The sequence below is a fragment of the Triticum aestivum genome, chromosome 2B (assembly GCF_018294505.1).
Source record: "Triticum aestivum cultivar Chinese Spring chromosome 2B, IWGSC CS RefSeq v2.1, whole genome shotgun sequence".
In the NCBI taxonomy this organism is placed as follows: domain Eukaryota; kingdom Viridiplantae; phylum Streptophyta; class Magnoliopsida; order Poales; family Poaceae; genus Triticum; species Triticum aestivum.
The window spans coordinates 624,624,365-624,768,543 of record NC_057798.1 but is presented as its reverse complement, the minus strand read 5'-3'; the positions used below and the strand labels follow the sequence as shown (position 1 = coordinate 624,768,543).

The window sequence follows — 144,179 nt, the reverse complement described above, 5'->3', positions numbered from 1 at the left end:
GATGGGGATAGACCCATCCAGAATCAACCACAGTAACACCACCTTTGAAGGGGTGATACCAGGCATCAAAGCCCGCTACAGGGGCTATCTCGTACTAGAGGTGATATTCGGCTCCCCAGGCAACTTCAGAAGCGAAAAACTACTCTTCGCCATCGCCCCACTCCAAAGTGGTTATCACGCATTGCTCGGGAGAACGGCCTTTGCCCACTTCAACGCAGTACCGCACTATGCCTACCTTAAACTCAAGATACCCGGTCCACGCGGTGTCATCACCGTTAATGGAACTACAGAGCGTTCCTTACGCACGGAGGAATACGCGACGACTCTAGCAGTCGGACTCTAAGTGGCCTCTAATATCAGAAAGCATGATTGGTCGTTAAGACCACGGACACGGTTAGACGAGCCCGGAAGCCTAGATCAACTTGATCTAGGCGCCACACATGTAATCCCATAGAGGACACCAGGGGCTATAGATAATTAATAAAGCCCAATCCTCGGCCTAATCTTATTAACAGGCCAATGTCTTACACTTTTACTATCCATTAGTGATAGCCAACTTTTTGCATGCTTTTTTCATACTCTTCTACATGAGTTCCTCTTTTTACAGACACCATTCGTGCGACGCCCTCCCAGGACACGGCACAACGGGGACAAAGGCGCAGACGTGCAACAGGGCCCCGCTCAAAGGTTTCCTTTTAGATTAAGCCCCTGTGTAAACCTTCTTTATTGTCTCTTGTTGCTTACACATCCCATGGGTACTACACCCGCAGAGGATACTGTCGTTATTGGCATTTCGCCACGACAGACTAAAGCACGTACCCGGGAATACAGGGTTCATAATAAGGGGCGTTACTCAGCCCAGTATACGTTATAAAGTTGGAATACCTTCGGGAGTGTTCGGCATCGTGAGTTTGGCCTTATATGCATCTGCTGTGAATCATTTATTTGGTCAAATGTTGAGTTTGCCCGGCTCCTGGGTTCGCTGCCTTACGTTCCGTTCTTATCGGGTAAAGCGGCCAAAGGAGAACTACTGTGATTGTGCCCTGGTTATTCCGGATGAGCACCTCAGTAGAGAAAGCCGAAAATTGACTGTCATGATATAGCGAGAGACTGTTCAACCACTCGAAGACTCATCGGAACCTTCAGGGTTCCTCCGCATTAACGAAAGACCGCTTACCGGTCATGTACAGACGCGCCCGGATTCGGATGCATGCAAAGGTACAAGGGGCTACATAGTAGCCCCACCGTCAAACTCCTATGGCTAAGTGAAAGTTTTAAAGCTATATAGTCCGGTTGCCTAGTTCGACGTGCGATCACTGATACGTCTCCAACGTATCTATAATTTTTTATTGCTCCATGCTACTTTATCTACTGTTTTGGACTATATTGGGCTTTATTTTCCACATTTATATTACTTTTGGGACTAACCTATTAACCGGAGGCCCAGCCCAGAATTGCTGTTTTTTGCCTTTTTCAGTATTTCGAAGAAACAAAATATCAAACGGAGTCCAAACGGAATGAAACCTTTGGGATCATGATTTTCCAACCGAACGTGACCCAGGAGACTTGGACCCTACTGCAAGAAGCGCCAGAGGCGGTCACGAGGGTGGAGGGCGCGCCCCCCTGGGCGCGCCGCCCTACCTCGTGGGCCCCTCGGAGCTCCACCGACGTACTCCTTCCTCCTATATATACCTACATATCCCCGAACGGTCAGAACAGGAGCCAAAAACCTAATTCCACCGCCGCAACTTTCTGTATCCACGAGATCCCATCTTGGGGCCTGTTTCGAAGCTCCGCCGGAGGGGGCATCCACCATGGAGGGCTTCTACATCATCACCATAGCCCCTCCGATTAAGTGTGAGTAGTTTACTTCAGACCTTCGGGTCCATAGCTAGTAGCTAGATGGCTTCTTCTCTCTTTTTGGATCTCAATACAATGTTCTCCCTCTCTCTCGTGGAGATCTATTCGATGTAATCTTCTTTTTGTGGTGTGTTTGTTGAGACTGATGAATTGTGGGTTTATGATCCAGTATTATCTATGGAAAATATTTGATTCTTCTCTGAATTCTTTTATATATGATTGAGTTATCTTTGCAAGTCTCTTCGAATTATCCTTTTTGGTTTGGCCAACTAGATTGGTAGTTCTTGCAATGGGAGAAGTGCTTAGCTTTGGGTTCAATCTTGCGGTGTCCTTACTCAGTGACAGAAAGAGTTGCAAGGCACGTATTGTATTGTTGCCATCAAGGATAACAAGATGGGTTTTTTATCATATTGCATGAATTTATCCCTCTACATCATGTCATCTTGCTTACGGTGTTACTCTGTTTTTACTTAATACTCTAGATGCATGCTGGATAGCGGTCGATGAGTGGAGTAATAGTAGTAGATGCAGAATCGTTTTGATCTACTTGTTTTGGACGTGATGCCTATATACATGATCATCGCCTAGATATACTCATAACTATGCTCAATTCTATCAATTGCTCAACAGTAATTTGTTCACCCATCGTAGAATACTTATGCTCTCGAGAGAAGCCACTAGTGAAACCTATGGCCCCCGGGTCTATTCTCATCATATCAATCTATATCACTTTATTTACTTGCTTTGTTTTTTACTTTGCCTTTACTTTTTTACTTTGCATCTATCTATCAAAAATACCAAAAATATTATCTCTATCAGATCTCACTCTCGTAAGTGACCGTGAAGGGATTGACAACCCCTAAGTGTTGGTTGCGAGTTGCTATCGTTTTGTGTAGGTACGAGGGACTTGTGCGTGGTCTCCTACTGGATTGATACCTTGGTTCTCAAAAACTGAGGGAAATACTTATGCTACTTTATTGCATCATCCTCTCCTCTTCGGGGAAATCCAACGCAGTGCTCAAGAGGTAGCAATCACCTCCTTAAAGGACCAAGACGTTGGATCAAAGTGTGATTACGCATATTTTTCGCGAACACCCCCGCATTATAGGCGTGGGGGCTGAAGCCAATGTCTGCTAACTTTCAGAGTTGCATATATATATATATATAGAGAGAGAGAGAGATTGAGTGAGCATGGCCCACCATGAGGTCAGAAGAGTGGCGGCGGCTTGGATGGACTGACCTATTGCAAGAGGCCGCACAAGAGGCACAACAACACTTTCGGGCAAAAAGTATAAATATAGCCTCCATAATCAAAATAACATATAATGACACGATTTGTCACTCGAACAAGACATTTTTCGAGCACTAAGCCTGTATTAAGCGAGCACCTTCTGCTACCTGCTCCAAGATGTGCTCGGTCGGATCCTGGCCCCCTGCCGGATTCTGGGTCGCAACAATGGTGGCCTCCATATCTTTCCAATATGCTTTAACATGGGCAAGATCCATCCGTGCACCCTCTATGCACGCCGACCTCTTCATGGCATCGATCCGTGGTACGGCACCAAGGAATTGTTGCACTAAACCAAAATAAGTGTCTGCCTTAGGCCCCATCGGCCATAGATGGTCTATTACAGACCGCATTGCAAGACCAGACAGCCTGTGCAGCTCGGCCACAGCAGCCATCCTCTCACTCAAAGGCAATGTGCACATTGGAGCACTGAACTGCGACCAGAACAACTTTTCCACTTCATCATCTTTTTGATCCTCAAAGAACTTGGCCGCATCAGCCGCACTTTTCGCCAAATCCGCATAGGCGTCTACAGGACTCCAGCGTCGATCCAGAGGAGCGTACTTCGGATCTAAAAACTTCATCCGCAACAAATAAGGGTTTCTAGCCGCGATTTCCCCGGCCTGTCGAAGCTCCTCCCGCGCATCCCTAATCTCAGAATGCGTCTCCTTGGCTACATCAAGAGCCTTTTTTAGGTCAGCTGCATTAGCCTTATTATCTTTTTTTAAGGAGCTCATACCGGTCGGTGGCATTTTTCAGCTCCACAACCATCTCAGCTATATTTTCTTCGCTCTGGTGACGAGCAGCCGGTTCGTCTCTCAACTCTTCAGCCGCCTTCAGGGCAGCCGCACTGCTCGCCCAGGCATGTTCCTTGGCCAGGGCAAGTTCCGCCCTCAGGGCTTCCATGGCAGCAGCACTGTCTGCAGTCCAAATACATAACATTAGCATTATGCTCCTCTCAGTTTGTCCTACAAAAAATGTTAAGGAAAGTGGAGCACATACCTTGTGACTCGTTAAGCCACTCATTCACCAGCGTGATATCGGCATCAATAGCTCCAATCTGCCTCCTTAGTTCGGCAACTTCAACGGACTGGCAGGCTGCCGGATCCTTAGACACATTGCGCATAAATACAACATGATCATTACTTACACAATATGATCCTCTGTTTTCCACCTAGGGAGAACAACCAGAGTCTCAGGGGCTACTATCCATATGGAGCACACCTAGCGCATGCGTCACAGCCAAAAATTATGTATTTTTCATTACATACCTCAAAGCCTCTGAGCAGGCTCATAAAGGCTTCATTCAACCCGCTTGTGGCGGATGAAATCTTCTCGAGCACCATGCTCATTAATGAACGGTGCTCCTCCGAGAGATCAGCTCGCTCCAGAAGGCACGTCAGTGTGTTCGGCCGAACGCCGAATTGTGCCGGACCCTTCTTATCGCCCCCCGTGGGAGCTGAACGCTCCGGGCTCGGGGCGACCGAAGTATTAGCTTCTGGCTTCGGCAGATCTGGACTCCTCCGTGACGACACCTCGAGGTCGCCCGCCTCATGAGGCGGACAGGTTGGTGGGGTCTCACTCTCCATCATCTCCGGAAGGAGATCCCCCGAAGACGAACTCTGTCGGGAAGAGCTACTAGCCGGACTACAAAGAATGGATCATGGTTATTGTTCTCGGAGAAGGAAGTAGTACCTTCATATTTACAATTAACTTATAGCTCGGCTGGGGGCTGGCCCGTTGGTGGGCATGGCGCGGTGAGGACGCCCTTCGGAGCAGGCCCCCCTGGTGAAGCTTTCTTCCCTTGTCTGGGCACCTCCGTCTCCAAGTCTTCGGAGGCGGCCCTTTTCTTCCCGCGCAGAGAGGAGGCCTTAGATTCCCCTCCCCGACTATCATCCTTTGGGGAGGTAGCAATTCCTCCGGTTTGGATGCGCAATGTGTGAAGTTCTGCTTCTCTGTTCTTCCCTTCGTCTTTCCCTGAGGGCACTTTACTTAGCACACAGCCAAGCATCTTTGCTATACCGGGACTTGGCGAGCCTTCGGGAAGTGGCACCGGACACCTGATTCTCTCCTCCTTGCTGAGCCATTCCTGGCCATGGAGGATTTTCAGAATAATGACTATGACAAAAAAAGACGAGGTGTTCGGTTTCTGGGTTACTTACTTGGGTATCTGGGCGATTGCAGATCAGGCCTGCATCCTCGGTGATATCCGGACACTTTACTTGTGGTCCAAAGAATAATTTACACCTTCCTTCGAGCGTCAGGCCAAAGAAGTGCAGAATAGTCCGCGGACCCTCCGGATTGAACTCCCACATCTGGAGAGGCCGTCGTTTGCACGGCAACATCCGTCGGATTAGCATTACCTGAATTACGCTGACGAGGCTAATGTCCCTCTCAAGAAGCTCCCGGATACGGCTCTGCAATGTTGGTACATCACTAGCAGATCCCCAATCCCGTCCTATATCAGTCCATGACGCCAGTTGAGAAGGAGGGCCCGAACGGAAGTCGAGGGGAGCCACCCACTTTGTGCCTCTGGGAGCCGTGACGTAAAACCACCTCCGCTGCCATAGATCGGACACCTCTGGGAAGGAGCCCTCTGGCCATGGGGCACCGGCATTCCTGCTTATCACAGCACCTCCACACTCTGCATGTCGCCCCTCAGTCATCTTTGGCTTCACATTGAAGGTCTTGAGCCATAAGCCAAAGTGTGGAGTGACATGGAGAAAGCTTCGCACACAGTGATGAGCGACGAGATATGGAGGATAACGTCTGGAGTGAGATCGGGAAAATCTAACCCGTAATAGAACATGAGCCCTCTCACAAAGGGATCAAGGGTGAAGCCCAAGCCACGAAGGAAGTGAGAAACAAATACGATGCTCTCGTTGGGCTCGGGTGTAGGGATGACCTGCCCTGGAGCAGGAAGCCTATGCTTGATGTCGGCAGTCAGATATCCGACCTCCCTAAGCTTCGCAATGTCCTCCTCTTTGACCGAGGAGGCCACCCACCGGCCTTGGTTGGATCTGGACATGGTGGAGGATCTGGGGTGCTTGAGTTTGGGTTTCGGGTGTTAGAACTCGAGATGCGAAAAGGCGCAAGGGTGGTGGAAAAGAGGGATAGGCCTCGGCCCCTTTATAAAGGGGGTGAATATCAAGCGTCCTCAGCGTAACCTCTCGGTACTTGCCTAAAAACACAGAATCATACCAATAGGCGTCATGGGGTTGCACGCTCCCATATTGATGGAAAATCCCGCGATAAGGGGAGCACGATCTCTGATTTGGTAGGGTGTGCCAATAAAACCGCCTCGCACCGCATATCGAGGCAGGCCAAGAAAAACCGGTTCGTGTTGGACCGGACCACGGCGTAAGAGCACACCGTACAAAAATTGCCAGCAGATCAGATTTATGAAGTGCTATGCTCTCTACAGAGGTGTGCGGAAATTATCTCGCAATGCCAGACGCAATCATCAATCTACTTTGGAGTATTCGGCGATGGAACCCGCCTTGCAATGCCGAAGACAAAACTGCGCACCGAACTCATCTTCATTGAAGCCTAGTTCAGGGGCTACTGAGGGAGTCCTGTATTAGGGGGTATCCGGACAGTCGGACTATATACTTTGGCTAGACTATTGGACCGTGAAGATACAAGACTCAAGACTTCGTCCCGTGTCCGGATGGGACTCTCCTTTGCGTGGAAGACAAGCTTGGCGATTCGGATATTATATTTCCTTCTTTATAACCAACTCCATGTAAACCCTAGCCCCCTCCGGTATCTATATAAACCGAAGGGTTTAGTCCTTAGAGACAGAATCATAATCATCATAGGCTAGCTCCTAGGGTTTAGCCTCTACGATCTCGTGGTAGATCAACTCTTGTAACACTCATATCATCAATATCAATCAAGCAGGAAGTAGGGTTTTACCTCCATCGAGAGGGCCCGAACCTGGGTAAAACATCGTGTCCCTTGCCTCCTGTTACCATCAGCCTTAGACACACAGATCGGGACCCCCTACCCAAATTCCCTCGTCGCCAGCTTCCCACTCGAGCCGGACATAGTTCGGTCAAGAGTCTCCTGACAAAGAGAGAGACTTTAACGAGTTTAGCATGTCGCCAAAGGGCGAGTGCTGGAAAATATCCGGAGGGGCGAACTCCATTACCGGGGCCCAACCAGATTCGGCAGGCTCGGGGGTGCGCGGACTGGAACCTACAACCAGATACGAGTCCGGGGGTCCGGAGTCACAGGCTTCCTTGGGGGCGAAGTCTGTGTTCGGCTCTACCGCCGATGGGTGTGTGGCTTCCGGGGTGGGGTCCATCCACCCGTCCTCTGGTGACGCAATCTGCCCCGGATTTAGGTCCGGGGCTCCTGCAGGGGCGCTATCCCGAGCATTGTCCGACAGCAGGTCTAAGCCGTGCTCATCGTGACTGTCCAGCATTCCTGGCATAGGCCAGAATCCATTGAAGATCAAGTCTCCGTGGATATCAGCCATGTAGTTTAGGTTTCCGAACCTGACCTGATGGCCAGGGGCGTAGCTGTCGATCTGCTCCAGATGGCCAAGCGAATTGGCCCGCAGTGTGAAGCCACCGAACACGAAGATCTGTCCGAGGAGAAAAGTCTACCCTGGACCATGTTGTTGTTGATGATTGAAGGAGCCATCGAGCCTTACAGCGACGACACAGAGGAACTCTCATTGAAAGCACCAATGTCGGTGTCAAAACCGGCGGATCTTGGGTAGGGGGTCCCGATCTGTGCGTCTAAGGCTAATGGTAATAGGAGGCAAGGGACACGATGTTTTACCCAGGTTCGGGCCCTCTCGATGGAGTTAAAACCCTACTTCCTGCTTGATTGATATTGATGATATGAGTGTTACAAGAGTTGATCTACCACGAAATCGAGAGGCTAAACCCTAGAAGCTAGCCTATGATGATTATGATTCTGTCTCGAAGGACTAAACCCTCTGGTTTATATAGACACCGGAGGGGGCTAGGGTTTACATGGAGTCGGTTACAAAGAAGGAAATATAACCGAAATGGTCAAGATGCCCTACTACAGATTTATATAGACACCGGAGGGGGCTAGGGTTTACATGGAGTCGGTTACAAAGAAGGAAATATAACCCTTCTCTATAACCGACTCTGTGTAACCCTAACCCCTCCGGTGTCTATATAAACCGGAGAGTTTAGTCCGTAGGACAACAACAATCATAATCATAGACTAGCTTCTAGGGTTAGCCTCTACGATCTCGTGGTAGATCAACTCTTGTAATACTCATATCATCAAGATCAATCAAGCAGGAAGTAGGGTATTACCTCCATAGAGAGGGCCCAAACCTGGGTAAACATCATGTCCCCCGTCTCCTGTTACCATTAGCCTTAGACGCACAGTTCGGGACCCCCAACCCGAGATCCGCCGGTTTTGACACCGACAGCTACCAACTGCTCCTGTAAAAAATTCAAGGTACACAAGCTTTAATCCATTATATTGAAGGGTCCACTCTTCAGTTGGTAGAGTACAAAGCTCTTAACCTTATGGACGTGGGTTCAAGCCCCATGGTGGGGGTTACATCATATGATGTTATTTTCAATGAAGTATATATAAAGTCCCAGCTCAGTATTATCTTAGTGATCCGGCCCTTGGGGGCTACACGTTGGTGTTCAAGTTTACATGATCATATCTACAAAGTCCCTGCTCATTATTTCATAATGACCCGACCCTTGGGGGCTACACTGGTTGAAGTTTTACGAACGTAAGGCAATTACAAGTCCTAGGTTCCTGCAAGCATGACAACCCGACACTTGGGGGCTACATACGTGGAATATTCAATTTTGACTAGTGACTGAGATGAACAACTTGGATTTCTTCAAGGTTGCAACATTTATATTGAAGCAAGTCTTAAGCTGTTACTACGCTCCATTCTTAAGACTTGGGGGCTATAGGTGATATGAATATAATGGAGGAACATCTTCAAATTCTCAGTTTTGAGCAAACCAGGAAGATCAATTGTGTGACCTAGTGTTAGCAACAATCATGACCCGACGTCTATTATAGTCATGCCCCGGAATCATCAGTTTTTTATAATCCAGAGATTTTGGAAATTATAACTCGACAAGTTCTACATCTTTAAGCTGGCTGAAAATCAAGAAACCAATGTCAGCAAATTGATTATGAAGCTGGCCTATTCAGAAGAAGTGCCCGGATTTTTTGGCATTGGCAACGTTTGAACATATCTGCTAAAGGAGATTTGCTATGAGATCATGGACACGCATCCAAGAGGAAATGACAAGGACTTAAGGATGATCAAGTGCCGGCTCAGGAAAACTTTGCTCTTGTGTTTATTTTGCAGCATAAGTTTACCATGGATAAATCCAATCTAAACTGGGGGCTAATGTCGGGGATATACCCCGCGGTGTAACTCGGCCAGAGGTATGACCCGACAGGAGCTTGGCGACTCACTGGTGACCAGCCCGATCTTTGCGACTCACTGGTAACCCGCCCGATCTTGGCGACTCATTAGTAACCCGGTGGGTGGGTCAGACGGATGACAAGGCCCAAGGCCCAGAGGGCCAGCTCACGTTAGGGTGGGCCAGCTTAAGAGGAAAGCGTAAGGAATATTCCCTTACACATGAAGCAAGACTAGGACTCCGCTTGTAATAGAGTAATCCTAATCCTACTAGGACTAGTTATGTAACCCTCCCCTTCAACTTATATAAGGAGGGGCAGGGCACCCCAAGAGGGAGAGAAAATAATCGCTAACGCTAGATACAACAAAGGGGAGCCGACTTATGCGGCGACTCCCTCATGAGCATAATGAGACCTAGCCACAAACAGCATGTAGGGCTATTACCGGATGATGTTTCCCAGGGCCCGAAGCTATCTAAATCGTTGTCTTGTGTGTTGATCTGTCTCGCGTCTCTCATCCCAATCAACCCCTCTCAAGTACCACATAGATGCGTTGGCCTCGTGATTAAGTCCTCACACTAGGACATCTGCCGTGACAAATCCACGACATTCACCATTGGGAGTGAGTAATTCCTTCATAGGCTTGTTGGACTGTGATGGAGTTGGATGAGATTTATCATGTAATTGAGTCAATTTGTTAGGACTTAATCCCTAGTATCAACTATATTATGAGACTGTTGTTGTTGTGACTTTGCCATGTTTAATGCTTGTGACTAGGGGCCGAGTGCCATGATTTCAAATCTGAATCTATTATGTTTTCATGAATATAAGTATGTTTTGGGTCCTATCTTGCAAGTTGTATGCACCTAGTATGTGTTATGATCCGTAGACCCCAAGGTGACAATAATTGGGATTTAGTCCGATGATGACCATAGTATGAGGAGTTCATATATTCACGACATGTTAATGCTTTGTTCTGGTTCTCTATTAAAAGGAGGCCTTAATATCCCTTAGATTTTCTTATGGACCCCGCTGCCACGAGAGGGTAGGACAAAAGATGACATGCAAGTTCTTTGTTATAAGCATGTATAACTATATACGAAATACATGCCTACATTGAATTGATGAATTGAAGCTATTGTGTGTTGCTCTAGGTTCTGACTGTTATATGATGAATTTCATGCAACACAAATATCCATCGTTGATCCAATACCTATGCTTTTCTCATATTGATCTTTGCTAAGTTCTTTTGTTGTTGCTGCTGTTACAATCACTATAAAACTACTACATTACTGTCACGGTTACTATTGCTACGGTTACCACTGCTATCAAACTATCATACCACTATGTTACTAAACACTTTGCTGCAGATATTAAGTTCTCCAGGTGTGGTTGAATTGACAACTCAACTGCTAAGCTAGTAAATATTCTTTTGTTCCCATTGTGTCGAATCAATAAATTTGGGTGAAATACTACCCTTGAAGACTGTCACGATCCCCTATACTTCTGGGCAAGACCTTTTACTGGCACTATTGCGGGGGAGCATAGCTCTATTTTATTGAATCACTTGGGAATTATATCAGTTGAACACTACGGAAAGTCTGAAAGGCGCTAAGACCAAGATTAGACCCTAAGACGAGGGGAGGTAAGGAACTGCCATCTAGCTCCGCACTTGATTCACCTTCTGTTTTAAGTAGGCTTGCAACACCACCACCTACTATTCAATCTGATATGTTGCAAGTAATTGATGATACTACTTCTGTTATAAGTGAAACTTGTGATGATGCTAGTACTTTGGTCGATAAAATTGTGCCACTAGGTGAATTTCTTGATAAACAAATTGCTAAAACTAAAGAACTTGAGACCGCTGAAACTAATGAAAATTATGGTTCACATATTATGCTTAGCTCCCCTACTAGATTTGAAATGCCTAAGACACCTGAGGGTTATGTTATGGATGGGAAGATTGCTAGAGAATTTCTTACTTGTAATGATAGAGATGATGTTAAGAAATTACTGAGTAATTAAGCTGAAAGAAAAATCTATGATAAAGAGAATGGAATATGATCCTAAGTCTTCTACTTCTCCTATATTTGTTACTAATAAGGATTATGAATTCTCTATTGATCCTAAATTAATTAATTTCATAGAATCTTATCCTTTTCATGGTTATGAAACTGAAACTGTTGTGGCACACTTCACTAAATTGAATAACATTGCCACCCTATTGCTCATGAGGAAAAAATTGCTATTACTATATCCTAAAGTTGTTTCCTTTCTCATTAAAGGGTGATGCTAAAAAATGGTTTAATACTCTTGCTCCTGGTTGTGTGCATAGTCCCCAAGATATGATATATTACTTCTCTGGAAAATATTTTCCTTCTCATAAGAAACAAGTTGCCTTACAGGAAATATATAACTTTGTGCAATTTGAAGAAGAGAATCTCCCTCAAACTGGGGAGAGGCTTCTTCAAGTACTTAATGCTTTGCATGATTATCCTCTTAAGAATGAAATACTTGATATCTTTTATAATGGACTAACCGATGCTTCTAGGGACTACCTAGATAGTTGTGTTGGTTGTGTTTTCAGGATATATTGAATGCCAATGATTGGACACTTCCTAAACCACCACCTAAACCAACTCCAAAGAAGAGGGGTATTCTATTTCTCAATCCATAAGATATGAAAGAGGCAAAGAAATCCATGAAAGAAAAGGGTATTAAATCCGATGATGTTAAGAATTTACCACCTATTGAAGAAATACATGGACTTGATATCCCGACACAGGTAGTGGAGGTAAATTCTCTTTATAGATTTTATGAAGGTGATATCCCTTATAATAACTCACCTAGTCAGTGTCTCGATGAATTTAATAACTTTTTTATGAAGCAAGAAAACATTAATAGATATGTAAGCAATCAACTGGAACATAATGCTATCATGAATGAACGCTTGAGTGATTTGATGTTTAGAATTTCTAATGATGTTGAAGGCTTATGTAACATGCATCCATGGTTCACACTCAGTTGGAACAAGTCTCAAGTCACAAAATGATTTTCTTAATGAAATGAATAATAAGATGAATGATCGTGTTGTTAGTGTAGTGACTAGAGGTGGTAAAATGACTTAGGATCCACTGTATCCTGAAGGTCGTCCTAATAGAATTGAGTAAGATTCTCATAGAATTAATATTGATAGACCTAGTTCATCTAAGAACAAAAAGAAAAAGGAAAATGATAGGACTTTGCATGCCTCTAGTGAACTTGCTATTGAAAAACCTTATGAGAATCCTAATGATGTTTCTGATGCTGAGACATAGTCCGGTAATGAACATTTGCCTAGTGATAATGATAATGATGATCATGTTGATGCTCAACCAGACAATGGTGTAGAAATAGAACCTAAAGTTGATCTTGATAACCTACCTCCTAAGAAGAAAAGTTATGATAAAAAGGACTATATTGCTAGGAACCTCCCTCCTAAAGTCTTAGTGTTAGGGCATATTTCTCCCTTAATGGTTTTGGTGATTGATGATAATGCTTGTGCGGATTAATCATGTGCATTGAGCATTTCAGCTGATCCATCATATGGCACAAAGATGATTTGAACCCCTTGGAGTGTTTATGAAGATGTTGTTTTTCTTGCGTTTCGTTTTTGGTGGACTTGAGTCGAAGGAACTCCGTACTATTAAGAGGGGGTCCGCTTCGGAAAGGTTTGGGTGGAATCAACACGTACACTGTCACCTTGCATCCCCTTTCTTTCCCAGCTCTTCTGCTTGTCCCTCCTATTTTGCTTGGACCCTTCAGAACTGCCTAAGCGGTAGTACCGCTCTGCCCTGCGGTAGTACCGCTCTAGCGGCACTGCGGCTGTGCAGTGCAACTCCTACTTCCGCCTGTTTTGAGTGTTCTATAAATGGGCGGTACTAGAGCGACAGTTCTGGGCAGTAGTACCGGTCCAGCGGTACTACGGGCCTAACTGCCACCCTACTATCGCGGGTTTACTAGGCATTCTCCTGCTAAGTGGAAGTACCGCTCCTCACCGCGGTTGTACCGCTCTGGTGGAATTACCGCTGGCTTCTGCAGCATGGAGTACCGCTCATTTATTGCGTTATGGACTGGTCTGTCCTGCGGGCGGAAGCAGAGCGGTAGTTCCCAACGGAAGTACCGCCTCGAACAGTACTACTGCCCTGCCTACTTCTACTACCGTGGATTTCGGATGCTGCTCATCACCTAGCAGAAGTACTGCTGGTGGGAGCGGTAGTACCGCTCTGGTGGAACTACCGCCTCCCTCACTTTCTCATTTGTACGCAGCGGCTAGAACTTCTATGCCAGCGGAAGTACCGCTTCCCCGAGCGGTACTACCACTTGTGCATGGGCTATGGGTGCATAATGGTTGGATTTTATCCCCCACTATATAAGGGAGTCATCTTCCCCAAGTTGACTTGCCTCTTCCTCCCCCAAGATCCATTGCTGCTCACAAGCTCATTCTTTCCTGATCTCTCTCCCTAGCCAATCAAACTTGTTGATTCTTTAGGGATTGCTTGAGAAGGCCTAGATCTACACTTCCACCAAGAGAAATTTAGTTCCCCTCCACTAATCCCTTGTGGATCTTGTTACTCTTGGGTGTTTGAGCACCCTAGATGGTTGAGGTCACCTCGGAGCCACATTCCATTGTGGTGAAGCTTCGTGGTGGTGTTGGGAGCCTCCAATTTGGTTGTGGAGAGAGCCCCAACCTTGTTTGTAAAGGTCTGACTGCCACCTTCAAGGGAATCACTAGTGGAATCACAACATCTCACATTGTGTGAGAGCGTGAGGAGAATACGGTGGCCCTAGTGGCCTCTTGGGGAGCATTGTGCCTCCACACCGCTCCAACGGAGCGTACTTCCTCTCAAAGGGAAGGAACTTCGGTAACACACATCCTTGTCTCCCCTGACTCCACTTGTGGTTATCTCTAACCTTTACTTTGTGAAGCCTTACTTATGTTGTTTATCTTTCTTGCTTGTGTTGTTCTTATTGTTAGCATCATATAGGTTGTTCACCTAGTTGCACATCTAGTCAACCTATTTGTTGCTAACTGTAATTTGTTAAGAAAAGTCAAAAATTAGTAGTTGCCTATTCAGCCCCCCCCTAGTCAACCATACCAATCCTTTCAATTGGTATCAGAGCCTTGTCTCTTTATTAAGGGTTTCACCACCCGAAGAGTATGGTTCATAGAGAGGAGGAAGTGTCCGAGGCCATGGAGTTGAACTTGATGACCCGAGATGACTTAAATGAAGCAATGGCTTCAGTTAAGACATTTATGAAAGCCCAGGTTAAGTCCATGCTTAAAGAGTCACTTGAGGGGTTGAAATCTACTCCTGAGCCGTTGCTTGTGGTTAATCCCACCACATCGGAGTCAGAGGCCAATTCTGGCAAGGAAGCATCTAAAGGTACTCAAACCTCCTCCCCTCAAGACAAGAATGGGACGGGAACACCTTTGCCTCGGTTCCCCCTCCCCCGGTCTATGGAGGATCGGTCCCTACACCGCATATTGACAACCTTGGACCTCCCCCTACGCTTGTAAATGGTGACTTTGCTAATTGTGTTTTTCGTATCAAGTCTCATTTGAATCACAGCTCACCATTGAGCAAGGTTTCTAACCGCATGATCCAAACAATCGCACTCCAAGAGAAGAGGCAGACAATCAACACAATCACTCCGTGTTGTTCATCCTTCAATTCGCGATGCCTCCCGAAGACTTATCTCACTTGCGTCCTTTCTCCCATGCAAAGGATTGTTGGGAACACATCATATCTTTGTACAAGGAGAGCTCAAGCATTCAACGGTCCAACTTTGAGGTGGTTCTTGATGAAGCCAATGAATTCACGATGAATGAAGATGAGGACCTGATACGTCCATTTTGAATCATGTTTTTATGTTAATATTTATTGCATTATGGACTAGTATTACACTTTATGATGCTATTCTCATGACTTTTCTCCCTTATTTTGCAAGATTCACATGAAGAGGGAGAATGCTGGCAGTTGGAACTTTGGACCGGAAAGAAACAAATCTGAGATACCTATTCTCCACAACTCCAAATGTTCTGAAACTTTACGAAGAATTGTTTTGGAATATATAAAAAATATTGGGCGAAGAAATATGCTATTTCTCGAGTTTGCATTGGTTTTTCCCATGAAGAGGAAAGGGTGATGCAGCAAAGTAGAGAGAAGTATTTCCCTCAATTAATGTCGGTGCACAAAAGTAGGGGCTCTCTTTTGTACCCCTTTAATTTTGCACGGGCAGTCAGAGCCGCACCTGCAGCCACACTTAGCGGGGCAGAGGAAGGAAGCAGAAATGCAAGACTACCAGAGCAGCGCCAAGACAGAGGCGCAAGAAGGACAAGCAACTAGATGGGATTTCCCCTGGCATGCAAGACCCTTGCCGAGACGGCCTACGCAGCCCCGGCAAGAGCCTTGCCGGGAGAAGCTCACCCAATGCCAGCATCGCAGCCACCCTTGAGCCTGAGAGTTCCAACACCATCGACAATGTTGGAACCAAGGCTCGGGAAGCGCCTGCATGGTGGCATGCAGCTCTTTGTGAAGACAAAGAGCCTACACAGCCTAGATGAGAACCAGAAGACAAGACAACCGCAAGGCTCCTTGCCGAGGATGCCAACGAGGCCCCGGCAAGGCTCTTTGCCGAAGACACCCGCAAGGCCCCGGCAAGACTCTTACCAAGGGAACTCACAAGGCACCGGCAAGAATCTTGCCGAGGGCACTCCAAGGCCCCGGCAAGACCCTTGCCGGGAATATACGCAAGACCGCGACAGGGCCTTGCCGCCCCAGCTCAGCAGCCGACCCACCAACTAAAGCAAGTACCCACGTGGCAGTATGTGGCTCCTAATCCAACTAGTCAAGCACCTGTGTGGTGGCATGTAGATCTTCGTGAAGACCCTACCACCACGCCAGCTCAGCAGCCTGCTAGCCTACATGGCGATGCATGCCTCATTGGCATGGACGCATGTCGGAGCAAGACGGAGCGGCGAAGGATGGGACGAGCCTCGTTACCATCCCCGTTAAAGCAAGAGGACACCTAAGTAGCACATTTAATGTGTTTTGCCCTGTAATGACAGGCGATAAGTTTGTACACTGTACATGCTTTCCACCTCCTGTGTGACACTGTGGCAACCCCTTTTCCTATAAAAGGAGGCCCAAGGCGTACTAAGGAAGGATTCAGACTTTTTGGACTACGCACACACTATATCTAGTTCAAGAAATCAAGAATACTCAAATATACACCAAAGCAGGACTATGGTATTACGCATCTACGCAGCCCGAACCTGGGTAAAATCTCCTTGTGCTGACTTCTAGACCCGCTCTTTGCACAACCCCGTGCACACCCACCGTAGAAGGGATCTTCGTGATTCCATAGGTGTCGTTTCCACCGACATCTTTGGCGTGCCAGGTAGGGGCCGCAGTTGTAAAAATCCGGCCTAGCAGTTAGTATAGCACTTCTTCATCGTCATGGCTCCAAAGAAGAAGATGACCAAGCGAGCGGAATCATCTGCAGACGCAGTGGCTGTCCGCCTGATGACAGAAAAGCTAAGTCATGCAAAACTTTGAGCAATTCCTTTTTATATAAGGTTATTCTCCTCGGAGATCTTGCTCTTTGTATGGGAAACCTGCATGCAATAGGGCCTTTCCCCTATTGGTAATGCCCTTGTTCTGTTTCGAGTCTGCTCAACAGTTCGAGCGGCCATGTCGAGAACGACTGGGTGGCCTTTCCGCTATTGGCAACGCTCTTGTTCTGTTTTGAGTCCGCTCACCAGTTCAAGCGGCTGCGCTAAGAGCAAGAAGATGGTTTGCCTGGCAGCAAGCACACCCGACGGGCTATTGAGAATCCGTCCTCAAGGCGCCGCGGCTTGGGTTTATGCGCCCACAAGCCTATCCAATTAAACGTAGGGTGGACATACAAAGAGAGATCGAACAGGAAAATAGCATGCATCACTTCAAAGTAATATAGAGTTATATTACACCAATTGTTGATGCGGTTCTTACTAAAGATAAAAATTGTCTTGGTCATGAACCTACAACGACGATGAGAAACGGGGTGCCTAGTCCCGGCGCTGGCCCTCTATCCACCGAACTCCAATGATGCGGCTGATGATAGGCTCGATATGCTCCTCGAGCGCCGTGAGGTTCACACCCTCTGGCAAGCTCTCCAGCGCAGTGTCGAAGTCAATGTTGGGGTTCGAGTACGCCACCTTGGTGAGGACCTTGGTCAGGGCACCTCGGCAAAGCTTCCGGGCCTCATTGGCCAGAGAGGTCGCTCTGTTGGCCCGAAGCTGCTCCAGGGCTCCAAGGACGCCCTCGAAAAATAGGGTCAGCCTGGCGTTGGGGCTCACGTTCGCGTCTTGGGAGTACACGACGTCCGGCAGGCCCATGGTGGCTAGCTGCATGGTGAGCCTCCCTGCGATGTTGATGAGGCGGCTAATCCAGAGGTTCACGCCCTTCGCATACTCCTCATACTCGGTGGCGCCGTCCCTCTGCAGCCTTTTCTCCTCCTCCAGGTCCTTGGTCAGGGCCTCCTCCTGGGCCCTGACCTCCAAAAGTGTCCCCTCCAGTCCGTCCAGCTTCAGCTTCAGGTCATTGATGGAGCCGTTGGCCTTGGAGAGTAGCTCGGCCTTGCCGAGGACTGCAGCCTGCGCATCCGCCAAGGCACCATTGGCCAAGTCCCTCTCCTTCGTCAACCCCAAGACCTCCTTTTTCAGCTCCTCACGTTCCAGCTCTAACTCCTTCACCTTGTCGGCATGGACCAAATCCTGAGCATTGAGTGCCTCCTTGTGCCTCTGCTCTAGCTCTTGGGTCCGTTGTGCAATGAGCTTCTCGATCTCCTCATCCTTGCCGCGGAGGGTGGCGGCAAGCGCCTCCTCACGGGCGGCAAGTCCTCCTCCTGAGAGTTCAGCAGAGCCTGGTGCTGTTGTCGAGTGGCCTCATCTTTGGCGGCCTGCTCCTTCGGCAGCTCCTGAGCCTTCTCGATGTCAGCTTGCTTCAAGATGAGTTCTTGTTTGCACTCGGCCAACTCACCCTGGATAGCCTTCAGTTCTTGGTGGGCATCGCGGAACCAGGCCTACGTCTCAGTGACGTGCTCCTCAAGATCTGCCCCCGCCTTGTCCACCGCTGCCATCCTGGATTTTGCCTTGTCCAAGCAAGCACGGTGGAGCGCCTGGAGCTTCTGGAAGTTGGCGCTTATGGCCCGGAGAAGTTGCTCCTCTTGGGAACCGCTGTCGCCAGGGCTCGGCTCGTCAACAACTTGGAGCCCAGCGGTGGCGAGCACCTTGTCGTCGAACACCTTCCGTCGGCGCCCTAGTGCCCGCCACCCCTGGGAGGTGGATGAACAGGCCTTCTCCCACCTTCAAGTACCTGCCCGGGGTGGGAGACAGAGGAGAGGGAGGTTGATTGTTGGTTACCTCCTCCTTAGTGGCAGCCTTGTCGGCCTCCCCAGCGGCAGCCTCGCCAGTCCCTTCGACAGCAGCCTTGCCGGCCTCCCCGGCAGACCCCTTGGCAGCCTCTTCAGTAGCAGTCTTGGCGGCCTCCTTGGAAGCGATCCTGTCAGCCTCGGCCTCGGCATCCTTGGCAACCCCCTCGGTGACGAGGTCGATATCTTCCTGGTCCATCGAGGGAGGATCTGAAAACCAGAAGAAAGGACAGGGCAAGGTCAAGATCAAAATACAGAGAGAGAGAGAGAAAGAAGAAAAGACAGGGACGGAAGGCCGACCACTTACCCATGTCGAGCTGGGAAGAAGTGTTTCCCTCCCCGCCAACGTTGGTTGCCGGGATGGAGCCACCCAGGTTCACCTCCTCCTCCTCCATGCGCGCGGGTTCGGTGCTTGGTGCCCTTGTTGGGGACGCCCCTCGAGGCGGCGTAGTCGATGGGGGTGGCATGTTCAGGGTGGCCCTCAACGGCTCCTCCTGCTGACGTCCTCCTCCTGTAACCATGGCAAGATCAGCACCGATAAATCATACCCCAACGCCCATTGACAAGAAGTGAGTAGTGAACTCATGCTGGGGGCTGGAGCGGGGGCTGCGTTGGGGGCTGGTGTACGAACCTCTGTCCACCAACACCGGCGTATGTGGAGTGCCCGCCGCGGGCTTGTCGCCCATCGAGGCTTTGATCCTCTTCGCCGCCCTTTGAGCCAGTGTCTCCGTGTCCCTGTGAAGACAACATAAAGTCAAAAGAGGATAACACAAGCGTGGGGTCAAGAGATGATGGGGGCGAAAAGCTTACTCGTCCTCCAACCCCTCTTCCACTGTCCTCCTCCTCCTCTTCGGACTGAAAGACCCGAGGTCAAAGTTGGCCTCTAGGTCGACATCTGAGGGGAGAGGAGAAGGGGATGGGGTCCGGCGTCACTTGGACGAAGAAGAGGTGGTCGCCGCTTTCTTTGCTACAGCGGCCTTCACCACCTTCTTCGTTGTCGCGGCCCTCATGTGACGCACAGACTGCTCTTGGACCTGTTGCCGCGGCGTGGCCCTGCCGGGCCAGACCGGCTCGCCGGAGCCCGCCCGACACAGGACGCGTCTCTTCCCTATGGCCGAAGGGTCGACGGCCTCGGCCTCCTCTTCGGTCGACTCCTCGACCACGTCTTCAATAAGAGGAGCCCCAGCGCTGGTGCTGCTAGCCTCCCCAGCAGACTCCGCCCATCCGGCGAGCTCCTTCTCCTCTACGGCCGTGCCAACCTCATCCTCCATGGTGCTAGAGTTGCCGGCCTCCTTGGCAAGCGCCGCTTCCGCCGCCATGTCAGCGATGTAATCCAAATCCTCCTTGGTGGTGTCCTGGATAAGCAGTGGCTCTTCACGGATGTACCTCTCCGACAAGTTGTCGAAGAACTCTTGCACCCGCTCTGCTTCCGGCTCGGGCCATCTTGGGTCGAGGCCATGCACGTTGAAGTCCGACATCATGGCAATGATGTCTGGCGAGAATTGTTGCTCAGCAGGACCACTCCCGCCGGCAACCCAAACAGGGGCGCCTTGACGGCCTTGTCGGCCTTTGTGGACCTCCCGGACCACTCGGCCTTGCCGCCGTCGTCCACATTGAGCTAGAAAAGCCTCTGGCAAAAGTGGGCATGCCCCATCACTGTGAAGTTGTGATTCAGGCCAGGGCGGAGCCTCATGATGTCAGTCGTGTTCCTGTAACCCAGACCGGCCTCCCCTTGTTGTGCAATGGGGCAATCCGGCGACGGATAAAATCAGCCCCAATCATTTTGAGGGTGAGCCCGGCCTTGGTAAGGCAAAGGATCCTGGTGGTGGCGATTGTGAGCTTCTCGTCATAGGCGTCGACATTGCCCCAATCATTTCCGCGGACCGGCGGTGCTTGACGGACCCGACAGAACTCCTGCGGATCCTTTTCTTCAATCCAGCACCACCGGCTCCACCACTCTTCCCACCTCTCCTTCTGAGTGCCCTCTGGATATGTGCCTTTCTCCTGGCTCCTTGGAATCCAAGCGATGCAGCCGGAGATGGCGCCTCCTGGCTGGATGCGAGGATAGAAGTAGTGGCGGAAGAGCATCGTGCTGGGGTGTACTCCGACGAAGCCCTCACAGAGATAGGCAAAGATGGCCATGCACGCCATAGCATTCGGCGTGAAATCCAGAAGGTGGAAGCCATAGGTGTGCATGATGTCATTGAAAAAATTAGAGAAAGCGGGGCAGAGCCCGCAAGAAAAGTAGTCGACAAAGAAGGGATACCGATTCGGGACGGCCTTGGCAAAATCAGCGGGGACGATGCGCGTGGCAGGGTGCCCCGTCATCTTGCACCCCCACAAGGGCTTGAAGTTTTTCCTGATATGGACCACATCGATCGTAGAGGGGAAGTAGGCATGCTGCATCCGGAGCACCGCCAACTCGCTCTCTGGCGCCTCCTTCTCCACGGCATCCTTGGCCACTCCCTTGCCCTTGTTTGACTTAGGCACCATGGCAACCGAGAAGAGGTTGGAGATCAAAGGCAATGGAAGAACGGCGGCAGCAAGCGGAGGCGAGAGCTTCAGTTTTTCGCTTGGGGAAGAAGAGAGGAACGGCGGTTCCGAGATTGGAAGAGGCGCAGAGGGTAAATGAGCAGCGCACCCGTGGTTTTCCCTATTTTATGGGGAAGGCGCGGGCCGCCTCTTTACCATTTACTACGATGTGACACAGGCAGGTAGCAACCGCCCCATGCACAACCCCCACGTCACGAGTTCAACGCGGGTCATGGGGAAGCACAACCAGTGGAAAAGTTACTACGGTAAAAACTCGGCCCCGCATGCCCGCGCACCATTCTAGGCCCAGCCCAACAACGCGTCACGCTTATGTGTGGCCCAAGCCAGGGGGCTCCTATCGGTGCACAAAAGTAGGGGCTCTCTTTTGTACCCCTTTACTTGTGAACGGGCAGTTAGAGCCGCACCTGCAGCCACACTTAGCGGGGCAGAGGAAGGAAGCAGAAATGCAAGACTACTAGAGCAGCACCAAGACAGAGGCGCAAGAAGGTCAAGCAACTAGATTGGCTTTCCCCCGGCAAGAGCCTTGCCGGGATGGCCTATGTAGCCCCAGCAAGAGCCTTGCTGGGGGCAGCTCACCCAATGCCAGCATCGCAGCCACCCTTGAGCCCGAGAGTTCCGACACCATCGACAACGTTGGAACCAAGGCTCGGGAAGTGCCTACATGGTGGCATGCAGATCTTTGGGAAGACAAAGAGCCTACAAAGCCTAGATGAGAACCAAAAGACAAGACAACCGCAAGGCTCCTTGCCGAGGATGCCCACGAGGCCCCAGCAAGGCTCTTTGCAGAAGAGACCAGCAAGGCCCCGGCAAGATTCTTACCGAGGGCACTCACAAGGCCCCGGCAAGACTCTTGCCGAGGGCGCTCACAAGGCCCTGGGACTCTTGCCGAGGGCGCTCACAAGGCCCCGGCAAGACTCTTGCCGAGGGCGCTCACAAGGCCCTAGCAAGACCCTTGCCGGGAATATATGCAAGACCGCGGCAGGGCCTTGCCGCCCCAGCTCAGCGGCCGACCCACCAACTAAAGGAAGTACCCATGTGGCAGTACGTGACTCCTAATCCAACTAGTCAAGCACCTGCATGGTGGCATGCAAATCTTCGTGAAGACCCTACCACCACCCCAGCTCAGTAGCCTGCCAGCCTACATGGTGTTGCATGCCTCATTGGCCTAGACTCGTGTCGGAGCAAGACAGAGCGGCGACGGACAGGACGTGCCTCGTTACCGTCCCCGATAAAGCCATAGGACACCTATGTAGCGCATTTAATGTGTTTTGTCCTATAATAACAGGCGATAAGCTTGTACACTGTACATGCTTTCCACCTCCTGTGTGCCACTGTGGCGACCCCTTTTCCTATAAAAGGAGGCCCAAGGCATATTGTGGAAGGATTCGGACTTTTTGGACTACGCACGCACCATAGCTAGTTCAAGAACTCAAGAATACTCAAATATAAACCAAAGTAGGACTAGGGTATTACGCATCTATGCGGCCCGAGCCTGGGTAAAATCTCCTTGTGCTGAGTTCTAGACCCGCTCTTTGCACAACCCCGTGCCCGCCAACCATAGAAGGGATCTTCATGATCCCATAGGTGTCGTTTCCACCAATAGTTAAGAACCAAGGAATCAATCCAGTACGAGGAACACACAAGTCTCGAGTGATAGCACCTGCACAAACAAATAAATATTTGCACCCAACGCAATAAGGGGGTTGTCAATCCCTTCACGTTTACTTGCAAGGATGAGACCTGATAGAGATAGGTATAAAAGGTAAATAAAAGTGCAAAATAAAGTAAAGGTAAATAAATTGCAGCAAGGCATTTTTTGGTTTTTGGTTTTATAGATCTAGAAATAATATGATAAGAATAGACCTGAGGGCCATAGTTTTCACTACAGGCTTCTCTCTTGAAAGAGCACATACGGTGGGTGAACAATTGATAGAACAGCGAATAATCATGACGATATCTAAGGCAATGATCATGAATATAGGCATCACGTCCGTGACAAGTAGACTGACTCCTGCCTGCATCTACTACTATTACTCCACACATAGACCACTATCTAGCATGCATCTAGTGTATTAAGTTAACAAGAACGGAGTAACGCCTTAAGAAAGATGACATGATGCCAAGGGATAGATCCAATCAATATGAAATAAACCCCATCTTTTTATCCTTAATGGCAACAATACAAATATGTGCCTCACCGCCCCTTCTGTCACTGGGTGAGGACACTGCAAGATTGAACCAATCACAAAGCACCTCTCCCATTGCAAGAAAAATCAATCTAGTTGGCCAAACCAAATCAATTGATCGAAGAGAAATACAAAGCTATCTTAATCATGCATAAAAGAGTTCAGAGAAGACTCAAATAATATTCATAGATAATCTGATCATAAACTCATAATTCATCAGATCTCAACAAACACACCGCAAAAGAAGATTACATCGAGTAGGTCTCCAAGAACATCGAGGAGAACATTGTATTAAAGATCACACAGAGAGAAGAATCCATCTAGCTACTAGCTATGGACCCGTAGGTCTATGATAAACTACTCACACATCATCAGAAGGGCGACAAGGTTGATCGAATGGATAATATAATAGCATGGAACAATAAAAAATCATAGATACATTGGAGACGTATCAAAATACCAGAAGGGGACCCACCAGGTGGCCACAAGCCTAGGGGGCGTGCCCTACCTCCCAGGGCGCACCCCTGAGCTTGTGGGCCCCCCTGGCCAGCCTCTGGTGCCCATCTTCTGCTATATGAAGGGTTTAAACATAGAAAAAAATAGAGAGAAGACTTTTGGGATGAAGCGCCGCAGTCTCGAGGCCGAACCTGGGCAGAAGCAATCTAGGGCTCCAGCGGAGCGATTCTTCCGGGGAAACTTCCCTCCGAGAGGGGGCAATCGAAGCCATCGTCATCACCAACAATCCCCTCATCTTGGGAGGACCAATATTACATCTTCACCAGCACCATCTCATTTCAAACCCTAGTTCATCTCTTGTATTGAATCTTTCTTCCAAAACCTTAAATTGGTACATGTGGGTTGTAGTAGTGTTGATTACTCCTTGTAGTTGATGCTAGTTGGTTTATTTGGTGGAAGATCATATGTTTAGATCCTTAATGATATTTAATACCCCTCTAATCATGAACATGCTTTGTGAGTAGTTACTTTTGTTCCTGAGGACAAGGGAGAAGTCTTGTTATAAGTAACATGTGAATTTGGTATTCATTCGATATTTTGATGAGATGTATGTTGCCTTTCCGTCTAGTGGTGTTATGTGTATGTCGACTAGATGAAACTTCACCATGGTTTGGTCATAGAAGAAGGCATTGGGAAGTAGCAAGTAGATGATGGGTGTCGGTGTCAAACTGGCGGATCTCGGGTAGGGGGTCCCGAACTGTGCATCTAAGGCTAATGGTAAAAGGAGGCGGGGGACACAATGTTTACCCAGGTTCGGGCCCTCTCTATGGAGGTAATACCCTACTTCCTACTTGATTGATCTTGATGATATGAGTATTACAAGAGTTGATCTACCACGAGATCATAGAGGCTAACCCTAGAAGCTAGCCTATGATTATGATTGTTGTTGTCCTATGGACTAAACCCTCCAGTTTATATAGACACCGGAGGGGGCTAGGGTTACACAGAGTCAGTTACATAGAAGGGAATCTACATATCCGAATTGCCAAGCTTGCCTTCCATGCAAAGGAGAGTCTCACCAGGACACGGGACGAAGTCTTTAATCTTGTATCTTCATAGTCCAACAGTCCGGCATAAGCATATAGTCCGGCTGTCCGAGGACCCCCTAATCCAGGACTCCCTCAGTAGCCCCTGAACCAGGCTTCGATGACGACGAATCCGGCGCGCAGATTGTCTTCGGCATTGCAAGGTGGGTTCCTTCTCCAAATACTCCAAAGAAGATCTTGAACACAAGGATCGTGTCCGGCTCTGCAAAACAAATTCCACATACCACCGTAGAGAGCACAATATTCCAAAAGTCTAATCTGCTGACAACTTTTTCATAGCGTGACATCACACCGCGGCTCGGTCATTTTTCGAACCGTTTTCTCAACCTGCTACCGCACATTTTGCGAGGCAGTTTTATTGGCACGTCTTGTCAAAGCAAAGATCCTGTCCTCTTATCACGGGATTCTCATCAATACGGGTGTGGGTAACTCAACCACGCCATCAACATGGCGCTTGGGGAATAAGCGAGTTTACAGGGCAAGTGGGGAGGCACGTAGTTTCTACCTCCTTTATAAAGGGATAAGGATTCCCCTTTTTCACCCACACCTTCTTCTTCCTCTGCTCATCCATTGTCGAGCTCCAACGCCCAGGCTTTCACCTTTTCCACAAAGTCATTCCGAGCATGTCTGGAGCGGGAGGCAAGTGAATGGCCTCCTCCGACACGGAGGAGGACATCACAAAGCTTTGGGAGGCCGGATACCTGTCTGCAAACATCGCGCATCGGCTTCCGGTCGAAGGGCAGATTATCCCTACCCCAAAACCCCAGGAAAGGGTAGTATTCCTCTCTCACTTCATCTGCGGGCTGGGATTCCCCCTCCACCCATTTGTCCGTGGACTAATGTTCTACTACGGGCTGGACTTCCATGATCTAGCCCCCAACTTTATCCTCAACATCTCGGCATTCATCGTCGTGTGCGAGGCCTTCCTCCGCATTATGCCCCATTTTGGCCTATGGCTGAAGACCTTCAACGTGAAGCCAAATGTGGTGGGCGGCCAACAAGCGGAGTGCGGGGGCGCCATGGTGGGCAAGATGCCCAATGTCACCTGGCCCGAAGGCTCCTTTGTGGAGACCGTGAAGGGGTGGCAATCGGGGTGGTTCTACATCACCGAGTCATGCAGCGCCAACTGGGCAGCGACCCCCGAATTTCAATCCGGTGTCCCCATGCGGCTCACCTCCTAGAAAGAGAACACTACAAAAAAGACACATTCGTGACATTTTGGGCCGAACAAAAAAAATTTCTGTCATACATATGACACTTCTATGACGATAATTGTGACAAAACTCGGCATCATCATAGATGTGGTGGGATCCTACTTCTATGACAAAAAATCATGATAGAAAATGGGCTTTTCGTCCTGGTTGGGCCGGAGACGCAGCTACATGACATTCTTTGGGCCGTCCATGACGGAAAAAACCATGGTAGAAGCGAGGGGGAGGAAAATTTCAGGGAGTTGCCGGTTACAGTGGGAGGTCGGGGGCCGAGCGATGCGCGTTTCTCTCATACACGTACGTGCATGTGTGCGAGGCATTGGCTCTAACTGAACCCGAATGAGGCGTTGGGCTCTAACTGAACCTGAGCAATTGCACTGCAGGCTACGCGTTACTGAACCCGAGCGATCGATCGATGGCTGTTAACTGAACCCGATCGAGCGATTCCTTCGCTACTACTGCTAACTGAAGCCGATCGATGCTGCCTGTGGGATGTACAGTGAGCGTTGCGGGGGGGGGGGTGGATGAACAGTGAGCGGTGGCGTTGCCTCTGGTTGAACAGGACCCCGTGGTGTGGTGGAGGGATGGATGAACCGTAGACGATGGAGGGGTGCCCATGGAGGGGTGGTTGAACAGGACCCCGTGGTGTGGAGGGCTGGATGAACAGTAGACGGTGGAGGGGTGGTTGAACAGTAGCCGCTGGAGTAGCGCGCGGTGGAGGCTGGATGAACAGGAGCCCGTGGAGGCTTGTCGGAGTAATTGGACACGGATACCCCAAAGACGGTGAGACAATATTTCAAGACATCGGGGCTAGCAAAGCCCCTCAGTCCGACTACTCGGCCGCTTCTGCCGGCTCTCCGTCCGACTGCTCTGCCCGGCCGGCTGCCGGCTGCCGACTGCCGACTGTGCCAACCAGCCGGCTGTCAACTGTAGCCCGACCCGACATCGACAAGACACCGACGAGACGGCCGTACCCAAGCACTATTCACGTGTCATCTCAACCATCATGTATAGTGTCACTTGTCCCCTGGCACTATTTATGAAGTGACCCAGGGGACAAGCATGACACCCACCATGCCTTGCTCCCATACCACCACATAGCTTAGGAAGTAAGCTAGCCATGCCTATATAAAGGCACACATCCATCCATCCAAGGGATGGACTCCCACGGCCACATTCATTTGGCCAGAAGGCCACTCACGGCCACAAGCCATGGCCATACATGGCCATTAGAGCCGGCCATACGCATGCATATACCAGATCAGATGCACTTGACACCGATCCCAGATACAGCTCCAGGAACACTCTGTACTGCCCGATGTACACCCCAGATAGATACACTCAGACATGCAACAATAGGAGTATTATCTCTCCAGAGAGCTCCGAAGCTGGGTAAACCACCGTGTGCTACTCGCATACCTGCTCCCGGGCCTATCAGCAGCAGTCTTACCCTGACACTAAGCCCTTGTGGCATCTGTCGACTCGCAAGCCCCCCGTGAGAATACCACGACAGTTGGCGCCCATTGTGGGGTGGTACTACTACTATGCTACCACGCTGCTACTGGTTTCGTAGTCCGGGCGGGACCAATTCATCATCACCGCGGCGTCGCCGTCGTCTCTCTGGTAGCGCTCGGGGGCCCGACGTCATCACGCCCTCAGAGCAGCCGTGAGGGGCGGCGCATCCTCGCCATCGGCCTCTTCGTCTTCATCATCGCGGCGTCGCGCTGCCTCTCCGATTACGGTCGGGGGCTCGACATCGACACACCCCCGAGTGGCTGTGAGGGGCGGCGCGCCCTTGTCGGCGGCCTCGCCCTCTTATTCACCACCACCGCAAAGTCGGCTGCCCGTCCACGCGCGGGGCCTCGTTTCAGTCGGTCGTGACCGTCCACGCGCTACTCGCGTCTGCTTCCCTCCGTGTTGCGCCTTGCTCCGGCAAAAACACGCGTTCGTTCCTCCATATACCATCTATGCAAGCTAGCTAGATGCAAGTCAAACACTTCCCAAAATGCAGCCAGATGCTACACAAAAATTCAGACAGATGCAGGTCGGGCACTTGCCCGTACACTTCCAAAAATCCATGGCTCTGTCTACTGCCTCACTGTAGCTGCTCCTGCCGCGTCCTCGAGCTGCCACGCCCGCCTCCGCCATGAGCATCAGCAGCGGCCAAGCGCCTGCTCCTCATCAAGCGCGGACACCCCTCCACCCGCACGCCTGCACCGCCGGCGGCTGCCCCACTGTTGTCCTACAGCTCCCCGGCCGCCCAGCCCCTCTAGCATGCGCCCTTGGGCCCTTGGCTCCCTTCTAGCGCTGCTCTGCTGCAGTCGCTGCATCTCGGTCGTCAACGCCGGCTCCTTCGCTCTGCTCCACCACCGTCTCGTTGCGGCACCCCGACTTCCGGCCGAATGGCCTCCTCGCTGGCCGGCCCCCGGCCGCTGCTACGCCGCCTCCGCGCAAAGCCGCCTCGTGCCCGGCCCCAACCTCGGCTTCTCCGCATCCCGCGCCGGCTTCAGGTGGCCGCCCCGTGCACAGCCGCGTCCCGCCTCCAGGCCGGCCCCTTCCGCGCCCGCCGGCTCCGCGTCCGCCCGAGGCCGGGTCGCGCCAGCCGGCTCCGCCTCCGCCCGGGGCCGGGTCGCGCCTGCCGGCTCCACCTCCGCCTGTGGCTGCCTTCGTCACCCCGTCGGCTCCTGCTCGTCCGCAGCTCCACCCCGGAGCGCCACCGCGTCATCCCCCCGACTCCGCGCTAGGCCAACCGACTCCGTGCCTGCATCGCCATGGCCGAGTCCCATGTGTCGGCGCTGCCGCGCGCCCGCCTGCCGGGTCCGGCTCCGCGCCCCTGGTCCGGGTCCTCCTGCGCCGCTGCGTTGTCTCCGCCATCGGCGCCGGGTCCGGCTCCTCCTGCGTCGCTGCGCCGTCTACGCCGTCGGCGCCGAGTCCGGCACAACCCACGCAGGCTGGTTTCCGCCTGCCTCCCGCCCTCTCGAGCTCCTTGCTGGGTCGCCGCGCCTCCGGCCGCCTTCCCGTGCCGGCCCGCTGGCCTCCCGAGCCCCAGCCAGCTCGCCACGCCTGCCTGGCCGCTAGGTTGCAGCGCCCACGCATTCCTTTGCTCGGCTTCAGGTCGCGCCTGGCCTCCGTATTCGCCGCGCCGGCTCCGCCCGCGCGCCGGCTGGCCGACTCGCTGCTCCGCCTCCGACCTGCGCCAGCCGGCTCCGTCTCCGGCCTGCGCAGGCCGACTTCGCCTCCGACCCGGCCGCCTGCCAGCTCCCGCCCCATGTACCTTGAGGCCGGCTGCGCCCGTGTGTTCCGTCGCCGGCTGGAGAAAATAGAAAAAAGAAAGAAAGAGGGGTAGTCGGCTGCTCAAGGAGCCAGCTGAACAAAAAAGATAGAGAGAGAGAAAAAAAAAGACATGCCGGCTGGAGATAAAAAATGATGCCGGATGCAGGAAAAGAGAGAAGTGGGTCGGCTGCCCTGTTGCTTGCTGCTACCGGGTGCTAAAAAAAAGAAATGTGTGTCCGATTGCCAGATGTGCGTCCGACCGCTGGCTGCCTGGCCAGCTGCAAAGAGCCCGACTGCTGTGTCCGGGTCCGCCCACCCAGCCGGCTGAGGAAGAAAAAGAAGAAGACAAAAGTAGTCGCCGGGAGATCCGGCCCGACTGCTCAGCAGTCGGCCCGAATCTCGGGGGCTACACCCAGCGGGTGCGCTGACGCGCCCCCGCGAGAGAGAAGACAAAGTAGTTGCCGGAAGATCCGGCCCGACTGCTCAGCAGTCGGCCCGAATCTCGGGGGCTACACCCAGCGGGTGCGCTGACGCGCCCCCACGAGAGAGAAGACAAAGTAGTAGCCGGAAGATCCGGCCTGACTGCTCAGTAGTCGGCCCGAATCTGGGGGGCTACACCCAGTGGGTGCGCTGGCGCGCCCCCACGGAAGACTGCAAGAAACAAAAGCAAGAGACAAAAGAAAAGTTTTGTCGGCTGCCAGCAGCTGGCAGAAGAGAAAAAAGAAGAAAAGGGCACTGCAAGACGCCTCGCCGCCTGGCCGGTCGAGCCTGACCGGCCGGGACCCTCCTCGAGCGCCCGGGGGCTCGAAGGCTACACCCAGCGGGTGCGCCGGCGCACTCCGCGAGCGCCGAGCCGCGCCGGCTGTCTTCGGCATACTCCGCCTCGGCTACACGAAAATCAATGTGAACTCCTCACCCGCATATTTTTTGCATCACGCAAGTACGGATAACCCCGAGACGCTCGGGGGCTATCTCCGCATTTTCTTACAGTTGCATCACTGTTCGCCCCGGCACCAGCCAGAGTCGGCCCGGGGGCTAGCCGCTTGGCCTGAGACGTTAGTTCTCGCAGACGGCTTAGTAGCGTGCGCGGTACCAAAGGCCCACTCTTAGTGACAGACCGCAGAGCGGCTGTCCGGCTAGCAAGAGAGAACGCTGGAGGCCACCCACGTGAAAAACGTCCAGGAAGAAAAACGGTTCTGGCAACCCGACCATTTTCTTTACAAGTATCTACTCGGTTGAATCTGCTCTCAGACTCTGAGTACTGTACACTCCACTTTGCGGCCCACTCTCAGCCATAGACCGCAGAGCGGCTGTCTGGCAGGCAAGAGCTCAAGCCAAAAAGCGGAGGGAACACGAAAAAGATTAGAGGGGGCTCAGATGAAACCGAGTCGGCACCCTCCGCATAAAACTTGCAATGCTAAAAGCAAACATTTGATATATCTGCGCGGACTAACTTTGTCTTTTTCATGATCATTTCCATGAACACTCGCCAAAAAACCTCCGCCCAACTTTGCCAAATTGCCCGGAGGCTTGGAGGCTACTGTCGGAGTAATTGGACATGGATACCCCGAAGACGGTGAGACGATATTTCAAGACATCGGGGCTAGCAAAGCCCCTTAGTCCGACTGCCCGGCCGCTTCTGCCGGCTCTCCGTCCGACTGCTCTGCCCGGCCGGCTGCCGGCTGCCGACTGCCGACTGTAGCCCGACCCGACACCGACAAGACACCGACGAGACGGCCGTACCCAAGCACTATTCACGTGTCATCTCAGCCGTCATGTATAGTGTCACTTGTCCCCTGGCACTATTTATGAAGTGACCCAGGGGACAAGCATGACACCTACCATGCCTTGCTCCCATACCACCACATAGCTTAGGAAGTAAGCTAGCCATGCCTATATAAAGGCACACATCCATCCATCCAAGGGATGGACTCCAACGGCCACATTCATTTGGCCACAAGGCCACTCACGGCCACAAGCCATGGCCATACATGGCCATTAGAGCCGGCCATACGCATGCATATACCAGATCAGATGCACTTGACACTGATCCCAGATACAGCTCTAGGAACACTCTGTACTGCCCGATGTACACCCCAGATAGATACACTCAGACATGCAGCAGTAGGAGTATTATCTCTCCGGAGAGCTCCGAAGCTGGGTAAACCACCGCGTGCTACTCGCATACCCGCTCCCGGGCCTATCAGCAGCAGTCTTACCCTCACACTAAGCCCTTGTGGAATCTGTCGACTCGCAAGCCCCCCGTGAGAATACCACGACAACATGAGAGAGAGAGAGAGAGAGAGAGAGAGAGAGATCAAACACATAGCTACTGGTACATACCCTCAGCCCCGAGGGTGAACTACTCCCTCCTCGTCATGGATAGCGTCGGGATGCTAAAGATGGCCATCGGTGATGAGTTCCCCCTCCGGCAGGGTGCCGGAACGGGCTCCCGAGAGGTTTTTGGTGGCTACATAGGCTTGCGGCGACGGAACTCCCGATCTATCTTGATATTCGATGTTTTTAGGGTATGTAGGCTTATATAGGCGAAAGAAGTCGGTCGGGAGGTGCTCGAGGGGCCCACGAGATAGGAAGGCGCGCCCAGTACGGGGGCGCCCCCCTATCTCCTGGCCTCCTCGAGGATCTTCTGACGTGAACTCCAAGTCTCCAGGATCATATTCTTCTCGAAAATAACGCCACCGAAGGTTTCATTCCGTTTGGACTTCGTTTGATATTCCTTTTCTTTGAAATACTGAAATAGGCAATAAAACAGCAATATGGGCTGGGCCTCCGGTTAATAGGTTAGTCCCAAAAGTAATATAAAAGTGTATAATAAAGCCCATAATCATTCAAAACAGATAATAATATAGCATGAATGCTTCATAAAGTATAGATACGTTGGAGACGTATCAGCATCCCCAAGCTTAATTCCTACTCGTCCTCGAGTAGGTAAATGATAAAGAAAGAATTTATGAAGTGTGAATGCTAGAGGGGCACAAGTTTGATCAACGATAATTTCAATCACCTTTACTAGCATCATTATATGTCATAACAGTAGTTCATCTCATAAAACTTTTCATGATCAAGTAACAAGCTATTCACATGTTAAAGCATAGACCATAAACTTTCTTGAAAACTAGCAAACTTCATTCTTAGTCATCAAACAATTGCAATTCATCCTATTTTCAGGAAGGGTCTATGTCAGAGCTTTGATTTAGCAAACTTCACATACTCAACCATCATATAGTCTGCTACAATTGCTAACACTCACGCAATACTTGTGGTTATGAAGTTTTAATCAAACACAGAGAAAGATAGGGGCTTATAAAGTTGCCTCCAAACGTATTCACCTTTGGGTGATGTCAACAATAATAGTTCATGCTAACGTACATCCAATTGGATATATATATCAGGATCACCCTAACACAAAGTGCTTGCCAAAGGAAAAAATGAAAAAGGGAAAGGTGAAGATCACCTTGACTCTTGCATAAAGTAAAAGACATAAAGTAAAAGATAGGCCCTTCGCAGAGGGAAGAAGAGGTTGTCATGCGCTTTTAGGGTTGGATACACAAAATCTTAATGCGAAAGAACGTCACTTTATATTGCCACTTGTATATGGACCTTTATTATGCAGTCCGTTGCTTTTATTGCTTCCATAACAAGATCGTACAAAGCTTATTTTCTCCGCACTAATAAGTTATGCATATTTAGAGAGCAATTTTTATTTCTTGCACCGATGACAACTTACTTGAAGGATCTTACTCAATCCATAGGTAGGTATGGTGGACTCTCATGGCAAAAAACTGGGTTTAAGGATATTTGGAAGCACAAGTAGTATCTCTACTTCGTGCAAGGAATTTTGGCTAGCATGAGGGGGAAAGGCAGGCTCAACATGTTTGAATGATCCATGACAATATACTTTAACTGAGATGTGAGAAAACATAACCCATTACGTTGTCTTCCTTGTCCAACATCAACTCTTTAGCATGTCATACTTAATGAGTGCTCACAATTATAAAAGATGTCTATGATAATATATTTATATGTGAAATCTCTCTTCCTTCAATATTCTTTCATGAATTGTTCAAATGACTAAAACAATGCTTGATATCCGTCAATGTCCACTAAGGGACCCTTGAGGGCGGTCACCGAACCCGTACAAATGGAGACCCTTGGGGGTGGTCACCGAACCCGTACACTTTGGCAACCCTTGGGGGCGGTCACCGGTACCCGTCAAATTGCTCGGGGCGATCTCCACAACCTAATTGGAGACCCCGACGCTTGCCCGGAGCTTTACACCACAATGATTGAGCTCCGAACACCACCAACCGACTAGGGCGCCCAAGCACCCAAGAGGAACAAGCTCAAGGGCACCAAGCACCCAAGGGAAATAAGCTTCTCAACTTGTAACTTCCACGTATCACCGTGGAGAACTCAAACCGATGCACAAATGCAATGGCAAGGGCACACGGAGTGCCCAAGTCCTTCTCTCTCAAATCCCACCGAAGCAACTAATGCCAGGGAGGAAAATGAGAGGAAGAACAAGAAGGAGAACACCAAGAACTCCAAGAACTAGATCCAAGGGGTTCCCCTCACATAGAGGAGAAAGTGATTGGTGGAAATGTGGATCTAGATCTCCTCTCTCTTTTCCCCCCAAAACTAGCAAGAATCCATGGAGGGATTGAGAGATAGCAAGCTCGGAGAAGGTCAACAATGGGGGAAGAACACGAGCTCAAAGGATTAGGTTCATTGGGAAAGAAGACCCCCTTTTATAGGACCTCCCGAATCCAACCGTTATGTGCTCAGGTCGTGCACAAGCGGTACTACCGATTGGAGGAGCGGTACTACTGCTTAGCACGGCCAAAACATCCCAAACGAGAGAGAAAACACGAGATTTTGGTCTGGGGCGGTACTACCGCTTAGGAGCCACGGTAGTACTGCTCTGGAGCGGTACTACCGCCCAGGAGCAGCGGTACTACCGCTCTGGAGCGGTAGTAAAAAATTACATCCGCTCTAGTCGCGGTAGTACCGCTACAGCCTTTACCAAAACAGCCACAACTTTTGCAAACGGAATCCGAATTCAACGAAACCAAGTTTGTTGGAAAGCTAACAACATGGGATAACACAATATTGATAGAAATATCAAGAATAAGCAAATGAGAAAAGTCCCATAAGAAAATGGTGAGAACCCTTCATCGGATAAGACCGGTAAAACCTCCAACACCGAAAACATTATAGAAGACGCATGCGAACTCCGTTTTCGATGAACTCAAGCTTGTCATCAAGATGACCATAAGATTTAAGACTCAAAAATATAACCAAACAAGAACCAAGAAACATGATGCAAGGATGCAATGGTTTGAGCTCTCTACTAACGATACGATCAAGCTACCAACTTGAGAGCCCCCTTGATAGTACGGCAAACGATCCTATAACTCGGTCTCCCAACTACCACCACAAGACCGGTAAAATAGAAAACCTATCAAGGGAAAACCTTTGCCTTGCACATGGTCCACTCGAGCTAGATGAAGACGATCTTGACTCCCTCAAGTTGGACCACCTTTCTTGATTGCGTTGGCTCGATGAAGACTAGATGATTGCTCCCCCGTAGTTCACTATGGGTGAGCCATTCTTCGGCACATCTTCACAAGTTCATTGACACCACAATGGATGGCAAGATTCAAGCACTTGATCTCTTCGTGATGCTCCACTTGAACTTGCACACGGCAATCTTGATGACGATCACCACTTGATGTCATCCTTTCCATGGGTTGTATGATATCTTCCTCTTGACGCAAGCCCATGGATACGTACCTAACCCCACATACAACTCTCACATAGACCATGGGTTAGTACAAGAAGTGTAATGGACAATGCTTACCATACCATGGGATCACTTGATCCCTCTCGGTACATCTTCTACGCTTTGTGAGTTGATCAACTTGATTCACTCTTGACTTAGTCTTGATCAACCTTGAATCTTTGCAACTCTCTTCATTTGGATGATGTCTTGAAGGTAAACATGAATGATCACACAACCTTCTTCTTCAAGACATGCTTGCAATAAGCTCAACACTCACATGACCAATCTTTGGATAATTCCTTAATGGCACCTTGGTCAACTCAAAAACTCCTTGAAACCAACACATGGACTTCAAGAAAAACCTATGGACAGATCCTTCAAATACAACTCAAGACAACCATTAGTCCATAGAGATTGTCATCAATTACCAAAACCAAACATGGGGGCACCGCATGTTCTTTCAATCTCCCCCATTTTGGTAATTGATGACAATCACTTTCAAGAGAGTATAAGGAATTATGCATCACCATGCAATGCAACAACTAATAGTGCATGCGAATGAGATGCAAATGCTAAGGAACAAAAACAAAGCAAGAAGAGATAACTCTCTAGACTTCTCCACAAAACTCTCTGAAACTTCTCCCCCATTGGCATCGATTGCCAAAATGGGCGAAAATCTAAGAAGGCCAATATAAAGAGTGTTCCTCCATAAATTGTGTATCTCTCAAAAATAGAGTGGAATGCAATACACATATCCAATGGTAAATACTTGGAGGAAGACAAACTATATTGAGGCCCAAGATTGCAAAAGAATGACATGCCACAAAGACATAACAAAGAGAGAAACAAGCAATCGAGCAATCAAAAGATACCAATTGAAGCAAGCAATCAAATGATATCAATTGAACCAACTAGACCAAAGATCCTATGAGCCACAAGAATGAAGGATATTATGATATGAGCAAAGGAGTGTTCTAAATAAGCTAGAGAAGCTCCCCATGATTTGTGCACACATAAGAATATTTGTATTTGGATACAAAGTGCACAAAATAGGATCATAGCTCCCCCAAAATCAATAGAAACTTACATCCAGTGCAAGTGAGAATATAGGAAACAAAGCCTAGCGCTTGCAACAAGCACATGGTTGAGCAACAAGTAAAAGAGGCAACTTAAGAATAGGCTCAACCAAAATGATGTGTGTGAGTCAAGGCAATGCACTAGAGAAGACTAATGTACGGATGAGCATTACGCATCAAAATAGTCTTGAAAGAATGAGATACACGGTGCAAGGCATGTCATTCCCACACACAACTAGCAAACGGGTTCACAAGGTCACTAATAAGCATATAAAGAACCTATGCTTGTGACAACCCATGGTGAAGATAGAAGATGAAAGCCTCATCAAGATGAGGGATACTAAATAAGATGGCAAAAGCCTCGTGGAGATAAGCATGAAGAAAAAAAATCTTCACCACACACGAGTGCAACAAGATACAACGATAGAGAACATGCACTCAAGGCAAAAGCTTTCACGGAGCCACCAAAGAAATAACATAAGAAAGACAGGGTGGACATGAAAGAGAGGATATCAACTAGATATGTAATTTCTCTCAAGTGTATAAGGTTCTAGGTAGACGAATTCATGACGATATATATCTACAATGAAGGATGTACACTCGAAATAGTTACAACACGAAGGAACAAGATATCCACAAGGAAGTCATAAATATACCAATAAGATATTTGCTTGAAAGCATAGCACTTGGCTAGATATGGTCTTATTGTATATAAACGAATTCCTACCACACAACCATCAAAGACATCACAACTAGAAACATGAGATCATTGTTGGGATGCTTTGAGAAAGGAAACAAGTATCACAAGCTATGAAATGAATATCATGCCAAGATACAACCTACACAAGGTTGAATACAAGAATGGAAAGCATGAATAGATACTTGTTACCGAGATATCATTGGAAGGATGTAGTAGATACCAATTGAAGGTAGATAGTAGTTCATTGATCATCCTAGCTTGACTCCAATATGCACATGGTGACAACACCTTCCTTGTGAGTGAGCCAAGCATCCAATGCATCTCCAAATGTTCCTAGAAGAACAACATAAACTAAACGGTACCCAAACTCATCGGGACCAAATAGTTAGAAACACCAATACATAGGACAAACTCCACATAAATATGTGCATATAGATATGAAAATGAATTTCATGCACATCTCATCCAAATTGAGAGTGGGTGGAGTTTCCCCTATATATTGAGTCAAAGAAAGAAAGCATGCCAAATGAAATACATGAAGTAAACATGCATGCTCAAGACTTTCAAAACCCGAAACCAAAAGACAAAGAAATGCCAAGTGAAAAGGATACCAAATGGAGAAATCATAACTTGGAAGATATCATTAAAGATACATCAAGGAATGAGATATCCATTGATACACACTAAATTAAATATGTCAAACTCCCAAAGAGAGGATGGTTCCAAACATACCAAGCTCTCAACAAAGTTTCATGATGGCACAAAGTACCAAAAAGAAATGGCTTGCCTTCCACGAAAACACACTTGATAAGGATCACAAGAAGAGTGAAGAAAAAGAATAGCTCCCCCACGAGTTGTGCATTATATAGGATTTGTATTTGAATACAAAATGCACAAGGTGGGATCACTGCTTTCACTATATCTAGAAAACACTAGACAAGAACAAGAAATAAACAAGATCCACAAGTGGTATGGAAGACAACGGGAGTTGACACAAACCTTGGCAAGAGAAAAGGCAAGTAAAACAAAAGCCAATGTAAAGATGATCAATAAATTCTACCACACATAAATGACTACCAATTGTCGAAAGACAAGAAGTAGATGGAAAGAATTCCCGGTGGTAGATAGCAAGGATATCCAACATCATCTTCACACCACACACAAGCAAATTGCAACTTGTAGAGCTAACATGCCACCTAGGAACAAGATAATCTACAATATCAACACTAGGTGACAACATCTCAAATGTACACATTTTCTAGGCTAGTAATATCCATAGCATATTACTCCCCCATAATGTGATACCAATGAAGAAAACTTAACAAGAGGCAATAAGAGGATCCAACACGAGATAATCAATGGAATTTTTAGAATTTGAATTTCCCATGAGAGATATACCACCTAGCGACTAGATAATCTTGAAATATCATTACTAGATGGTATTACTCATGTGCACACATTTATAGGATTGTGAGGTGCACAAAGCACACCACTCCCCCATAATGGATATTCCATTAATCTCTCACAAGAGCCAACTAAGAAATAAACAAGATGCACTAAGGCTCAACGAACAACACACAAGTACATGATGTGCAAACCAACATACACAACGGTAATTTGGAGACACATCATATACAAACACATGCAAGGAACAAAACCAAAACATGCAAAGGGGCAAGTAACTTTCAATGTAAACAATTTAAGTACAAGTTACCGCAAGGAGACACATTGGATATAAGATATAAACTTGATGATTCAATTGACTTGGCTTGAGACAATAAGAGTGATGAAGTCCCCTTAATTCTTCATAATGTAGCCAAGTCTCCAATGCCCTCCAACAACACCTATTGATCAAGTTTGAGCTTGTTGGTCCCCAACCAAGTTGGGTCCTAAGAGGTTAGTCACAATAGGTTTGGCTACCCAAATGGTTCTTTGCTTGACACCACTTTGAGTACCAACAAACTTGGCAAACACATTGCCAACCTTATCCTTACCAAGAGAATAGATATCATCAATAATAATTGGGTTGGATAAGTTACCACTAGTGCATGAAGAAGCGACGTGACCTTTCTCACGACATAAGTAGCAACGTCTACTCTTCACTTTCTTCTCACTTGATTTCTCAATTTGAGAAGCATTAACTTGAGTCTTCTTGGGAAGAGGCCTTTCTTCAACTTGATGTTGAGCATGAGATTGAACTTGTGCCCTCTTCCCTTGTTGCTTGACACTAATGGCCTTCTTCTTCAATGGGCAAGATCTAACATGATGCCCTTCTACTTTGCACTTGAAGCAAACAATCTTGGCCGAATTCTTGACTTGTTCTTGGCCCTTCTTTTTGTTCATGTTGGACTTCTTCTTCTTATTGGAGTTGAATCCAAGTCCACCTTTGTCATTGGGGGATTTTTGCACACTCAAGATATTGTTGAGTGTGGATTTCCCTTCATGACACTTTTCCAAGTCTTTCTTCAAAGAAGTGACTTGGGCCTTGAGCTCTTTGATTTCCTCTACATGGTTAGTCTCAACACAAGTACTAGAGGAAGTATAAGCTTCATCGTTAGAGCAACAAGGCAAGGAAAGCAATTCATCACAAGATGTACCAACATTGTGAGTAGATGAATTACAAGGACTAGCACATGGCAATATACTATTTTGACTAGAAGTAGTGCTAGTATCCACATGAGGCTCACTAGATGTTACCTTAGCAATCATGGCCTCATGAGCTATCTTTAGCACACTATGGGATACTAGAAGATCATCATGAGAGCTTGAGAGCTTTTCATGACTTTCTTCCAATTTCCCATAATTGCAAGATAGCACCTCAAGTTGAGCCCGTAGCTCAACATTCTCCTTCAAAATGGATGCTTCACAAGTAATAGAATTAGTAGCACAAGCATCATCATTAACAACAAGAGGAGAAGGCAACTTGGCAAGCTCTTTTAAATAAGAAGCTTCACCCTTGATGACCCTTGAGCCATTTTCGAGGTGCTCAAAATCCTCAAGGAGTCTAGCATGAGCAACTTCAAGCTTAGCATTTTTAGTTTCAAAAACATTGGCTACCTTGAGAGCTCTATCAGTAGATTCCTTCACTCTAGACAATTCTAGAGCAAAAGTCTCCTCAAGAGATTCCTTGGTGGTTTATTCAAGTTCAAGAGCTTGAGAGAGGTCCGCAATCTCATTAGCGTAATCACGCCCATGACCTTCCATTTTATCAATGGTGGCCTCATGCTCCTCTAGATGAGATTCCAACTCCTCAATGTATTTCTTGCCATCAATGGCAATGGACATTATTTCCATGAAGTTGGAACGAGCAATTTTATTTTTATGAAGAGCTTTAAAAATCATTTCCCCCTTAGTTTTTAAGGAGGCAACATTATCATTCTCTTCATCATTATCCTCATCATCATTAGCATCAACATCATCATCAAGAGACATATTGGAGTACAAAGTAGGAGATACCTTTGACGCCTTAGCCATAAGGCAAAAAGCAATAGATGATGATGTAGGATCCCTTGAGGCACCATTAAACACCACATCTTGTTCCATGGAGTGTTCGGTTTCCACTACATTGTTAGCACAACAATTCGAGGAAATAGATGCATTTTTATCATGGCAACAAGACATAGCAAGCATATCATCATGAGATTTAGTCAAGCAATTTCTACATGATATGCAAGGACTATCAACACAAGCATGTGAAACATTTGGAGTGCTCGAAGTGTTAAAGCCCAAAGAAGGAGCATTGCAATAATATAGTGATGAAGGATCATCCACAATAAGCATACTATCATCATTGCAATGACCAACACTACTCACCATGTCATTACCTTGTGGCAAACCACATGTAGGTGAAGTAGAAGAAGTTGAGAAGACTATACGACCGGAGGTGGAGGGAGAACAATCATCCCCACAAATCTTGGACACACCATATTTATCTTGAAGCTTCGTCCACAACTCATGAGCATCTCGGAACGGCATGAGTTGAAATATAACTACATTGCTCAAAGCATCGAAAAGCACATTAGAAGCTTGAGCATTGAGATAAGAGTTTTTCTCATCCTCTAAAGATAATCTTTGGGGATCCTTTGGAGGAGAAAAACCCATATCTACAATTCGCTCTAAATTTGGGTCCATGACCCTAAAGAGATTAAGCATGCGAATTACCCAAACATCAAAATTTGTGCCATCGAAACTAAGAGTGTCAGAGAATCCTAATCCCCTAGTCGACATATTTACTCTCTAGGCGGTAAAGCCTAATAAAGAGAGACGAGGCTCTGATACCAATTGAAAGATCGAGGATGTCGCCTAGAGGGGGGGTGAATAGGCGCTTTAAAATAATTACGGTTTAGGCTTGAACAAATGCGGAATAAACCTAGCGGTTAATTTGTCAAGCACAAAACCTACAACAACTAGGCTCACCTATGTGCACCAACAACTTATGCTAAGCAAGATAAGCAACTATGTGATAGCAAGATATATGACAAAGAACAATATGGCTATCACAAAGTAAAGTGCATAAGTAAAGGGGCTCGGGTAAGAGATAACCGAGGCACGCGGAGACGACGATGTATCCCGAAGTTCACACCCTTGCGGATGCTAATCTCCGTTTGGAGCGGTGTGGAGGCACAATGCTCCCCAAGAAGCCACTAGGGCCACCGTAATCTCCTCACGCCCTCGCACAATGCAAGATGTCGTGATTCCACTAAGGGACCCTTGAGGGCGGTCACCGAACCCGTACAAATGGCGACCCTTGGGGGCGGTCACCGAACCCGTACACTTTGGCAACCCTTGGGGGCGGTCACCGGTACCCGTCAAATTGCTCGGGGCGATCTCCACAACCTAATTGGAGACCCCGACGCTTGCCCGGAGCTTTACACCACAATGATTGAGCTCCGAACACCACCAACCGTCTAGGGCGCCCAAGCACCCAAGAGGAACAAGCTCAAGGGCACCAAGCACCCAAGAGTAATAAGCTTCTCAACTTGTAACTTCCACGTATCACCGTGGAGAACTCAAACCGATGCACAAATGCAATGGCAAGGGCACACGGAGTGCCCAAGTCCTTCTCTCTCAAATCCCACCGAAGCAACTAATGCTAGGGAGGAAAATGAGAGGAAGAACAAGAAGGAGAACACCAAGAACTCCAAGAACTAGATCCAAGGGGTTCCCCTCACATAGAGGAGAAAGTGATTGGTGGAAATGTGGATCTAGATCTCCTCTCTCTTTTCCCTCAAAAACTAGCAAGAATCCATGGAGGGATTGAGAGTTAGCAAGCTCGGAAGAAGGTCAACAATGGGGGAAGAACACGAGCTCAAAGGATTAGGTTCATTGGGGAAGAAGACCCCCTTTTATAGGACCTCCCGAATCCAACCGTTATGTGCTCAGGTCGTGCACAAGCGGTACTACCGCTTGGAGGAGCGGTACTACCGCTTAGCACGGCCAAAACAGCCCAAACGAGAGAGAAAACACGAGATTTTGGTCCGGGGCGGTACTACCGCTTAGGAGCCACGGTAGTACTGCTCTGGAGCGGTACTACCGCTCAGGAGCAGCGGTACTACCGCTCTGGAGCGGTAGTAAAAAATTACATCCGCTCTAGTCGCGGTAGTACCGCTGCAGCCTTTACCAAAACAGCCACAACTTTTGCAAACGGACTCCGAATTCAACGAAACCAAGTTTGTTGGAATGCTAACGACATGGGCTAACACAATATTGATAGAAATATCAAGAATAAGCAAATGAGAAAAGTCCCATAAGAAAATGGTGAGAACCCTTCATCGGATAAGACCGGTAAAACCTCCAACACCGAAAACATCATAGAAGACGCATGCGAACTCCGTTTTCGATGAACTCAAGCTTGTCATCAAGATGACCATAAGCTCTAAGACTCAAAAAGATAACCAAACAAGAACCAAGAAACATGATGCAAGGATGCAATGGTTTGAGCTCTCTACTAACGATACGATCAAGCTACCAACTTGAGAGCCCCCTTGATAGTACGGCAAACGATCCTATAACTCGGTCTCCCAACTACCACCACAAGACCGGTAAAATAGAAAACCTATCAAGGGAAAACCTTTGCCTTGCACATGGTCCACTCGAGCTAGATGAAGACGATCTTGACTCCCTCAAGTTGGACCACCTTTCTTGATTGCGTTGGCTCGATGAAGACTAGATGATTGCTCCCCCATAGTTCACTATGGGTGAGCCACTCTTCGGCACATCTTCACAAGTCCATTGACACCACAATGGATGGCAAGATTCAAGCACTTGATCTCTTCGTGATGCTCCACTTGAACTTGCACACGGCAATCTTGATGACGATCACCACTTGATGTCATCCTTTCCATGGGTTGTATGATATCTTCCTCTTGACGCAAGCCCATGGATACGTACCTAACCCCACATACAACTCTCACATAGACCATGGGTTAGTACAAGAAGTGTAATGGACAATGCTTACCATACCATGGGATCACTTGATCCCTCTCGGTACATCTTCTACGCTTTGTGAGTTGATCAACTTGATTCACTCTTGACTTAGTCTTGATCAACCTTGAATCTTTGCAACTCTCTTCATTTGGATGATGTCTTGAAGGTAAACATGAATGATCACACAACCTTCTTCTTCAAGACATGCTTGCAATAAGCTCAACACTCGCATGACCAATCTTTGGATAATTCCTTAATAGCACCTTGGTCAACTCAAAAACTCCTTGAAACCAACACATGGACTTCAAGAAAAACCTATGGACAAATCCTTCAAATACAACTCAAGACAACCATTAGTCCATAGAGATTGTCATCAATTACCAAAACCAAACATGGGGGCACCGCATGTTCTTTCAACAATGATGCTCACATAAAAGATAAGAATTGAAACATAACGGGAGCATCATGAAGCATATGACTAGCACATTTAAGCCTAACCCACTTCCTATGCATAGGGATTTTGTGAGCAAACAACTTATTGGAACAATAATCAACTAGCATAGGAAGGTAAAACAAGCACAACTTCAAGACTTTAAGCACGTAGAGAGGAAATTTGACATTATTGCAATTCCTACAAGCATATGTTCCTCCCTCATAATAATTTTCAGTAGCATCATGAATGAATTCAACAATATAACCAGCACCTAAAGCATTCTTTTCATGATCTAGAAGCATAGAAAATTTACTACTCTCCACATAAGAAAAATTCTTCTCATGAATAGTAGTGGGAGCAAACTCAACAAAATAACGATCATGTGAGGCATAATCCAATTGAAAACTAAAATCATGATGACAAGTTTCATGGTTATCATTATTCCTAATAGTATACAAGTCATCACAATAATCATCATAGATAGCAATTTTGTTCTCATAATCAATTGGAACCTCTTCCGAAATAGTGAAATCATCCCTAAATAAAGTTGACACTCTTCCAAATCCACTTTCATGTTCATCACAATAAGATTCAACATCCTCCAAAATAGTGGGATCACTACTTCCTAAAGTTGACACTCTTCCAAACCCACTTTCATCAATATAATCATCATAAATAGGAGGCATGCTTTCATCATAATAAATATTCTCATCAAAACTTGGGGGACTAAAAATATCATATTCATCAAATATAGCTTCCCCAAGCTTGTGGCTTTGCATATCATTAGCATCATGGATATTCAAGGAATTCATACTAACAAAATTGCAATCATGATCATCATACAAAGATTTAGTACCAAGCATTTTAAGGCATTCTTCTTCTAGCATTTGAGCACAATTTTCCTTTCCATCATACTCACGAAAGATATTAAAAAGACGAAGCGTATGAGACAAACTTAACTCCATTTGTTTTGTAGTTTTTCTTCTATAAACTAAACTAGTGATAAAACAAGAAACAAAAAGATTTGATTGCAAGATCTAAAGATATACCTTCAAGCACTCACCTCCCCGGCAACGGCGCCAGAAAAGAGCTTGATGTCTACTGCACAACCTTCTTCTTGTAGACGTTGTTGGGCCTGCAAGTGCACAGGTTTGTAGGACAGTAGCAAATTTCCCTCAAGTGGATGACCTAAGGTTAATCAATCCGTAGGAGGCGTAGGATGAAGATAGTCTCTCTCAAACAACCCTGCAACCAAATAACAAAGAGTCTCTTGTGTCCCCAACACACCCAATACAATGGTAAATTGTATAGGTGCACTAGTTCGGCGAAGAGATGGTGATACAAGTGCAATATGGATGGTATATATAGGTTTTTGTAATCTGAAATAATAAAAACAGCAAGATAGCAAGCGATAAAAGTGAGCGTAAACGGTATTGCAATGGTAGGAAACAAGGCATAGGGTTCATACTTTCACTAGTGCAAGTTCTCTCAACAATAATAACATAGATAGATCATATAACAATCCCTCAACATGCAACAAAGAGTCACTCCAAAGCCACTAATAGCGGAGAACAAACAAAGAGATTATGGTAGGGTACGAAACCACCTCAAAGTTATTCTTTTGGATCAATCTATTCAAGAGTTCGTACTAGAATAACACCTTAAGATACAAATCAACCAAAACCCTAATGTCACCTAGATACTCCATTGTCACCTCAAGTATCCGTGGGCATGATTATATGATATGCATCACACAATCTCAGATTCATCCAACCAACACAAAGTACTTCAAAGAGTGCCCCAAAGTTTCTACCAGAAAGTCAAGAAAATGTGTGCCAACCCCTATGCATAGGTTCATGGGCGGAACCCACAAGTTGGTCACCAAAACATACATCAAGTGGCACGTGATATCCCATTGTCACCACAGATAAACACGGCAAGACATACATCAAGTGTTCTCAAATCAAAGACTCAATCCGATAAGATAACTTCAAGAGGGAAACTCAAATCATCACAAGAGAGTAGAGGGGGAGAAACGTCATAAGATCCAACTATAATAACAAAGCTCGCGATACATCAAGATCGTGACATAGAGAGAACACGAGAGAGAGAGAGAGAGAGAAAGATCAAACACATAGCTACTGGTACATACCCTCAGCCCCGAGGGTGAACTACTCCCTCCTCGTCATGGATAGCGCCGGTATGATGAAGATGGCCACCGGTGATGGGTTCCCCCTCCGGCAGGGTGCCGGAACGGGCTCCCGAGAGGTTTTTGGTGGCTACAGAGGCTTGCGGCGACAGAACTCCCAATCTATCTTGATATTCGATGTTTTTAGGGTATGTAGGCTTATATAGGCGAAAGAAGTTAGTCGGGAGGTGCTCGAGGGGCCCATGAGACAGGGGGCGCGCCTAGTAGGGGGGCACGCCCCCTATCTCCTGGCCTCCTCAAGGATCTTCTGACGTGAACTCCAAGTCTCAAGGATCATATTCTTCCCAAAAATAACGCTGCCGAAGGTTTCATTCCGTTTGGACTCCGTTTGATATTCCTTTTCTTCGAAATACTAAAACAGGCAATAAAACAGCAATATGGGCTGGGCCTCCGGTTAATAGATAGTCCCAAAAGTAATATAAAAGTGTATAATAAAGCCTATAATCATTCAAAACAGATAATAATATAGCATGAATGCTTCATAAATTATAGATACGTTGGATATGTATCAATTAGTAAAGGGAAACTTGCTAACCCACATGCATGTGGATGAAACAATTATAATTACGGTGGAAGACAAATGTACCGAAACTACGAGGATCCCATGCAAAAACAATGCATGAGCGGTGGAAGCAAACACAAGACCCTCGTATTGAATTGCATCACAGTACACATCCGTGTATAGAAACTGATTTTTGAGCAATATCGAACGAGTCAAACCACCAAGGACGGCAACAAGCTTGTCGAAGATAGCAACAACTTCATAGTTGTTGTAATTCCAAGAGCAGTTGGGAACTCGACAAATTGCTATCTTCCATAGAAGACAGTCACCATGATCGTATTTGAACGTGCGTACAATACCGGTGTGCTCAACCTCTGGGCAGTCTGCTGAGATTTTTGGAAGTGGAACCCGGTCACGAGTGTACACATTCACAAGTGCCCACTCGCAGTTGGACCCAATGTAAACAACCCAATCTCCATTTGCGCCTGCCCAAGCCTTGCCCTCAAGCGATGGCATCTTAACATCATACGTATCATTATCAAGAGGCATCAACTTACACAGGGCGAGGCCTCCGTCATGCCAGCGCCAGTCATCAGGGTCACGGCGAAGAAGATAGGCGAGATCAAACCGCTCCTTGACTCTTGGGTTCCTTGTAATGATGTTATTAGTTGAGTCAAGAATGGGCTTGAACGAACCTGCCATGCTAGCCGAGGTGATGACATCGCACCGATGAATGAGTTCCTCCACCACGTCATCTATCAGATCGGGGCAAGAATAACGGGGTCGTTTCTGGCCTGTTCCCTCCATGGAGAAGACGATCGAACAATGGCAGAAGAAAGGGTGAAGTGCTGAAGGAAAATGGAGGAGGGAGAGGAAGAGCATGCGACAACAGTTCCAAATCGAGAGGGAAAGGCGAAGAGTCGGTGGACGGTTGCCAGTTTGCCATGGTTCATGAAGAGGCGCCCCGGCCTACATGTCCGTTCGGAAATACTTCTACTACTCGCCGTCGTCCCACTGATATGTTGGAACGAGACCACATGTCAATGAAACATGGTTTGTAATTTCTCGTGCAAAATGCGACCTGGCCGCGTTGGCCCGAGGTGCCGCACTAGTTTTTTTTTGAAAGTTTGCCGCATTAGTTATCAACCTTTATTTTTTTAACATGCAATCTGAATGGATAGCTCCTGTGGTCATCACACGTGAGCGGATATAGTGATGGTTGATTCGCCCGAGCAACTTATTACTGTGGGAATATGGGAGTACCCGCGGATTCAAGGAACAGAGAAATGATGGTTGCTTCGTCCGAGCAACTTACTATGGCGAAGGTGGGGCTCTATGATTTGACTGCTCACTAGTCATAACTACTGCGGCGCAACGACCGGGGTGAATCTTTCCCTGAAGTTGTGTTGTGCACTCAATATTGCTGCATGGCAGGTGGAGCCGGATGAAGGATGTCCAACATGTCGGCGAAACAAAGTTGAATTGTTTCTAGCATTGCTATCAATCCTTCAGGATTTGTTTATATGTACGCATAATTTTGATGAAATTTTACTGTGATGCTATGAAGGTTTCAACTTTGGTTCCCGCAGGAAAAAAAGGTTTCAACTTAGGATTCATGTGTCTTGCCTCGAGATTATCTCGTTACAACATTCCATCAAATACAAATGAAACTACCATGGCTAATGCATCTCAATGGTTCGCAGATCAGCGCCAATATTCACATCACAACTGAAGACAAAGTTGTGAGAAGGTGCACAAATAAATAAATAAGTATAATTGATCGATGTTGTTCGTAGGCATGGCTCCATTTCCTTGGCATAGTGTTCATTGCTTGGCAGCTAGTTTCACCCAGCATTGTAGCCAAAAAAGAGGTGTATGAAGGACACCACAATCCGATCATTTTGTGCAGCTCCACTAAAATCGAGCAGACCATCTCTGTTTGCAAAGATATACAGTCAGTGTGATTACAATAATAGTGGAACTAGATGATGAAACATAACACACATAAATAGAAGCCGATCACCTCTACGATCTCTCTTTAGGACTAACTTCTTGTTGGAGAAGATTAGGCACGGAGTTGGATGAGGAGGATAGCAAAACCAATCTCCCTTTCTGCAGTCCCACAGAAATGTAAAAACATTGCCCGTGTGACATTTTTGCGAAACTACACAAAACACTCTTCAGAAAAGTGATTTGTGCAGTTCACCAAAAGGTCGCAATAGCAACAAGGTGAAAATGGATAGCCCTGATTGCAAAAGGAGGTCGAAAGGAAACAATTATTGCCCAATAACACGAGTCGAAGACACATACGCCGACAAAAAAGAAGCATGTTCCATGTAAAATGGGAAAGATAGCACATGGTGGTTTATCAAAAATGGTTTGAGGACGAGATTGCAAGATGGAAAGTACGCCGGCTGAGATACAATTTAAGAAAACAACTAAAGAAGATCCACATGCAGCAACGTGGGAAGATGGGTAGTGGAGCAAGGACGGAGGAAGCTGTACCTGAGGGTCGTCGGGATGTTACTAGGAGGGCGCCGGCGGCCGGGATCTGCCCATACTGCGGCAGCGAGCAAGTGGCAAAGGCCCTACCATGCCGGAACTTGGTCAGAGAGAACGGCAGGTACCGCAGATCGGGACGAGCTGTCTCAACACCGTTGAACGGAGAGACGATGCACATCCTCCCTTTCCACCAGTGGACGGGATGCGGTCGGATCAGTGACCAACGCTGAGAGAGAGAGGCCACGGCGGCCTTGTGTGAGATGGTGTGACGAGAGACAAACCCATTTTTCCATTTTCCCCACGGCAATCGTTTTATATTCTAGGCGTGGTACCCGACCCTCCTTCGAGTAAACAACCGCTACACGCGTCAAATTATCACGTGGGCTGCCTTTTCGTACAAAAACGAACTCCACCGTGTACCCGCGCGGGTGTGGCCGGGAACGAGACGTGAGTACGTGCGTCCTGCGTGCACTTCTTCTTTAGGTGCAGGTATGTACGTGGGTGGGTGTGAGAGAGATTTTTTGTGCAAAACAGAGGCAATGTGTTGATGATATCTCAATCAGAAAACCGTAACATATGCAATGTGTGTGAAAGGAGTCATGGACGTGAGATATCGATAAAATTGAAAACATGGATGCAGTGTGTGGCTGCGTGATCGATAAAGAGTGCCATCGGATTTGTGTTTGCCCACGTCAAAGATACAGGGCGGCTGGCCTACTGGAATTTGAGAGGGCAGAGGTGCAGTTCTTCTCCGTGGCAAGGATACCTACCTACAACGTTCGACTATCGGTGTGTGTGGGGGGGGGGGTAGAGACCGGTCGACTAGTATATGTGTGGGGAAGGAGAGAGACCTAGCTATGTATTGAGGGAGATCGATCGACATCCATGGATATGTGTAGCAGAGGAATAAGGTTGGGAAAAAGACAAAGGTAGAGCGTCGGAGGGTTGGTGGTGGAGTGGCGTCCCACAAATGGTGGGAGAGGCCTGCTAGACAAACGGAGGGTATGAGTGCAATATCAATAAGAGAGGGTGGGGGATGTCTGTCTGTCTATGCACGTGCGTGTGAGAGATGGGTTGGGAGGTATTCAAGGATGATGAGGGGAGAAGATATGGTTGTGGTAAGCATGAGTAACTACATAGGAAGATAAACCGTCGTGTGTCCGAGAAAAGGAGAGACATAACTAGCGAGGTAAGTGTATCGGTGCTTGGTGAACGAATTATAGTCGACCTGGCTATATGTAGGGAGATCAGTTCATATACACGCCTGCATGTGTTAGAAGCAAATAAGGTACGGAGAGGCAGACAGAGGGAGAGGGTGTGGCTAGGAGGTGGTGCGAGAGGCCTACCATGTCGAGGGGGGAGGAGTGTGCGAGCATGTGATAAATGAAAAGAGGGGCGGGAGTGTGCACCTGCGTGGAATCGTATTGGACATATGGGGGCATGGACGGTGATAAGAGAAGAGGGGAAGTATATATGTGTTTGTTGTAGGCACACTTGGCTAGAGAGGTATATCGACCGGTGTGTGCCAGAAAGAAGGAGCCGGGGGCCTACACACACCGCTGGTGGACGACCTAAAGAGAAATAATGAACGTGCCTGATGGAGGGGACGCTAAGGGTGTGTGAGGGGGGCGGGCGTATGCATGCACGATAGAAAGTTAGTGCTAGCTAGCTACAAATAGAAGAGGATCGTGAAGGTGTAAAATACGAACAAATATCATTATTCATTATAAAAAAGTGGATACGGATACTTGAAGAAGATATCATAATATAGAGCATTGATTATAATTTGGGCTAATGTGTGGCTTTTGCAACTCAGGTCTAAGTACTTGTCATAATGTAGGGGGCGGGGCACTATACTTTGTGTGATAAACACGGTGTACGTATGGAACATGGTTTAGATTATGAATATATAGTTAGTACATCAAATGTACTATTATTTGGAATCAACATCAAGTGTATTCAAAAAATAGAATTTGAGTTCATGTAGTACACATAGTTCATATCTATCTCTATAGTAATCATGTGGTGTGTTATTAAGGTAATACACGAATGATGGTTGAAGTTGGCAACAATCATGATTGTAGATTCATATTAAAATAGAGAAACGAATTCAAATTTAGTTCGAATTACAGTGGTAGTATAGACATTTGGAATGCACTAAAATGTTGGTATGAGTAGGTTACATGCATTATACGGCAAGCGAAAAAATTTAATCGGACATAACATGGATTCATACTCCCTCCTTCCATCTATATAGGGTGTAATGAGATTTTTAAGACCGCCTTTGACTATTGACAAGATTAATAGTACATGACATGCACAATGTGAAAATTATATCATTGAAAGAAACTTTCACAGACGAATTTAACTGTGTGCTTTGTGTAAGTTGCATGTCATATATCATTGCTCTAATATTTGGTCAAAGTTAGCATCAAAAAACACATTAGGCCCTATATAGATGGAAGGAGGGAGTAGCTTTGAATAGCATTTGTATAGTAAAACGGGGCAAGACTCCCTCTTTGTGTGGTGTGAATAGTTTTATTTTTTTCGTGTTCTTTTTGGTTGAGGGAAGTGCGAATTGATTTGGTACGTACAAGTACAATATTACTACACGTTAGGCTTGTCCTAAAATTCAACCCGCGTCTTGTTATATCCCAAAAATTCAGATATCGTGCTCTCAAAACTAGCGCCTTCACAACCCGCGCCTTGCTATCCCGAAATTACAACGCGCGCGAAAACTCCCTCCAGCTGCCAAATCCCGACACGCGAAATCCCCCTTTAACCCTAAGCTGAAAGGGCCGCTAGTTCAAATTGGTGGGGGTACTTTTGTAACACACCCTGCATTTTGGACAAGCGTGTCCCTAAGTCATGCTTCACCACCTCCCATCGCCCCCTTTTCGCCATTCGAAATCCCAGGCCGCGAAACCCCACCCTCCTCCGTCTGCCACGTCACCGCTGCCCAGCCGGAGCCTCTTCCCCGACGACGTCGTCCACCGCAACAGCTCGACGTCCCTCGTCCACCTCCCCGGATGAGGATCCGTCGTCCATATCGCCGTCCCGCCGGTTCAGCCGCCCCGTCCTCCACCTCCAAGGAGCTGCTCCGACGATCGCCTCGTCTATCACGGCTGCTCCATCCCCACAGCACCGCCTTAACCTGCTCCACCGGAACCGCAGCATCCTCATCGACTCCTCGGACGAAGCCGAGGCCTATTCGGCGCCACCAAAGAGGTTGTACACTCATCGCATTGCACCTTCTCCTTAACTCGACCTCCTGGCGCCGACGGTGCTCCATCCCGCACCCCCATGGAGCGGCTACCTTTAAGCCGGCGCCGCGGGCGACATCTCCACTGCGGCTCTCCCCCAGTGCGAGGCCCCTTCGGCGGCGGCGGCCATACCAGCTGGATCTGCTACTGCTGCTCCGGCTCTCGCTCGCTCACTCACGCTGCTGCTGCTGCTCTGGCTCTCGCTCGATCGCTCGCTCGCCCAGCTGCTGCTGCTGCTCTCCCCCTCGCTTGTGATGCTACTCTGCTCCAATTAAGCCACACTTCAGTCGACTGAATCGATTTTTGGGTCAGTCGATTTTCAGGGGTTGTGGGGGCTCGCCGGAGTTAAGGAAGAACCACCCGCAGCGGGGACGAGGGCTCGCCGGAGGGTACCCCACTATCTATCTTAGGGTTCAGGGTGGGGGCGGGGGGCCTAGAGGGCTGGCCGGGGCGGCGGTGGCCAGTTGTTTCGGGGCGGCGAGGCGGCGCTGGGGCCGGTGGTGGCTGGCGGCTCAAGGGGTGCAGGTTGAAGATGAACTGCAGGCCCTCCCTAAACTACATCTCAAGTGCCTCTCTGCTACCATTGCATTCAGTTTCGATAGTAGCATTCAGATTCCACGGTTAATTTCAGTTTCGATAGTTAAGTTCAGAGTCAACAGTTTTTACCTCATCTGTTGTAGTCAGGTGGTTTTTGGGGATGTTAATTTTACATCCATTTTACATCATCTATTGGAGATGCTAATCAGCATGCTAAGCTTATTGCCAGCATGGTGGATACCCACGATAACGTTTCTTGAGCTCTTCTGAAGTTGTTTTAGTTATGCTCTTATTTTGCTGCCCGTTTATTTGCATTGGTGGCCAATTTTGACGGCCAGTGTATGTAATATGCTGCTTTGTTCCCTATATTTGCACTGGTGGCGATCTTTGATGCCCAGTGGATGTAATATGTGTAATAGTGGTAATAGGCTAGCGTTAATTGCTTGCTTATTTATTTCCTTATTGTCTTGTTTAGTTGTTTGCTTGTAGTCACTTCAGTTCTTTTTCTGTGTGTTTCTAGTGGCCACAATAGCCTATTTTTGGTAACTAGGCCAAAATAATCATGGCAACACACGGACTGTTGTAACCATGGGCCTTCTACAGGCCGTATGATCCATGGGCCTTCTTCCGGCCGTCGGATCCATTGGCCTTCTATACGGGCCGTAGGACCATTGGCCTTCTATACGGGCCTTAGGGTCCATGGGCCTTCTACGGGCTGTAGGGTCCATGGGCCTTCTACGGGCCGTACGATCCATGGGCCTCATACGGGCCGTAGATCCATGGGCCTTCTACAGGGCGTATCATCATTTCGCCAATCATGGGATGTACTATTCATGGACCATAACGGGCCGTTAATAGACCGTATTTGATAACTCTATGAAAACTGCCCAACAGGTTCTTTTTGACATGAAAACGGCCCAGCGTATTAACGGTCCGCAAACGGGCCGACTGTAACGACGGGCTGAATTTGGCCCACAAGCAGAAAATGACAGTAACGGGCCATATGTAACCAAATGCTGCAAATGAGCCCAAGAATCAATGGGCCCTGAGAAGGCCGAAAGATAACTTGGGCTGGAAACGGCCCAATAGAATAACGAGCCGTTAATGGGTATAAAGTGATACACTGTTCATTACGGGCCAGTTTCACCACGGGCCATTAATGGGCCAAGAGTTACAAAGGGCCTCATATGGGTCGAAAGAAGTCATGGGCCACACATGGGCCGGAAGTTAAAATGGGCTGGAATCATATTGGATGGCCCAGATGGCGCTACTGGGCCTAATTCGGATAGGGCGTAACGGGCCCTGGGTTAGCGGGTTGTAAATGGGCTATATGCGAACAGGCCGTTAACAGGCTTTTCGTGGGCCGGGCCGGCCTTTTCACAGGAATGGGCCTATGTTGGGCCGTGCCACGTGTCACCGTATCAAAGGCGCCTTCGGTCCAATGAGTGGATGACATCTGTCCCAACGGTGAGCCGACACGTGTTTCCTCCAGCCAATGATGATTTTACACGTGGAAAATCCCCATTGGTCGGGGCTGTTAACGGGTTATCGGATCCAAAACCCAACCCGATAGCTTAACGGCGTTCCGTTATGGTGGATGCCACGTGTCGATCACCCTTGACGAAAGCACTTCTGTGACGCGCGATTTATCGTCATGGAAGTGGACACTTCCGTGATGATAATTTGGTAATGTCATGGAATACTTCTACGACAGCACAGGTATGACTATCTTGATTTTGTCATAAATTTGTCATGGATGTACATGCATGACAAAAAATGCGACCTACTGTGACAAACACGTATCATCATGGAAGTGTATTTTTTTGTAGTGGTGGGGCATCACGGTCCTGGCTGGGTAGATCGCAGAATGCGACACCTCACCAGATCGGACAAAGGGATGCAACAGCATCAGGGCAGTGTAAAGGTGCTGACGGGTGATGTACAACTCGTGGCGAAGAGCTCGGTTAGCTCGATCCAGCCCATCAGCATGCAGAACTAGGTTCTGATGGTGAAAGGGCTCTCGGGTGACGGTGGAGTAGGCAGTAGTGTAATATCCCTCCGCACCATCGTCGGATGCGATAGCAATGTGCCTGAAAGGGGAAGTGTCCAGCGTCTGATGCTCTCCACGAAGACGTGTCAGAGCAGCATAAGTAGCATTGTGGACTGCCATATCGATGGTCACTCCAAAACCATGAGCGGTGTGCAGCACAGTAGTGGAGTCATACTGCCGAGAGTAGAGGTGGACGATGGCACGGTACCGCTCCTGATTAAAGTCCTGGTACTGCTTGTACACGGTGTACTCAGGATGCCAGCGATAACCACAACAGGTGATCTTGAGACTCCAATGGCCATCGTGTGGCGCACGAACTGCCTCGTGGGTTCCATCTAAAAACAAAGATGTTTCAAAGGAGTCAAATGACAGTGTGGGTATTATTCAAAATACTATTCTAAGGAATAACTATGGCTTATCCAACTTTGGGGTGTATGTGGTCACGGGATCCTAATGTTAGAGTTAGTAAATTCATTTAACCCTAGTAGAAGAGAGTTCAGAGTCCCGGAGTAAAGATCGAGGAGTAAAAGATCCTAATACCACCCAATGGCGATGTGCGCCCGTAAGACACACAGCCATGTTAGTAAAAGTTTTGTAGTGACTAGACTCGACTTTTGCCAAGGTGTGCGAAAGGGGGATTCCTACAGGCAGTCGGCTCTGATACCAACTTGTGACACCCCCAATTCAATCGTACACTAATCATACACGCAAACGTGTATGATCAAGATTAGGGACTCACATGAAGATATCACAACACAACTCTAAATAATAAATAAGTCATACAAGCATCATACTACAAGCCAGGGGCCTCGAGGGCTCGAATATAAGTGCTCGATCATAAACTAGTCAGCGGAAGCAATAATATCTGAGTACAGACATAAAGTAAAACAAGGTGCCATAAGATCGCTAGCACAAACTGGGATACAGATCGAAAGAGGCGCAGGCCTCCTTCCTGGGATCCTCCTAACTATTCCTGGTCATCGGCGACATGCACGTAGTAGTAGGCACCCTTGGTGTAGTAGGGGTCGTCGTTGACGGTGGCGTCTGGCTCCTGGGCTCCAACATCTGGTTACGACGTCCGTGAAGAATGGAAAGGGGGAAAAGAGGGAGCAAAGCAACCGTGAATACTCATCCAAAGTACTCGCAAGCAAGGATCTACACTACATATGCATTGGTATCAATGAAATGGATAGTATCTATGGACCGAACTACAGAATGCCAGAATAAGAGGGGGATAGCTAGTCCTATCAAAGACTATGCTTCTAGCAGCCTTCATCTTGAAGCATGTAGAAGAGAGTAGCTGGTAAGTTCACCAAGTATCATCGCATAGCACAATCCTACCCGGCGATCCTTCCCTCGTCGCCCTGTGGGAAAGCGATCACCGGGTTGTCTCTGGAACTTGTCTGGGTGTGTTTTATTAAGTATTCGGTTCTAGTTGTCATAAGGTTGAAGTACAACTCTGGGTCATCCTTTTACCGAGGGACACAACTAGTCTAATAGATAAACTTCCCTGCAGGAGTGCACCACATTACCCAACATGCTCGATCCCTCTGGCCGGACACACTTTCCTGGGTCATGCCCAGCCCCGGAAGATCAACACATCGCAACCCTACCTAGGCCTAACATAGAGGTCAACACGTTCGGTCTAAATCCTATGCACGCAGGGGTCTGGGCCCATCGCCCATTGCACACCTGCATGTTGCGTGCGCGGCCGGTGAGCAGACCTAGCAACCACTATTACAAAGGAAGTTGCGTTGCACGGTCCAACCCAGCGCACGCCGCTCAGTCGCTGACGTCTAGGAGGCTTCGGCTGATACCATGACATCGAGTGCCCATAATTGTTCCCGCATAGTTGCTTAGTGCGTATAGGCTCGTAGCCACACTCAGATCAAATACCCAATCTCGTTAAGCATGTTAATTGATGTAATTGTGGACGTAGACCAGGGACCAGGCCCACCTCTCACCTAGGTGGTCTCAACCTGCCCTGTTGCTCCGCCACAAAGATCCACTTAGAGGGTCGTCGGGACAAATGTCCTTTCAGCCCCCAATTCGTGAATCACTCGCAGGAACTCTACGAGGCGACCCGACTTTAGTCACCACCTGTATCATGTATAATATGTATGTAAGTATAAACCCGTGATCACCTTGATACGTCTCCAACGTATCTATAATTTTTTATTGTTCCATGCTATTATATTACCCCTTTTGGATGTTTATGGGCTTTATTTTACACATTTATATCATTTTTAGGACTAACCTACTAACTGGAGGCCCAGCCCATATTGTTGTTTTATTGCCTGTTTCAGTATTTCGAAGAAAAGGAATATCAAACGGAGTCCAAACGGAATGTAACCTTTGGCAGCGTGATTTTTGGAAAAATTATGATCCAGGAGACTTGGAGTGCAAGCCGGGGGAGCATCGAGGAAGCCACGAGATAGGGGGGCATGCCCACCCCACCTGGGCGCGCCCTACCCTCTTGTGGGCCCCTCGAGGCTCCCCTGACCAACTTCTTTCGCCTATATAAGCCTACATACCCAAAAAACATCGAATAAGAAGATAGATCGGGAGTTCCGCCGCCGCAAGCCTCTGTAGCCACCAAAAACCTCTCGGGAGCCCGTTCTGGCACCCTGCCGGAGGGAGGGTCCCTCACCGGTGGCCATCTTCAACATCCCGGTGCTCTCCATGACGAGGAGGGAGTAGTTCACCCTCGGGGCTGAGGGTATGTACCAGTAGCTATGTGTTTGATCTCTCTCTCTCTCGTGTTCCCTCTATGGCACAATCTTGATGTATCGCGAGCTTTGCTATTATAGTTGGATCTTATGATGTTTCTCCCCCCTCTACTCTCTTGTGATGAATTGAGTTTTCCTCTTGAAGTTATCTTATCGGATTGAGTCTTTAATGATTTGAGAACACTTGATGTATGTCTTGGCGTGTTTATCTGTGGTGACAATGGGATATCACGTGCCACTTGATGTATGTTTTTGTGATCAACTTGCGGGTTCCGCCCATGAACCTATGCATAGGGGTTGGCACACGTTTTCGTCTTGACTCTCCGGTAGAAACTTTGGGGCACTCTTTGAAGTACTTTGTGTTGGTTGAATAGATGAATCTGAGATTGTGTGATGCATGTATAATCATGCCCACGGATACTTGAGGTGACAATGGATTATCTAGGTGACATTAGGGTTTTGGTTGATTTGTGTCTTAAGGTGTTATTCTAGTACGAACTCTTGAATACATTGATCCGAAAGAATAACTTTGAGGTGGTTTCGTACCCTACCATAATCTCTTTGTTTGTTCTCTGCTATTAGTGGCTTTGGAGACTCTTTGTTGCATGTTGTGGGATTGTTATATGATCTATCTATGTTATTATTGTTGAGAGAACTTGCACTAGTGAAAGTATGAACCCTATGCCTTGTTTCCTACCATTGCAATACCGTTTACGCTCACTTTTATCATTAGTTACCTTGCTGTTTTTATATTTTCAGATTACAAAAACCTATATCTACCATCCATATTGCACTTGTATCACCATCTCTTCGCCGAACTAGTGCACCTATACAATTTACCATTGTATTGGGTGTGTTGGGGACACAAGAGACTCTTTGTTATTTGGTTGCAGGGTTGTTTGAGAGAGACCATCTTCATCCTATGCCTCCCACGGATTGATAAACCTTAGGTCATCCACTTGAGGGAAATTTGCTACTGTCCTACAAACCTGTGCACTTGCAGGCCCAACAACATCTATAAGAAGAAGGTTGTGTAGTAGACATCAAGCTCTTTTCTGGCGTCGTTGCCGAGGAGGTGAGTGCTTGAAGGTATATCTTTAGATCTTGCAATCGAATCTTTTTGTTTCTTGTTTTATCACTAGTTTAGTTTATAAAAGAAAACTACAAAAAAATGGAGTTAAGTTTGTCTCATATGCTTCATCTTTTTTATATCTTTCGTGAGTATGATGAAAAGGAATATTGTGCTCAAGTGCTAGAAGAAGAAGTGTATAAAATGTTTGGTACTAAATCTTTGTATGATGAGCATGATTGCAATGTTGTTAGTTTGAATTCTTTGGATATCCATGATGCTAATGATATGCAAAGCCACAAGCTTGGAGAAGCTATGTTTGATGAATATGATATTTTTTGTCCCCCAAGTTTTAATATGCAAAGTTGTTATGATGAAAGCATGCCTCCTATTTATGATGATTATATTGATGAAAGTGGGTTTGGAAGAGTGTCAACTTTAGAAATTAGTGATCCCACTATTTGGAGGATGTTGAATCTTATTGTGATGAACATGAAAGTGGATTTGGAAGAGTGTCAACTTTATTTAGTGATGAATCCACTATTTCGGAAGAGGTTCCAATTGATTATGAGAAAAAGTTGCTATATATGATGATTATTGTGATGACTTGTATGCTATTAAGAATAATGATAACCATGAAACTTGTCATCATGATTTTAGTTTTCAATTGGATTATGCCTCACATGATAATTATTTTGTTGAGTTTGCTCCCACTACTATTCATGAGAAGAATTTTGCTTATGTGGAGAGTAGTAAATTTTCTATGCTTGTAGATCATGAAAAGAATTCTTTAGGTGCTGGTTATAATGTTGAATTCATTCATGATGCTACTGAAAATTATTATGAGGAAGGAATATATGCTTGTAGGAATTTCAATAATATCAAGTTTCCTCTCTATGTGCTTAAAATCTTGAAGCTATGCTTGTTTTACCTACCTATGCTAGTTGATTATTGTTCCCATAAGTTGTTTGCTCACAAAATCCCTATGCATAGGAAGTGGGTTAGACTTAAATGTGCTAGTCATATTCTTCATGATGCTCTCTTTATGTTTCAATTCTTACCTTTTATGTGAGCCTCATTGTCATCATCATGCCTAGCTAGAAAGGCATTAAAGAAAAGCCCTTGTTGGGAGAAAACCCAATATTTATCCTTATTGTTTTTGTGTGTTCACATGATTATACTACTGTAGTAATCATGTTTTATAGCTTTTGTTTCAACAAAGTGCCAAGTAAGACCTTTAGGATAGCTTACGGTGATAGTTATGTTGATCCTGCTGAGAATCAGAAACTTTTGCACCTAGTAAATTAGTTTTGTTAATTCACAGAAACGTGCTTCTGATCTGATTCTTTTTGCTATATATTGGTACACAAATTTCTTAGGACTTCTTAATTCGTTACGATGTTTGTAGTTCCAGAAGTATACGTTTGATACAGATTATTACAGACTGTTCTGTTTTTGACAGATTCTGTTTTCTATGTGTTGTTTGCTTATTTTGATGAATCTATGAGTAGTATCGGAGGGTATGAACCATAGATAAGTTGGAATGCAGTATATATTACACCAATATGAATTTAGAATGAGTTCATTATAGTACCTAAGTGGTGGTTTTATTTTCTTATACTAACGGAGCTTACGAGTTTTCTGTTGAGTTTTGTGTTGTGAAGTTTTCAAGTTTTGGGTAAAGATTTGATGGACTATGGAATAAGGAGTGGCAAGAGCCTAAGCTTGGGTATTCTCAAGGCACCCCAAGGTAATATTCAAGGACAACCAAAAGCCTAAGCTTGGGGATGCCCCGGAAGGCATCCCCTCTTTCGTCTTTGTTCATCGATAACTTTACTTGGAGCTATATTTTTATTCACCACATGATATGTGTTTTGCTTGGAGCGTCATTTTATTTTGTTAGTATTTGCTTGCTGTTATTTAGAATAATGTTTTGCATCTTTATTTTCAATAAAGAAGTCAAGGATAGCCTTTACCATGCTTATTTTGCTAGTATACATGTTGCTGTTTGAAAACAGAAAGTTTACCGCTGTTGCAAAGATTCCGTAGAAAAGTCAGAGAATGGTATAATGTTGAAACTTTTTGCATATTGAGCTCTGATAAATCTTCTACAGCGTAGTATTTTTTCATAATATTTGGAGTTAGGGAAGTATTGATACTCTTGCATTCTTTACAGACTGTACTGTTTTGGCCAATTGCTGTTATGGTTGCATTGTTTGCACATGTTTGCTTGTTTAATGATTCTATTTGAGGATAGGAGTGTTAAATATGCAGAGGCATTTAGTATGCAATGTTGAATAATAATTTTAGTGATTTGTTACAGTTGAAAATGATAAGGTTTTGCATTGGTTTATACTAACCTATCTCACGAGTTCTTGTTGAGTTTGGTGTGGATGGAGCTTTTGATAAAAAGAGAAACCATGATATGAGAGGAATTAAGGAGACACAAAAGTTCAAGCTTGGGGATTCCCAAGGCACCCCAATATAATATTTCAAGAAGTCTCAAGCATCTAAGCTTGGGGATGCCCCGTTAGGCATCCCACCTTTCTTCTTCAACAACTATCGGTTAGTATCGGTTGCGCCTAAGTTTTTGCTTCTTCACATGAGTTGTGCTATCCTTGAAATGTCATTTTATTTTGTTTTGCATGATGTTTGAATACAATACCAAGATCTGAAATTCCTTAATGTTAGAGAGTCTTCACATAGTTGCACAATTATTCGACTACTCATTGATCTTCACTTATATCTTTCGAAGTAGTTTGTCATTTGCTCTAGTGCATCACTTATATCTTTTAGAGAACGGCGGTGGTTATATTTTGTAGAAATTGCTAGTCTCTCATGCTTCAGTTTTATTATTTTGAGAGTCTTTTAGAACAACATGGTATTTTCTATGGTTATAAAGTTGGTCCTAGAATGGTAGGCATCCAAGTTGGGTATAATAAAAACTATCATAGAAAGTGAATTGGATGCTATGATCAATTTGATACTTGATAATTGTTTTGAGATATGGAGGTAGTGATATTAAAGTCATGCTATTTGGGTGATTATGAAAAATTCTTGTGTTGAAGTTTGTGATTCCCTTAGCATGCACGTATGGTGAACCGCTTTGTGATGAAGTTGGAGCACAATTTTATTTATTGATTGTCTTCCTTATGAGTGGCGGTCGGGGACGAGCGATGGTTTTTTCCTACCAATCTATCCCCCTAGGAGCATGCGCGTAATACTTTGTTTTTGATGACTTATAGATTTTTGCAATAAGTATATGAGTTCTTTTGACTAATGTTGAGTCCATGGATTATACGCACCCTCACCCTTCCACCATTGCTAGCCTCTTTTGTGCCGCGCAACTTTGACCGGTACCACACACCCACCTTATACCTTCCTCAAAACAGCCACCATACCTACCTATTATGGCATTTCCATAGCCATTCCGAGATATGTTGCCATGCAACTTTCCACCGTTCCGTTCATATGACACGCATTACTTTTGTCATATTGCTCTTTGCATGATCATGTAGTTGACATCGTATTTGTGGCAAGGCCACCTTCATAATCTTCATACATGTCGCTCTTGATTCATTGCATATCCTGGTACACCGCCGGAGGCATTCATATAGAGTCATATCTTGTTCTAGCTTTGAGTTGTAATTCTTGAGTTGTAAATCCATAAAAGTGTGATGATCTTCATTATTAGAGCATTGTCCCAGTGACGAAAGGATGATGGAGACTATGATTCCCCCACAAGTCGGGATGAGACTTCGGACTTTACAAAAGAAAATGCCAAAAAGAAAAAAAAGAGAAAGGCCAAAGAAAAAATGAGAGAAAAGAGAGAAGGGAGAATGCTACTATCTCTTTTTACACACTTGTGCTTCAAAGTAGCACCATGATCTTCATGATAGAGAGTCTCCTATGTTGTCACTTTCATATACTAGTGGGAATTTTTCATTATAGAACTTGGCTTGTATATTCCAATGATGGGCTTCCTCAAAATGCCCTAGGTCTTCGTGAGCAAGCAAGTTGGATGCACACCCACTTAGTTTCTTTTTGTTGAGCTTTCATATATTTATAGCTCTAGTGCATCCGTTGCATGGAAACCCCTACTCACCCACATTGATATCTATTAATGGGCATCTCCATAGCCCGTTGATAAGCCTAGTTGATGTGAGACTATCTTCTCCTTTTTGTCTTCTCCACAACCACCATTCTATTCCACATATAGTGCTATGTCCATGGCTCATGCTCATGTATTGCGTGAAAGTTGAAAAAGTTTGAGATTACTAAAGTATGAAACAATTGCTTGGCTTGTCTTCGGGGTTGTGCATGATTAAATACTTTGTGTGATGAAGATAGAGCAACAGCCAGACTATATGATTTTGTAGGGATAACTTTCTTTGGCCATGTTATTTTGAGAAGACATGATTACTTCGATTAGTATGCTTGAAGTATCACAATTTATTATGTCAATATGTACTTTCATTTTGAATCATTTGGATCTGAACATTCATGCCACAATAAAGAAAATTACATTGAGAATTATGCTAGGTAGCATTCCACATCAAAAATTCTATTTTTATCATTTACCTACTCGAGGACGAGCAGGAATTAAGCTTGGGGATGCTAGATACGTCTCCAACGTATCTATAATTTTTTATTGTTCCATGCTATTATATTACCCCTTTTGGATGTTTATGGGCTTTATTTTACACATTTATATCATTTTTGGGACTAACCTACTAACCGGAGACCCAACCCATATTGCTGTTTTATTGCATGTTTCAGTATTTCGAAGAAAAGGAATATCAAACGGAGTCCAAACGGAATGAAACCTTCGGCAGAATTTTTGGAAAAAATATGATCCAGGAGACTTGGAGTGCAAGCCGGGGAGCATCGAGGAAGCCACGAGACAGGGGGGTGCGCCCACCCCCGTGGGCGCGCCCTACCCTCTCGTGGGCCCCTCGAGGCTCCCCCGACCGACTTCTTTCGCCTATATAAGCCTACGTACCCTAAAAACATCGAATAAGAAGATAGATCGGGAGCTCCGCCGCTGCAAGCCTCTGTAGCCACCAAAAACCTCTCGGGAGCCCGTTCCGGCACCCTGCCAGAGGGGGGATCCCTCACCGGTGGCCATGTTCATCATCCCTGCGCTCTCCATGACGAGGAGGGAGTAGTTCACCCTCGAGGCTGAGGGTATGTACCAGTAGCTATGTGTTTGATCTCTCTCTCTCTCTCTCTCGTGTTCTCTCTATGGCACAATCTTGATGTATCGCGAGCTTTGCTATTATAGTTGGATCTTATGATGTTTCTCCCCCCTCTACTCTCTTGTGATGAGTTGAGTTTTTCTCTTGAAGTTATCTTATCGGATTGAGTCTTTAATGATTTGAGAACACTTGATGTATGTCTTGTCGTGTTTATCTGTGGTGACAATGGGATATCATGTGCCACTTGATGTATGTTTTGGTGATCAACTTGCGGGTTCCGCCTATGAACCTATGCATAGGGGTTGGCACACGTTTTCGTCTTGACTCTCTGGTAGAAACTTTGGGGCACTCTTTGAAGTACTTTGTGTTGGTTGAATAGATGAATCTGAGATTGTGTGATGCATATCGTATAATCATGCCCACGGATACTTGAGGTGATAATGGAGTATCTAGGTGACATTAGGGTTTTGGTTGATTTGTGTCTTAAGGTGTTATTCTAGTATGAACTCTTGAATAGATTGATCCGAAAGAATAACTTTGAGGTGGTTTCGTACCCTACCATAATCTCTTTGTTTGTTCTCCGCTATTAGTGGCTTTGGAGTGACTCTTCGTTGCATGTTGAGGGATTGTTATATGATCTATCTATGTTATTATTGTTGAGAGAACTTGCACTAGTGAAAGTATGAACCCTATCCCTTGTTTCCTACCATTGCAATACCGTTTACGCTCACTTTTATCATTAGTTACCTTGCTGTTTTTATATTTTCAGATTACAAAAACCTATATCTACCATCCATATTGCACTTGTATCACCATCTCTTCACCGAGCTAGTGCACCTATACAATTTACCATTGTATTGGGTGTGTTGGGGACACAAGAGAATCTTTGTTATTTGGTTGCAAGGTTGTTTGAGAGTGACCATCTTCATCCTACGCCTCCCACGGATTGATAAACCTTAGGTCATACACTTGAGGGATATTTGCTATTGTCCTACAAACCTGTGCACTTGCAGGCCCAACAACGTCTATAAGAAGAACGTTGTGTAGTAGACATCACACCTCCCAAGTGATCACGACCCGATAGTATAGCTTGGCAGACGGACAAGAATGTAGGGCCGCTGATGATAAACTAGCATCCTATACCAAGCATTTAGGATAGCAGGTAAAGGTATCAACAATTGTAGCAACAATGACAGGCTATGCCACAGAATAGAAGCTATCGAATGAACAACAGTAGCAAATCTAATGCAACAATAAGAGAGAAGAAAGTGTGTGATATCTGGTTGATCGAAGGGGGTTTGCTTGCCTGGAAGCTCAGTCGAGAGGGAGGGGTTGTCAACACCGTAGTCGTACAGGGTAGCAGCGGCGTCGGTCTCGGTGTCTAACGAGAGAAGAGGGGGAGGAAACAATAAATATAATGCAAACATATGCATGACGATGCATGACATGACAATGAGCAGTGCTAGGTATGCCCTAACGCGGTTGTAGGCGATACTGGCGAAGGGGGAAACATCCGGGAAAGTATTCCCGGTGTTTGACGTTTTCGGGTAGATGAAACGAAGGTCGATTGTTGCATGTTATCTATGCTAGGGACGTGCGGCGGACGAACAGACAACATATTCGGATTTGTCTCGTTGTTCTGAGCAACTTTCATGTATAAAGTATTTTCATCCGAGTTATGGATTAACAAATATGATTTTCCAAAGTTTTATTTCATTTACTAGGATTATTATTATTTAATTAATTTGAAAAAGAATTACGGCGTCATCATGATGTCAGCACGATGTCAGCAGTCAAAGTTGACCATTGACCAGTCAAACTGACGCGTGGGTCCCACACGTCTTAGGCTGCACACTAATTAACACATTAGATAGTTTAATTAGGAGGTTATTAGGTTTAATTAGTTAACTAACAAGATTAATTAAGTTAATTAATTAATTAATTTTTAATTATCCTTTTTTTCTAATTTTCCTGGGGTGTGGGACCCGGCTGTCGGTGGCCCAAGGCCATAGCGGGTGCTGGGCGACGGGCAGTGGTGCGGGCGCCCGAGGGGCACTGAGCATGCACGATGCACGCCGGCGCCGGCGGCCAGAGCCAGGGGAGGCGGCAGAAGGGTGGCCGTGGCGGCAGGCAAAGCGCGACGTAGGGGGGGCAGAGGATGGTCGAGGCGAGCGGCGGCTGCGGCTTCGCACAAGGCGGCAGAGACGAGGCCTCTGTGAGGCGGGCAAGGCGAGCAGCGGAGCCGCGACAAGGCAGCGCGACACGGTGAGGCAGCACGGCAAGGGCGACCGCGGGTGTGGGGAAGGAGGCAGGGCGGACGTGGCGAGCAGAGTCAGCGGGAGCAGCGAGGGCGCGTGCGCACGTCGGTTGAGGTGGCCGTAGCGACGGCGGGGGCTCGTGCCGGGGCCGGTGGGGAGGCTCGACGCCCACGGTGCAGTAGCAGTAGGTACCAGGGGAACGCAGGCGGCAGCAGTGGCGGGGGCCGTGGTGATGGCGAGGCGGGACGAAGCGGGGCACGGTGAGCAGGGGCGTGGCCCAGTGGTGTGGGGCGGCTGCGTGTGCGAGGCGGCTGGCGCAAGGGGAATGGCGAGCGAAGCGAGCAGGACCGCGGCGGAGCACGCAGCACGTGCACAGGGCGTGGCCAGTGGATGGCCGAAGCGCGCGAGCACGGTAACCAGGGGGTAGAGAGGGAGCATGGGGCGGTGCTCACATTCGTCGTGGGAAGGGCAACGAGGCTTGATGAAGCCGTTGGAGAGGAGGACGGGGACGACGTGCGTCGACGGAGTCGAGGCGGCGCGGGGCTCCGGCGATGTGGTCCTCTAGGCGGTAGTGTCGGGGAGACGAGGCGTCGAGCCCCGATCCAGATCTGGATCGGGAGGATGGGGAGGAGAGGCGAGGGAGTGGAGGGAAGTGGTGCGGTCAGGGGTTAGGGTTTCCTGTAGTGGGGGTTAAGGGGGAGTGAGTGGGCTGGCCGGCTCGGCCAAGGCACAGTTGGGCCGAGGGGGGGTTTCTTTTCCTTTTATTTCTATTTTTTTGCCTTTTCTTTTTATTTATTTTTCCTTTTGCTGTTTTACTCATTTTAGAGTATTTAAGCATTTTGTAAAAGTGTGGTTCCTTCACCAATATTACTTGTGATTTATTTGTCACAATCCGAACAATTTAGTTTTAATATTTGAAAACTTTTGATGTTTGCCTATATTGAATTTGAATTTGAATCGGTTTCGAACTAACGCAAGATTAGCAACAGTAATCAAGGTGACGTGGGCTCACTAGCATAGGTTTACTGTAGCTTAAATATCCGGCGTTACACCATGGTTGTGGACTTAGGCAGGGAGACCCTCTCTCCCCTGCTTTTCGTCATCGCAATCGACCCGCTGCAGCAGATCCTTGACGTCGCGATGAGCCACAACCTTCTACACAAGCTTCAAGGAAGGGGATTACATGTTTGTACCTCCTTCTATGCTGATGACGCAGCGATTTTCATCTCGCCGACGCGGGAGGATGTCCTTGCTTCCATCCTCACATCTTTCGGCAAGGTCACCGGGCTGTCAACCAACTTCCAAAAGAGCTCCGCAGTTGCTATTCAGTGTGGTCACCTGAACCTGGATGACATTCTGCGCATCCTTCATGCCATGCAGACGTCCTTTCCGATGAAGTACCTGAGCCTTCCACTTTTGATCTGGCATCTCAAAAGGGTTGACTTTCAACACCTTGAGGACAAGGTTGCAGCGAGGTTACCCCTTGGCAGGGGCAGAACATTACCACGATCGGGCGGGCGGCCTTGGTGAATCAGTCCTCACCTCACAAGTTATGTACCACATCACCCCACTCACAGTCCCCCTTGGTGTGCTGCGAAGCATCAATAAGATTGAGCGGGCATTTTCTCTGGTCAGCTAGCGACACAACTATAGGAGCAAAATGCAAGGTCAACTCTGAGACAGTCTGCTGCCCCACACAGCTCGGTGGGCTTGGCATACTCCACTTGGGGAAATTTGCGAGAGCTCTCAGACTGAGATGGCCCTGGGTGGCATGGAAGGACCCGTCTAAGCTATGGGTTGGTTTGTGCAACCCGTGCTCCGAGGTGGATATGAACCTTTTCTACGCATCCACAGTCATCACATTGGGCAACGAAGGAAAGACGCCTTTCTGGGAAGCGCCATGGTTAGGAGGGAAAAAGGCAAAGGATATTGCCCCACTCATGTTTTTTTTCTTTGACGGGATGTTGCCCCACTCATGTTTGCGGCATGCAAGCACAAAAAATGGTGCCTGAGGGAGGCCATGCGAGACAAGGCTTGGGTGCACAAGATTAACCCTTCCACCAACCTCACGGTCAGGCACATTGTCGAGTTTGTTGACCTTTGGGTGCGGCTTCTAGGCATACAGTTACAAATGGACGTCAAAGACGACATCACTTGAAAATTTGAGGCAAATGGAGAGTACTCAGCGGGCTCTGCTTATAGGGCACAATTCCTGGGCTCCACGTCCACAATCATGAAGAAGAGGGGTTGGGAGAATTGTGGCCTATGCATCCTATGCAGGAGGGCCAATGAGACATCCGGTCATCTCTTTTTTAAATGCCGGTTTACGCTGCGTATTTGGAGAACGGTCAAAGCATGGCTTGGATTGGGGGCGCTGGAGATGAATAGGTGGGTGACAGAATGCAACATCAAGTGTTGATGACAAGTATGTCCAAACCAAATACAGCGAACAGGAAGGCCATTGCCTCACTTACCATGCTTGTATGTTGGGTCATCTAGAATGAAAAACACTAGTCTTCCAGAAGAAATCGACGCCACCATACTACGTTCCACGACTCATCTAGGAGGAGGCCAGGACGTGGGTCACCGCAGGGGCTAGGCATCTAAGCATCATCATGCCACGAGAGTAATTCGTTTGCACCTTATGTTGATGGGCTATTTGTAAAGCCGGTTCTTATGTAATGTAAACTCTCTCCTTAATTAATGAATCAGGCAAGTCTTTTGGCTCTGTTTCAAAAAAAAGTGATAAAAAAAACTTAGTCCAACACCTTTCAACACTCTTTAGTTATTGCTAGCAACAGTCAAAACTCACATCAAAATGGTATGCAGCGACCAGCCAAAATTACATTGGCAAAGACGCTAAGTATCTATTCACGCACTCTACAGAACGGCCGAGAATTTACAAGGCAAAACTGACGCAACAGAAGGATCATACTGTTGCTCAGCAAGTCTACGCGTTCCCTCTTTATCTCTGACTATACGACCAGTTGGATACAGTATACGACCTAGCCTAACCCGCAACGCCTATTGCTTTTTCGTTTTGTACATATGGCATATTCCACCCCTTTGCTTCAGTACCCTGCTCCTACCTATGCTAACGAATGGGCGTCACCAATCTATAAGCAAGTAATGACTTGTAACATCGATGGCTTTCTCATGACTGAAGAAGTCCGTCACCTTCCCAGCCAAGGCGGAGCATCTGATCCACTACCTTCAGGCTCAACTGCAACATTACCAATTCAATCAGAAAGAAGGTTCAAAGTTGCACAAGTCAAACTTCCATGCAACTAGCAACATTCTAATTAGGTAAAGTGCTCGCATGTAAGGTGGTAAAATTGGATTGCTGACGCAAAATTTATAATGACATATGTAGTATACTCACAGCAGGATCAGTGAAAACCATTAGGCCCTTATCGGCAGTAGAAACTAGAAGATTAGTGTTCTCTTTGTTTAATGCAATTGCTGTGATGTCCTGGCCCTTTCCAAGCTCCAGTGTATGAAACACCTAGCAGGAAAATGTTTCTGGTAAGACTTCCATCAAATGACAAACAACGTAAATCAGAAACTTGTTTTAGATTTGTTTGTTTATTAACCTTAAGTTTATGCAGATCAACAAAGCAGATCGAAGGCACGTTAACAGATTGCCTGATTTCAGTTTGCTCAGATATATCAACCTTGCGACTTGATTTGTTGGGCACACGATCTGCTACCTCAGTATTGTCCTCACACTTGTAATTGCTGGACGAACAAGTTCCAATCAGGGCAAAATGACCATCCATAGAAATCTCAATGCAACTAACTCCCCCAGAAAAAGGTGATAGAACTGAGGTAGCAATACGGACTCCATTGACTGTGAAGCTAGATAATCTTTTCTTTGATTCACTCCAAACCAATATGATTCCCTGAGAAGACAAGGATACAGCATGCGCCTCCGCTACATGAATCTTCCTTATCAGCCGACCTGTTCGCAAAGAATGTAGCACCACACCAGGCATGTTTGACGAGGATACAACAAGTCCCAAGTCTGGACCAACTGCACAGCTAATTACTTCTCCAAGGTGTCCTCTTAACACATGCATAGGACCTTCGATTCGACACTTCCTGGTTTCTAAAAGGTTGCTCATGCTACTAGGACTAGTAGGAAGAGGGCTGCGTGGTGTTCTTGGTGTTGCAGGTGGAGGTTCAGGAGGATTTTTCTTATGTATAAAGCCTGCCTGATGAATCCTCCAGAGTATAACTGTAGTATCTCGAGACCCTGTCACAAGGTAGTTGCTATCAGGGGAAAGTGCAAGGCAGGTTACTGGAGCAAGATGCCCAGAAGCACTTTCAATTGTCCTTGCTCCGTCTGGGGAGATCAACTTCACCGAACAGTCCGCATGCCCACCTATTGTTAAGACAAAATGGTATTAGAGATGGCATTAGCAGCAGCATCGAAGGACCAAATAACAGAAGCGGCTTGAAAGTATCATAGCAGAATTGATAATAAGAAACAAAATTCTAGAATGGCATTATTAGGGGTGTGCACTTTGGTCTAAAAATCTACCGAAAAATCTTAAAATTATTTAGATAGAGGAAGCAGTATTCTACATTTACACTAAAGATTCAGCTTCAAACCAACTCTACAGAAGATACAAAGTAAGTCAATAATAAGGTGTGAAAACAAATAAAGACAGTGTCAATCCTGAAAGCCTTTTCTTTTGTATCTTCTGCGGGTGATTCTAAATTTGAGGTTTCTTCAAAGGTAGTGTTAGTATGCAGATAATAAATCCAAAGGACAAACAGTGAAAAAAATAATCACCAGTGATGATGTCTTTGTCACAAGTGACAGCAACAATAGCTGAACTACGGATTGCAGAAGCAGCAAACGCTATAGCTCTTGGGAACTCATAATCTTCTCCAGAACTAGTGGATCCTTTGAACATACGCATGAATGCACCACTTGTTGAACTTGCAGCATTTCTACCATGATGAAAAAGGAAAGGTGTCCCCTGGCCATCTGGAGTATTTGGTTGCCACTGGTGAAGTGCCACATGCGCTGCAGGCACATTTATATCTACAACTACAATAGAATCATTCGATACAAGGATGGTACTTGCAGGGACATTGCAGCGTTCTGGATTAGGCAGTACATAAGATTTAAGTTCACTTGGATTCCGGAATATGGTCTGCATAGTAAATCATGAGGGTCAGGTCATGCAAAAACAAAAAAGGCAGTAAGAGCTGTTAAGAGTGGTTGTCGATTTTATTACATATTTATTTTGCAGGGATGTAGTGCTCGTCTATCAAGAAGCATGATAAACAAAATGGAGATACACTAAATTCAAAGAACAACCATACCCTAAAATTCTGTAATGAAGAACTATAGCTAGATTATTACTCCCTCGGATCCATAATGAGTGTGGTGGTTTTAGTTCCACGACACTTATTATGGATCGGAGGGAGTATTTTTTACGTATTTATTTGCAGGGATGTAGTGCTCGTCTATCAAGAAGCATGATAAACAAAATGGACATACACTAAATTCAAAGAACAACCATACCCTAAAATTCTGTAATGAAGAACTATAGCTAGATTATTACTCCCTCGGATCCATAATGAGTGTCGTGGTTTTAGTTCCACGACACTTATTATGGATCGGAGGGAGTATTTTTTTTTATATCACTTCTTCGCATGGCAATGCATTTCCATTTCTAGCATGGGAAAAGGCAAAACTCAATTAGCTACACAAACCCAATTTAACTAATTGTGGTTAATTAAAAAAATACTTGAACTCATGCATTGGCCAATATAAAGTACCTGCAGTTGTAAGACATCTCTCAATGACTTTCTCTTCATGTGAGGGACAGTCAGCAATTGAGACGGTGTTTGTCCAAAGTAGGCTATTTGATCTTGCATGGCTCGCCGTTGCACCTTAAGCATTTTCAGTAAAATATCAGCAGCCAAATGAAACTGGTTCAAAACCATGTAACACCAAATCAAATAAATAATACTTACTGGATCTGCAATTTTGTCAATATCAACAGTTCCCTCATATGTGATGTAGAAGAACACATTGTTGGCCATTACCGCATCTTTACCCCTCTGTTTATATCTGCAAAAGGAAGTCTCCATGATTAAACGGCGGTGCATAGACATTGTGCAGGCAAAACATAAGTAGGATATTCATAACGCAAGTAACCAGGTGTCCTACCTTATTCATGGATGTCAGACACAAAATATAAGCACAAAAACACAAAGGTTGAATTTGCCAATACTGAAAATCCAGATCCTTCATCTTGCTACATTACATAAATCTTTTTCCAAACTAAAAATAGGATGCTCCATCCAAAGGATTTTATGCTTTTTTTAAGCATCAAAAGTGCTCGATTTCGATCCAAAAAGGGGCTTGAGTTTATGAGGTTAGGTTATACTGATGGGAAAGGAGATAACATACTAATGGTGACAAAAAGGTAATGATTGAAAGAAAGTTCAAACCATCATAGGTACAATCATCATATGGAAGCTTTGCATCTTAGTACATTAGAAAGAAAGATACAGAAGAGTTATGGGTCACATGGATTAAACCTACTAGATTGGCCATATAAGCATGGTCATCCTACTTAAAATATATTATAGTTAACAGTCTCCACCAAATTATGGTGGGTATATTCGAGTGTGCGCTCAAGCACACAACATTCCATGAAATAGGTTGCAAAAGTAGTAAAATAGAATAGAATAGTGTACCCGAATATTAGATCAATCCAGTGATGCAAATGAGTCGAAACATGCTCACTCTCAAGAGCCTTCCGGTGTTTGTGGACAAAATCAACAGGGTTCTCGGCCCAAGGAGGCAACTCTACAGAATCTGCAATGCTGTTCAGTATTACATTACTCTGCAATCATGTATTCTGATACGTACTTCTACACAGGGGGAAATGCATTTACCTAGCTTTCCTCCAAGTTGAGTTGTCCCGAAGTCAATAGAATTTATGTTGGTAAATACCTCAGGGAGGTAAAACATCTCTGGGACCTACATAAATATCACCATATAATAAAATTGGAGCAAACCTTGAATGGATGTCTGTACCACCCAATCAACATCCAGGAAAACAAACTGGAGAGACACCAACAACTTACTAGCTCTTTTACGTCACTCATGTCTTCCAGAACACTATCCCATGTACCAGAAAGGTCAGAAAACATGCGATCAGCATGGTCAAATTTGCCACCTTGCAATTGTATAGATAGTGTGGTAAAGGGCTCCATCCTGAAAAGGTAATACAAGACCTGCAATGAATATTAGTTATCAGTACAAAAAATTCAAATGGTTTTGCATCAAAAAAAGCACTAGGGGTAAAGAATAGAATTTTAGGCCAACGGTAATTAAATATTGGATGTCATGTCTCCTAACCAAATGAACAGCATCAGCAAAAGCAGATCGGTAGCCAACCAAAATTATTCAGAAGGGTGAACCTATCAACAGTCGTATCTTAATATTAATACGGTGCACATGCAGAGTTTTCACTGATGTAGGAAAAGCCATGTGCAAGCATAACATGTAGGCTCTTCTACGGTAATTACAATATCGTCTTTTGGTCTGCACATTACAAATTGATTGAGCTAAAAGTTATTGAGAACTACAGAGACCCAGAGAGTAGAATACGATTGGAAATCCTTCAGCGGGAGATAGTACCTAGCTGACATTATAGATAAACATTTGGTTCAGCTATACAAAGAAGATTATACCGTGCCAGCACTGGAGTAATGTGAACCATAATGAAACTTAGGGATGATTGGATCCTCAAACGTCGAGTACCGTTCTTGGAACTTCTTTAGTCGTTCCGGGTTTAGTGCTCCAACTGGCTGCATCAAATATCCACTACGATTAGCAGTTTAAACAATTAGGGAAAAGATAGAAGCAATAATAGCAGGAGATCAACCTTTGAAAGATCACGGTATGCAGAAGGATCATCCAGATTCAAAACTTTGGACTGGTAATCAGCAATTATCCAGGGGAAAACAGGATACTGCACAAGCATACAAGATTAGTTGAATGATAGGTTACTTTATTAGACATTTAGGCTAGACAAACGTTATGTGCATCAAACTGACCTGAGTTATGTCGTTATAACTGCGCCCAGAAAGAGTGTTCAGTTCCATCAAGTACTCAAAATTGCTAATCTGAAGAAATTGGACATACTTAGATCTTGAAACAACAACAAAAATGAAAAAAAATTAAACATATTTAGTGTTTGCGTACCTCCCAGTTAGCCCAGCGCTCCATCAACTGAGTTCTTTTAAGGATTTGCTCAGCTCTCTGAACAAAATATTATAGATTACTGCTGATCATCATTGCATATTGACAACACTGGAGATTAGGAGAAAAAAACGTTGCACTAACCTGGGTAGCTAGAAAAATGTCATTCAAATTAGGTGGTTTGGTGTGAATAATCGCCCGATAAGCATTTTTGCGTGCTTCCATATCCTAGATAAAGTATAAGAAATTAAGGCACAAAAGCGTAAGGAAGTTATTAAGCTGTGTCAGGCATGGACCTAAACCACTATAGTAGAGTATCATAAAGATCGTACCCCGAAATCAAAAAAGAAATTTGACCTATCTACCATAAATAATTCCAAAGCACTTCGTCGTAACAAGTACCTGCAACAAGTCAACAAAATCACCAAATGAGTAAATGGAAAATAAACTCTAAACTACATGGTGTGGTGATTCACAGATGATGTTGCACAGTTATTCAGTCCAAAAGCATAGACACCTTCTGTTCCAACAGAACAGGATATATGCATCATAGGAGCATGTAAGAATCAACTTCTAACATTAGAACCAGATCAGAACATAAAATTTACCGCCTGCTATATATCTGATGTAGAGAAGAGATCAACCAGCTCCGATCTTTATCTTGCTGATAACATTGGCCACTAGTGGATGCATGATCATCCACATTACTATCACTTGCATGCTCGTCAATTATAAAGTTAATCCTCTTTGATGTTACCTGGGAACAAAATTACAGGAGTGAATGATACCAGCTAACAGCTTGAGTGGGAACTGAAGAAAAAGGAGAATAATTCCATCATATAGAACCTTGTGATTCCGTAGTCATAGTTTCATATGAAAAAGTTATGTGGTTAAGCACAAAGCAGATTGGGTGCACCCCTACGCATATTGACATCATATTTTTGTGCATATGTTTGCATGTATGTATAGTTGGATACCATAAAAAAAATACAGATTTGTTTTCATGTACACATTTACTAGAACACACAAGGAGTGCATGACAATGGAATACTAACACAACATATATCATTACAAGGGATATATCATAGATGATTACACCAGAGAATACATAAATCAGAAGTAGGAAGCAATTTTAGTCATTATTAATAATGAGGTAGCATGAAGCTTTCTCATCCATCCATACAGAAGTGCCAACAGTTTGTAGCCTGCTACGGAACTACTCCCTCCGTCCACGAATAAGTGTACTTCTAGCTTTTGTCCTAAGTCAAAGTTTTAAAACTTTGACCAAATTTATAGGGAAAAGTACTAGCATTTATGACACTAAATTAATATCACTAGATCTATTTTGAAATGTACTTTCATAATATACCAATTTGATGTCATATATGTTATTACTCTTTTGTATATAGTTGGTCAAAATTTCAAAACTTTGACTTAAGACAAAAGCTAGAAGTACACTTATTCACGAACGGAGGGAGTAAATGCTACATCACAAGGAAAGAAGAAACTCGCCATATTATTGCACTACTTCAACTGAAATGGTACAGTAATTTTGAGAAACCGTTGAACTACAGAATAAAACACTATGGCAAAATATTGTGTTAAATTAGTGCAACCTTTATTGGTAATAACTGCAACGTATGTGATATACTGTAGCTAAATTGTTAATTAGCCAATCTTAAGAGAACGGACCCTAAATTTTGAAATTCAGAATTCTAGATAAGAACACATTAGATTAAAGACGCCTACAAGATAAGTTAAACTCTAACACCATCAAAGCTCAGCTTCACATTTTCAGGACTGTTCATGGCACTAGAACTTCGTAACTGGCAAGCATTAACTTTTCTCAGTGCTTACTTGGAAGATTCCACGCACAACTTTCAATGGTCGCACCATCAATGATGGAAGTTCAACTATAATTCTCTCATCAGCTTCAGTTGGCACATATCCAGGTGCAACAACTGTGGATCGAACCAAATTGCGATCGGCAGAAATACCAGAACTTCTTGAATCTACTGATTTTTTCATCGATTGTTGATCTGCTGATGTGTACTGAAGTTGATCAGCACTGTGGTGAGTAGTGTCGGATTCTAACTGCTCAATGTCCTCATTTCTGTCATCCACTGACATGGCCTCAGCAATTACTACCGACGCAGTTGATGGAATGGTGTCTGTCAATGAAGAATCTGCACCCTTGGGGTTGCATTCATTTGATTGCACAGCAGCACTAAGAAGCTTCCGATCATCATAATCAGCAGCTGCACCCAAATGATCAGATCCCTTATAGTTCCTTTTCATAAATCTTCTCATTCTTGAAGAACCTTCAGTAAAATCTAATTTCCAGAAAATCTGCAAAATGCAGGAGTGAAAAGATATATCAGGATTTGTCCTAGAGCTTTTTTCTCTCTATTGACACAGTGCTTCTTTTCATGCAGATGTGAAGAATCTTACATGAGAAGAACTCAACTACTCCCAGATGTACCGGTCAACAAAGTGTGTGTCTTGATAAAGAAGCTGGGCACGAAAACAGAGATAAAATAAATAAACTAGCTATTGTACATACCCGATCAGGAGTACACAGGGGTTCTTCAAAAGGTCCATATAGTCTTCCCATCTCTGTCAGGCAGTGAAGAAGATGCCGCCATGCTCGAACTCCAGTTGATGCACGATGCCGATTCAGCACATCAGCTTGTGTTTGCCTCTCCATCTGCATCATGAACAAAAATATATAGGATGTATGGTACTCCCTCCGTTCCTAAATATAAGTCTTTGTAGAGATTTCACTATGGACCACATACGGATGTATCTAGATGCATTTTAGAGTATAGATTCACTCATTTTGCTCCATATGTGGTCCATAGTGGAATCTCTCCAAAGACTTATATTTAGGAACGGAGGGAGTAAATTCTAAGCATTGGAAATGAAAATATTCCAAGTGGATTTACCTCAACTCGCTGTAAGTTCCGTGCAAAGGCAAAACCAGAAACAAGAATTGCAACATATTTGTATGAAAGGGTTGAAAATTCTCTTCCTGAAACAGGCTTAGAATCAGTTGATTGCAGGCACTCCATCCAAGCAGCACTCATAGCTTCAGATGTATTCCACCTCTTTGCACGGTCGATATCACTTGCGCTTCTCCTCTGTCCTGATGTTGCCATTGCTACAGCACTAAGACCCCTTCCTGAACCAATCTTAGCAGTCCGCTCGAGGTCACGTGTAGCAGCTAATGCCGCAGCTTTAGCTCCTGCTTTGTCCTTTGGGATGGACCCAGGCTTGTTGTGCATTGTTTCAACAGGCTTCTGGAAACTTGAGAAGGTCTGTAATCTTGCTGCTGCTTTACGCTCTGGCAAAGAAGTGTCATGCCTACTCAAGGTATTCCTTCGAGGTGTTACTGTTTCGGTTCCGGAGGCACCAGCAGCCATCATGGCTAATGCCATTGCAACTGGGGGTGAGGCAAAAGCAGCAGCCCAGCCAGGTGATATCATTGAAAGAGCAGCCTGGCAACATCTGATAGTTAGCTTTAAACTAGCCAAGACACAACAGCATTTTTTCATCAAAGTTTGTGACAAATTATGAGCATATGATAAATGGCACGAAGCACATTTGAATATTTAGTCACATGAGCTCAGGTTAGTTAGATATCAAAGTGTCCACAACAAAAATGCTAACCAATTGCCAAATACGTAAGGGGAAAAAGTCAAGCAGACAATAGCTACACTGAGAGACTAATATAAGATGGATCAGAAAGTAGGGCGAGTGTCAACAGGTGTGAATCATATTACCAGATTAGGAGAAGCTAGATAAATCATGTTAGACTATTTTAAGATTATCAGCTTATGGTGAGTCTATGGGTGATTGGACCCATCCAACCTTCCATTTATGGACTAAGGTAAGCAAAATAACAAGATATTCCGTGGACTTGCTGTTTCCCAGTTTAAAGAGAGAGGATACGAGTAAAACAAGCATAACACATATCACCATATTTTGCTAGTGCAATATACCACTGATGCAGAATTCGGCATTAACACTATGTAACTTCACTGACAGGATACAAAGAACCAGTTAGTACCTCGATGGGTAGTGCATCTGCTGCCAGAGCACGATCATCAGCAATAAGTGGATTCCGACCATCATAAGAAGTTAGCTCATGAACACCAGCCAAAAGTGGCCGCCACCTTCTTAGGATGGCTATAAATGGTGGTAAAATCAGCTCAATGTACTGTTTCCTTAGGGGGCTTCTGTCCCTGCCAATAGCATGCCATACCTGCATCACGAGCAAGATAGCATGAACATATATGATATTTTTACTGTCCAGATTACTATCTCTAATAAATAATAAGTTACAGAAAGTGTAATGTGATGAACATTTATGTACTAAGTTATCAAACAATGATTAATAAATCAAAGTAGCTTTACAAATTCGCACAGACAGATTATTCTTTGGCATTAGAATCGTAGGCAAAGAATAGAGCATGGAATGAAATTGACTATTAGGGCATGGCATGCTTGTATGCAAGGCAAAGTAACAAACTCACCTCTGAATAGAGAATAGAAGAAGCAACCAACACCCTCTGCCTCTTCGACTCGGTAATAGGCATATTCAAGATTGGGCCAAGCACACTGTACAGTTATAAGAGTTTCAGTAAAATCAAAATTGACATAATAGTAGCCCAGAATAGACAGGCTGACCACCTATGTAATATATTAAGGCAACTGTCCTTCCATCAAAGTTCTGGATATTATTACATAATGGCAAAACAGTATGAAGAGGATTTCTTTCAACATGAAAGACTATTCCAATGCATTTTATATACAAATGTTCAGCTCCTATCAGAGATTCTTAGCACAGGACTCTGCTATGCTAAATGGATTTTCTCCTAAAGTTTTCAATTAAAAGGTATCAAGTGAACATTGAGTTTTGTTAACGTTTTTCCTCTCAAAATGGATTCTGGTAGTTCAATGGGAAGGTATAGTTTGTAAATCTTTTTTTCCTGCAGTTGAAAAAGTACATATTCCATTTTGATAATTGATACTTGATGGTGCATAGTATGTACCTCCAAAGAAGTGCAGGCCGGGGTTTCCTTGTAGATGAGTGACTGTTGCCATCAAATGGCACCAGGCTTCCTTCTGATATGACGTCCTTTATACTAGTGTTCTTCAAAAGAGCATCACCTTCACCATTGTCATCCTCCCTCATCGAAACAAGAGTCATTCTGAGCATGCAAAGAAATGGCTGATCACTATCTAGCAATTGATAAAGTGCAGCCATAACCCCCATACCAGGGCCAGACCCCCCTCCAATACCAAGACCGCCGCCAAGTCCAGAATCATCTAACAAGAGTGCCTGCAGCACTTCGAGTGATTTCTTCACAAGTGGAAGCTCAACCCAATTACCATTTGAGTCCTTCTCTAAAACAGATCTCCAAGATTCTAAATCACTTCCACCACCACCAAATAAATCAGATTTGGATGGAACGCCTACACCATACCATAAGCGGCTTCTGTATTTCCAGCTTTCTGCAAGATCTGCAATGCAGCTCCCATAAGACACAAAGGCATGCTTGACAGATTCATATGGCTCAGCTGCTGCTGCTGCTGTAAGGCGTTCCATCACGGCAGCAGAAATTTGCCCGTTTGCATCAGCCATAGAAGTAAGCACCTGCTTTGGTCACACAGAATCAAGAATAAATGCAGCATTCATATGAATAAATTTTAAAAATTATCTGCCAATCTGTCTGCAATATCTAAAATTATACATAAGCCATAAAGGAACACTGAATTACATGCAGGTTCATTAGGTAACCAGAAAAAATACCAAAATTGATGGTAAATCTTAAAAAGGGAACCTAATTTCCAGTAGTGCTTATCAACTTCACAGGTATTTCATGCTCCCACGTGTGAGTGCTTGTGCACAATAATAGACAGACTACAAGAAACTTTCTTGTAGAACACCTCTATTAAAGTGGAATGTGTCTTCCTATCTATAATCTGTTAAACAAAAAACTTACACTCTGTTCTACATGCAATTTGCAGTAGATCAAACATGATCAATACCTGTAATGAGAAATATCCTAGCCTTCCCCATGCAATAAATTGCTCCGGTATTAAATGCCAATGCAGGACAAGGTGGGCAAGCTGACTAGGTTGAAAAAAAAACTTTTGCTACATATCCTAGCCATGAGGAGTTTAATAGCTACTACCACTCTTAACTTTTTATAAGATGTTTTTGGAGTCTATGACAATATCAAAAAACGTCTTATATTAAGTTACAGAGGGAGTACTATATAAGGCTAGTAAATGATATGCTAGGATTCCAGGAACATGGGTAAAGTATGAAATCAATCTAAAAGTCTAAATCCAGGTTAATGTCATGATTTTCCAACAACATGACACATCATCTTGAAGGAAACATATCTATTCATATTGCGTATAAAGGTAAATGTAAAAGTACTCAAATTTTAATCCCTTCAGAAATAAATATCCATTTGATCAGAATAATGCCAATAACTGACTTGAATATAAATGTCTGCAGTCTGCACTTCTTACATCTAGTGGAAGGCCACCAGCATCACTGGACAAAGATGACCGCCTTGAGAGTCCAGTATCCATATGCTCACTACCAGCTCTGCTCAATGAATTTGTCCGACTGGGAGCAGACGAAGCAATGGAGGCGGAAGAAAAAACACTATTGAGTACACGGGACACACAAAAATGTTGGCCTTGTGTCCTCAGATGATCTTCTACAAGCATGAGGATAACTATTGCATTTTCTGCTAGTGCTACTGAGAGATGAGCAGCATTTTCTGCTTGCACTTTTGCTTCTTCAGGAGACAAGCCCTCAGCAGCAACACCAGCAGCAGCTGCTGCAATTACTTCAGTCTGTTGTAGGGCAAGCAAAAGGAAGGCACATTACGAATAGAGATAAAAGTATAAAGTAAAAAGTGGAGTTGGATATTGTTTAAGTCCAAGGTAACATTAGTAGCATGGTAGTTATTGTTCAAGTTCAAAAGAAAAAACAAATAGAGTTGGATATATGCAGTCCCAGTAACATCATAAATAACAGTGCAATGTTCTTGGTGTTGTAGTGCTACATCTAGGTGCAAAGTGTTGCTTGCATGTTCAAATGGGGTTGTGGAAATGCCAAGGTATCAATTGTGGTGTTCTACTAATTCAATCTGAAGGGTATCCCATAATCTGTCTAGATTTACACTCACCTTTTCCCATAATTTTTCAAAAAATTAAGGCCCTCTTTGCATTTCAGCATCCAATACCCAGAATCATTTCCTATAAAAACCCTTTAAACCAGAAGAAAATGCCACCCCCTCCGATCCATAGTAATTGACGCTGAAGTTGTACTAAAGCAGCGTCGATTAATATGGATCAGAGGAAGCACGAAATTTCTATTTATGTGGTATCAATGCACTTTTTCTGTTCCTGCCTTTACTGTGTTTTTTCTATTCTTTTGGGTGATACAAAGAGGGCTTAAAATGGGCCAGGACCAAACAAACTACATCACATGACAAAGAGAAATCAACTAAAGCAAGTAGTAACAGCAAAGAATGTAAGAAACAACAGCTTGGACATGCATAAGAATGCAAGAAGATCTTGTCGAGAAAAGAGCATTTACCTGAACTTGAAGCTCCCTGGAAGAGAAATCAAGCAGGTCACCTAATAATCTCCTTCTGAAAATTGGTAATGACTGTTCGCGCCTACGAAGAGATTGTAGTTCAGCTTTACAGACGTACACATATACATGCAAACACACACAGAGAGAGAGAGAGAGAGAGAGTACCTCAACCGTTGGTCTCCAGTGCTAGATCCTCCAACCATTGAAAGCCACTCTGCGCAATGAATTGTAGCCTCCACATCCTATGTTGTCACAGCAATAGCAAAATCTTTCAAGTTACAAGGCGGAGCCGGTAGTGATACAATCAACCCAACGAAACCCAGAAAGAAGGTTGCACGACCCAAAAGCAAAAGCGTTTAAATTGATCTGGAAAAGAAGTTATCTTACCCTCCACCCATCTTTTTGTCGCATTGAATGCTCCAACATGATAATCAGGAAATTATGTACAAGGTCTTCAATCTCACCAATGCTTACACCATCAACATATTTTTTACTACCCTTCTATAATTGTAAACATCTGAATTAGAGCTATGGGTAGAACACAGTACAAAATGTAGTCGATGAAACTAGTGCATTCTATATGATTTTAATTAGAACATGAAATAATGTCAAAAGCTTGTGATACTTACCTCATGAATATAAATCAAAACCTCTAAAATCCATTCTGGCCATTCTGCAATTGTGGTCATTGTGGTTCTATTCTCAGGATGACTGCAAGCCAAAAACAGAATATCCTGAAATGATACAGAAGGAAATTTTGAGACCCTAAGAAAATAAGCAGGTAAGCTGGCAAACAAGGTTACAGAAAAAAGCAACAATGGAATAGAACAAACAAAATTAACAGAGATCATGAAATATAAGCATGCGGAGTTGCAGACGTGCAAGTATTTGGTGACATGACATCATCAATGCGCACCTACACTACACAAATAACACAGATATCTGTAGATTGCTCTTTTGAGTTCTCCGCTGACTTTTACTGATTACCTTGACCACTGCTAAGTATGCATGTGGTTTGACTGAGGATGGTTTGTGTAATGTAAATGAAGCTGAAAAATACCAAAGTTACAACTCCAAAACCTGAGGGCATGATTGGATCCCATGCCACCTTGCTTTCCAAGGCGAGGAAAAACTAGTTCACATAAGCAATAGCTCAGGAAAGAAAGGTTAGCAAAGCTAGGTGTTTGGTTATTTTGTCTTGAAAAGTTGAAAGCATAAGATGAATTCAGAATTATGAGGGTCTATTTAACACAAAGTAAAATTGTTGTAAGAGTATGCAGCATTTATTTCAAACTATTTGGTGGACACAACATGATATAATTTTAGCTTAGCAACGGCCTTGCCCACATGATAGAATCAATCGACTCTCCTCAGTGGGCAAGTTTTCCCTTGCCTGTATGGGCAGCTGGGTTCTGTTAAGATGAGGGAAATCAATGGCAGTTCAAAACTAGCACAAAGCAGACAAAGTAGGTTTGACACGACAAATGGAACCATGCACAATAACAAAACGCACCTGTATAGCACGAGCTTGGAATGACCTTGGTGCATACGGAAGCGCACGGAGCAGCACTAGCAAAAGTTGAATGTGTTCGAAACGGTGGCCACAATCATATAAGTTCAGATTCTCATCAGCTGAAGAAACATTAATCTGCATTCAAGACAACAACATCAAAGGGTAGAAACTTTCGACTGTAGGTGTGTGTCCCCGGGGGGGGGGGGGGGGGGGGGCATTTGCGTAAATAAGGGCAACTGAAATTGTAATCAACGTACCGCAGCAGAAATTAAAGCCATATAGACATTTGCAGTCATAAGCCTCCTTGGGGCTGCCTGGAATGCTTTCTGTAACGCAAAAAGTAACAGTGATACTCTGTCTTCTGACATAGTATTTCCTTCGTCATGAACTGTCGTCAGAAGACCATCGGGTAAATTTGGATTTGAAGAACTTGAGGCAAATTTTAGGTGTCCTGATGCAACTAGAGCACCCAGAATGCGAATGATTCCAACAACGATTCCATCACCTTTGTCAACACTGTATACATTATTCCGGACGTTATCAGCAGTAATTGAGAAGTTGATGCCACCCAAATTCTTTACAAGCTGATTCTCAGAGTTAGAAATCTTTCTTCCTATTTTTGTTCCCAACGTCTTAAAAGAAGCACCATTTGTTTTTGCAGCTTCCTGTTCAATGTCTTCATGAACAATGGATTCATGCTGTTCAGCTAACTGACTTTCATCATCCTGGTAATATCCTTCACCGGTCGTAGCTTTTGCGTCAGAACCCTCATTACTCACTACATCACATTCACTTAAATTTGCACTATTGTCCAAAATATGGTTATTGCCAGCTTTAGCTTCTCGCTGTAGAAGAACGAGAAGTGCTTCCACACCACCACTAGATATAAATGACTGAGCAAACATGTTGGCTCTAGAAATGTTAGGCTGCACAATTAGCCTATAGATGAGGTGAAGCAACCTTGCTACCTGCCAATGAGTACGTTTCATAAGATCATAAGAAACAGCTTCATACTAGATTATCAATTAAGCGAGCCACATTAGGCAATCTTACACATACTTTGTTACACTTTCATAAGAGAATACGTCCTCCTATCCAAAATAAATCAATATACATCATGAAATTATAATTCATTATAGATTCAGTAATATCAACTTGACGTTTTGGATGCTAGTACTTTTTCTCTTATAGATGATCAAACTTAAAAATATTTGGATGGGAAAAATGCTGAAAGGACCTACATATTAGGAAGGAGGTAGTATATAACATATCACAAAAGAACAATATTGTGCAACCACATGCAATCATACAGTCAATGTACTTGCAATGGTAGGTGCCATTCACCTGATTAGGTTGTGGGCAGTCAACAATAAATCCAATCAAAGAGCAAACATCATCCGAAGCAGCCGTGGAAGATACTGCTCCTAGCAGAAGTTCGATAACAACCAAAAGCTCATCAATCAGAGCATTCACTTCACCCAAGGATCTCTTTGTTCCAGTAAGTGGTAAGTTATCGATTGAATCTGGTTCCCGAATCGCCCAGTAACACCTTCTGCAGCCATCAAGAAGCATTTGCAACGCATTTGCATCTCGCATGCAAATAGACTCAGTAAATACCATGTCTGCAAGTGAGGACAGAAGCTTCTTCTGTAAACCGTAGTTGCATGAACTCCACATCTTCAAGTCCAACAGCAAAGTCCTGAAAAGCTGCACTTTAAGCTCGTGATTGTTTCTTTGAGATTGGCACAAAGATACAATTGCAGCGACTAGCTCCTCATTAGTCACTCCCTCTTCTTCTCCACTTCCCAGCTTTGAAGATGCTTGCAACAGATAATGTAAAACGCGTGACAAAAGCTCAGGTGCACATGTACGGCATAATTCTTCATTATTGCCAGGATGTTGAACGGCCAGGGAAATAATCCTGAAGATTGGAGCAGAAAGGGAAGCAGTGGCAAGTGACAACGACAATTCACCAAGTGCAGGCTCAAGAGTATCCATCTGCACACTGCTCACAGTTAATGGAAGTAAAGCCATTGGACCCCCATAAGCTAAGGCCCACAAAGATTCCGCAGGCCGCACACGAGGTGAAACATGAACCAACCCAAGAACCTCTGCAGGCCTTCGATGAGTTCCTGCAATTTAACAGAAGAAAGTATCAATAAAATCACATACATATTATATATATAAATAACAGAACATTGCTCAGTACATTCAGAAGTAACTCAAAAATTCAACATTCAAATGACAATGACAAATACAATATAGTGGAGAGAAGGATTATCAAATAGCTCTGCACACTGAAAATGGTATAGATGACTCAAGACAATGTGATCCTGACTCAGTGATTTGTCAATTACTGGTAGCAAATATTTAGATGACTCAAGATAATGTGATGTTGATGTGTCCTTTTGTAGCTTGTCACTTTATACTTTTGCGCCCCTTTTACTGCATGTGGCAGTGGCCACGATTGTTTAGGCCTCTTTGAACCTGTTTGAATAGCTTTGAAGTTTGCACATGGATGTGTTTCTCTTGTTTTTGTTCCGTTATCAGTTGATAGTGGACCCCAATCTGTTTTTTTGGATCATATGAAAAAATAAATAGATTAAAGAACTGACTCGTGACTAAAATATTGATTTCTATGTAAGAGTGAATGCCTTGCTGATGGCAATTCTCTAATCTTTTCTCTCGTTTTTTCCAGTATGATGCATCTTCTGTTGTCTTCTGGGAAAGGCCTATTTTGGATCCTACAATTTTTAGGATACAATTTGTGATCGTACAAAACTTTCAAAAGAATTTTATTATAGGGCCAGAATGAGAAAGTTGCTGGACCACGATAGGACATTCAAAAGGGCCTCCCCTGTAGTTTTTTCCTTTTAAAAGGTCCAGAGAAAGACCCATCCAAAATTGATGGGTTAAAATAGTAACTATCCCTTGTGCGAATGATTGACGCCACCTCTTTATATGGCTTTAAAACGTAATAGTACTATGTTTTGCCCAAGAAAAAAATGGTTTAGCTGATTCTCAGTTGACTATAACTTCTGTAAATCTCATTCTGTAATTCTCAGAATGAGAAAGTTGCTGGACCACGATAGGACATTCAAAAGGGCCTCCCCTGTAGTTTTTTCCTTTTAAAAGGTCCAGAGAAAGACCCATCCAAAATTGATGGGTTAAAATAGTAACTATCCCTTGTGCGAATGATTGACACCACCTCTTTATATGGCTTTAAAACGTAATAGTACTATGTTTTGCCCAAGAAAAAAATGGTTTAGCTGATTCTCAGTTGACTATAACTTCTGTAAATCTCAGTCATCTAAAATTGCACATCATTTAACCAAAAAATGCAGTGTTGAAAATGTGCAATTTTAATCAAACTTAACTGCAATTTCAGTCTTTACGTTGTAAATGGGGTGAAGCAAAATGACAATAGTTGGATCTTGATCCGAAGGCCTAAAAATGTAACTGAGATTTAGCAAAAATTCAGGCATCACTTTCTAAGTTACAAAGTGTTTCTCTACCTGCAAGACTAGCTATTCCACTTGGGTAAATTAAATCAAAATTTAATTCTCCATAAACATAGAATGTACTGCTTATAAAGGAAAACGATCATAGTAACATTAATGTAAAAAGAAGAAATAGAAAGAACCTGCTGAACCAGAAGGGGAAGCATCTGGACAAAAACGGCCACTGAGAAGACTAGGGTGATAAAGAAGGTGCAAGCAGCCCCCAATCTCATGGTTCAGTGCAAAGCTCTCTTCTGCCATGTTCTTGATATGGTCGTTCGTTGCCTTCCATGGAAAACCTGCACCATTTCCAAAAGTGGGAAGTATATCTCCTCCCCGGAGTGCCAGCCGACTCATTCTGTCTGGCCCTATTGGCTCCCGGAAGATGTAGATGGGGCCCATTTCGGCAAACAATGGGCATTGCCGTCGACGCCTCTGCAGGCCTGCAATAGTTGGTGGTGGATTTGTCCCAATGCAGCAAAACGCCAGTGGTTTCGATATGCGCGGGAAATCGCAAGCACGGCTCTCATGCAGACTACCATCCACATACAACCTCAATTCACTGTCTCCCTTCCCAAGCAAACCATGCTTGTTTGTGTGCTCTAGCCCAACAAAGTACCAGCGCCGAGGCTTGAACGCATAAGTGAAGTGCAGAGAAGCCTTCTTACCCTTCCCGCCCCCACTCTCCACCACCAAGAATTGGCCATGGAAGTAAGCCTCCACACCCTGGTTATCCGAAGAGAGAAAGCTGAAAAGCCGTGGCATGTGTGTTGTACCTTCTCCTGCAAGGGCACTGGCCGCTGCAGCTGCTGACATTGCTGATGATTTTCCAGATGTTGCTGCTGCAGCTGCAGCAATGGCAGCAGCAGCTGTTGCTGTGCTAAGTGTGTCCGAGAATGATTCTATATAAATCCAAGTAGCAAATCCATAGCCACTCGAGAAGGGCCACCTGCTATCACCAGGACCAAGCAGACCAGAGCTCTCCCCATCAAACTCAAACGTTGCAGCAGGACCTCTTGCTTCCTCGCTACCCATAGCTTTCTCAAGTGCCAGCATCAGTCGCGTGGCCCAGCTTGTTCCGAGCACCTTCTTAACCAAGCCAAGCCAGGAATGGAGGTCCTTAACACTAAGTGAGTGGCCACCCAAGAGCTGAATGCACTGAAGCAGTGGTGTCCCGTCCCAGCTACTAGTATTACTCCGGCCTGTTCCAACGAACAGCTTCTCTGCAGACTCAAGGAGTACAGCTAGGAGGCCTGACGAAGAGCACATGGCACGGTTGCGGGTGCAGGCCCTTAGCGCGGCGTGCAGGCCCACGACCATACGAGTGCGTGGTGAAGGCTCCTCGCTGCAGGGGAGGTGAGGCAGGAGCTCCGCTGCAGTGATGGCGGCGCCCGAGTTGGACATGATGCTCGGGGAAGTGCCAGTGCCAGTGGTGTCCCTAACCTCATCGAGACCATCCACGCCGCCCATGGTTCCGAGCAGAACATCGACGACAGAGTGCGGTAACTCGCCCTGCCCCTCAGAGACCATCTCGAGGAGGCAGTCCACCCTGCCCCCACGATTGCCCATGACCGCCGCATCCACGGCTCGCACCACCTCCTGCGGCGCATCAGCTGGCACTCCCGGAGGCCGATGCCTACTCCTCAGCGGTGGCGAAGGATCCGGCGGCATCGTGGGTGTGCCCATGCTCATCTTCGGAGTTGACGTCCCCTTCTCAACACCCACCTCCTCGCTGAGCGAAACTGCGGCGAAATGCTGCACGGAGCCCTGCTCCTGAGGCACCAGCAAAGGCTTCGGCGTGCCCGTGCTCATCTTCGGAGTTGACATCCCCTTCTCAACACCCACCTCCTCGCTGAGCGAAACCGCGGCGAACTGCTGCACGGAGCCCTGCTCCTGAGGCACCGGCGAAGGCTCCGGCGTGCCCGTGCTCATCTTCGGAGTTGACGTCCCCTTCTCAACACCCACCTCCTCACTGAGCGAAACCGCGGCGAACTGCTGCACTGAGCCCTGCTCATGAGGCACCGAGGGAGGCGCCGGCATTTCAGTGGTCGTCTCCTGACTCGACACCCCCTCCTCCGCAACCACCTCATCCGTGAGCGGAACCGCCGCGAACTGCTCCGCCAAGGGGCCCTGCTGTCGGGGCGTCGGGAGCGGCGCCGACGTGCCCGTGCTCGTCTCCTGACTCGACGCCGCCTCCTCGACGCCCACCTCGTCGGTGAACGGCAGCGGCGTGAGCTGCTCGACGGAGCCCTGCTCCCGAGGCGCCAGCGGCGACGCTGGCGTGGCCGTGCTCGTCCCCGGGCTCGACGGCGCCGCCTCGGCGCCCGCCTCGCCGGCGAGCGGAACGGACGGGCCCTGCTCCGGAGGCGGCGGCGAGGAATCGCGCATCTCGCAGGCGTCCTCGGCCATTGCGAGGGCTTACTTCATCAACACCGCATCCGCACAAAGCCTCCGGAATTAAAATGCGAGCGGAATCGGTCAACGATAGTGGGACAGCGAAGCGGAGACTGGTGGTGGGGGTGGTGGTGGGGAGGAGATCGGAGTAAACGGCGGCGCGCAATGTGGGCGGGGGTGCGCGTAGATCTAATCGAGAGGCGGCTGGGGAAATGGCCGCGAGGTGGGAGGTGGGATCAGCGGCGATGCGTGACGAGATCCGGGGTGGGATGGGATGGGATGGATGAACTGACGAAGAGGAAGGGGGACGGGAGAAGGAGACGCGGCCGGTTCACGGGTTGCGGCTGGCTGGGGGGAGTAGCAGCTAGACGTCCAGCTTACTTTTCAGTTCCGGGTTTTGGGCTTAGGCCCGTCAAGGAAGGGAAGCGAGGTTACCAGCTGGGCCCATGTTGGCAGCGACTGAAGAGAGCGCCAATTGGAACAAGCCAGTGACTAATCAGTAATCAGTAATCACTTGCCTAAAAAACTTGATCATAAACATCTTTTGATGCGCAATTAAGAGAACACCAATTGGTGCCATCTCAAAAGAAAAACAATGCAGACGATATTTTCCTTTTTGGCACTAAAATCTGGATTAAACAAATTAAGAAAATGCAGACGATAAATTTAAACTAAAACCACGACGAGTAATTTGAAACGGAGGGAGTACGTAGTGCCGGCAGGTGTATTTGGTCGCCTTGACAAAAAGTGCGAAAAATCGGACCAACACAACACATACAAGAGCAGATCCAGCACTGATTGCACGAGCCCAGCAGTAACTTGTACACGAAGGAAAGGTACGACAGCACATCCGAAACCCGCTCCCACGACTGTGATCTGCGAGCGGAGCGATATGGGAGCAAGGATCGCACGTGAGTTACGCGCCGTCGGTCGGTTCCGGCGGTGGTTGTTTCGGTCGTGCGTTCGTCTGCCGTGTCGATCGCGTCGTCCATCCACTGGGCTCCACGTCTACTCTGGCCAGGTCCTTTGAGTTTTTTTTTAGCATCAGTACAGACACAGTTTATTGTGCTGTTCTTCGCCTGATTTTTTCCTTTAACTAACTAGGCACTCGAGTAAACTGGGAGCGTCTGGCCAGGTCCTTCAAGTTTATTGTAACGTTCTTCGCCTGACTTTTTCCTTTAACTAACTAGGCACTCGAGTAAACTGGGAGCGTGTAGCCGGCCACATGATTCGCGTCTGTGGGTGGAGTCTCCTGTATGAATGGTGCCAACGGAAATTATCGGCATAGTCGCGACACGAGCTGATGCCGGTTCACAAAAGTAAAAGGTAGGTGAACTGAATGATGCTTGAGAAATATAGTACCCCCTCCGTTCTTAAATATAAATCTTTTTAGATATTTCAATATTGACTACATACAGATGTATATAGACATAGTTTAGAGTGTAGATTTACCCATTTTGCTCCGTATGTAGTCCATATTAAAATCTCTACAAAGACTTACATTTAGAAACGGAGGGAGTATAAATCATTTCAAAGATTTTATATGGACTATACATATAAAGCAAAATGAGTGAATCTACACTCTAAACTATGTCTATATACATCTGTATGTAGCTTATAGTAGAATCTCTAAAAAAAACTACATTTAAGAACGGAGGGAGTACTACGGAGCAACTATGTGAGCACAAAGGAGCAGGTTAGCGACCTTGGAAACCTCCCGTTTTAACTCCCAGTCAACTGTTGTCCAGATGAGCATTCAAGTCGCAAAGGGGAACCGGGCACCACAAACGGCGGGCGGTCAGTTGTTTTATCCGGATGCTCTTGGTATGTGCAGTGAGGGCATCTTGACCTCTCTAATACTCCCTTCATCCGAAAATGCTTGCCATTAAAATGAATAAAAAGAAATATATCTAGACGTGTTTTAGTTTTAGATACATTTTTTTGGTCCATTTTGATGACAAGTATTTTCGGACGGAGGGAGTACATACCGTGTTCATTTTTTATGATGCCAGAGTCAACCATCCAACCATATATCTTACATATTCTCTCCATTTTTATATACAAGGCCACAATGAAATATACGTTTTACATTAATACAAGGTCACCAACAGTAATCGAAAAAAGAATTAATGATATTTCCTCGTACTAGTAACATGTTTAATACTACTTGCATGTATGCAGTCATAATGACACTAGCTACTTCCTCCACTCAGTTTCCTTGCATGCATGTGCATATTAATGATCCCGATAAACATAAAGAAAAGTTGGCTTGTCAAGTATGCATAAATTTTACCTTGACACCTGTAATTTGAGTTTGTGGCCTTGTATAGAGAAATGGAGGAAGTATCCGTCTTAAACTTAATCCTAAATAACCTTCTGCCAAATATCTTCCGTCAAACATGTCAAAATAACCCCCGCAAAAAAAACATGTCAAAATAACAATGTATTTTCTTAAAAAATAACAATGATGATTAGTAGCCTTTTGTTTGGCGGAATCGAGAAATAAGGGATCGGAGGCTTACCGAGCTCTCTCAAAGCTCAGCGCCTCTCGGCCGTCGGATTCGTTCGCTTGATGGAGTTTGGTCCGTCGGATCGACCGCGTGGAAGAGCTCGGCCGTCGGATCTGAGAGTAACACTGTAGGAATGAATAGTTACCGCCCCAGCCCGGTCTCGCTCACTCCGCTATTTCCGGCCGGGTCTCACTAACATGTGGGGTCGCTCGCGTGTGGGTCGTGCTTGTCAGTGGTTGTGCCTAGAGACGCGTCCGGTGTACGTGCTTTGCTGTCAAAATATCATGCCACCGCCAGTTATTTCGCCACCCCGTCGAGGGCATTTGCGGGAATTCGCGTGTGTGACCGTGCGTGGCGTCGTGTGGGTGGTTGCATTTGGCATAGGAGTGAGGAGGGCCCCCGATTGGGTGAGAACCCTAGCCCATTCTCCCCGCCGCGCCCCTCTCCCCTTCTCTACTGCAGCCGCCGCCGCCAGCGCGGGCCGCGGACACGACGAGGCGGCGGCCGGCCAAGGTCTTCTCCCGCGTGCGCCACCTCCTCTCCAAGCCATTCCCCTGCACGCGGCCCTCGCCGACTCGCTCTTCCTCCCCTACGACCTTGTCCAGGACGCCCGCGGCGCCGCCGCCGTCTGCGCTGACGGCGGCTAGGTCGGGGATGTTAGTGATGCGTCCGAGCAGCGCGGCAGCATCATGGGTGGTGTGCGAATGGGCACGGAGCACGACGCCGCCGTCCCCAACGACGCCCCGTCCCGGCGCTCCTCGACTCCCACTTGGATGGCGACAAGTTCGAGCTGCGTCCGTCGACCCCGACGTCGCGCTCGCCTACAAGTTCCCCGAGGTAACTAACTTACCTGCCCATTCGCGCGACCCTATCCCGCTTCCTCCGAGCCAGTGTCCTACTCTTCTCTGCTGATCTGCGCAGGTCTCCTTCGCCACGAAGAGAGGTGCGAGCCATAGCTCGACGGAACGGCTCTCCCGGTTGATCCCATCTGTCACGCCGTCTCCTTACTCCGTGCAGGAACGTGGCGCTGTACGCGCTCGGCATGGGGGCCTGCGGCGTTGATGGCTAGGAGCTCTGCCTCGTGCACCACAGCCAGCGCCACATCAAGGTTCCCTCTCCTCCCCTCCCCCTGGGTTAATTAATCCCCTCTTTTTTCTGTGTGAATTGGTTGCTGCGAGTTGAGATGCCCAAATCGTATACGATTGGGCTGTTGAAATTGATCTTCTATGGACACAAACACGTGCATTATCGTGTTACCAGCGTTCCTGATACATCTAGCACTGAACCAAGGAGGGAGTTCATGCAAACGATCCTACCAATTTCTCAATCTACAGATGTCATGCAAATCATCCTTTAGTTGTTGGGGGGGTTCCTACCATAGAACAAATGTTCTATCACCAGTTCTGCTTTCCATGCGATGTTGTTTTACCATTTTACCTGAGTAACTAATTAGTTTTGTTTATGATTTTCCCCTTCTGCCATTGTTATCATGCATGTACTATAATTTTCATTTGGATTAATTATAAATGCGGAGCTCTTGATTTGGTTTCTATGTGTCCCCTCTTTTGGAGTGAGCCATCACTATGGCCTCATGATTATTGTTTGTATATATACGGCAAATGTATTTTTGTTTAAAATTGATAAATCACGCTTTTAGTCATACTAGCCGAGAATAATGCTTATAGTTTACTGCCAACTACTTCTACTGATGGCTTATATATTTTTATACAGATTGCCACCATATTTGTGAGCCTTTTGGTATGTCACTCATAGAATAAATATAATGGACTTGAGTGGTGGATTGAGTAACTTCCGAAATGGACCTCATTATCTTGGTTTCTCCTTTCACGACATGATGCTGTTGGATGTGGCATGACTTTGTGTAAGGCACTGATGGTCTCTGAGGTGAGCTCTTTATGTGATTCTAATGGCACTCTGTCTCCCTGCGCAAGTAGAACTACAATTTAGTTGTTCTGAATTTTGTGTGTTGTAGACTAGAAGTCAAGGTTCTGGTCGATTTATATATGTCTCTGAATATACTTATACTTCAAAATACCGACCACTTTATTTAGATATTGTGTATTCCTCATTATTCTTCAGTATTTCCTGTATTTAGCTACATGACATTCTCTTCGCTGCTACTTCTCTTATAGCCATCTAGCTACTATGTGACTTGGTTAACTGCACTACTGCTTCTATACTGCCTACGGATGAAGAAGTAAGAAGATGCAGTTTGTGTTGTTTCTCTAATAATCCTAAGGAATTTTTAGGTTCCCCTTACCAATGTTGTCATGCCATTGCCGTCATTCGATCCTTTGCTCTCCTCAACAGTTAGGTGGTTATCCATTTGATCTCTGCTATTGCAGCTCTTTATTTGGTAGGGAACTACAAATTTCATATCTACCATTTGGTGATAGTATTCACTTAAAAGTGATGATCGTCACGATATAGCAACTTGTTACATGCGCCGTCTAGGGTTTGAAGAGGAGATTGAGAGAGAGAGGAGAATGAGACGACATGCCCTCACATGGCAGAGATCGCCATTTAAATAGCCTGGGTACTACATTTTAGGATGTATGGTTACTGATATGGGGGGGGGGGGGTACAAGCACCAAGCACCGCACCGGCGAGTTGCCGGGCTAGAAGCATCTAGCGCACAATGGCTTCGGGTCTAGCAAAAAACTCGTCAAAATCCTACTCATGCACCAGCACCATTACATGACATCAAATATCAAGTATGTGTAATGATAGGAATAGATCTTCGACACTATGGTTCAGGTAAATGTTTTTTCCCAATAAATTGTTGAAGAGGCGATAAAAGCTCTAGACCAAGACAACCTAGATACAAAGCACACGTTCTGAATCACTCGTGTGTGTCGGTGTTTGCCAAAAACCTGGTATTTTGCTCAGTCGTGAAGTTTGCCATGACGGGTGCCTTCACAGCAGTAGCCTTCAAGTAAGGAATTAGCAATGCATGAGTTATTTCTATACGGTTTAATAGCAAAATCTCAGAAAGAATGCACCAAGCATTTTCAATCAAATAAATGTCTAGCACATAGATAAAGCTATTTAAATGTTTCTCATGAATGAACTGGTGACACAAAATATTTTTCACTATAGAACTGCAGGTTAGAATACCATGCTATTTATTTTCTTTTTTGAGTTGAAAATACCATGCTATTTTTTGGGCTCTGGTCTTCGGTTCTCTGTTTTTCTGCCCACCCCTATCCAGAAAAGATATCAAGGTTCAGTATATCCCTTAGCTTTCTCATTGATAAGAATTTCTTAGAAATGTTTCTTATGTGCTATTTTCCAATTAAAGAGAAACATCAAGCATCTAGCCCAACAGGGCATCTAATTATTTATTTTTAGGATCATGGCAGTTTCAGTGAGTCACTAAAAATATGTTATTTTGACTCATCAAAGAACATTTTAATTCCGACAGCAGCACGCAAGGATTACTTCTATAACTTTTAGGTACTTATAGAAATATGTCCATTAACAAAGCAATGGTGATCTACATTCTGTATGAACCTAATACATTCTACCTAAAAAAAATAATTCATTCTGACCCATGAGAAGCCATCATAAACAGAGTAACAAATATATACCTTCATCATCAATGATGTATATCAAGTCGTTGATCTTCGCTCCTCATGCTGCAGTTCCTATGGAGTTTTAGAGATAGTTGAATCAGTCCGATGTATTTACCTACACATGCAATGTAGTCTGATTCTAATTCTTATCATTATTGTATACTGCGGTTAATAATGGGGTCATGAAAAAAAGCAGGAGCATCTAAATGTACTCTATGCTTGCTTCTTCATCCAACCAGGGATTGGGGCACGGGTGAGTGATATGATCCAACCAGAGATTGGGGCAGTGGCGGAGGCTATTCTTGCTAGGCCGATGATGATTAACCGTGGCTGAAATAAGTGTGCCTTTGAGCAATCGAGGCACCTGTGGGTATCAAGTTGGATCCTCCCTCTCGTCCCTAAAATCATTTTTTATCCTGTGATACTTATGGTTCTGTCCTAGGATGGTCATTCTTGTTGAGTAATAACCAGGGCAGCTCCACTGTATAAACAGATTGATCTGGTGGTAAGAGATGACGGTGGTAGGTTATATGATCGAGGAAAGGCGAATCTGAGCCCATTATGCAATGAACCCTAAACCCTTTTTATTTGTATTTGAAGGTGTTGCTTATTTATGATCCAGTGTTTATAGCCGTTTTAAGTAAAGTTTTCTTCTCTCTCATACCTTTATTGCATATAAGTTGTTCTTGGTCCTTTATTGTTTGTTGTTGGTCTTTGATTTAATCTGGTTAAGAGTAAGTTGCACTTTGTTATACTAGAAAGGCTCACTCCCAGCAAGTTATCGGTTGAATGACTTGTTTTAATTCGTTGTGATACTATTACTTCTATTTTTTTGCAAGTTACCAGTTTCATCTATTTGTTCATGCTACAGAAAATAGTGCTACAGGATTTTTTTTAGATTTTTCTTGAGATAATGCTAGATTGTTCATGTAAAGAGTGACCGAGGTAGCATGTCCCATTTTGCATCCATAAACAATTTTTCGGCTGCTGTGACCAAGTTGTTGGGTTAATCCGAGCCATTGAGCGGACATTTCCTTTCATTTTCTTTAGTTTGTTCTGAAACTTTCCCCAATTCTGTACATCACCACTGCGTTTTTTTGGATACTGCAGTTTGAACAAACTTCCAACTATAGAGTTTAAAATATGTTACCTACATAAAAAGGAGTTAAATAAGGATGACCTTACACAGCTTATCCTTATTTTAGCAATGAGAGTATTTTGTATATAGAGTTGATACTCTGAAACTTCTGTTTTTATTGCTGTATTATATTATGAAGGTTCAAGTATTTGGGTTCTAGCTCCTACTTGGATATGGTAGATGCTTATTCATTTTCCTATTAGTCTAGCAGGATTACATCATTGATGTTACTTCCCAACCAATATTAAGCTGGCAGTTGTTTATTTTCTCTTTTGCCTAACACATCAAAATCTAGAGCAACACTTTTTGTTGATTGATATTTCTGACAGATACTGATTACTTCTCTTTATTTTATTGTATTGTTAGCCAATTAAAAAGGTTTTGTTGTAGGTGTATTTTTTTGTATGGTATATATTATGCGAGTTATTTCTAATGCATCTTGATATTATCTTAGAATCATCTGACTAGAGTCTCGATCCTTCGAGCTTAGTTAACTAAAGCATCTTTTATATCAGATATCAAATTATCTACACTTGTACTAAGATATAATGTATCTAACCAGATTTTCACTTCTTTAATGGAGTTTTTAGCACTCGGATTTATTTGAAATAGCTGCTCCTATATTTTTGTCAGTGCTTGTTGTACTTTGTTTAAATGTTTCTTCTTGGTAGGATCAATTCTAAATAGTGGATGTAAGCATGCCTTTTTAAGCTTAAGCATTTGGTTTTTGGCGATATGGTGTTCTCTCCTTACAGATGACCTTCTGCTTTCTTATTTTAAAAAATAGACAAGTTGGATGCAGTTGTCGCCACTCATGTCGCTGCAGGAGGAGTGCACACAGGGGAGAGTGGCGGGTCAAGGTGCGCTCATCGGCGCCGCTACTGACCGGCAGATCCAGGCGCATCCTCTTGGTGCACGCAGGAGGGCGATCTACGACGACCTCCTGGGCACGACACCGCTGGAGACGATGAGAAACACACACTGTCCACCATTGGTCACCGGCAGTAGCAGGATGAACCGTCGTCGTAGCTGCCAGGCTGAACCATAAGACGCCTCAACAGCGACCGGCGAAGTCGTCGAGGCGAGGTGAGAACCCCCTTCCCACGCCTTGCACCGTCCTCTTCTCCTTTTCCTTCTCAGGAATCCTCCACCTAATCCACTCCCCTCTTAGGCGACGGCCTGGAGGTGAACTGCAGCGACAGCGTGAACTTGGCCGGCGACCGCAAGGACCCATTCACGGGGTGCCTAATTGCTGATATCTGGCCTCCCCTCTCCTTCTCCCTCTCTTAATTTTCAAGCGATTTCGGTATGGTATTGCTGTTAGGTAACCCTACAAACTTTGTTGGAACCTAAAAAATAGGTACTCCTGATGGATTAGAGTGGTTCTGCCTGAAACAACTTCCAATGGATTGTTGAATTAGCCAATGTCATAATTAGTAAATCTGTGTTGTTATATTCTGTAACAAGATCACATTATGCCCATGTTTAGATGACACTGACCCAAGTTTACTTTCTGATTCCCTTAATTTCTCTACCTAATTCTTGTGGCGGCATGCTTTCATCAGTTTCAATGCGATGAAGATGACAGATCCAACATGGTATCCTTTACGGATGAACAGGATTCAAGATGCATGTGTGCAAGTGTTGCATATACTATTCAAAGATCTTCTGTGTCATTCCAATATATACCATGCCATGCTACAGAACGATCAAACATATATTCTTTATTGGTTTATTCCTTAGGTGATTAATTTCAGGCCACCCAGGCCACACAAAGAAGGTCCAAAGATTTTTTGGACAGGATAAGTGCACTTCAGGCCACCCAGGGTCGAGCATTCAGCAGCGACGCCAGAGGAGATACCTTTGTACGAGACTGCTCTCGGTTGAAAATATCCAAAGGTTTGTGCCTCAAGCTAAACTTATCGCCTGTGATTCTTTCCCTTTTGTTGCTATCAAGTTTGATCCATCTGCTCCATGCGACCCTTTCTCTAGACAAGCGATGGTTATAGTCGTCATGGACTCCGATGAGATTCTGGATGATGAAGCGATACCCGAGTGGTTGGAATTGGCAATCATATGCTTCCAGCGGTATCACTCGCCATGATGAGCTCCACCATTGGTTCTCACTCTGTGTACTTATCAAGACTGCTATGTAACTGTCACCAGCCTTTGTATAAACGCCTTGCTTTTAGTATTTTGTGATGTTCGACTGTCCTGTAATGTGCTACTTAGTCTTCGGTCCCTTGCTATATAACCAGCTTACTCTAATTACTAATAATGGTATTTTAACTTGTGGGATGCATTCATTTCTATATAAATGACTTGCTGTAATCCTGATCTATCAAAAAAATTGATGGTTTTTATTGAACAATATCTTACTTTGTACTGCACTTATATGATTTGTATTGGTTTACATACTCCACTGATAAATACCAGGTGCTGGATTATTGGATCACTACTTTAGACATATTTTTGTAATGACAAAATGTGTCATGTTTGTCATACTTTTGGTATATATGTTGTCTTGCCCTTTGGCAATGCCCTGTTTTTTATGTAAATTTACTGTATTGGTCTAATACATTCTGAGCAATCGCTTTAATTCCCTCTGTTAACAAACTCATTGAAGTTGATTCTGTCTTAGTCCCATGCCAATGTTAATCACCATTGTGTCTCGCTCCTATCACAACTGAATGTTTCTTCTTCACTATATTGTTATGTTGTATGAATGCGTATAGTAAACCTGAATTCATATTAACTTAGCATTACCCGCCTGACCAAATGTTGGGACCGGCACCTTTGCGCCAAGGCGCGATCCCGATCTAGTATCTAGTAGTTTGCATCGGTCAAATGAAGCACGAACTAGTAGTTTGCGTAAGTAGCTTCCACCAGCAAGTAGCTTCTGCCAAGTGAACTAGTACCCAGCCTGCTTGCTTCCGCCAAATGAGAATCTGAAAGAGAAAATGAAGGGAAAAAAATTGTGAAACAAAGTGATTAGTTGCTTTCGCCAAACGCCAAGCATGCCAATCCTTCTATCAAACCGTATTTGCGGGCTTCCGCCATCCAAACTAAGAGAAGAGGGGTACATGATGATTGTTTATTCGTCATGTGGATGTCTAGACTCCCGCAATGCCTCCTTTTGTTTGGTTCTAATTTGCGGGAAAATGAACGCCCGGACACGTCAGCAAGCCGGTGGATACCGCGTTGGATGGCAAATTGTGTCTGTATAGGTCGGTTCGAACGAATGCGGATAATTTGAGGGCCCACTATGGAACTCCCTGGCATTTGTTTACTCATCCAAGTGACACCCAAGACAAGAACTCGCTGGTAGCAGCAATAAGAGCAAATTAACCAGCATGTTTTTCTATTATACCATGGATCTCGGGCATTGGAATTATATGTGCAATCCATAATAAGGTCTCTTCCAATGCAGGGTTGCTTAGACAAGGTGCTAAGTACATTTAAAAATTTGGCACCTAAAGCTTAAGCCTCCTTCATTTAATGATTTATCAACTAAACTTTTGCTTGCATTTGTGAGCTTTCTTCATTTAAGTGTTTTACCTAGGTCCACACATTTGGCATTGTTTCTTTCCAAGATCATCAAACTCTTCTCTCTCCTCTTAAGTACCTTGCCACATAAGATTTTCTTTTGCCTAATAAATAGCACCCTTAGCACTCGTACAAAATGGAGCATTGAGAAGAGCCTAATAATCTCAAAGTCTCTATTAAAAAAATAAAGGATGGCTATAGCCTTTGCATCATCATGATGCATACATCAAAAGTTCGTACGGGCACGCACCTGCCAAGCCGCGCTAGCCGCCCGATTGCCTTGCAATCTACAAAGTGGTCGGATCCCACACGATAGTACATCAAGTTTTAACTTTTATTTTTTGAAACTTACAACTTTTTCGGCCGCTCGTACCAAGTTTCAAAGTTGACACTGAAAGACTATTATTCTGTCGGCTGCGAGTTCTGAATCTTGTGATTTTGTCGATAGCTCATACCAAGTTTCAAAAGTTGAAACTTAATAAAAAATCTCGTCAAAACATATTCAAAATGAATCTCATTTGAAAGCCCTTACCACAAGAAATACAGAAAAACATAATTTAGACTTTTGGTTCAAAATATATGAAAGATTAGAAATCGAAAACCAACAGAAAAACGGTAATGCTAAAAATCTTGCGTCAGATTTTTAAGCATGGCAAATCGAGTATTTTTTATGGCAAATTTAGTTGGCGTGAGAGTGTCAAATTTAGTTTACGAGCACGGCAATTTTCTAGCAAAAAAAAGAACTAAACCGGATTCGCAATGCTTGCCAACTAAACTTGCCATCCCCGGCAAACGCAAATTGACATAAAAAATGGTTTAATTTGCCATGGTCAAAAAACTAACATCAATTTATAGTGCAGTCCTGGGATTGCGAGCGTCCGCACCTGCATGCCACAAATCTCCTCCCATGCATACAACCATCTCAAAGTCTCATTTAGCTTGCATGGTATGTACTCAAAACAATATAAAAAAAACTTGCATGGTATGTATTAGCGGATGAAGAGAGACGTCAGCATATAAGGTGATTTGCCTTTTAAATAAATCATAAGGTAGGTGTCTTAATCTTGTTTTTTACTTTTTCACCAAAGAAATCGGTGTTGTTTTCATTTCATTAAAAGAAGTGAAAGAATGTACGATAGCCGTGAGTGTAGTGACATCAAAATGAAGAGAAAAAGGCTAAAGATATAGAAAAAAAGAGGAGGGAGGCGGGCAAGACGACTAAAGAGTATGTTACAGAAACATGAAGAAAAGGCGCTCGACGTCCATATGTCTTATCAGCCCACGGGAGAAGGACTTCAACTTTGTCATCCTCTAACCAAATCAAGGCAGACACCTTTAGCAAAGGTTGTCTGATTGCCATCCAACAACACCCATTGTAAAAGAGGGAAGGGGTGTCGTCTGGGAACAAGTTGATCCGAAGTGGTTGAGGACTCGCTAACCCTGCTTCAGATGAAAATCTTCGGCTCTTCCGATGACATGCCCAAACATCCAACCAACAAAGGATGAATGACATATGTAGGAAAAGAACCAAAGAGCAACCACCATCTTTGCCTTATACAATAAGGCCTCGGGGTGCTTCCAGCTCCAAGACAATGCCCATAAGAGGCAACACCCCACAAAATGTCGTCAACGTCTGATCCGGTAAGACCTAGATGCTCACGAAAGTTGCCATCATCACCACCGATAATAGTAGAACCCGGATTTCAGTTATAGCCTCATCTTCCCTCATTCAGCACAACCCCTTTGTTTCAACCTTTTAGACTTATGCAAAATCTCATGTAAAAACATGACCTCATCCATAATATTCATATCCTTGCTGAAAGCATTCTGACGACTTAGGGCATCTCCAATGCCGGCCTTTAAAATAGACACTATATTTGTCTGTGGACTGGTCCACGGGCAGTGATATGAGAGCCGACCACCCAACTTTGTCCCCTAAACGCTCGTCTCTATTTTTTTAAGTCCGCGAGCTCAAGAATAATAGCATATCATTTTTTGACGAGTGAAAATATTCAAATGCAATAGTAATTCTAATTTAAATATTAAATTCAGACTAAGTTTTCAAATAAAATAGTTCAAACTTTAATTTAACTCGCACATATGTCCTAGTTGCCCCCTTTAACCGCCCGTAGATGCTCAATCAATCTTTCTTGAGTTGCTCATGAGTTCCTCAATCCTGAATTTGTTGATGCATTTAAACAAACTCATCAAAGGTGGCGGGATTCTAATCTGGAAGTTGGATAGGATCGCCCACGTTTTCAAATTCCAGACCTCCGACAACATCTTCACTCTCGTCCTCCACGATCATGTTGTGCATAATCAGGCAACATGTCATCACCTCCCACAGGGTCTTTGGATCTCATTGTTTAGGAGGTCCACGAACAACAGCAAAATGGGTTTGGAGCACTCCAAATGCCCCCCTCTACATATTGTCTAGCTCTATATTGTCTTTGGGCAAAGATAGCTCTTTTCTGACCAACTGGCTCAGAGATGATCTTGACGAAGGTAGCCCACAAAGGATAGATACCGTCAATCAGATAGTAGCCCATGTTGTACTAATGTCCATTGACAATATAGGTGCAAGGAGGGCAAGTTAACCTAACAAAACAATGGAGACCAATGCAGTACATTGATGTCATTGTGAGACTCGGACATGCCAAAAAGGCATGCCAAATTCAGAGGTTATGTGATGCAAATGCCTCAAGAATGATGATGGATTTCTTAACATGACTCTGATACTCCCATGTAGAGCTTTTGGATAGTTCCTCCATCTCAAATGCATTCAATCAAGAGATCCGAGCAAACCTGGCCACTCTCTTGCCTCGGACATTGCCAAGAGCCTTTCGGTGTCTGCGACAGTTGGTTCTCTCAAATACTAAGGTCCAAACAGCTCGACCACTGCAGTAGCAAATCTGACCATGGCGTCTCCGCATGTGCTCTCAGGCATCCGCAATGCAGCAGTGTGCTTTTGGTAGACAGAGAATCCAATCCTTCCTACGACATTCTTTTTTAAGATAAAGTAGTCATGGTAAGACCGGGAGCCGTTGTAGAGGCGATCGAAGATATTTTTTTGCATCAAAAAGCGTTGTCAAAAATTGTTTGTGAATAGGGCATCGGAGGCAAAATAGTCGTACATCAGCGTCAAATGCCCCCGTGCCCTATTCCGATTTAGCACTCAATGACCATTGATCGATCCCTTAAAATGGAGAACATGCTCCGCGTCTGCAAGGATCGCCTGCATCATCGTCATTTTATCTGCATATTCCTCCAAGTTGACTCAACTTAGTGCCCGTGCATGTACTTCATCTACGAATCCATTGCTTCAAAGAAGGGACAAAAAAGTTAGCACGGGCATTTCACCAAGCATCTGTCGGGCGTGGTGACCCCCGTAGGGGCGGATGGTACTTGCGTGGCGGAAGGACGAGAGGTGTGGACCGGCGGCATAGGCAAACGGTGTGGCGAGCGGGTGAAGCGGTCGAGGTCACGTAGGTCCTGGAAGGGCTTTGCGAGCGGCCGGGTGGTAGAGCGGCAACGATGGCAAGGAGGGAAGGGGATGCATAGAAAGAGGAAGGGATGGAGACGCAGGTCCTGGTGGGGTTTTGTGTGGGCCAAGGGAGTCGGAGTCCTACGTGGCGGCCGCCCGTACTACCACAAACCCCCCACCCTCACCCCCAGTTTGCTTCCGGTTTGCGAGAAAACAGACAAGTGGACTGGTCCACGGATCGATGCAGACGGCGTTGGATGACAAACTGCATCCGGACAATGTCATCTGGATGTTTGCAGGCGATTTAAGGATCTGCTTTGGAGATGCCCTTACATAGTTTAATTTCTTCATATAATGTTTCACTCTAGCATTCATAACTTTGGAAAAAAAATTAAATCACTAGCAGAAGACAAATGCGTCTAAACTTTTGGATAGTGTCAGCATGAGGGCTTCTTTTGGAACAAGCACATAAGGAGAACAGGAGCAAAACAGACCACAATGTTTGTCTTTTCGTGAATAATTGCCGTGTGGCCCGTGTGGAGCCAGTCGCTTACACAACGAGCACGGACAAATTTACGTAGTACGCACCTCAGCAACAAGGGGGAAATAAGATCGGCATGCCGTCTAAAATCTTGGAAACGGGAAAGACAACGAGAGAGACCATCTATGTCTAGTTTACAAGGAGGGGGAGACTCCGACACCGACGACGGAGGGGAAACGGCATACGATACGGGGGCGCAGGTACGTAGGGCATGATGCAGATCCAGCTGCTGGCCATGGAGCCTGGAAGGAGCGATGGGAAATTGTTCAGAGGGCTCTGGCCTTGACGACGTCCAATGTCATCTCGCTGGGATCGGTGGCCTGCAGCTCCACCTGGTAGCCGTCCAGCTCCCTCTTGAACCTGTCCTTGGAGCTCGCGTACAGCATCTTGCTCCTCACCCTGGACGTGTCCGGGGACCTGCATGCACGCACGCAGCCACCACAGATCGTTCACTACGTACCCACGCCACGTGTGCAGAGCAGGCTGCAGAAAGAGAGACCATGCCTGCATGGATGGACGGGTCACGTACCAGGAGATGAAGAAGATCTTGCTCTTCTGGCAGTTCTCGTCGGTGACGAAGTCAAAGTCGAAGACGGCGTAGCGGCACTCGTCGGCGGGGATGGTGGCGGTGAAGTCGGCGTAGGTCTCGCCCGGTTGCCCCACCCGGTCCACCACCACCTGCTGCGAGTGCTCGTTGATCTTGAACGTGATGAACCGGAAGGTCCGCTTCGCCTTGAGCTCCTGGAACTTGAGCTTGCACTCGTCGCTCACGGCCATGCCCGACGCCGAGTTCGCCTTGCATTGCAATCACACAAACAACAACAACAACCAGAGCGCCTCATTATCAATCAATCAACCAACCAAAAGGATCGAATCGAACCGTCGTCGATCCAAGGCCGCCGCTGGCGTCTCGCGCGCGCGCTCACCATGGCTGACGGTGGGTTTTCTCTTCTTTCCACGGAGCGCCGGACGCGACGACGGTGGCGTCAGGCGGCGGGCGAGATTCTCAAGGCCCGGAGGAAAGGAGGCGCCGGGCGAAATATAGGGGAGCCTGAGGCTTGCATGCATGGTGCCATGCCGCCGTTTTAGGAGGAAGAAGAGGGGCGGTTGACCAAGCACGTCCCCTCCTTGTCGCGTTCGCGAGAGCCATGGGAGACCCAGAGGCGCTCCACACCACCCATCCATCGCTATCGCCTCCGAAAATGCCTGTAACGAAGCTCCATCCCTGGCTACGACAGCACAGCAACATTTTTTTCCCTCGTGACTTGCTGCAACACTGCGATTTGGACGAAGCGACGGCAAACGAACGATATAGCCAGACACAGGCACATCGCCCGTTCGTACAACCCCGTGATTTATGATCACAAATTCTGTGCAACCGTATCGTAATGAGGATTGATGGACGATCAGGCATTTCAAATTAGTACTCCCTCCATCTGGAATTAGTTGTCATCAAAATGGATACATCCATTTCAATGACAAGTATTTCCGGACGAAGGGAGTATATGACATCTTCCCAACATCACATGGTAGACAGATAAAATTCTCTTAATAAGTTACACAGCTGCGATTCCTTGCAAAATTGTCCAGGAAGATGATCGTTCTCGACGTACACTACAAAAATGGCGGCATTGTTTAACCAAAGAATTTTATAACTTTTGGAGCTTGTTTTCCTTTTGACTTTGAGCTGGCATTCTTCTCGCCACTGCTAGGTTGCTTTGCTTTTGTTTTGGTGGTTTTCACCTCTTCTTCATCAATGAAATCATCTTCAAGATCGTCTCCACCATGCAGAGTATGGTCTTCCTGGTAGTCTCCCTCCATATTCATCATACCTAAAATAAGAACAACGACAAATAAACAAGTAAACACGAACTCCCGTAATGAACTGCACGCTACTAAGCAGAAATTCAGTTGCACCAGCTAACTAACAATCTCGAGTTCTCAACATATACAAATACATTGGATTTTGTCTAGAGTAAGATACTGGCGCCCGTACAGTTAGTCATTACTCAACCCTTACCAAGGACTGAAAAGGGAACATGTTCACCTATCCACAGCCTCTGCCTCACAATACAACACCGCGGCCTACAGATATATCTCTATTGTTGGCACAGCCAACTATCTTATAGAACAACACAAACAAATCCTTCAGAAACAAAAATAGTTGTATAACCTGAAATCATAAGTTTAGCCAGCATGCTTATATACTCCCTCCGTCCCAAAATTCTTGTCTTAGATTTGTCTAAATACAGATGTATCAAGTCACGTTTTAATATTAGATACATCTGTATCTAGACAAATCTAAGACAAGAATTTTGGGACAGAGGGAGTACAAGAATTATTGGTCAGAGTTTTTTTTGTGTGTGTGAAACTTTAAATGATGGCAACAGGTAATTCAAATATATATAGACCAACTGCAACACACTAAACATTCCAGTGGACGTTCAAAATGTTGCGAATGCATGCATGGTACTTATGATATTGCAAAGGTTGGTTTGTCAAGGAAGAAGTTCCAGTTTGTTTACCATCATCCACCGAGGATTCGAAGTACTGTTGCCTTTTGTTTGGGCAATGCCTCGCCAAGTGTGTAACTTCACCACATATCTTACAGCAACCACCCTAACATTAATATATAGAGTTAAATCCATGTACAAAAAGGCAGAGACTGAAGGTAGAAGAGTGTTGACATCAACAAAAGTAACAACAGAAAGTCAAAGCTATAAACAAGCCTGGCTCCACCAACAAACTGATTCTGTACCTCAGGACTCATACAGAAAAACCTAAAAACCCTTGAAACAGGGTACTTATAGTTTATCAAGTGGTGATTATACCACTCAAAGATCATATATCCATTTGTTTGCACGATGCCTCACTATCCCAAAAGGGAAAAAAAACAGTGGATATTCTTTGGGTTCCTCAAGACACAAGCAATTCAAACATCATAACTAATAAGTACGTAACCACGGCAAGCCAAAATCATTTTTTGCCAGCATGACATGTTTGTCTGCAAGAAAGTCTAAATACAAAATGAAAATATATGTCCTTCAATTTCAATGCCTTATATCGGTAGTAGTAGTTGTGTCATGATTCATGAGAGGGGATAGGGAATCCTGTGGAATACCTTGGGATAAATGCCGTGTGTATTTTCAGGGCAATCCTTGCTCAAATGTCCCTGCTGTTTGCAGACAAAGCAGCTCGCAAAGTTTGTACCGCCTGCAGACATATCGAATAGTGTTAACCACAAGAAGAAATTGCATCTTCTGTAATCTAAGCATAACATGAATGGATGAAGAGTACCATTTTCAATGGGCTTCGGGCACTTGGAAAGGGAATGCCCAGATTCACCACAGTTATAGCAGAATTTCTTCAAATCCCCATCACCTTTGTCAGGGCAGTTCTTCATACTATGCCCTTGCTCCCTGCAGAGCAAGCAAATCTGCAAATAACAGGAAAATAATACAATTGTTAAGAGATAGTGAAACGGGAACCATGCATATGGTAAAATCATACATTAAACCAACTAATGTAATGGAGCATGAGTTCATGATGAAACATAATTTAGCATATCAAACATTTTTCAGTAATACCAATATACCATACATTCATATAAATGCAAGGAACTGCCAGCTCGTCATATAATCACTGATGAATGTTTGTTCTCAAAGTTAAGTGTTGTGGTGTTGTATGTTTTGACTTGTGAGTTTCCATGGTAGTCGTAAATACTCGCTAACACAAAACAAAGGCATTCCTAGCCCGCCTAGTGACAATCCCACCAAGCAAAGGCAGGCCAAACGAAAATCAACATCACTTCTGTCGCTGTATTTTTACTACAGCAACCTACTAGCACTATAAACCCAGTCCACAGGACAGCTACATCATCCAATGCTCTTGGGTCCATGGAATCTACAGCAAGTAGCAATTGATAGTATGCCGAACAGCATTATCAGCACAAGCTTCTACGCAGAGCAATTTTAGCCGTGCAACGGTGGGCTGGTACCTTGTTCTTGTCCCAATAGGACTTCTCGGGGCAGTTCTTGGCTGCGTGGTCGGTGCCCTTGCAGATGAAGCACTGCTCCCCGGGCCGCATCCCGGGAACCCGCAGCGGGTGCTTAGACCTCCCCGCTCCTCCTACTCCTCCGCCGGCTCCCGCCTTCTTCACCTTCTTGAACATGCTCTTCTTGCTCTTCTTCTTCTTGCTGCCGTCGGCCGGAGGGGCGGGCGCGGGCGGACAGAGGCCGGGGTTCGCCTCGCGGAAGCGCTTCCGCGCCTCCCGCTGACGCTTGTTCGGCATCGCTTGCTACGGCCGCCCCACTCTCTCGCGCTTCTCTTTGCGGCGGCGGTGGCGGCGGCGGAGGGGAAGGGAGGAAGAGGGGCGTGAGACGGAGAACAGACGACTGCCTCGGGTGGCAAGGGGTTTGTTCCGAGTGCTTCAAGATTCGTGTTCAGGCGGAGACGGGTTCTGAAATCTGAATTTCTGATGCACCGCTGGACCAGAATTACTGTTTCCTTTTTTTTAATTACTGTTTTCAGCCACTGAAAAGAGAAACATCGTTGTTTCTTTAGGGGAATTTTTTTTAAAAAAAACTTTGGATCTACCTCCTCGTTCATTTTGGATATTTCAACATGAACTATATATGGACTGAAATGAGTGAACAAACACGCTAAAACGCTATGTATACATCTGATTCAGAAAAAAGTTAGAACATCTTATGTTTGTGATTGGAAGTATTATAAGCAGTACAAGGAACATAAAAAATAAAATAAAAAATACATCCAAGTCCATAGACCATCTATCGACAACTATAAACACTGGATCGAGTTGAAGATGCGCCATCATCATTGCCCCCCTCTCGCCGGAGCCAACCAAAATTTGTCGTAGTACACAGTTGAGAAGTTGTCTACTAAGGCCCCATAGAACCAACGCATCAGAACAGCAACCGTGCCAATGAAAAGAAGTGTTGATCGAAAGGATACAAACTGTAGACATACGAACGGATCCACCAAGTTTCATTAGCGACCAACACCAACCAAATCCCTCGAGATTCGCAACAGACACACCTCCACGCGCCCTTCGACGATGCTAGACGCGTCGCTGGGATGGGCTTGGCGAGGAGGATCTTATTTCATCTTCAAGGAGCCATCGCTACATCGCCTTCCTGAGAATGACACATACCCTAGTCGACCTCAGAAACCACGGCTAAAAACGGAGCAAAACACTCCTAATGGACAAATCCCGTCATCGAGCCGGGCGTAGTCCTCCGGGAGCGGCGGAGGGCAATACGAACGACCATAGCCTCCTCCATCTCGCATGGACGACACCACAATCAACGGGCCCGGAGTGGTCGAAGTCAGATCCGCGCCGTTCTTCACTCGTGATTTTTTTTATATCTATAGATTATTATGATAAGTTGTTTTGCTTTGGTTTTATCTGTGTCGGCTTTGTGTTTTAATTTTTTAATGGTGGTGTTTTTTTGTTCGTATATCGTGTTGGATTGATGTTGGAGTATTTTTTTTTCAAGAGAAAAGAGGAGTTATTTGATATGTGGTTGTGGAGTCTTTGCACATTTTGGCCTTGGTGTCAGTCAGGTGGTGATTGTTTGAGCCTCTTGGGAGTTCTTATTTCACGCTAAACCCATGGAATTGCTATTGTGACGCTCACATGGGTCAATACGCGAAGCTCTTGCTCTCTGAGCATGGCTCCCTCTCCTCTCGCTTCTCGCTTGTTTAGTTTTTTAATGGTGGTGTTTTTTTGTTCGTATATCGTGTTGGGTTGATGTTGGAGTATTTTTTTTTCAAGAGAAAAGAGGAGTTATTTGATATGTGGTTGTGGAGTCTTTGCACATTTTGGCCTTGGTGTCAGTCAGGTGGTGATTGTTTGAGCCTCTTGGGAGTTCTTATTTCACGCTAAACCCATGGAATTGCTATTGTGACGCTCACATGGGTCAATACGCGAAGCTCTTGCTCTCTGAGCATGGCTCCCTCTCCTCTCGCTTCTCGCTTGCTTAGTTTTTTCGCTCACCCCACTGCTAGCTCAGAAAAAAAATCACCTATTTTTTATTTGAAAAGGTTAGTTAAATTAAATAATGTTTAAGGAACTTTAAAAATATAATGACTTTTTAAAACCATGAATTTTAGTGGAATTCATGAATTTAAAATATAATCATGGTTTCACAAATGTTTGCAAAATAAAAAGGTTTAAATTTAAAGAATATTCACAAACTTTACAGGACCGTGAACTTAAAAATATCCACAAATTTAATCAATATTAATGAATTTGAAGAACTTTGAAATATGTTTACATTTTTTTTAAGTGCACAAATTTTAATAAGTGCTAATGAATTAAAACATGAAAAAATAAAAATAAACAGGGAAGAAATAAAACTAAACAACACACTCACGTGTGGGAACCCTAGTGACCCCCACAACCCTCGAAGCACCACAATGCTTCAATTTGAGGGAGCTTAGTATCTATCATGAGATATGCCGCTTCCATACTCAGGCGCTTTAGGAAGTCAATGGCAAATGGTCCAAAAAAGAAGTCAATGGCAAAACGTTTGCAGCGAGTAGATCAGCAAACAAAGACAGTTCCCTGTAAGAAATCGGTGTTTTTACACGTCTGCAGCCATTAACCTCGTGCATTTCAAATTCAAACAGTTTTGCGCGGCAACAATTTCATTTACATAGGGATTCCCAGAGCACACGGAGGTCCACATTGCCGCCAGAAACAATGATCCCTATCTTGCTGCTCTCATGCCAAATGGAGCTTTGCTTGAACTCGTCAGAGAGGGCAGCGGCAAGGCCAATGGCTCCGCTAGGCTCCACAGCCACCTTCAGCGTTTCATAGCACATCTTCATGGCATCAACAATGGCATTGTCATCCACGACGATGACATCGTCCACCAAGTCATGCACCACCGGCCTAGAACATAAAGATTAAATGTAAAACATGCCTCATATGGTTGTTCTGTCCACTAGCAAACATTTTTATCACAACGAAGTAGCATTAACATCACAGATCATTCCAGGGCGTTCACATCAAGATAAATTTTGGCAAAATAAACTATCCAGCTAGCATTGACATTCTCATGAAAATCCAAAAACTAAAGGTCATTGTTTATTCGTTATAGTATGATTCCAGGACAGTAATGCATGTGCAGAAAATGATGGAAACATACTTAATCTATATTCGCCTTACCATGTCAAGTCACCAAGAAACGCTCGTAGTCCATCAGCAATGGTGTTGGTTGCAGGCAGTTTGATGATCCTTCCAGCAGCCTTGGACTGGGCTGAATCATCAGCACCCTTTGGCTCTGCTGCCAGAATACGTATTGAAGGGTTGATGGCCTTTGCAGCCAGTGCCACACCCGAAATTAAACCACCACCTGTAGTGTAGTCAAAAATATATGTCAAGTGTCAAATTAGAAAAGACTTCCTTGCACAAAAAAGACTATTTATGATAGGGAGAAGCTAAGAGAGTACACACCACTAATTGGAACAATTATCGTGTCGATCTCAGGGACTTGCTCCAAAAGTTCAAGGCACACAGTTCCCTGACCACTGAAAAACATTGAAATAAATTCTTACATTTCACAGGAAATTCAATGGGAAATGAAAACTCAAGTTACTCTATGCACTAAGGGCAAACACAAGGCGCATAAGAAACTAGGAGATTTTGACTATATGCTGCATAAAACATGTCAAGTTTTGTGTGTGGAAATAATGGGTCGATATTCCTGTAGTCCAAATGGTCCTACATAAAACATACCGAAGGTTCTGTTGTCGGAGAAACGAGTTAAGATTCATGAAATCCTAAATTTTAGATGAAGGCATTGCTAATATGATGGTGTGCCAGGGTTAGTATCAAGTAATTCCATTTACTCCTTGTGATCATTTCACTGGAAGAATTGTTCATCAGTGCTGAGTAAGCAAGTGATCGAATTTCTGCATACTTCTAATTTTGAATTCCAGCTAATTCTTCGCATTTAAACAGTAGCCTACTCACTAGGACTACTTCAAGACTACCGAAATACGAGACCAGAAACAATGTTTATGGTACCTTTGAAAAAAATTATCATCTAACTTGGACAAACTGTCAGCACACTATAGAAGCATATCTAGTTCCGAGAAAATGGGGATATTTGTCACATTATAGAGAACAATTCAACAATAAAAGCTTTGGATGGCAAAAGACCACCTGATGGTGTACTTATCATTGAATGGATGAATAAGAATAGCACCAGTCTCTTCCTGGACTCTTTTAGCTGTAGATTCTCTTGATTCCATGGTGACATCGCTCCAGATAACCTGACCACCATAACGCTTAACATTCTCAACCTTACATGCTGGCGCGTTTTTGGGTATGACAATGTAAGCAGGTATGCCACGCAACTTTGCAGCCAGTGCCACAGCAGCAGCATGGTTCCCACTGAGAAGAAACCATATCATCAGTATCTTAATTTTCTTCTGAATGTTGGGAGCAAGCACAAAATACACTGAAGCTAGCACCAACCTGCTATGCGTCACAACGCCCTTGGCTGCGTGGTTGTCATCAAGGGAAAATATTGAATTGGATGCCCCTCGAATCTTGAATGCCCCTCTACACAGAACAACACAACATATGTCCACAACAATTAGCACCATGTACTGCAAAACATTGAATAGGCAAATAGAACACGAGGCAGTAACTCTCATGCCTTCTGGAAGCATTCACACTTAAAGAACAACTGCTTCCCTGCTATGGCATCGATAGACGTTGATGACAGAATGGGCGTCTTGTGCACGTATGGCGCGATGCGCGTCTGCGCCTCCCTGATGGAATTAATGTCCGCGGCATAACCCTGGCCTTCTGTGCTTTGGCCATCGTCATCTCTGCTTCCCATCAGGCCTAATAAGTATCAGCTACATCAATCATGTACCTTGTCCTTAGCTCACTCATACACTGATGCTGATATCAGTGCTTCAATACATTGTGTACTAAATCAACTAGACGATTGAAACAGTACTATAGTAAGTATATCATCCCCTCAGAATGCATTGCACACAATATAAAGCGTCCATAACTACATAAAATTAAAGTTCAAATTAAAATGGTTCCAGTTTAGTGATTCAGGGTTCTTATTTCTTGGCTGTACTGGCTGAAAGGGGGAAAGAAGAAATGAAATATAAACAGAGAACCGTATCTACTAGTCCCTCCATCCCATACTATAAGAACGTTTTTGACACCACACTAGTGTCAAAAACACGCTTATATTATGGAACGGAGGGAGTAGTATGCTAATTTAACTGTCTAATCGAGCAAATCATTTACAGGGCAGATACCAGCAATCATATAACTAGCAAACTGATTGATTCAGGCAAGCTGGTACAGGCAAGTAAGAATCGACGGTAGTAGAAGTTACCGCAGAAAGCAAGAGGAACCACGGAGCTCCAAGAAGGTTTGGACGAAGAGATGCAGGAATATAGTGCAGAGAGGGATCTGATGGAAGATGCGGGCGGAATCTCGAAGAGGTTCCAAGTGAGGGGTGGAGATTTGAAGGCGGAATCTCCGAAGAGGAAAAGGTAGGAATCCTTCCGAGGGCAAAATCCAGGACAACCGAACGATAAGGGCCTCGTTTTTTCTTTGAGACAAAACGATAAGGGCCTCTTGCTAGGCTGTTTTCGGTCCGGCAGGCCTTGGGCTTGGACTTAGTCTTCGTCCTTGGGCTTTTCTTGTACTACGGGTTGGGCATTGAGGTTCACGTGGCCCGTGATTCTAAGCATAGTGTGTCCGGCGCCTAAAAATAAATAAATTTGACGCTGGCGCCTTCAACGTTGGTCAAAGGCTATTTCGCCAATAAGGCCTTTCCCCTGGCGACCGCGCTAGGGTTCCACCTATCCCGTGGCGACCGCGCTAGGATTCCAACCAAATCTGCTACCCACCACCAAATCTCACGTCCGATCGCTATCCCTGCGATCCCTGCGTGATCCCCAATTGCTCAGCGCCCTTGCTAGTCGGCTGCATGGCGGCGAGGGGTTCTGCAACGGCCGGACCGAGACACGATGGCGGCGGCGGCAGCGGAAACTAGACTGGAACCCAGTCGACTCTGACGGACAGGTTTGAGGGATTGAATTTGCATGGAGAGGAGGAAGAGGATCTGGATCTGTCTGGGGAGATTGACGATCTGGTAAGAGAAACACGATGGATTGCCATCTTTAGGGTTCACACATCTAAACCCTTTAGTCATGTTTCGTTGTTCAAAACCTTGAGGAATGCCTGGATTCCAGCCCAGGGGGTGATCTTCAAAACCATAAACCCTAACCGGTTCCTTGCGCAACTCTCTTGTCTGGGAGATTGGAACCGTGTGATGAGGGGAGGGCCATGGTTGTTTAGAAACGCAACAGTTGTTATGGAGGAGTATGATGGAATCACCAATGCTAAGGATTACAAACTGGATCGTATACCAGTGTGGGCAAGAATTGTGGGCTTACCTGATGGACTGATGAAAAAGAAGGAAACGGCAGAAAAGATCGCAAAGAAAGTAGGCCAACCGATCTCAGTCATAGTCAATGAAGGTCGTCTGAACCCGACCAAATACCTGAGAGCTAGGGTGTCTGTGATGCTTGATACACCCTTGGTCAGGTTTGTGCCACTAACGCTCAGAGAAAGCAAGAGTATGAAAAGCTTCCTGATTTTTGTTACTTTTGTGGTTTGATGGGGCATGTTGTAACGGAGTGTGGGGATGGAATACACAACCCTGACACATGTGAGTTGGGTGAATGGCTCTACGTCGATTCTGATGGCCCGGTTGGGAGAGGAAATAACAGAATGGGTCGAGGAGGGCCAGATGGAGGAGAAGGGGTTTTTGGAAGAGGTAGAGGAAATGCAAGAGACCCAAACCAAGAGGAAGATTTGGAGATGGATCTAGATGGAACGGATGGTGCTAGTGCTACTGCAATAGTGCCTTCCGCGCGAAAGCGATTGATTGGACATGACGACACTATCAATGGCCCGGTAGCGCACACATGTGCTCCGAGTGGCTCAGGCACTTCGCTGCCGCCAGGGTATGTGTCGGAACAAATTCATCTTTTGGAGAACACTAGCAACGTGGATCCAGTGGATAAAAGTAAGATGAATACCCCGCAGAAAATTCATGACCCAAAGAGAATGAGATCAGCAGAGAACAGTACATCCAGCAACATATCGGCGACTCCCTTCAAGAGTGATCGCCGGGCGCAATGAAACTTATATGCTGGAACTGCCATGGCATGGCCAATGCTGCGGCAGAAAGAGCTCTTCTGGACGTCCAGAAGCAGTGGGGGCCGGATGTCATCTTCCTGTCTGAGACACATCTGAATAAAGCTAAGGCAGGGAAGCTTCGGAGAAAATTAAAAATGGATTGTATGGAAGTGCATGAAAGTACTGGAGCGAGTGGGGGGCTACTTCTATTTTGGAGGAGACCCGTGGCAATACAGTTGAGAGATAGAGATAAAAACTTTATAGATGTTACGGTGGGAGATGGCACAGAGGAGGCATGGAGATTTACGGGCTTCTACGGGGAGCCGAAATGGGAAGATAAGCACTTGACGTGGTCGTGTTTGCATCATCTACACCAGCGAATCAATCTTCCGTGGATGATAGCGGGCGATTTCAATGAAATTTTGTATTCCCATGAAAAAGAAGGTGGAGCACAGAGGCCAATGCACATGATGCAGAACTTTAGAGATGCTCTAGTTGACTGTGAGGTGGAGGATATGGGTTGTAGCGGTGATCTGTACACCTGGAGAAGGAGGAGACTCAGGGAGCGGCTGGACCGATCGGTATGCAACGGGCAGTTTCATGGACTGTTCCCAAATACAAAGGTCATAAACACTGCTCATATAAAATCAGATCACAGACCACTTTTCATCGATACCGAGGGAGATGCGCGGGTAGACTCTCATACCCATCGGAGATGTTTTGAGTCGAGGTGGCTGCAAGAGGATAACATCATGCAGGTGGTGTCCGATGCATGGGAACGTACAGACCCGATGGCGCCAATTGCAGAACGAACAAGGAGTTTCCATTGCACTCTGCATCAGTGGGATCGCTCGATCTTGAAGGCACCACAACGCAGATTGAAGGAACTGAAGGAGGAGCTGGAAAAGCTGCGGTCGGGCCCCCTTACTGATGAGGCGGGAGACAGGCAGCAAATTCTGTTAATGGAGATAGAGGAAAATCTAGAAAAGGAAGAATTATACTGGGTCCAGCGCAGCCGAGCAAACTGGCTCAGATATGGTGACCGGAACACCAATTTCTTTCATAACTTTGCATCTGCTAGGAAGAAGAGAAACCATATAAAGCACCTGCTGGATGACTCGGGAGTGAGAAGATAAAGTAATGATGCTATGAGTAGCTTGATTAGTGATTATTTTCAGCACCTCTTCTCTGCTGAAGTGAGTGTACCGAATATGAATGTTATCAATAAAGTCAAGAGGAGAGTTACAGATTATATGAATGAGTCTCTTATTGCACCTTATTCAGAGGAGGAGGTAAAGAGAGCTCAGCATTGGTGACTTAAAAGCGCCAGGACCAGATGGGTTACACGCCATCTTTTACAAAAAAAATTGGCACTTGCTTGGAGGCGATTTGACCAAGGAGGTACTTGAGGCTGTTAATACAGGCATTATACCAGAGGGGTGGAACTCAACCACTATAGTCCTAATTCCGAAAGTGGATAATCCGGAAAGAGTTACCCAGTTTAGACCCATAAGTTTATGCAACGTGGTCTATAAAGTGATCTCAAAGATGCTTGCGGCGCGCCTAAAGGTTCTCCTCCCAGATATTATCAGCGAGAGCCAAAGTGCGTTTGTGTCGGGCCGCATCATCAGTGACAATGTCATAGTGGCGTATGAATGCCTACATACGATGAAGAAACGGAAGAAGGGAAAGGTTGGCACTTGTGCAATAAAACTTGATATGCACAAGGCATATGACAGAGTGGAATGGACTTTTCTAGAGGCCATGCTCACCAAGCTGGGGTTTCATGCCCAATGGATCCAGATGGTTATGTCATGTGTGAGAACAGTCGAGTATAAGGTTCAGTTTAATTCCAACGAAACACTTCCTTTCTTGCCGACTCGAGGCCTGAGGCAGGGGGATCCTCTATCCCCCTATCTGTTCCTGTTATGTGCTGAAGGACTGTCAGCGTTAATTGCTCATGAGGAAGAGGCGGGAAACCTTATTGGAGTGCAGGTATGTAGAGATTCACCAACTATATCCCACCTGCTTTTTGCGGATGATTCATTAATTCTCATGAGAGCGGATGATCAGAATGCTAACACGCTGAGATCGATATTGGATGAGTATTGTGCAGCGTCTGGTCAAATGGTTAGTGAGTCGAAGTGTTCTATTTTCTTCAGTCCGAATACAAAGGTGGAAGTAAAGGCTGATGTATGCCAGATTTTGAACATTATGACTGAGATCATCTCAGATAAATATTTGGGCCTACCATCTATGATTGGGGTGGATCGAGTGGACTGTTTTAAACACTTAATTGAAAGGATCCAAGCATTGGTAAATGGTTGGAAGGAGAGAAGCCTATCTTTCGGGGGAAAAGAGGCTTTGCTGAAGGCGGTGGCCCAAGCCATCCCAACCTATGCGATGGGTGTATTTAAATTCCCAAAAAAATATGCAAGGGAATCACTGATGCAATGTCGCATTTCTGGTGGGGTGATGAGGATGATCATCGCAAGATGCATTGGTTTGCGTGGTGGAGGATGTGCATCCCAAAGGAGAGAGGAGGTATGGGATTTCGGGATATTCAGAGTTTCAATTTGGCAATGCTAGCGAAACAATGCTGGAGACTAATTGACAATTATGATTCTCTTTGTGCGCGAGTACTACGAGCCAAATATTATCCCACGGGAGATATACTTAACAGCCAACTAAAAAAGGTTCGTCCTATGTGTGGCAGAGCATTTGGGCAGGAATTCAAACTTTCAAACATGGCTGTATTTGGAGAGTGGGCAATGGGAACAAGATTGATATCTGGGATGACTGCTAGATTCCAAACAGTGCATCAAAGAAAATCCTTAAGCCTGTGGAAACCGAGTTCTCACAAAGGTTAGCGAGCTTATTGACCCAAGTACGGGAGAATGGGATGAACAACTGATCCGGGACAATTTCTGGAATATTGATGCAGCATGGATCCTTCAAATCCCATTGTTTCATGTAGAAACGGAAGACTATGTGGCATGACATCTAACGAAAAGTGGAGTTTTTTCAGTACGCTCCGCTTACTATAAACAGTGGGAAATGAGCTATGCATCACATGATAGCAGCATGGTCCGATCTGCTATGGCACCACATCAAGTATGGAAATCTTTGTGGAATCTGAAAGTGCCAGCGAAAATAAAGATTCATATATGGAGATGCCTTCATAACACTATACCATGTCGTAGTGTGCTAATGAACCGACATGTGGGTAATTTATCTTGCTGTCTGTTTTGTTCAGAAGGAGCAGAGGATCTCGCACACATGCTGTTCAAATGCATCAGAGTGCAAGAAGTGTGGAGATCTCTGGGGGTCGCGGATGATATAAACTTCGCTTGTCAATTGGATCGAGAGGGTTCAGCAATTATAGAGTTTTTTCTTTGTGATACCTACTTTCGGAGACAATACGAGGGCGTGCTTGAGCTACCGGAGTTTTTTACCACAGCTTGTTGGTATATTTGGTGGCAAAGGAGACAGTTTGTGCGAGGGGAGGATGTTGCCTCTCCAGCGCGAACGGCAGTAGCAGTGGCAGCCCTTGCTCTGAATTACGCCTGTGGAGCACAAACAAAAATGACACCAAAAGTGAACATTTGGTCGGGCTTTCCAGCTGGTCAGATGATCATTAACGTTGATGCATCGTTCAGCGAAGGAGATTATGCAGGATCTTGTGGAGTGGTCATCCGTGATCATCACGGAAACTTCATGTCTGCAGCGACAGCTACACTCGAGCACGTGGCTGATATTGAGACAGCTGAAGCCGCAACAATTCTACAAGGATTAAAGCTAGCAAAGGAAATGGGGTGCCATAATGTGATAGTTAGATCAGATAACATCACGGTGGTGGAGGCACTCAAACTAAATGGAGGATACTCTATGGTGGCAGGACCGGTTTTGGATGAATGTCGCAGTTATCTGGAGGATTTCGGGAAGTTTACTATTGAGAATTGCATTAGAGAGTCTAGCTCATGAGTTAGCATGTTGGGGTCGTACGGAAAGTCCTACTCGCTGGGTTCATGACCCGCCTGACTTCATTGTAAATTGCTTGGCAGACGATGTTGCTATCTTTTGATTAATAATGTAAATTTTCCCGTAAAAAAAGGCTATATCGCCAATCGGCACACACACCCTCTCCCAGAGGGGGTGCGAGTGACGTGATTCAAACTCAAGGCATCTTCGTTCAGAGAGAACCACACTAACCAACAAGGACATCTTAAAGCTTGTGCCCATATACTTCTCTTTTTTACCTTTTCTTCTTTCTTTGGTTCATGAAAGCCCCTGGTTTTGGGAAGCCTCTAGAAGCTTCCTAAACCGGTTTTCCCGCTTCACTGGTCGGTTTTCGGATGGTTCTTATTTGTTTTTTTCTTGCTCCTTTTCTTTCTTTTTCTTTTTTCTTTTTTCTTTTTTCTTGTTCCTTTTTTCTTATTTAATTTTATATTTATGTTTTCTTTTCCTTTCCTAAAATGCGCAATCTTTTTTAAAATTCATGACTTCTTTTTCCAAAATCGATGACCATTTTTCAAATTCATGATTTTTTTCTCTTAAAAATCAATGATTTTCCCACCAAAATCTATGAAGTTTTTTCAAATTCGTGATTTTTTCCAAAATTGATGGTTTTCTTCAAATTCATTATTAAAAAAACTTGAACTTCTTTGGAATTTTCAAAATCGATGAACTTTTTTCAAATACACAATTTTTTTCTCAAAGTTCATGTTTTTTTAAATCAATGAACTTTTTAAAAATTCATGGGAATTTCTTCTCAAATTTGTGAACTTTATTTTTCTCAAATAACTGTATCAGAAGAAAACCAAGAGAAAACCACATTTACTTGTCTAAGCATACACAATTTTGCTTTCTAGATGATTATTATGGTTTTTCTCAAATACCTGTATCACAAGAGACCAAGAGAAAACATCTTTACTTGTCCTTTCGGAGCTTATGCTTATAGATGTATTCCTTTTGGTTTATGTAATGCACCTGCTACCTTTCAAAGATGTATGACTGCTATATTCTCTGAGTTTTGTGAAAAGATTGTTGAGGTGTTCATGGATGATTTTTCCATTTATGGGACTTCTTTTGATGATTGCTTAAACAACCTTGATCGAGTTTTGCAGAGATGTGAAGAAACTAATCTTGTCTTAAACTGAGATAAGTGTCACTTTATAGTGAACGAAGGTATAGTCCTTGGCATAAAATTTCTGAAAGAGATATTGAACTTGATAAAGCTAAAATTGATGCAATTGAGAAAATGTCATGTCCTAAAGATATCAAAGAAATAAGAAGTTTCCTGGTCATGCTGGTTTCTATAGGAGGTTCACTAAAGACTTATCTAAAATTTCTAGGCCTCCTACTAATCTTTTGAAAAAAGATGTTCCATTTTTTTGATGATGATTGTGTAGAAGCCTTTGAAATACTTAAGAAAGCCTTAATTTCCGCACTTACTTTTCAACCACCTGATTGGAATTTACCTTTTGAAATTATGTGTGATGCTAGTGACTATGATGTTGGTGTTGTTCTAGGATAAATAGTTGATAAGAAATTGAATGTTATTCATTATGTTAGTAAAACTCTGGACATGGCTCAAAGAAATTATGCTAATATTGAGAAAGAACTTTAAGCAGTTGTGTTTGCATGTGATAAATTCAGATATTATGTTATTGATTCTAAAGTAATAGTTCACACTGATTGAGGGAGTCCTGGATAAGGGGGTATCCGGACAGCTGGACTATATACTTTGGCCGGACTGTTGGACTATGAAGATACAAGATTGAAGACTTTGTCCCGCGTCCGGATGGGACTCTCCTTTGTGTGGAAGGCAAGCTTGGCGATCCGGATGATAGATCTCCTTCTCTGTAACCGACTCTGTGTAACCCTAGCCCCCCCGGTGTCTATATAAACCGGAGGGTTTTAGTCCATAGGACAACAACAATCATAGGCTAGCTTCTAGGGTTTAGCCTCTACGATCTCGTGGTAGATCAACTCTTGTAATACTCATATCATCAAGATCAATCAAGCAGGAAGTAGGGTATTACCTCCATCGAGAGGGCCCGAACCTGGGTGAACATCGTGTCCCCAGTCTCCTGTTACCATTAGCCTTAGACGCACAGTTCGGGACCCCAATCTTCAACAATGCGGTCTAGGGTGAGACTTTTCTCCCCGGACAGATTTTCGTGTTCGGCGGCTTCGCACTGCGGGCCAATTCGCTTGGCCATCTGGAGCAGATCGACAACTACGCCCCTGGCCATTAGGTCAGGTTTGGAAACTTGAATTACACGAACGATATCCGCGGAGACTTGATCTTCGACGGATTCGGGCCCACATCAGGAGTGCCGAACAGCCGCGACGAGCATGACTTAAATCTGTTGTCGGACAGTATTCGGGACACCACCCCTGCAGCCGCTCCGGACCTAAATCCGGGGCAGATCATGTCGACCGAGGACGGGTGGATGGACCCTGCTATGGAGGCCGCATACTCTTCGGTGGTAGAGCCGAACATAGATCCCGCCATTAAGGGAATCAGCATCATTGGACCCCCGGACCTATGTCCGGACATGGGTTCCGAACCGCGTGCGCCCGGGCCCATCGAGTCCGAATGGGCTCCAGTAATGGAGTTCACCGCCGCGGATATCTTTCAGCACTCCCCCTTTGGCGATGTGCTAAATTCGTTAAGGTCTCTCTCTCTCTGTCAGGAGACTCCTGGCCGAACTATGCCCGGCTCAAGTGGGAAGCAGGCGACGAAGAAATTTGTTACCCACCCACCACCCACTTCATAGCCACGGTCGATGATTTGACCGACGTGCTTGACTTTGACTTCGAAGACATCGACAGTATAAACGACGATACGAGAGAAGAACAGGAACCACCGCTCACAGGGCGCTGGACAGCCACCTCCTCACATGATATATATATATGGTGGACACCCCCAAAGAAAACAATGGTGATGAGGCAACAGAAGATAACCCCTCAGGGAAGAAATCAAAGCATGGGCGTCACCGGCGCCGCTCTCAGCCCCGCCACAGTAATACCGACACAGGAGAAGAAAACAATCCAGATGGTGCCGAAGAAGAATACAATCCTGATCAACCTACCTTTGAACAGGCCGAACAGAAGCATGGGCATGCTAGCCCAGGAAAACAGGCGACGGACGGAGATTCGAAGGATGACAACTATATGCCTCTCTCCGAAGACAAGGTGAGCCTAGGCGACGACGAATTCGGCGGGCCTAAGGATCCCATAGAGCAGGAGCGCCTCAAGCGTCGGCTCATAGCCACTGCAAGAAGCCTGAAGAAGAAGTAACAGCAGCTACAAGACAGACGGACTAAGGTCCGGGCAGCCGAGGAATACGAACTCAAGCGCCGAACAAAATGTTACCCAAAGCGTAGGCTACTACCTCAATTCGAGGAGGAGGCACTAAAAACAGAACGCCAGCATACACCCCGCCGCCAACACATTGCGGCCAGGGGCTACATGCAAGACCAGTAATACATACTAAACAACAACATAACAAGCACCCCGGGCACATCAGTAGCCAGGAACAGCGTCTGTAAACCTCGGCGCAACAAATATAAGTGTCCCAAGACAAAGGATGACGCCCAGGACACGACAGTCAATACAGGAGCCCGTAGCCCTCAGCCTGTTGAGCGGGAGAAGACACTTCAAAATAATAGTTTGGGCCCATCCAGCCTAAACCGCATACTTGACCGTCCATGTCAAATTCATGGTACCCCAGGAACGGCAGCCAATCATACCAATAGATAATGCTGGGTCTTTAAATAGGTCGGCAGGTCGGTGCCGGAAACAGTAAGAAGGGGTCCCAGGGCAAGAAGCCCAAATCATCAAGCAACATAGGGCAAAAGAAATTTCTTCCGCCAACCAAAACCGTGAACATGACAAGCACCATCCACATCCCCAAATGGGAGCGGACGTGCACTCTTCGGGACGTCAACTCGACAAAGCAAGTTGCCCCACCGTATCAAAATACGACCGATCATCTTCGATCGACTAAACCATCTAGCCAGTATCAACCAGCGATATCCTCCTATTTGCGGAGACAATAGTCCAAAACTTGCTGCACTAGGACATAGTGCGCTGGATAGGTATGGATCACTCAAGGATCAAACCTATTAAGAACATCATTTCAAGGTGTCATACCAGGTGCGGAGGTCAGTTGTATAGGCCCCATCACTCTGAAGATGGTCTTCGGATCACCAAAATGTCACCATACTGAAGAGTTGGTCTTCAACATTATCCCTCTAGGCAGTAGCTATTATGCATCGCCAGTGTGAACTATGATTCAACGCGGTATCACGCCACGCCTATGGCAATCTTAAAATACCAGGCCCACACAACGTAGTCACGATCACGGGCAAGACCGAGCCTCACCTCGGCGCCGAAGAGTATCCGGCCACTTTAGCAATAGAAGCAGCGAGTCGCGGCTTTTTCAATCGAACCTTGATTCGACAGCCAAACTCCCAGACACCGATAAAGGAGTCTGAAATGCTTCCCGATATCTCAGCCTGATCAGGGCTTAGATAAACCCTCCGGCATAAGCCGGGACGGGCCACATCCCACGGCTCAGCCACTCTGTGGCACACAAATGCCTCTAGAATTTTCTTCGCAGGTTCGCCCTTGAACATAACTGACTGGCGACATGGAATCAGCTCGGATGAACAAGGTGGGAATCTTCATATATTCCCCCCGAATACAATCCGGACATTACTTCGGATCCGTACACAGCTCCCTACCGCCCGGTCCCAACAGGTTCTGCCGTCATGCCTCTTCTTTATAACATGCACCATACTCATACGCATAGCCGCATTCCTCGAATACAACCTGTAGAGTCATTTGACGCTTACCTGCTATCATTTCTCATTGACATTTTTAGTCATAAACGGCATCCAAACATCGTATTATGCCTTAAAACGCCAGGGGCTTCATTATACCCTCACTATGGCAACAAAGTCCGACCACCTTCTCGGTCGCTCGGCACCCCGAACTTATAGCATTATATGCATCAACTCCGAATCATGTCTTGGGTCATTAGTTGGGTTTTCCCGGCTCCCATGTTTTGGTACCTTACATTCCGCTATATCGGCTAAGGTAGCGCTGGGAGAACTACTGCGATTGTGTCCCGGTTCTTCCGGACGAGCACCTCAGTAGAAAAAGCCGAAAACTGACTGTCATGATAAGGCGAGAGCTGGTCAGCTGTTCGAGAGGTCGTAAAATATTTAAGAATTTATTCCGCATAATGCCATAATAAAATGCAGAGTGCGACGGACCGGTCTACCGACCAGGTGCTGTTAGAGCCCCTCGTGCGGTCTTCCAAACACCAGGGGCTGCTGATACGTCCTTTTTGCACGTCCATTAATTTTCAAAGTTTGAAACATTTTCTGGAATTATTATTATTTATATTAATTCAGAAAAGGAATTAATGCGTCAGCATGAGGTCAGGGTGATGTCAGGAGTCAACCTAGCTGACTCAGGTCAAGCCTGATAGCTGGGTCCCACATGTCATACACAGTGGGCTAAATAGAGGGTTAAATTCAATTTATTAGGTTAATTAACAGGTGGGCCCCATCTATTAGCTCCTAATCTAATTAACAGATTAGTTTAAAATTAAATTAATTTAATTAAATGGGGCCTCCCGCATGTCAGCGACTGGGGGTTGCCCAGTAAGCACTGATGACTGGTTAAACCAGTCAACGTGGGGCCGCGGGGCCACTAGGGTCACCAGTTACTGACTGTGGGGTGGCCCCAGGCCGGCCAGTTCAGCGGGCACCGGAGGTTCGTCGCCGGCGAGCAAAATCGCGGCGGAGCACCATGGGCCTCACCGAAAATCGCGTATGGTGCATCGTTTGGCGTGTGAAGCGGCTCCTTCCAACGAGTAGGTGATGCCGCGTCAAATAGTGGGGGCGGCTGGGGCGGCCGGACTCAACGGCGGTGAGTGACGAGGACGGCGGCAATGCTCGGGCCTTGTTCGAATCGCGGTGGGGGCGGCCTAGGGTTTTGGCTGGGGCTACGGCTTGGTGCTGCGCGTGCCCTGGAGTGCGCCGGTGGCTCGCGCGGGGCTAGGGAGCGCGCACAGCGTGGGTGGTGGCATTAGCGGGCGGCGGATCCCGGTAACATGGCGGGGCAGCTACGGGCAGGAGAAGGACTAGGGGAGAGAGAGGAAGCGCTGCGGGGCTCATTGTGGGTGCAGGGGAGCGGTCAAGGGAACCGGAGGGAGCTCTACGGTGAAAAATCGGTCGACGACGTCCTCGGTTGCCCGAGGTTGAAGAAGGGGTCGCTAGCGTCGTTGTAGTGGACCTGGCTTGATCTGCTCCACACAGAAGGCGTGGACGAGGGTGGCGGTGCTCAGGGGCAAGTCGGACAGGTGTGAGGGAGGCGGTGGCGGCGGCTATGCCGCGGCCATGGCTACAACAGTGATAGGTGAGGTGGAGACGAGAGGGTAGAGCGAGCATGCGAGGGGAAACAAGGGGGAAGTGAGTGGGAGAGGGGATCGAGGGGCACAACTGGCCTTATCTTCTCGCCGGCATCATGGCATTGTGGGGGGCGAGCGGGTTCGAGGGGAGCACGGGGTTCGGTCGGAGGAATAGAGCGGGGGAGGAAGAATACAAAGAGAAGGAGTGGGCTGGGCCGGTTGGCTGTAGGGCCGACCTGTGGCCAGCTGGGTTAAGGCCCAGAGGGAGCCAGAGGCTTTTCTTTTCCTTTTCATTTTATTTTCTTATTTTTCTTTTTAGTTTCATTTTATTTTAGTTTTTCTAAAATATACAACTAGCCCCTAAATTAGTATTATTAATTATGCCACTACCACAAACATTTTGGCACTTTAGTAAAATAAGTTTGTATTTGTTTGTTATTTAAAAGCATTTAATAATTGTTTTTAGCCCTTGTTTTAATTAGTTTGGAGCATTAAACCACTTTATAAAAATGTTGGTTCACCACCATAGCATGTTAGATAAATTTGGATTTTGGTCTTTAATTTGGATTTGAATTTGAAATATGCCTAGGATCAAATGAGGATTAGCAACAGTAATGTGATGAGACGCGGTGTTTTGGCTCCTAGGTGCATATGCACCCATTGTCAAAATACTCATTTTGAAAAGTTGAAAAATTCGAAACAAAAATCCCACGTGTGTATCCGGACATTTTATGTGCATTCACAAGGTTTCGGTGAAAAATGACGTTTTTTGTGGCTTGTGTAAAAAAGATAAAGAAATGCCTCGTGAATAGTTAGAATGAAGCATCAGAAATTGTCTTTTTTACACAAGCCACAAAAAACGTCATTTTTCACCAAAACCTTGTGAACACACATAAAATGTCCGGATATACACGTGGGAATTTTGTTTCGAATTTTTCAACTTTTCAGAATGTGTATTTCGACAATGGGTGCATATGCACCTAGGAGCCAAAGGCAATTACCGGATGACATGGCACCATTAACTTGGGGATTACTGTAGCTTAATTATCCGGGCGTTATAGATATAAGTGAAGCATGAGAGTGCAACTATTTATTTAAAATATAACCACCGACATGCTCTAAAAAAAGAAGTGAAGCACTAGAGCAACTGCCTAGCTCAAAAGATATAAGTGAGGCACAAAGAGTATTCTAACAAATCACGAATAAATGTGTGTCCCTCTCAAAAGGTGTGTCTAGGAAAGATGATTGTGGCAAACTAAAAAACAAACAAAGCAAAGACCATATAATACACGATGCTCCAAGCAAAACTAATGTGTAATGAATAAAAATATAGCTCCAAGTAATTTACCGATGGTTGATAGACAAAAGAGGGGATGCCTTCCGGGGCATCCCCAAGCTTAGATGCTTGGGTGTCCTTGAATATTATGCTGGGGTGCCTTGGGCATCCCCATGCTTAGGCTCTTGCCACTCTCAATTCCTTCATCCATCATGAACTCACTCAAAACTTGAAAACTTTAGCACACAAAACTCAACAGAAACCTTCGTGAGATCTGTTAGTATAACAACTAAATCACAAACTTTAGGTACTGTTATTAACCCATTCATATTTTATTATTGCATAATACCTACTGTATCCCAACTTCTCCATGAATTATACTGATAACCCAGAAGTATAGGGGATTGCAACAGTTTTCAAGGGTACAATATTCAACCCAAATTTATTGATTCAACACAAGGGGAGCCAAGGAATATTCTCAAGTATAGCAGCTGAGTTGTCAATTCAACCACACCTGAAAGACTTAATATTTGCAGAAAAGTATTTAGTAGCAAAGTAGTATGTAAGTAACGATAATGGTGGCAAAAGTTACAGTAGCAGTTTTGAAGCAATTGCAATAGTGGCAACGGAAAAGTAACGTAGCAAAGATCAATATGTGAAAAGCTCGTAGGCAATGGATCAATGATATATAATTATGCCAGATGGCATTCATCATGCACAGTTATAACTTAGGTGACACAGAACTAGCTCTAATTCATCAATATAATGTAGGCATGTATTTTGTATATAGTCGTACATGCTTATGGAAAATGACTTGCATGACCTATTTTGTCCTACCCTCCCGTGGCAACGGGGCCCTAATGGAAACTAGGGGATATTAAGGCCTCCTTTTAATAGAGAACTGGAACAAAGCATTAGCACTTAGTGAACATATTAACTCCTCAAACTACAGTAATCACCAAAAAGAATCCAATTATTGTCACCTTGGGGTATGCGGATCATAACTCGTAATAGGTGTCTACAACTTGCAAGATCGGATCAAGAACACAAATAAATTCATGGAAACATAAAGGGTTCAGATCTGAATTCATGGCACTCGGGCCCTATGACAAGCATTAAGCGTAGAAAAGTCATAGCAACATCAATCTCAGATCATAGTTACTAGGGATCAAACCCTAACAAAGCTAACTTGAATACATGATAAATCTCATCCAACCCATCACCGTCCAGCAAGCCTACGATGAAATTACTCATGCACGACGGTGAGCATCATGAAATTGGTGATGGAGGAAGGTTGATGATGATGACGGCGATGAATCCCCGTCTCTAGAGCCCCGAAAGGATTCCAGACCAGCCCTCCCGATGAAGAACAGGAGGCGGCAACGGCTCCGTATCGTAAAACATGATGAATCCTTCTCTCTTATTTTTTTCTCCCCAAACTTGAATATATAGAGTTGGAGTTAAGGTCGGAGGAGGTCTAGGGAACCTGATGACACACAAGTATATGGGTCAATTGTAGCCTTTGCAATAAGTAAGAGTGTCAAACCCAACGAGGAGCAGAAGGAAATGGCAAGTGGTTTTCAGCAAGGTAATGTCTGCAAGTGCTAAAATTGTAAGTAGCGGAGTAGTTTGATAGCAAGATAATTTGTAACAAGCAAGTAATGATAGTAGTAACAATAGTGCAGCAAGGTAGTCCAATCCTTTTGAGGCAAAGGACAGGCAAAAAGGGTCTCTTATGATAAGCAGAGTGTTCTTGAGGGTACACGGGAATTTCATCTAGTCACTTTCATCATGTTGGCTTAATTCGTGTTCGGTACTTTGATAATTTGATATGTGGGTGGACCGGTGCTTAGGTGTTGTTCTTACTTGAACAAATCTCCTACTTATGATTAACCCTCTCGCAAGCATCCGCAACTATGAGAAAAGTATTAAGAATAAATGCTAACCATATCATTAAACTTTTGGATCCAATCGGCCCCTTACGGAATAGTGCATAAACTGGGGTTTAAGCTTCTGTCACTCTTGCAACCCACCATCTAATAACTACTCCACAATGCATTACCTTAGGCCCAAATATGGTGAAGTATCATGTAGTCGACGTTCACATGACACCACTAAGAGAATGACAACAGACATATCATCAAAATATCAAACACATATCCAGTTCACATGATTACTTGCAACATGATTTCTCCCGTGACCTCAAGAACGAAAGTAACTACTCACAAATGATAATCATGCTCAAGATCAGAGGGGTATAAAATATAATAATGGATCTAAACATATAATCTTCCACCAAATAAACCATATAGTAATCAACTACAAGATGTAATCAACACTACTAGTCACCCACAAGCACCAATCTATAGTTCCGGTACAAAGATTGAACACAAGAGATGAACTAGGGTTTGAGAGGAGTTGGTGCTGTTGAAGATGTTGATGAAGATAGCCCTCCCCAAGATGGGAGAGTTCTTGGTGATGATGATGATGATGATGATTTCCCCCTCCGGGAGGGAAGTTCCCCTGGCGGAATCGCTCCGCCGAAGGGCGAAAGTGCTCCTTCCCAAGTTCCGCCTCGAGACGGCAGCGCTTTGTCCCGAAAGTCCTCTCCTTATTTTTTTTCTAGGTAAAAATGACTTATATACCAGAAGAGGGGCACCGGAGGTGGGCCGAGGTGGGTAGGATCCACCAGGGCGCGCCTGGGCCTCCTAGCGCGCCCAGGTGGGTTGTGCCCACCTGGTGGCCCCCTCTGGTACTTATTTGCTCCAATAATTCTTAAATATTCCATAAAAAATCATCGGGAAGTTTCAACTCATTTGGAGTTGTGCAGAATAGGTAGCTTGACGTAGCTTTTTCAGGTCCAGATTTCCAGCTGCCAGAATTCTCCCCCTTTGTGTATACCTTGCATATTATGAGAGAAAAGGCATTAGAATTACTCGAAAAAGCATTATTATACAATAAAACAACAGAAATAACAGTAGGTAAAGATGATGCAAAATGGACATATCAACTCCCCCAAGCTTAGACCTCGCTTGTCCTGAAGCGAAAATCGAAATTGATAAACATGTCCACATGCTTAGAGAGAGAGGTGTCGATAAAAACAAAAATACGGACATAGCAGCATCAGGTAAATTATTATAACAGCAACAAACTTTAGCATAAAACTTTTATCATAGACTTCTCATGAACAAGTGACAATTCATCACATCATCGAAGTATAAAGCATAAACTCTATTGGAAACCAATGAACTATGTTCTCAGTCAACTTTTCAACTACAATTCATCATATTTTCAGGAAGGGTCACGAATCGGAGCCTTTAGGCAAGTCCACGTACTCAACCATCAGTTAGTCTTCTATCATTGCTAACACTCACCGCATACACATGAGCAAAACGTTTCAACCGGACACATAGAAAGATAGGGGCTTATAGTTTGCCTCCCAACGCACTCACCTCAAGGGTGATGTAAACAATAATAACTCATGCTACCCATGTTCAACTGGATATATGTGCCTAGATCTTTCCTCACCACATGATGCTTGCCAAAGGAGAAAATTAAAAGGAATAGAGAGAAAAACTTTGACTCTTGCATGAAAGTAAATACATGAAAGTAAAAGATAGGGCCTTCGCAGAGAGAAGCAGAGGTTACCATGCGCTTTTTGTTTGTATGCTCAACCCCTTAGTGCAAGAGAACGTCACATTATATTGCCCCTTGTGATGGTAACCTTTATTATGTAGTATGTCGCTTTTATTCTTCACCATCACAAGTTCGTACAACGCTCAATTTTCCCTTACACTAAATGATCTCACATTTTTAGAGGCAATTTTTATTGCCCTTTTTGCACCGATGACAACTTACTTGAAGGATATTACTCAATCCATAGGTAGGTATGGTGGACTCTCTAACAAGATTTGGGGTTTAAGGGTTTTGGATGCACAAGTAGTATCTCTACTTAGTGCGGAGTTTTTGGCTAGCAAAGATAGGGGCAAGCACCACATGTTGAAGGATCTATGAAAATATAACTTCTATGTGGAACAAACATAAATCATTAAGTTGTCTTCCTTGTCCAATGTCAACAATTTTGGCATATAATATTTTGATGAGTGCTCACAATCATAAAAGATTTCCAGGATAGTATATTTATATGTGAATCTTCTCTTCCCTTATTAATTCTTTCATGATTTGCATCATTGACCAATGCTATGTTTGTCAATCTACAATAAGAATTTCTACTTATACTTTTCCTTGTGTAATGTCATCACTTACCATAAGATTAGCATATGGTCCTTTTCTTTTATTTCCTTTCTTTTTATTGAAACAAGAGAGTAAAGAAGGCAAAACTTGAACTAAACTTTACTATATATCTCGCACATGATTACAAGGATTGATCACTAAGAAAACTCTTGAAAAGAAAGGATAGAACTAAACTTTTATTCATCTAATAGCAAAAGATAACCATGGATCAAACTAAGAAAGTAAAGGCAAAAGATAGTGAAGATGATATGATACCGGGGCACCTCCCCCAAGCTTGGCAAAACCCAAGGGGAGTGCCCATACCTGATACTCAGTTTTTTTTGGTGGTGAAGAAGAAGGTGGTGGTGATGAAGTAGAAGCAATCTGGTCCTTAAGGACCAAGAGACTCTCCAATCTTTGGATGACGCTCTGGAGGGAGGCAATGTGCTCCATATGCAGAATATTTTCACGAGTGAGATACTTATTTTGTATACTAATTGTTCCATTGATCTTGAAGGTTGCAATCTCAGTGGGGGTAAGATGAGCATAGTAGGGTTTAAGGATATCTTCCTGTTCCTCATCGGCGGGCAAGGCTTGCTCGTCCATCAGCACTTGATCTCCGGTGGCTTCCTTGCTCTTGTCCTCCTTAGCTGCTCCAACGAGGTCTTCTCTCTCCATCTCGATCTTCATCAACCAAGCATCCTCTTCCATATGATTAGAGGGAGAAGAAGACATGATGCCTGGCTCAACAGATCTGACAGAAAACAACAAGAAAAGAAAACATGAGATTTCTCTACGATACGAAGGTCAACAGGTTCGGGAGGTATATAAAGATTTTTTTTATCTTGTGGATCAAGCAGAACGGAAGAAAAATGGAGTCCGGAAAGTACCCAAGGTGGGCACAACCCACCTGGGCGCGCCTGGAATGCCAGACGTGCCCTGGTGTATCGTGCCCACTAGGGTCACTTTCCTGGAAGTTTCTTATTTTCCTATTTTTTTTAAATATTCCAAAACTGATAGAAAATATTTTTGCGGATTTTTCGGAGTCCGTTTACTTACCGTATCATGTACATCCATTTTTTCATTATTCTAGTGTGTTCCAGAAGGTTTCCTTTATGTGTTCTTCCAGTGTCAAAGTTTGGATACTATTGCTTTCAACATTAATGGACATACCTGAGATATAGTGTTTTATTTGTTGTCCATTGACAACCTTCGGGTTAGTACCTTCGGCATTATTTATTTTGATAGCTCCGGATCGATAGACCTCCTCAATGACATATGGTCCTTCCCATTTGGAGAGGAGTTTTCCTCTAAAGAATCTGAAATGAGAGTTGTACAAAAGAACATATTCTCAAACTTTGAACTCAAGCTTTTGGATTCTTTTGTCGTGCCATCTTTTAACGTTTTCTTTGAATAACTTTGCATTTTCATAAGCCTGGGTTCTCCATTCATCTAAGGAGATAATATCAAATAACCTCTTTTTACCAGCAAGTTTGAAATCATAAATGAGTTCTTTAATTGCTCAATATGCTTTATGTTCTAACTCAAGAGGCAAATGACAAGCTTTTCCATAAACCATTTTGTATGGAGACATAACCATAGGATTTATAAGATGTTCTATAAGCCCAAAGTGCATCATCTAAATTCTTAGACCAATTCTTCCGGGACCTATTGACAGTCTTTTGTAAGTTTAGTTTTATTTCTCTATTGCTAAGTTCAACTTGACTAGACTGAGGATGATAAGGTGATGCAATTCTATGGTTAACATCATATTTAACAATCATTTTACGGAATGCGCCATGAATAAAGTGTGAACCACTAGCAGTCATTAAATATCTAGGGACTCCAAACCTTGGAAAAATAACTTCCTTAAGTATTTTAATAGAGGTGTTGTGATCGACACTACTGGTTGGAATAGCTTCTACCCACTTAGTAACATAATAAATAACAACCAAAATATTTGTATACCCATTAGAGGAAGGAAAAAGTCCCATGAAATCAAATCCCCCAATATCAAATGGTTCAACAGCAAGTGAATAATTCATAGGCATTTCTTGACGCTTAACAATATTACCTATTCTTTGGCATTCATCACAAGACGAGACAAACTTACGGGCATCTTTGAATAGAGTAGGCCAATAAAAACTAGATTGCAATACCTTATGAGTGGTTCTGTCTCCCGCATGATGTCCTCCATAAGCTTCAGAGTGACATTTCCGTAGGATTTGTTCCTGTTCATGCTCAGGTACACAACGTCTAATAATATCATCTACTCCTTCTTTATAAAGATGTGGGTCATCCCAAAAGTAATGTCTTAAATCATAGAAGATTTTTTTGTTTTGTTGGTATGTGAAGCTAGGTGGTATGTATTTAGCAATAATATAATTAGCATAGTCAGCATACCAAGGTGTATTGTTAGAAACATTTATTGCAGCTAGTTGTTCATCAGGAAAGCTATCATTAATAGATTGTGGGTCATCAAGAATATTTTCAAGCCTAGACAAGTTATCAGCTACGGGGTTCTCTGCCCCTTTTCTATCAGTAATATGCCAATCAAATTCTTGTAGCATAAGAACCCACCTAATGAGTCTAGGTTTAGCATCTTTCTTTTCCATAAGATATTTTATAGCAGCATGATCGATGTGAACAATTACTTTAAATCAATAATGTAAGATCTGAATTTATCACAAGCAAACAACACTGCTAAGAATTCTTTTTGAGTAGTAGCATAGTTTTGTTGAGCACTGTCTAGAATTTTACTAGCATAATGAATAACATTCAGTTTCTTATCAACTCTTTGTCCTAGAACGACACCAACAGCATAATCACTAGCATCACACATAATCTCAAAAGGCAAGTTCCAATCAGGTGGTTGGACAACAGCTGCAGTAATTAAGGCTTTATTTAGTGTTTCAAAGGCTTCTAAACAATCATCATCAAACACAAAGGGAATATCCTTTTGCAAAAGATTCGTAAGAGGCCTAGAAATTTTAGAAAAGTCTTTTATAAAACTCCTATAGAAACCAACATGACCAAGGAAACTACGAATACCTTTGATATCTATAGGACATGGCATTTTCTCAATTGCATCAACCTTGGCTTGTCCACCTCAATGCCTCTTTCAGAAATTTTATGGCCCAAAACAATACCTTTGTTAACCATAAAGTGGCACTTCTCCCAATTCAAGACAAGATTTGTTTGTTCACATCTCTTCAAAACTCGATCAAGATTGCTTAAACAGTCATCAAAAGACTTCCCATAAACAGAAAAGTCATCCATGAAAACCTCAACAATCTTTTCACAAAACATAGAGAATATAGCAGTCATACATATTTGAAAGGTAGCAGGTGCATTACATAAACCAAAAGGCATACGTCTATAAGCAAAAGTTCCAAAAGGACAAGTAAAACTGATATTTTCTTGATTAGGTTGTAAAACAGGTATTTGTGAAAAACCAAAATATCCATCAAGAAAGCAAAAATGTGTGTGCTTAGATAATATTTCTAACATTTGATTAATAAAAGGCAGAGGGTAATGATCTTTTCTAGTTGATTTGTTTAATTTTCTATAATCAATTACCATTCTATAGGCTGTGACAATTCTTTGTGGAATGAGCTCATTCTTATCATTAGGAACAACAGTAATACCTCCCTTCTTAGGGACACAATGAACATGACTTATACCCATCTACTATCAGCTATAGGATAGATTATACCTGCTTCCAGAAGTTTCAATATTTCCGTTTTTACCACTTCTTTCATTTTCGGATTTAACTGACGTTGGTGATCAACAACGGGTTTAGCATCAGGTTCCATATTAATCTTGTGCTGACATAGAGTGGGACTAATGCCCTTAAGATCATCAAGAGTCTATCAAATAGCAGCCATGTGCTTCCTTAGAACTTTCAATAATCTTTCTTCTTCATGTTCTGAAAGGTCAGCACTAATAATAACAAGATATATCTTTTCTCATCAATATAAGCATATTTCAAAGTGTATGGCAATTGTTTTAATTCAAACACAGGATCACCTTTAGGTGGAGGAGGCCCTCCTAGAGTTTCAATAGGCAAATTGTGTTTAAGCAGAGGTTGCTATTCGAAAAAGATTCTATCTATTTCATTTCTTTCACGCATATGCAAATCATTTTCATGGTCTAGCAAATATTGTTCCAAAGGATCAGTAGGAGGTACAACAATAGAAGCAAGACCAATAATTTCATCCTTATTAGGCAAATCTTTCTAATGAGGTTGTTTACTAAACTTGGAAAAATTAAATTCATGAGATTCATCACCAAAGCTAACACCGACAGTTTGTTTCTCACAATCTATTTTGGCATTGACGGTGTTCAAGAAAGGTCTACCAAAAATAATGGGACAAAAGTCATCTTGTGGGGAGCTAAGAACAAGAAAATTAGTAGGGTATTTTATTTTCCCACACAAGACTTCAACATCTCTAAGAATCCCAATTGGTGATATAGTATCTCTATTGGCAAGTTTAATAGTGACATCTATGCCTTCTATTTCAGCAGGTGCTATTTCATCCTTGACTTCTTTATATAAGGAAAAAGGAATAGCACTCACACTAGCACCTAGGTCACATAACCCATGATAACAGTGATCTCATATCTTAACTTAGACAACAGACATGCCAACAACTGGTCTATGTTTATCCTTTTTATCAGGTTTGACAATTCTAGAAGCTTCATCACAGAAGTAAGTAACATGCCCATCAATATTATTGACTAAGAGATCTTTAACCATAGCAACACTAGTTTCAACTCTGATTTGTTCAGATGGTTTGGGTGTTCTAACATAACTTTTGTTAACCACAGTTGAAACTTTAGCATGTTCCTTCATCCTAATATGGAAATGTGGGTTTTCAATATAAGCAGTGGGAACAACTGGATCAACATTGTAAATGATAGTTTCTTCTTTAGCTTTTACCGGTTCTTTAACTTCTCTTTTAATTGGTGGATGATATTTAAACCACTTCTCCTTAGGGAGATCAACATGAGTAGCAAAAGATTCACAGAAGGAAGCTACTATCTCAGAGTCAAGTCCATATTTAGTGCTAAACTTTTTAAAAGCGTCAGTATTCATAAAAGATTTAACACAATCAAACTTAGGTTCAATACCTGACTCTTTACCTTCTCGAGTTCCCAATGTTCAGAGTTGCGTTTAATTCTTTCCAAAATATCCCACCAGAATTCAATAGTCTTCTTCATAAAGGAACCAGTACAAGAAGTATCGAGCATGGATTGGTCATTACGAGAAAGCCAAGCATAATTTTTTTGAATAATAATTTCACTTGAGAGCTCATGATTGGGGCATGGATATAACATTGAATTAAGCCTCCCCCAAGGTAGAGCGATACTTTATCCTTCACGAGGCCAAAGTTATATATATAATTCCGATCACGATGAACTAGATGCATAGGATAAAGTTTTTGACGAAATTCCAATTTCAACCGATTCCAGTTCCAAGATCCAATATCATCGCATAGCCTATACCATGTCAATGCTTTTCCATTCAAAGATAAAGGGAAAACCTTCTTCATAGCTTCATCTCCGGAAAAACCTGCAAGCTTAAACAATCCACAAATTTCATCCACATATATCAAGTGCATATCTGGATGTTCGGTTCCATCTCCTGCATAACTATTAGCTAGCAGTTATTCTAACATACCCGAAGGAATTTCATATTCAATATTTTCAGTAGGTGCAGTAGGTTGAGGGGCAACTAATTGTGGTTCCGGTCGAGGTGAAGATATCCCGAACAAACCTTTCAAAGGATTGTTTTCCATAGTAGCAAGTGACAATAAATTTCAGCACATAGTAATAATGTTTCCTTACCAATTTCCACTTACCAAGAGCGCTTCACTCCCTGGCAACGGCGCCATAAAATAGCCTTGATGAACCACAAGTATACGGTGTCAATTGTAGCCTTTTCGATAAGTAAGAGTGTCGAACCCAACCAGGAGAAGAAGGAAATGACAAGTGGTTTTCAGCAAGGTAATGTTTGCAAGTGCTAAAATGGTAAGTAGCAGAGTAGTTCGATAGCAAGATAATTTGTAAGGAGCAAGTAACGATAGTAGTAACAAAAGTGCAGCAAGGTAGCCCAATCCTTCTGAGGCAAAGGACAGGCCAAAACGGTCTCTTATGATAAGCAAAGTGTTCTTGAGGGTACATAGGAATTTCATCTAGTCACTTTCATCATGGTTGCTTAATTCGTGTTTGGTACTTTGATAATTTGATATGTGGGTGGACCGGTGCTTAGGTGCTGTTCTTACTTGAACAAATCTCCTACTTGTGATTAACCCTCTCGCAAGCATCAACAACTACGGTAAAAGTATTAAGAATAAATGCTAACCATAGCATTAAACTTTTGGATCCAATTGGTCCCTTACGGAATAGCGCATAAACTGGGGTTTAAGCTTCTGTCACTCTCGCAACCCACCATCTAATAACTACTCCACAGTGCATTCCCTTAGGCCCAAATATGGTGAAGTGTCATGTAGTTGACATTCACATGACACCACTAAGAGAATGACAACATACATATCATCAAAATATCGAACACATATCAAATTCACATGATTACTTGCAACATGATTTCTCCCGTGACCTCAAGAACGAAAGTAACTACTCACAAATGATAATCATGCTCAAGATTAGAGGGGTATTAAATAGAATAATGTATCTGAACATATAATCTTCCACCAAATAAACCATATAGTAATCAACTACTAGATGTAATCAACACTACTAGTCACCTACAAGCACCAATATATAGTTCCTGTACAAAGATTGAACAAGAGAGATGAACTAGGGTTTGAGAGGAGTTGGTGCTATTGAAGATGTTGATGAAGATAGCCCTCCCCAAGATGGGAGAGTTGTTGGTGATGATGATGACGATGATTTCCCCCTCCGGGAGGGAAGTCCCCCGGCGGAATCGCTCCGCCGGAGGGCAAAAGTGCTCTTACCCAAGTTCCGGCTCGAGACGGCGACACTTCGTCCCGAAAGTCCTCTACTTATTTTTTATAGGTCAAATGACATATATACCAAAAGAGGGGCACTGGAGGTGGGCCGAGGAGGGCAGCACCCACCAGGGCGCACTTGGGCCTCCTGGCGCGCCTAGGTTGGCTGTACCCACCTGGTGGCCCCCCTCTAGTACTTATTTGCTCCAATAATACTTAATTATTCCATAAAAAATCCTCAAGAAGTTTGAACTCATTTGGAGTTGTGCATAATAGGTAGCTTCACATAGCTTTTTTAGGTCCAGATTTCCAGCTGCCACAATTCTCCCTTTGTGTATACCTTGCATATTATGAGAGAAAAGGCACTAGAATTACTCCAAAAAGCATTATTATACAATAAAACAACATAAATAACAGTAGGAAAACATGATGCAAAATGGATGTATCAGGACCCACAAGGCAGGGGGGCGCGCCCTCCACCCTTGTGGACACGTGGTGGATCCCGTGTAGTTGATTCTTTAGACAATATTTTTTATTTATCCCAAAAATATTCTCTGTAAATTTTCAGGTCATTTCAAGAACTTTTATTTCTACACAAAAATAACACCAAGGCAATTCTGCTGAAAACAGCGTCAGTCCGGGTTAGTTCCATTCAAATCATGCAAATAAGAGTCCAAAACAAGGGTAAAAGAGTTTGGAAAAGTAGATACGATGGAGACGTATCAACTCCCCCAAGCTTAACCCATTGCTTGTACTCAAGCAATTCAATTGACAAACTGAAAGTGATAAAGAAAATCTTCTACATACTTTGTTTGATCTTGTTGTTGCAAATATGTATAGCCATCATTCAGGTTTTCAGCAAAGATTATAAACTAACCATATTCACAATAACATTTAGGTCTCACATTTACTCATATCAGTGGCATAATCAACTAGTGAGCAATAATAATAAATCTCGTATGACAACACTTTTTCAAAACAATCATGATATGATATAACAAAATGGTATCTTGCTAGCCCTTTCTGAGACTGCAAAACATAAATGCAGAGCACCCCTGGAAATCAAGGACTGACTAGACATTGTAATTCATGGTAAAAGAGATTGAGTCACAGTCATACTCAATATCAATTAATAGCAAAGCATACAAATGACAGTGGTGCTCTCTAAATGGTGCCTTTTATAAGAGGATGATGACTCAACAATAAAACTAAATAGAGAGGCCCTTTGCAGAGGGAAGCAGGGATTTGCAGAGGTGCCAGAGCTCAAGTTTTAAAAAGAGATGACTATAATTTTGAGCGGTATGCTTTCATTGTCAACATAACAACCAAGAGATCTCGGTATCTTCCATACTAGATACATTATAGGCGGTTCCCAAACAGAATGGTAAAGTTTTTACCCCCCCTCCACCAACAAGCACACTCCATGGCTGATCCAAAACAACGGGTACCATCCATACCAACAACAGTCCTGGGGGAGTTTTGTTTGATATTTACTTCGATTTTATTTGAGCATGGAACTGGGTATCCCGATTACCAACCACTCTCGTGAATGACAAGTGAATCAACACTCATCATGAGAATAACCCACCTAGCATGGAAGATACTGGCAGGCCCCAGTCGCTACATGAGTGATTCGGGCAAACAAACAAATTATCATTTGAAGGTTTAGAGTTTGGCACATGCAAATTTACTTGGAACGGCAGGTAAATACCACATATAGGTAGGTATGGTGGACTCATATGGAATAACTTTGGGTTTAAGGAAGTGGATGCACAAGCAGTATTCTCGCTTAGTACAAGTGAAGGCTAGCAAAAGATTGAGGAGCGACCAATTAGAGAGCGACAACAGTCATAAACATGCATTGAAATTAACCAATATTGAGTGCAAGCATGAGTAGGATATAAATCACTATGAACACAAATATCGTGGAGGCTATGTTGATTTTGTTTCATCTACATGCGTGAACATGTGCCAAGTCAAGCCACTCGAATCATTCAAAGGATGATGCCATCCTATCATACTACATCACAACCATTTAAAAGCATGTTGGCACGCAAGGTAAACCATTATAAACTCCTAGCTAATTAAGCATGGCATGAGTAACTATAATCTCTAATTGTCATTGCAAACATGTTTCATTCATAATGGGTTGAATCAAGAACGATGAACTAATCATATTTTACAAAAACAAAATAGGTCAAGTTCATACCAGCTTTTCCTCATCTCAATCATTTCATCAAATATCGTCATTATTGCCTTTCACTTGCACGTCGGAACAATGTGAATAATAATAAGCGTGCACGTGCATTGGACTAAGCTATAATCTGCAAATATTTATTGCTCTTTGTTAGATCAACAATAATGCATATGAGAGACACTCATCATTTTCATCCTGGTCTTCTCCTCTCGACCCAAAGAAAGGAAAAAGAATTTCAAAGAAACACAGTGAAATATTTTTGGAGTTTTTGTTTTTCTGAAGAAAGTAAAACAAGAATGAGAAAAAGTATTTACACGGGAAAGCTCCCAACAAGCAAAAGAAGAACGAGAAATATTTTTGGGTTTCTTTAATACTACTACTAAACAAGAAAGGAAAACTATAAAGAAACTACAACTATTTTTTTTTGAATTTTCTCAAAGTTTTTCAAACACACAAGAAGAAAGCGAGAAAAGAAATAAATTAACATTGATAATACAATGAAAAAGTATGAACATCGACAACTGGAATGAGTGTGTGAACATGAATGTAATGTCAGTGAGAAATACACACTCCCCCAAGCTTAGGCTTTTGGCCTAAGTTGGTCTATGCCCACGGCTGGCCCGACAGATATCCAAAGTTACAGTCGGGGTTGTACTGGGACGCGGCAGCTACTGCTTGAAGGGCTGTAGCATGGAGGCGAGCAGCCTCCACCTCTCTCTCATACTCGTTCTCCTCCTCCATGGTTATGAAATATCTCTGTTTTACCTGAAAGTTAAAGGAGGAAGGAGCAGGAAGGGTAATATGGATATCATGCTGTCTATCAAAGATTAGTTGGTACAGGAGGGACTGTTCATTCCTCTCAAGAAACTGGTAGCGTACCATAGCATTATAATCAAGAAAAGCAGGTGGTAACTCAATGTCATTCCCCCTTACGGGTGCCCCATGATAATTAGCTAAATGGGTGGCATAAATCCCACAAAAGAGATCTCCATCTTTAGCATTAAGGTGTGACCTCCTCGCAATAATAGCGCCCAAGTTATATCGTTTATCACCCATTACCGCGCACTTGAGGACACTAAGATCCGACACACAAAGGTGGCTATGATCATGTTTACCATCAATGCATCTACCTTTAAAGAGAGCAAAAATAATGTAGCAGGAAAGTGAATGGTCCCTATGGTAGCTTGTGTAATATTTCTAGTTTCTCCCACATTGATGCTAGCAAGGAAGTCAATATATTCAGTTTTGCGAGGCCCAGTAAGAATGCCCCATTCCGGGATTTTGCATGCATCATTAAAATCTTCAAGGTCTGATACGCCCATTTTGCATCATGTTTTCCTATTGTTATGTATGTTTTTTTATTGTATAATAATGCTTTTTGGAGTAACTCTAATGCCTTTTCTCTCATAATATGCAAGGTATACACAAAGGGGGAAAATTCTGGCAGCTGGAAATCTGGACCTGAAAAAGCTACGTCAAGCTACCTATTCTGCACAACTCCAAATGAGCTGAAACTTCCCGAGGATTTTTATGGAATATTTAAGAATTATTATAGAAAATAAGTACCAGAGGGGGGACACCAGGTGGTCACAACCCACCTGGGCGTGCCAGGAGGCCTAGGCACGCCCTGGTGGGTGTTGCCCTCCTCGGTCCATCTCCAGTGCCCCTCTTCTGATATATAAGTCATTTTGGCCTAGAAAAAATAAGGGGAGGACTTTTGGGACAAAGCACCGCCATCTCGAGGCGAAACTTGGGCAGGAGCACTTTTTCCCTCCGGCGGAGCGATTCCGTCGGGGGAACTTCCCTCCCGGAGGGGGAAATCATCGTCATCATCATCACCAACAACTCTCCCATCTTGGGGAGGGCTATCTTCATCAACATCTTCAACAACACCAACTCCTCTCAAACCCTAGTTCATCTCTTGCGTTCAATCTTTGTACCAAAACTATAGATTGGTGCTTGTGGGTGACTAGTAGTGTTGATTACATCTTGTAGTTGATTACTATATGGTTTATTTGGTGGAAGATTATATGTTCAGACTCATTATGCTATTTAATACCCCTCTGATCTTGAGCATGATTAACATTTGTGAGTAGTTGCTTTCGTTCTTGAGGTCACGGGAGAAATCATGTTGCAAGTAATCATGTGAACTTGATATGTGTATGATATTTTGATGATATGTATGTTGTCATTCTCTTAGTGGTGTCATGTGAACATCGACTACATGACACTTCAACATATTTGGGCCTAAGGGAATGCATTGTGGAGTAGTTATTAGATGGTGGGTTGCGAGAATGATAGAAGCTTAAACCCCAGTTTATGCGCTATTCCATAAGGGACTGATGTCTGCTAGAACTACGTCGGTATTTCCCCAAAAGAGGAAGGGATGATGCAGTATAACGACGATAGGTATTTCCCTCAGTGATGAGACCAAGGTTATCGAACTAGTAGGAGAACCTCCTCACACCACATAAACAACACCTGCACACAAATAACTGTTGGGGAACTTAGTAATTTCAAAAATTTTCCTACGCACACGCAAGATCATGATGATGATATAGCAACGAGGGGAGAGTGTTGTCTACGTACCCTTGTAGACCGAAGCGGAAGCGTTGACGCAACGTAGAGGAAGTAGTCGTACGTCCTCCGGTTCAACCGATCCAAGTACCGTTACTCCGGCACCTCCGAGTTCTTGACACGCGTACAGCTCGATGACGCACCCTCAATCTCCGATCCAGCAGAGGCGCCGAGGGGGAGTTCCGTCAGCACAACGGCGTGGTGACGACCTTGATGTTCTCCTGTTGCAGGGCTTCGCCTAAGCACCGCTACAATATGACCGAGGTGTAATATCGTGGAGGGGGGCACCGCACACGGCTAAGGAACGATCAATGATCAACTTGTGTGTCCTAGGGTGCCCCCCTACCCCCGTATATAAAGGAGGGAGGGAGGAGGTGGCCGGCCCTAGGGGGCGCGCCATGAGGAGGGGGAAACCTACTCCAAGTAGGTTTCCCTCTCTTTTCCTTATCTTATTTGGATGGGGAAGGAAAGAGTACTAGTATTAGGAAGTAGTACTAGTAGTAGTAATAGGAAGAGGGGGAAGGAGAAAGGAAAGGGGGGGGCTGGCCCCCTCCCCAATTCGGATTGGGCTTGGGGGGGCGCGCCCCCCTCCCTTGCTCCTTCTCTCTTCCTCCTACATGGGCCCAATAAGGCCCATATACCTCCCGGGG

General features: G+C 44.8%; 3 protein-coding genes and 1 long non-coding RNA gene across 10 annotated transcripts; 1 reads left to right on the top strand and 3 right to left on the bottom strand.

Moving 5' to 3' along the window:
• Positions 1–69,288: 69,288 nt before the first annotated feature.
• On the bottom strand, positions 69,289–90,139 carry LOC123046377 (BEACH domain-containing protein C2). Of its 3 annotated transcripts, none has more exons than XM_044469731.1 (31): positions 87,560–90,133; positions 85,261–86,048; positions 84,174–84,884; positions 83,917–84,051; positions 83,033–83,137; positions 82,791–82,904; positions 82,569–82,645; positions 82,404–82,485; positions 81,323–81,655; positions 79,831–80,438; positions 79,312–79,396; positions 78,846–79,040; positions 77,722–78,273; positions 77,340–77,483; positions 76,634–77,125; positions 75,385–75,533; positions 75,109–75,178; positions 74,921–75,004; positions 74,780–74,836; positions 74,632–74,700; positions 74,460–74,546; positions 74,266–74,382; positions 73,657–73,806; positions 73,465–73,549; positions 73,264–73,384; positions 72,535–72,631; positions 72,337–72,450; positions 71,339–71,705; positions 70,134–70,924; positions 69,923–70,045; positions 69,289–69,763 (listed from the first exon to the last, which is right to left on the bottom strand). In XM_044469731.1, exons 1-31 carry the CDS (start codon positions 89,823–89,825, stop codon positions 69,695–69,697), a joined length of 9,237 nt encoding a protein of 3,078 aa, XP_044325666.1. In that variant the 5' UTR covers positions 89,826–90,133; the 3' UTR covers positions 69,289–69,694. The 3 variants fall into 3 exon arrangements, 2 of the variants coding, with proteins under 2 accessions (XP_044325666.1, XP_044325667.1); XM_044469732.1 differs by having other exon boundaries at positions 79,831–80,435; XR_006422266.1 differs by lacking the exons at positions 69,289–69,763; positions 69,923–70,045; positions 70,134–70,924; positions 71,339–71,705 and having other exon boundaries at positions 72,359–72,450; positions 73,264–73,392; positions 87,560–90,139.
• A 2,579-nt stretch (positions 90,140–92,718) lies between these two features.
• On the top strand, positions 92,719–99,425 carry LOC123046376 (uncharacterized). Of its 2 annotated transcripts, none has more exons than XR_006422264.1 (6): positions 92,719–93,157; positions 93,242–93,428; positions 94,052–94,225; positions 96,156–98,140; positions 98,226–98,953; positions 99,047–99,425. It is a non-coding gene; the product is annotated as an uncharacterized lncRNA (long non-coding RNA). The 2 variants fall into 2 exon arrangements; XR_006422265.1 differs by having other exon boundaries at positions 96,113–98,140.
• A 5,139-nt stretch (positions 99,426–104,564) lies between these two features.
• On the bottom strand, positions 104,565–109,053 carry LOC123046375 (actin-depolymerizing factor 6). Of its 2 annotated transcripts, XM_044469730.1 has the most exons (7): positions 108,623–109,053; positions 107,923–108,061; positions 107,747–107,838; positions 107,151–107,244; positions 106,369–106,457; positions 105,155–105,420; positions 104,565–105,042 (listed from the first exon to the last, which is right to left on the bottom strand). In XM_044469730.1, the coding sequence occupies exons 1-7, from the start codon at positions 108,914–108,916 to the stop codon at positions 104,892–104,894; spliced, it is 1,125 nt and encodes a 374-aa protein (XP_044325665.1). In that variant the 5' UTR covers positions 108,917–109,053; the 3' UTR covers positions 104,565–104,891. The 2 variants fall into 2 exon arrangements, with proteins under 2 accessions (XP_044325665.1, XP_044325662.1); XM_044469727.1 differs by lacking the exons at positions 106,369–106,457; positions 107,151–107,244; positions 107,747–107,838; positions 107,923–108,061; positions 108,623–109,053 and adding an exon at positions 105,552–105,689.
• A 2,136-nt stretch (positions 109,054–111,189) lies between these two features.
• LOC123046374 (serine racemase) lies at positions 111,190–114,223 on the bottom strand. 3 transcript variants are annotated; one of them, XM_044469725.1, is made up of 7 exons: positions 114,024–114,223; positions 113,317–113,509; positions 113,135–113,221; positions 112,820–113,050; positions 112,109–112,182; positions 111,821–112,007; positions 111,190–111,544 (listed from the first exon to the last, which is right to left on the bottom strand). In XM_044469725.1, the coding sequence occupies exons 2-7, from the start codon at positions 113,502–113,504 to the stop codon at positions 111,298–111,300; spliced, it is 1,014 nt and encodes a 337-aa protein (XP_044325660.1). In that variant the 5' UTR covers positions 113,505–113,509; positions 114,024–114,223; the 3' UTR covers positions 111,190–111,297. The 3 variants fall into 3 exon arrangements, with proteins under 3 accessions (XP_044325660.1, XP_044325661.1, XP_044325659.1); XM_044469726.1 differs by having other exon boundaries at positions 113,317–113,523; positions 114,024–114,198; XM_044469724.1 differs by having other exon boundaries at positions 113,317–113,607; positions 114,024–114,129.
• Between the last annotated feature and the right edge of the window lie 29,956 nt (positions 114,224–144,179).

What these genes read in the sequence shown, in the direction of transcription:
- LOC123046377 (XM_044469731.1), bottom strand. Translation starts at nt 89,825, where the DNA reads ATGGCCGAGGACGCCTGCGAGATGCGCGATTCCTCGCCGCCGCCTCCG. An exon ending in GTTATAACGACATAACTCAG is followed by an intron (nt 74,547 to 74,631) that starts GTCAGTTTGATG and finishes ATGCTTGTGCAG; the next exon opens with TATCCTGTTTTCCCCTGGAT. An exon ending in TGACAAAGACATCATCACTG is followed by an intron (nt 70,925 to 71,338) that starts GTGATTATTTTT and finishes TCTTAACAATAG; the next exon opens with GTGGGCATGCGGACTGTTCG.
- LOC123046375 (XM_044469730.1), bottom strand. Translation starts at nt 108,916, where the DNA reads ATGCCGAACAAGCGTCAGCGGGAGGCGCGGAAGCGCTTCCGCGAGGCG. An exon ending in CCTATTGGGACAAGAACAAG is followed by an intron (nt 108,062 to 108,622) that starts GTACCAGCCCAC and finishes TGTTATTTGCAG; the next exon opens with ATTTGCTTGCTCTGCAGGGA. An exon ending in CACACGGCATTTATCCCAAG is followed by an intron (nt 107,245 to 107,746) that starts GTATTCCACAGG and finishes TATTAATGTTAG; the next exon opens with GGTGGTTGCTGTAAGATATG.
- LOC123046374 (XM_044469725.1), bottom strand. Translation starts at nt 113,504, where the DNA reads ATGGGAAGCAGAGATGACGATGGCCAAAGCACAGAAGGCCAGGGTTAT. An exon ending in GGCGTTGTGACGCATAGCAG is followed by an intron (nt 113,051 to 113,134) that starts GTTGGTGCTAGC and finishes GTTTCTTCTCAG; the next exon opens with TGGGAACCATGCTGCTGCTG. An exon ending in TTTCTTGGTGACTTGACATG is followed by an intron (nt 111,545 to 111,820) that starts GTAAGGCGAATA and finishes TTTATGTTCTAG; the next exon opens with GCCGGTGGTGCATGACTTGG.